Consider the following 144,179-nt stretch of genomic DNA (forward strand, 5'->3'; position numbering starts at 1 on the left):
GCGCTCCCTCCGTAGTAAACAAAGTGTCGCCGCCGCCTCCACGCTGGTTGGCCTCCCAGCAATCAAAACAGGGAGAGGGCGAGAGACTGACAGAAACACTCGAGAATTACCAGAAAAGAATGACAGAACCGCGAGCGCGAGAGAGACACACACGCGAGACCCTGTGTGTGTGTTCACCCGAGAGAAAAACACCCCACTGCCCCCGCCAACCCACGGCCGCCTCCTCGTGGAAAAGCAGCCTCCGCCCAGGCCCGCGCCCACTGGCTGCCCGGGCGGCGGCGCCGCGTGTCCATTGGCCGCGCGGGCTGCCCATCAGGGGCGGGCCGGCGCGCGCGCCGCCGCGGGCGGGGGGCGGTGGCAGATCCCGTAAGTCGGGCAGCCGCGTAGTTGCTGCAGCCGCCGCTGCCGCCGCCACATTCAACAGGCAGCTGCGCTCGCGCCCCGCGGCGTCCGTCCCGTCCGTCCCTCGCTCGGTCCGCGGCTCTGTCAGCAAGCAGCGCGGGCCTCTCGCGGCTGCCCAGCCCGGCGGCTCTCGGCCGGCCGTCCCCTCCCCGTCCGGTGCAGCGAACCCGGAGCAACCTTGGATTTGGATGGACCCACGAAGTTAAGTTCTGGGCTCGCGCTTCCACTCCGCCGCTTCTTCCTGCCGGTTTCCGTTCGCTCGCGGCACTGACTCGGCCCTCACCCCGCCACTTCCACCCTTCACCCCGAGGATCCCGAACCGGGCCCTTTGCGCCCTCTCCGACCCGCGCAGGCTCCCCCCTCCCCTCCGCCTCCATTCTCGGGTCTCCGGCGGCTGGGGGAGGGGCGGGGGTCACCATGGCCGAAGCGCCTCAGGTGGTGGACGTGGACCCGGACTTCGAGCCGCTGCCCCGGCCGCGCTCTTGCACCTGGCCGCTGCCCAGGCCGGAGTTTAGCCAGTCCAACTCGGCCACCTCCAGTCCGGCGCCGTCGGGCGGCGCGGCCGCCACCAACCCCGACGCCGCGGCGGGCCTGCCCCCAGCCTCGGCGGCCGCTGTCAGCGCCGACTTCATGAGCAACCTGAGCCTGCTGGAAGAGAGCGAGGACTTCCCGCAGGCGCCCGGCTCCGTGGCGGCGGCCGCAGCGGCGGCGGCGGCGGCCGTAGCGGCGGCGGCGGCCGCGGCGGCCACCGGGGGACTGTGCGGGGACTTCCAGGGCGCGGAGGCGGGCTGCCTGCACCCCGCGCCGCCGCCCCCGCCGCAGCAGCCCCCGGCGCCCGGGCCTCTGTCGCAGCACCCGCCCGTGCCCCCAGCCGCCGCCGGGCCGCTCGCGGGGCAGCCGCGCAAGAGCAGCTCGTCCCGCCGCAACGCGTGGGGCAACCTGTCCTACGCCGACCTCATCACCAAGGCCATCGAGAGCTCGGCCGAGAAGCGGCTCACGCTGTCGCAGATCTACGAGTGGATGGTCAAGAGCGTACCCTACTTCAAGGATAAGGGCGACAGCAACAGCTCGGCGGGCTGGAAGGTGAGCCCCTGCGGGCGGGCGGCTCGACCCCCCTGGAGGAGCGGAGAGGGAGGCGGGGGCTACGGCTGGGTCGTCGCCCGGGCCCCGGGGGGCGCGCGCGCGCGCGAGCGGGCGGGAGGCCGAGAGTGGGTGGGGAAGTGGCAGGTGCGGGGGTTTACCCGGGCAGAGAAGAGGTGCGCGCACTGGGGGAAGAGTTGGCGGTGGGACAGGGAAAGGGGCTTGCCGGGGAGCCAAGGAGGGAAGAAAGTGAGTGTGTCAGGAACTGGGCGTCAAAGCAGGAAAGTTAGCCAGAGAGAGGGTTTTACGCGGAGCCGCTGCCCTTTTGCCCCTCGGACCTCCTTGGGGGATGGCGCTCCTCTCCACCCTCGCAGTGCCGGGGGCCGTTTCCGCCTCGCCAGGCTGGAGGAGGACGCGAGGTGGGGGAGCCCCGAGACCCGCGCTGCACGGGGCCAGGCTGCAGGTGGAGGGGCAGCCTCGGGCGTAATCGGCCCAGGACGGTGCGGTGCTGGGTGCGCCGCTTCAGGAGGCCGGTGCGCGCTTGGCTTGGTTTTGGTTTTTATCCCAGAGTAGCCTCGGGTGGTGGGGGGACGGGCGCCGCCGAACTCGAGGGAGCGTCTGTGGACACGTGCGAAGGGGCGGCCACCGCCTGCGGAGCGCCGGCGCCCGGCGCGGGGCGAGCTAAGTTCAAGTGTGACCCTCGGCGGAGGCGGGAGCCGGCGGAGGCCGGGAGGGGCTGCGGGCACAGGAAGCGGAGGGCCTTTAAAGGGCCAGTGCGGCGAGGCCGGCCCTGGTCCGCGCAGGGAAGCACCTCCCCAAACATGGTCTTGGCCATCTTAGGACGGCTGTTCATTGGAAACACGGAGACTAGCCCGGAGCTGGGAACGTGTGCGCCTTTTCTTGGCCTTGCTACTTCAAGCGTTATGGAACACTGGGCCACTGGTGGGGGCTGGCGAGGGGGCCGGGTGCTGTGACCTGTGACTGCGGAGGTGCGAGCCCTGGGTGCAGCAGGACCTCACGTCCGGTGGATGGGAAATGTTGACGAGGCGCCTTGCTGCCCTCTCCGCTTCACTCCTGCAAAGCTAGGAAGGAAAAGACAATGAGTGGGGGACTGGCACATCCCTATCTCCCACTTGAAGGCCGAAGGCCCACGGGAGGTCCACTCGCAGTTCGGGTTCCTTCTTCCCACTACCCTAAAGATGACACTTTCTCACGGTCGCAGGTGGGAGAAGTGATGTAAAAAGGCTCTCTACTTGAATCATCCCTCCTCGCTTCTCTGGCCTGCGTGTTAGACTGGGTGCGCTTTGGTCTGAACCCGAGTGGTCTTCACAACCAATGTTTTACATGCCTTGTCATTTCTGTGCTGCGTCCTCGTCAGGAAGCTCGTTACTCACCTGGTACCCACGTCCGTTGGAGAAGGAACCAGGACTTATTTTACTTTTCCCAAGTGTTTTCAGAGTAGAGGTATCTCTTCCAACCTCATTACAAGCTATCACGGTGTAATTTTGCCAAAGTGTTTGAAAAGGGTGAAGTAACTTCCCACTGCAGGCTCTGCGTACTCTAGATTCTCAGTAAAATCACAGCTGTCTGTCCAACCCAATTTCACTTAACATTGGCATTTAAATGCTTGACAGGCTTGCTCCTCTGTCAGTCCTACTTAAGCTATTAAGAAGCATTTGCCATTGAATTTTTTTTTCTTGGCGTTCAGAGTACAGTGTGTACTCACACCATTCTTCATGTCCTTGTATATGGATACAACATACTTCAACTTGCTGGAGTAGCTTTCTTTAAAGATAAAGACAGCGTTTGGGAATAGTTTTAGTTTGCCTTTCAGAAGGAGTTGTCACAGTATTCTGAAACTAGGAATATTCAAACTTTTAAGGCTTAGGCTTTATATGTGTGTGTAGATTGTAAGATCGTCTCTTACCATTTCATTGGTTATTTTAACGCAGGTGTAATTTTTACATTTTGAACTTAGGAGGACGAAGAGGTGCTAAGTAGGACTAGCTGTGCTCCAAGTGCTGCTCTCCCTGGGAACCCTCAGCGTGGTCTGGGGCCGGGTGGACTGTGTTGCTCCGAGGAGTAAGAGGTTTCAGGGGTAATGAGCGTCCGTTAGTGCAAGCCCGATTCCAGCAAGTGCATTTTCAGTTTGAGTAAAAGGGTATTTTAAAGAAAAAAAAAATAAAGAAACACCCAGAACTGATCTAACTCATAACTAGTTTTCTGGTTAGACTTTTCTTCAAGATGAATTACTTGTGAAAACCCAGTTTCACTCTCAGATCTGAAAGGCTCTTCTGCTCCGAGGAGTTATAAAAGGGAGAAATTGTACTATGACTTAGAACAAAAAAATCCAGTTCCAAAATGCAGATTAGCCAAGACTTAACTGTTTTAGGAGAGCCTGTTTTGGAACAAAATATTTCCTGTGATTGACTATTGGGAATTAGAGGGAATGTTTAATTAAATATAGTAGCTTGTGCTTAACTTCCTGAGGCCTGCTTGAGAATTTGAAAGTCATTTGCATAGGACCGAGAGTTGGAAAGCTGTTAGAGGGTCTGAACACCTTTTTTCATAGTTGAGGCACAGACATGTCCTGTTGGTGGGGATGGTGGCTTACATCTCTTAGCACTTGTTTTAATATAGGCTAGACTTGCCATAGGGTCTCCCACGGAGTGGAACTGACGATTTATGGAAAATCTGGGATCTTGTGCAGTGTTTACAGATAGTGAAACTTCATTTCCATGACTTATTCTCTGACATAGAAACCTTTCTAACACTTGGGAAGTAGTATTGTAAGCTCTGGGAAAAAAAAAAAAAAGGTTTGTTGTAGTTTTGAGTTGACCTTTTTGTTTTTGATATTGTTTGAAATGTAATTTGAATTACGAAATGCTTTAGATTATAATGCTGAACACTTATTCAGGATATCTTTTGACTATTTTTATTGTGAACTAGCTTAGATATACTTTGAAATTTATTTTGGTCTGGTCTGTGAACTGACAGCGTATTTTTAAATTCCCATCTTGTGTAATTGGGGTTTCTAATGCAGGTGAGTCATTTGGCCCCTGAGATCTCCTGGGGAGGATGGTCATGTGGCACGGCCGCCCTTGACACTGGGCAGAGGACCTGAGGAGGCTCTCATCTGGCTGAAATTACCTGAAAGGAACCTTTTTTTTTTGGAGTTGGGCAGGCCTTTGAATATCTGTAGTTGGACAGGAAAATGAATAAAGCGTTGAAAATGGATGAGGGGTTCTGGAGCTAAGTGGTATCTTTCTTTTAGAGGCTTAGAGTTAATCTGAGTCTGTTCTGAATGTATTAGCAACCGAAACATTTTGATCCAGCTTTCCAAAATACATGCTGGATCCCAACACGTTAGATGACATTCGGAATCCTGTTTTTACCGTCTGCCTGTGGATTGCTGTCACTTTGGGAGAATGGAGGGGAGAGTGGCTCCTGTTTTTGAATGGTACTCAGCTTTTGTAAGTGGCAAACATTGGAGTACTGAAGAGAAGGTGTTTTTAAGTGTTACGTAAGCTTTAGAGCAGCTGAAGTTCTTTGAGATCCTCACGTTGGTAGTAGGCAGCCAGCACATACCTGTGTCACTACATTTCGTGGTCTGCACAGGGACTGCTCTCAGCAGCTGGGTGACCTCAGGCCAGGGGCAGGATCCACAGGGGGAAGCTGAGGGGAAGCTGGGGGGAAGCTGGGATCCGTAGGGGACTGGAGGTATTTTGCTTGTCTTCCTCCATGCTTCCAAACTGCAGTTTTGGGACAGACTTGGGGCAGTTGTATGCATTTACCTGGAGTTTCCTAGGGGACTAGGGGTGGCGGGGGGGACTCAAACTATTTATGTTTTTCTGGAACATTCTGCCTTTGGAAACTACCCTGTACCCTGGCATCATAGGAATTTACCCAGTTTTTTGGAGTGGTGATGCTGGTATTGTTTTGGTGTGTGTTGTAGCTTTGAAGCTCCCTGGAATCCTCTAGGAAAGGCAGTTTAAAATCCATAATGACTGGCAAGAGGAGAGTTTTCCATTGTGCTGAGGGCAGAGCAGGTTTGTCCCTGTTTCCCAACACCTTGACCTTTATAACAACCAGTGATTGAGTGTTGCCCAGAACCCCATGGCAGCACCCTTGGTCCAGATCACCCTCGCTGCATCCAGGGTTTTGAAGTTTGTGTTCTGAAACAGAGGGCAGGCAAAGCTGAAATGTTTATTTGGATGGTGAAGTGTGGGAATGGCTTGTATACAGTTCAGTAGGTTTGCTATATACAAATATATTTAGTTTAGTCCTCGCCTTGAACATGCTGGGATCCCATATGGGTGCTGGTTCTAATCCTGGCTGCCCCACATCCCATCCAACTCCTAGCCTGTGACCTGACCTGGGAAAGCAGTTGAGGACAGCCCAAAGCCTTGGGACCCTGCACCCGCGTGGGAGGCCTGGAAGAGGCTACTGGCTTTGGGTTGGCTTAGCTCCAGCCTTTGCGACTGCTTGGGGAGTGAATCAGTGGATGGAAGATCTTCCTCTCTGTCTCTCCTCCTCTATGTACATCTGACTTACTAATAAAAATAAATAAATCTTTAACAAATGCGTATTTAGTTGTATAAGACTTCTTCCTTTTAGTTGATTGCTAGCTGACAAATCAGTGGCACATTTTGTGTTGACCGTTGTCCTCTAAGGAACACAGGGAACATGAACATACATTTTTGTAAATTGATAGTTTTATGCAGTTCAGTACTTTATTATGCTAGTGTTTTTATTTACTCTACCTGGCCCACCTGTGTTTCATCAACTTGTGTTAAGCACTGAAAATACTGAATATCGAATTGAATTATGCTTGCTGCTTGGAAGGCATTTGGCCACCTTCTGATTTTCTTTGTAAGATAACCTTTTTGTGTGCGTTTAAAGATTTACTTATTTTCTTCGGAAAGTCAGATCCTTCATCCATGATTCACTTCCCAAATGGCTGTAATGGTTGGAGCTGAGCCAGTTCAAAGCCAGGAGCCTGGAGTCTTCCGGGTCTCCCATGTGGATACAGGGTCCCAAGTTTTTGGGCCGTCCTCGACTGCTTTCTTAGGCCATAGGCAGGGAGCTGGATGAGAAGCAGAGCTGCCCGGACCAGAACTGGCACCCACATGGGATCTTGGCATGTTCAAGGTGAGGACTTTAGCTGCTAGGCTACCACATCAAGCCCGAAAGATAAAGTCTTAAAAAAAATCAAAATAGTAAAGCAAACTGGTTTTGCTGTTATGGCTAATCACAATTGGAAGGTTAAACCTTTAGCTGATTTTCAGCGTGTCATTTAGTGATTTTTTTTACCTTAGCATTACTTAAATAGGGGCATAAAGTCAGCGTTGAGTCCTTCATTTCATGTGAGAGCCCTGAGTGGTGTTTAGCTTTTTTACTGCTGATTCTGGCTTCTGTTGATGACTGAAGCTGTATTCTTGGTGGTGGGGAATCCCTAGAAGCCTGGGGGCGGTGTAGGATGTGGGAAGTGTTCCCTTGTCTGGATTTTGCTTTGAGCAGCCCTGTCTTAGCTGGGCTCTGTGACTCTGTACAGCCGCGCTCTCTCGCTGCTCCACCCCACCCTCCTTACTCTCTGGCTTCTCAATTAAGGCATCCCCTGTTTTTCCTTCTGGTACTTCACCACTGGTTGTGGGCTGTTCTAGGTATCTTATTCTCCTCCTTTGCCCACTATGTCCCAGTTACCTAAGGGCCCGAAGTATTCCACTTGGACTTCCAATTGAGCATGTTTGACACCAAACAATGTATTTCACCGTACTCTGTGTTGTGATTTCCAGGTTTAGGTCCCCAGTGGGTCCCGGTCTAGCTAGCCCTTTCCCTAGTTTTAGGCTAAGTTGTTCATTCTCCTGTCATGTTGTTTTGTGTCCCTAGAGCTCTCTTGAGACTTTTCTGTTCCCAGCCACTGACCATTCCCCTAGGCTAGCTCGTATTTCAGGCTTGGCCAGCCCATCCCCAGAGCTTGGATCGCTGTGTGTGCCCTACTGGAAATTCTGCAGATCTTGCTTAGTCTGCAAGGATCAAGTCAGTTCACCAACTTGCAGTCTTGGCTCTGTCCCAGAGGAATTTTTGCCTTCTCTGAGTGAATGCTGAGCAATCTCTTAATTCAGGCAGCTGCGTATTATAATGTAACTTTAAAGGTTTTGTTTCTCAGTTATATGGTAAATATATGGTTAGGGAAATAAAACTTCCTGAAACATTACATCTTGTGTATTTCAGCTTTGGTTGTGTAATGATTATCATAGAATGCATCATGCAGAATGGTTTAAGTGGTACAAGTGAAGAACCGATTATTTCCAGTGGATGTTCAGGGTATCCCCACTTTTGTTGGATGATTGCTGTGTAGAAGATGTGCTGCAAGGTGTTTTTGAATGGCAGGTGACTCAAAAGAAGATCCAGTAGGAAGGTTAGATATGACGTGTAGATAACTATGATAACAAGATAGGAAGTAGTTAAGTGCCTTGGAGAAGGGCAAAATGTTGTATTGGCCATTGAACTGGGCCTTGAAAGTGGGAAGCTATTCCATCAAGGTTCTGCTATGAATTTTTTCAAATCTTCAGCAAAGTTGAAACAATTATACCTTGAACATGTATTTACCACTTCATTGCTATTGTTGTCAGTTCTACTTGTTTTATCGTACATCTTTCTAAATTAAATGCCCATCTATTTTCCTATGTACTTTTATCTTATTTTAAAATTTAACTTTGAGATGATATTCTGGCATTCATAATGGTATGAAAATAGGGGGAGCATTAGTTTCTCGATAGAAGAAATACAGAGAATTTGAAAAGTAACTAGTGGGAAAGGAGGGTTAAAATTGGATTTTACCTGTATTAAGAAAATAACACCGTGTTATAGGCCGAACTCTTCTCTGTTTTTATAATGTAAGAATTATGAAAATAGGGTTACATTTTTTTCAAATGCATTTTAGAAATGTATTTGTACACCAGTTAGATTTCAAAACTGGTATACAGTTTCATAATACATGAAAGTGATTATGTAATTGACTTATGTTAATGGTTAGCAACTACAAAATATTTAGCTCTTTGCTTGATTTGTGTGTGTGTGTGTGTGTGTGTGTGTGTGTGTGTGGTGTGTGTTTGCCTTTCAAATAAATTTATTTTAACATAAGAGGCTCTGTGGATGGGTGGTGGTGGTGATGGTGGAATATTATCTCAGATGTCCCCAGTAGCTGTGCTGAGTTAGGGCAAGACCATGAATCAGACCCTTCCTCTGGGACTGCATGTGAGTGGGACTCACACACACTTGAGCTGTTGTTATCAGGGTATGCGTTAACAGGAAGCTGGATTGAAAATGAGTCCTGGCCTCCAACCAGGCCCTCGGACATGGGGTTCAGTTATCCAAGAGACTGCCTGTCTGTGCCACAACTTTTGTTTCGGTTTAATTTGTTTTGTAAATTTAACTTGCGTGGCCAGTTTACTGGTGGTAGAGTGATTCAAAGAAAGACTACTAATTAAATGTAATTCTTGGATTAATATTTTCATTTTTGTAAAAGTTTTATTTATTTATTTATTTTTATTGGAAAGGAAGATTTTACAGTGAGGAGAGACAAAGATCTTCTGTCTGCTGGTTCACTCCTCAAATGGTCACAGTGGTTGGAGCTGAGCCGATCCAAAGCCAGGAGCTGGGAGCTTCTTCTGGGTCTCCCATATAGATGCAGGGTCCCAAGGCTTTGGGCTGTCCTCTGCTGCTTTCCCATGGCATTAGCAGGGAGCTGGATGGGAAGTACAGCAGCCATCTAGCGCCCATACGGGATCCTGGTACTTGCAGGGCAGAGGATTAGCCAACTGGCGTTTGGATTTTTTTTTAAACAAATTCTGAATTGAAGTTAACAGCCTTAAAATGTTCATAAACAATTATGAAGAAAAATTATGTTGGTTTAAAAAGATGTTTCCAAATTTAAATGTCAGTTCTGGTATTGCCCTGATTAATATTAGATATGCTTGATAGATTTCTTATTATAATTTATTAGTATCTGGTAACCCAAGTGCAGGAGTGAGTATGATTAAGAAATGGCTTGGTGGATCCAGAGGAGGTTAAATTTAGATAGACCTAACTTAAATAACCTAAGGTATTCAAAATAGTTGGTGTAGGTTGGACTAGCTAGTGATGAGCTGCAAGTAAAGTATATATGATGAACATTTTTATTGTGGTATACCAGAAGCACAAATATAGATTTGAATAAAACTGATGAAGCATTTAAAAATGAGTATTGAAGTGAAGGAAGATGTTTTACATGTGCGTGTGTGTGTAGAGAAGCAGACATTTTTTGAAAGATTACCTGCTGGAGGGTGGGAGATGGAGTAACAAAATAGATTGAGAGACCCACTAGCATACAGTGAGGTTTTAAAGCATACATCATGTCCCAGGTGGAGAAAATAGCTTGCTAGTTGAACCAGGATTTCACAATTTTGTGATTCTTAATGATGCTAGGCTAAACTGCTTAAAAATCAACTAAGAAACAATGTGATGACATTGGCCTGTCTGATTGTTAGTAGATCCAGTGGAGTTCAGTTTCCATCTGTCGTCAGTCTTTATGCTGTCTGAGTGGAGGAGTGGGTAATACAACTGCAGCTGCTTATCTGGGTTTTCATTTTCAGGGGCAGGTGTCGGTGTTTGGTCCAGCAAGGAGGAGAGGTAGAGTTCACTTTGTAGGTCTGTGGGGACAGACCGTTTCTGCCACGGGACTGTATTGCTCCTTCATGACTTCTCTGCCTTCTCAGAGAGGGGTGCCCTGCTGTGTTAAGGGGCTCAGTGGTCACCTGGCAAGTGCTGTTGTCTCCAGCAAGGCTAACTTCTCTTACACACCCCCAGACAGCTCACTTTCAGTGTGACTTGGTTCCAAACTCTCGGTACCAATCTTTGAGACTGAAATGGAAAGTTTCTGTCATGCTGTATTTTTTTCATCCAAGTTGAGATTTGTTTTAATTACAGTTTTGTTCTATGTGTGGCCTGAGTTACAGAGCTGGTCCTAATGATATACCTCATGATGCTAATAGCCATAGAGATGGTGCCCAGTCTCATCTGATTAAAACTGTGCCACGATTAGAAAGTGGTTAGGAAAAGAGGGGCGACCTATTTTTCTCTTGGTCTTCCTTGTTTGATTAAAGATGTTTCTTGGCCAGATTTTTCTTAGTTCCTCTTCACAAATCTGGGAAATGGGTCATGTTTTTTTTCCCCGTTTAAAAAAAAGTTTATTTGGAAGTCAGAGATACCAAGGGAGGGAGGGAAAGAGCAAGAAAGTTTCCATCTGCTGGTTCACTCCTCAAATGGCTGCATTGGCTGGGGCTGGGCCAGGCCAAAGGCAGGAGTCCAGGACTCTAGCAATCCCGTGTGGATGGCAGGTGCCCAGGTACTTGTTCCATCTTCCGCTGTTCCCAGGTAGATTAGCAGGGAGGTGGATCAGAAGTAGAGCAGTGATTTTCCAATAAAAATAAAATAAATCTTAAAAAAGAAGTGGAGCAGGTAGGACTTGAACAGGTACCCACATGGGATACTGACATTGCAGGCGACTAGCAGCTTGGCTTGCTGTGCCAAAAAGCTGGCCCCTTGGTTCCACATCTTGAAGTTAATGCTGCAGTCCTGATCCTATTGCAGAGAGCTTTCATTCTGGATTTGCTCAGTTATGAGTTTCAGAGTTTCTTCAGTAAACTTGGCATTGGGAAAGGGTGGGGAACTTGTCATTGCGTTTTGTAAGTGTACTAAAGCAGCAGGAGTGTGGATTAGGGTTCCAGGTCATGCTTGGATCCTAGGCAAGAAAAGAACCTGGGGAAGGAAGGGGAGGCAAAGTGGCTTGGGTGTTGTGGGAAGACACAGAAGCCCTCGGTGACTGCTGAGGAGTTAACCGGGGCCTAGAGGCACTAAACTCTGCTTCCTCCATGTTTTCTGCATCTCCTTTCCTGTATCAATTTTCCTTTTTTAATTTTGAAAATGAGTGCTTTTGCTCCACCAGGCAGCAGGCGCCTCACAGTGCAGGTGGCGGAGGGAAGCCCTCTCTCTGTTTCTCAGTGCCAAGTTCCCATGCACGGAAACTTCTGGAAGGATTGGCCCTCCAGCTTTGCATAGGGGACAAGAGTAAGAATGCAAAAGCACTCCTACTGTGTATTTAAAAAATGCACATAGATCTCAGATCCGCATTGCAGAGGAAAATTGTAAAGGAATCACCTTGTTTTCAGGCTTATAATACTGTGTGTCCTTCAAAGCTTGAAAACCAAATAACCACATAAATATTTGGGAATAGTCTGCAAGTGAATGTCAAATGCTTCAGATAGTTTGGTTGCTTGGAAGCAAGGTCAAAGGAAATGGTTTGCATATGGTTTAGCTAAAGATCTTTATTTTGGCAGAGTCTTGGGGTAGTGACAGTCACAGTGTGGATTTTGTTGTTTCACTGAAAATCCCCCATCGCCCTCCCTCCACCCCAGTTGTTCTCATACAACCTTAAGCGTAGGATTGAATAAATAACATGCAGATATGTGCTTCCTATCTCCAGTTCGGCCGCTAAGATGAGATGATGTAGTTAACTGTCGCCTTGAGGGTTGATGTGCAGAATCATGGATTTGTCACACCAGGTGTGGGTGCAGGGTCAGGGTTCGGCTAGCTACTGTTGAGTTGAATACAGGATAGACCCAGTTCCTTGAAGGCAGGCGTCACCATGACCTCATCTGTGGGCATGGTTAGGAAGCCCCTTGTCTGTAGAGCTGGCTCTCAGAGGGGTGAAGGGGCTGGGGACTGGGACAACTTGTAAATACCAAGTTTTGTTTGTATACCCGGTATCTAGCTAGTTGCAGCTCTCAAACTTGAAACTAAGGTTTCTTCTTTGGATGGGTGAATGTAGGGACCCTCATGAAATCTCTGTGCAGTGCATGGGAACACTTTCTGTGAACCATCCTAGGAGAGAGTTTTCTGTAAACTATTCTCAGTCTCCTACTGTTTGAGAATGTCATTTTCCCTTTTTTCCGTGGCCCATTGGGACATTTGCACATCTTGAACCGGAAAGATTGTTTAGTCTCATTCTCTTCTGTTACCTGTGCTGAGCAGTTTCTTGAATTTGGGAAATTTGTGAAATAGAATGGATTATGTAAGACCTAGATTGAATTTTTTTAAAAAGATTTTTATTTTTATTGGCAAGGCAGATTTAACATAGAAAAGGAGAGGCAGAAAGATCTTCAGTTCTCTGGTTCAAGTGGGCACAATGGCCGGAGCTGAGCTGATCCAAAGCCAGGAGCCAGGGGCTTCTTCCAGTTCTTCCAAAGGGCTGCAGGGTCCAAAGGCTTTGGTCCATCCACCACTGCCTTCCCAGGCCACAAGCAGGGAGCTGGATGGGAAGTGGAGCAGCTGGGACATATGAACCGGTGCCCATACAGGATTCTGGCACATGCAAGGCAAGGATTTAGACATTAAGCCATTGCACCAACTCCTGGATTAATTTTTGTTACGCTTTTAGGCTTTCAAATCATAATTGAACAGTGATTTTAAACACCTAACATTTGATAGCTTTCTGGTTTACAGCAGCTTATCAGAATGATCTTCATTGCTTTTTCCCCTCTCCTACGATATTTACTGTTATTAAAAGTTAATGTTAAGGACATTTTTCAGGGTTCAGTATTCCTATAATTAGGCAGGTTTGATGTGCTTCCCAGCCTGTTGGGTTCAGCAGTGGCGCTCCCCCAGCTGTGCGCACACTGCTGTGTGGTGGCCCTCCCTAGGGGTTGATCCCAGCAGTTCTGAGATGTTTCCTTCAGGTGCTTTTGAAGTTTCTCAAATTGCCACTTATAGCAAGTTTGATAGTCCGAGTTTGATACAATACTTGAAATGCTGAGAACATAATTATAGAACTCCAAAAGAATGCAGATGATTAAAATAAAAATGCGAAAGCCTGATTGGTGCAAGTTGTAAGAATTCCCGTGCCTGTGTTGAGTGTTCGGGCTGACCCTGCCCCTGTGCTGAGGGGGTCTTGTCCTTGATCTCCAGCCACCCTTTTGGAGACTGTGCTGCTTTGTGACCCTGTTAGCCTGGAATGTTCCTTGCTGATATTGAGCTGTTCAGCCCACTTGAGTTTCAAGCTATGTAAGATGTAGTTCAATTATTGAACCTTGTGCCATTGCCATTTAGTATGGTAAATGAGAGGATATTGCATTGATAGAGATGTACTCATATCTATGCTATTGATGTTTTTCTCCTACAGCGATTAAAGGTGCATATTTCACATAAGTTTTAAAATTTATTACTGTTTGATTACCTGCTTTACAAATTGTAATTCTCAAAAGAAGAACTGAAAATAATGGTGCTGTGCAATCCTGTTGAACAGTAAGTGGTCCTGGGTATGTCAGATGCTGAACAATTCAAAAAGGAGCCTGCTTACTTTCTTGATAAAGCAGGGAGGCATTGTAAGGAAGACCAACTGGCCCTGGATATGATTCTCAGCCACGACCTCCGCCTGCGTTTGTGTAGAAGAGGCAGGAAAGGCATGAGGAAAGCTCTTTGAACCACGGAAGTTGGCAGTGGAGGCCCATTCTACCCCAATTGACAACTTGGGGCTTCCAATTAATCCTCATTTACACTCTTTATCCACATTTGTTTTTCAAATAACTCATCTTACTATTTTGTAGTTTTGTTTTGTTTTTTTACCCCCCAGATAACTCATTTTAGAGAATACTGGGGGGAAACAAGTAAGGAAGTCAGAGGGATAAAATGAAAACTTGAAAAATTTCATATTCTGAGGTATCACATCAGAGAGATTCTTTGCATGACTCAATTCTTCCTGGTCCTTAACTGAGTACACCCATGGGATTTGAAATGGAGACATCTCCCTCCGTCATGTGTCGTATTAAACTTGTTTCTTTGTGGCTTGCAGAAACTATTTCAGGGATTCTACTACAAAAAAAAAAAAAAAATCAACATTGGCTTTTATTAAACCAGCTTCCCAGCTGTGTGTTTGTGCCTTTTGCTGAAAACCTGGCTCCAAGGGGAGTTGTGTGGCTTAGATCCTGGCCTGAAAGGAGCACCTTTCTGCGTCTTGCTGCAAACTTGGGCCAGGGGTCCTCACCTCCAGGGCTCGCTAACTAGAGCATAATGACTTGTGAGACCACATTTATTGTGCAAATGAACTTGAATATTCCCGGGACAGCAAACTCTTGAAGAGGCTTAGAAAACTTAATTTAATGCCGCTTCTATCTTTCATCAGACTCAAGCTTTGGGATTTCTAGTTTACTCATTCTGGCTATAAATACAGTAATAGTATTTCAGTTTGGCCAAATATGGGGCATGCCCTTTGTCATCCTGCTTGGCTGTGCTTGGGAATTTAACATCCTTCAATTTAGATGGAATTCCCTTGTTTTGTTTCCTGTGATAGTGAAGGGAAATACACGTTTTGGCTCTTTCAACCAGAGGTGGAGGAAGACAGGAAGAAAGTAAAATTGGAATGCATAATAGGGTATTAATGGCTATTTTTGCTGGGTGTGGTTGAGTTGGCATAGTTTCATGGAAGTCAGACTGCAAGTAATTAGTGGAGAACACTAGAAAATGCCGTAATCACATTTAGTTTTTATTTTCTTTGATCTGAATTTTTTTTTATCATCTTGGCATTTTAGGGTCTTTGGTTTACTTTTAAGCACAGGTGGTGGAAAGAATTACAGTTGCTGTTATGTCTTTGTGATGCCTTTTACTTGCCCTAAGTGCATTTGTGACAGCTGAGAAGAGCTTAATAAAGGAACCTGCTTGTATTTCTTTCTCAGGAGAGGAATGCTCCCAAGGAAAACTTTGTGTTTCTGTTTCCTGAATGTAATCAGAACCACCGGCAATAATTACTCACTTTGAATTGTCATGGAATTCAAGTATACAAAATTTGATTCAGTAGAGAGAAATGTTGAAATCAGAGTTTAACAGTTATTTCCTTTTAAAAGTATCAAGAGTCAGATTTTGTTTTAGGTGCTATAAACACAAAGTGTGAGCCACCACTACCCCTCGAGAAGGCACGGGCTTTGTGTCTTTCATGCCCCAGCTACTGCTGCTAACCTGGGCAGACAGGTTCAAGCTCCGGTTTGCAAGGCGTCATTTGCACTGTTTGCAGATAGCCGTTCAGTGAAGAATGCCGTGTGTAGCCTTCTGGGACTTTGAAAGAACAAATCTGAATTGCTGATATATAGAGAATACCCCTTTTTGGTTACCTCTTGCTCTGGCAGTTTTGTTTTTTTCCAACTCTTTGTTTTCCTTTTCATTTTCAGCATCTCATTTGAAACACTTGATTTGAATATATTCCTCTAGTCAGTTAATGTAAATTAGATGAAAATTTTAAAGATCATCACTGTTGCTTGTGTGTTTTTTTATATTCACTGTAGCCACTGCCTTTTGGAAATGGTCACCAAATCTTCATGGACTTGATGGTTGTAGCAGTATTTGCCAGTAGACAATGTGCTGCCTGACACTTGACTGTATAGGAATTCTTGATGTGCTGAACTGTGTAATAGGAGCTTCGCAGAGTCACAGAGATCAGTGTTTGATTTTTAAAACCATCTCCTGAGGCAGGAGCCGTTGTTTGGTCATTTGGAGATTTTGAGAGTTTGCTGTCTGCTACACTGCTAAAAAGTTTATTTCTGTATCGAGCCTGTGGTTTCTCTTAAGAATCCAGTGCCTCCCATTCTTGGCTTGCTTGTGATCCTGCATTTAGGAGCTACCTTGCTTTAGCCTAATTCACTTCAGTTTTACATACAGGGAGGAAGTGAATGTCAAAATACAGGACCCCAAACTGAGTCTTCTGTTCTGGACGGGGAATGACCAATGAGAAGCGCACAGTTGGGGTCAGTGATGCCCTTCCAGGGAGTTCTGTGTCTGGTAGGGTGTCCTGAGAAGGATTGCACTGTGTAGGAGGTAGGTAAATAGTTAAGAAGAGCCCTGTGCATTTTTTTTTAAATTTAGGGGTAGGCATTGTGGTGAAACCACTACCTGTAGTGCTCAATTTCCTAGGGTTGCCAGTTTATAATCCAGCAGCTCCACTTCTGATCCAGCTGAAAAACAATGGAAGATAGCCTAGCTGTTTGGGCCCCTGCACTCACATGCACAGACTCAGCCCTGACTATTGTAGTCGTCTGGGGAGTGAACAAGGAGATGGAAAAATCTCTCTCTGGATCACTCACTCTGACTTTCAAAAAATTAAATCTTTAAAAGGGTTAATTAAAATAAATTATATGAAAGACAGCTTGGGGGCTGATGCAAAGATCTTCCATCCAGTGGCTGGCTGGGCTGGGAAGAAGCTAGCAGTTGGAAACTTCCATCTGGGTCTCCCCTGTGGGTGGCAGGGGCCCAACTGCTTGGGCTGCTGCCTGCTCTTGCCAGGGTGCACATTAGCAGGAAGCTGGAATTGGGAGTGGAGCCAGCACTTGGATGTTCTGATACAGGAAGCGGACATGCCAAATGTCCTCTTAACCACTGTCCCGGACAGCTGCCCCGAGGCTTGAATAGCCTAAGCTGTGTTTGGAAGATGTTGGTAATGTGCATGACTCTTGGCATGAATAATCTACAAGCCACATTAAGCAAGGTTCGTAAAGAGGACATCTGCAAGCGGAGTGACTTATGAGAATGAGCTATATTGAAGCTATGGTGTCTTAGCTTTTAAGCTAAAAATGTAAGAATGTGTTTGTCTGGGCCCAGCGCAGTAAAGTCCTCGCCCTGCACCAGCATCCCATATGGACGCCTGTTCGTGTTCTGGCAACCTCGCTTCCCATCCAGCTCCCTGCTTGTGGCCTGAGAAAGCAGTGGTGGATGGCCCAAAGCCTTGGGTCCCTGTACCCATGTGGGAGACTAGAAAGAAGCTCCTGGCTCCTGGGCTTTGGGTTGGCCAGTTGCAGCTCTTGCTGTTGAGGCCACTTGGGGAGTGATTCATTGGATGGAAGATCTTTCTCTTTGTCTCCTCCTCTCTGTATATCTGACTATCCAGTAAAGATAAATAAATTTTTGACCCTATTTTTACTGACTTTAGTTTGTTCTGGTAAATAGGACCCCTGAAATGGTCAAGGAGTGGGAGGGAAACCACTTTTCTGGCAAGTATAAGTCTGGATGTGGAGATGTAAATTTCTGCTGAATGTGCGTCAGCGTAATCTGCCCTGCTTGGTTTTGGGGGAAGAGAGAACTGGAGACCATCAGCAATACTGGCATGCAGGATAAGTGATCGAGATAGAGGCGTTGTGCTTGGGATGTCCGCTTCCCGTGTTGGAATGCCAGTGAGTTCTGGTTCCTCCACTTGAGATCCAGTGTCCTGCCATCCAAACTCAAACAACAACAGCACAAACCAGAACTATTCAGCTACTCATGGCCATTTTAGTGTGTTAGGCAGACATTGTTATCAGCTGTTCTCATTGAATAAAACTGCTTTTGTGCTTCAATAGTCTTGACCTTGTCTCTAGCCATGAACTGGTTTAGCAAATTCTTCTGCATTCCCACTGCACCTGTGTTGAATGCTAAAATTATTGAATTTTGGCTTGGATGGTATAGGCCACTTTCATTCTGGTCTAGAAAAACTTGAAATCTTGGTTGAAGTCTCTCATACATTAGTAAAAGGAGCAAAATTTCCTTCCTCCCTCCCTCCCTCCCTCACTCCCTCCTTCTGTCCGTCCGTCCGTGCTTCCTTCCTTCCTTTCATACTTAGTGCTGTTGAGAGAGAATGCTGCCCCTCCGTTTTGGGTGAGTCATTCTGCCTATAGATATCTTCTATGTTGTCCCAGCCAACCAGGCTCTGTGTATTGGGATCTCCTTTTTTCAAGGATTCTCGGCTTTGGTAAACCACTCTGGACGTTGTCTGCACCTCAGCTGGGCTCTTGTCTTTTGGCGTCTAACCAGTCTTCCTTTTGTTCTTTTACCCCATCTTCTTCCAGACTCCTATACCTTTTTCTTCAGCTTAAGGCAGTGAAATCCCTACTCTCCTTGCCAGGCCGCAGGAAAGCATGCTTTGCCTACTTGGCTGCCTGTGGGTTGGGGTGGGATGTGTAAGGAAGACTCTATGCTATCTTAGTCACAGGTTGTTGGGATGTTTCATATTTGCTCCTTGTCAATGTCTTTGACACCTATAATTTTAGATGGTGCCAGTGTGTCTACACAGCAAGCTTGGAGATCTCTGTCCAAAAGGTACCAGTTTTCTAGCACATCCTGGGAGAATGCCCTTTGATCCACCCTGGGCTATTCCAGAATTGGTGTTTGGAGTCCTTTCCGGAACTGTCAGAGTTCCCCCTAGCATCTGCAGCTTATCATGTCCTCAGAGGCACAGTCCAGATCTGTAAGTGTGCAGTAAGTATTAGGGGAGTGGTGGATTATGTTTCTAGATTACTAACTAGATAACTCATATTTAGACAGGTCACATCACTGCTGTACCAGCTTCTTCCTCTGTGAAATGGGGTTAATGATACTGCTGGGGAGTACTTGCAGGACCAGTTGAGGTGCTCAGAGCAAGGAGCGGGGTAATTCTGCTGCATTATGCAATTCAGTGTTAGCCAGAATACCTGAGCATAAAGTTCAGGGGGCCTGGGAATCTGGGGCTTTAATGTTTTTATTTGTGGGCTTCATGATTATATGAAAGATTTTAGGATTAAAAACAGATCAGGACCAAAGAAAGAACCGAGATGCCTAATTAGACCTGAAATTCCTAACACTCTTTGTAATTCTGTAGCAGGTTTGATGAGGGCACTGTAGGAGAGCTGTGTAATTTTTATGTCTTGGAATAACTTTGATGGGAGGAAGGGAATACATGGCAGTGTGAAAAAGCAGAATTTAAAGTAGTGTGTAAACTGCTTCTAATTGTCTGCAGTATCTTTGTAGAGCTACATCCAGGAGGAAATACACCTAAATGGTAGCTGGGAGTTGTACTAAGTGTGCGTAAATTATTTGTTCTTCGTATTTTCCCTTTTCTTTTTTTTTTTTAAAGATTTATTCATTTTATTACAGCCAGATATACACAGAGGAGGAGAGACAGAGAGGAAGATCTTTCGTCCGATGATTCACTCCCCAAGTGAGCCGCAACGGGCCAATGCACGCCGATCCGAAGCCGGGAACCAGGAACCTCTTTCAGGTCTCCCATGTGGGTGCAGGGTCCCAATGCATTGGGCCATCCTCGACTGCTTTCTCAGGCCACAAGCAGGGAGCTGGATGGGAAGTGGAGCTGCTGGGATTAGAACCGGCGCCCATATGGGATCCCGGGGCTTTCAAGGCGAGGACTTTAGCCGCTAGGCCACGCCGCCGGGCCCTTTCCCTTTTCTTGAACAAACATTTACTAGCAGAAATGAAAGTGCAGTTTGTGGTTTTCAGTGGGCTCCTTGAGAGAATGTTAGGATCAACCAAGTGCTCAACTTTAAGGTGAGTGATATGGGTGAGTAGACTTGAGTCTTTTTTTTTTTAATAAGATTTATTTTTATTGGGAAGGCAGATTTACAGAGAGAGGAGAGAGAATTTTTCATTCACTGTGTCACTCCCCAAATGGGTTAAAAGTGGAGCAATGGGAATTCCATCTGGTGTCTGGAAGGGATGCTGGCTAAGCAGGCAGAGGATTACCCTGTTATGCTACTATGCCTACCCCGACTTAAGTCTTACTTGCTATCCACTGAGATAGGACTGAGCTGATAATGTTAGAATTCCCAAAAGGTAAGATGTTCATGGTCTTTGTGGCGACAGGTGCAAGAAGCCCTTGCAGAATAAGATTGCCTGTACAAAGGTGAAGTGGACAGACTGGTTGCGGATGTACTGTATACCCTGAGTTCATTTTGAGGTTGGTATTGTATCAGATGTCTATATTGGGTTTGCGTGCACTTGCTGCATATCCCAGTAATTCTTAGGCATATGCAAAAAAAAAATCCTCAAGGTCTTTCCTTTTTTGTCAAAGCCATGATGTTTCAGTAGCTATAAAGAAATGTCTAATATTTATTGCATATGCACCATGCCATGTACTTCTAGGTATCATTTAACCTAATGCAACATGTAAGGTAGATAGCATTACCATCCACATTTGTAGATTAGGATCCTGATGCTCAAAGTCAAGGAGTTTGTCCAATTTCAAATAGTAAGTGATGAAACTAAAATGTTAGGGGGATTTTATTCTAGATCTGATTTAACCATCTCACTGTGCCACATCAAAGACAGTGATTATCTTTAGAATCTTGGAGGAAAAAAACTAAATTAGAAATAATAAAAAATAGAATTAATGTCAGTTAATTCAAAAATGAATGCAAAGACTGAAGATTTGATGATAACCATCTTACTGGTTTGGTTAGCCAGTTAACTAGACTGCACCGGGTGAAGACTACTTTCATATAGTACGTCTTTGGTTTAGTGGATTTTCTTGTCCTCCAAGGAGAAAATGTTGGGTCCATCTGTGGCGATGAGTAATGTGTGGTTAGGAGGAGCTGACCGAGTGACCCTGTCATAGCTCAACAGTGGGAGAGAGAAGTCGCCTGGTGTCCTCTCGGCTGGAGAGGCCGTGCAGTTCAGTGGGCACCACCATTTGTTGTTAGCCCTCTGTACTTGCTGCTTTGAAGGCGCCTTGAAAAGAACTTTTTTTTTTTTTTTTTTTTTACAAGGGATGGACTTGACCTTGTTGATGCCATAGGATAGAAATAGAAATGACAAACAGTGGCTCATTTGGACAGAAAAGAGCATTCTTGAGGTTTGCTTAAGTTCTAGGAAGGCTGGAAGCCACGTAAGGAGGACAACATGAAATTCTTTCCGCATGTAGCGTTCTTGCTGATCACATCTCTTCAGCGTATGGTGCTACCTCCATGGCCTCGATAGAGGACAGTCCACACGAGACCTAGGACCTTCTCCAGTACATCCTGCTGGAGTTGAAGGACCTGAGACTGAGGGCTGTGGATGCCAAAGCTCCCCGCTTCATCCCGTGGCCTGTGTAACTCTCAGGAGTTCCCCTGTGGAGAAGGTCTTTGGGTTTTACCTCAGAAAGTGATCAGAGTGGTGTGGTGCGGCATCAGAGCTTGCTTGGCTTAGGTCCTCATTTCCAAATAATGGTTGTCCTCCCTTTGCATTCCTTGTAGGAAGTGGTGTGGCGCATTCACTTGGACAAATGGTTCTGAGTGGACAAGAATTGTGCTACTTAGCAAGGGTTATCTAGAGGGTTAGTAATACTTGTTTTATTAAAGTAGTGGAATTTGTGTTAAGTCAGAGGGCTCTTTGGGTCAGAACTCCTCGCATGATTAGAGCTTGGAGTGTTGGTGCCTGTCTGTGTGAGCCACCTGAACTAAACTGGCAAGGTAACACCCACACATGGCTCTCCTGATCTGAAAAAGGACAGTAATGTTTTGGGGTGCTGCGTGGGGGAGGAGGGAATTAAGAGATTGTGGTTGCCACTGTTTTCTCATCTTTTTGTCATTTTGGTTTAAAAAATTATGTATTTGAGAAGCAGAGATTACGCTGAGCCGCCTTCCTCTCCCGGGCTCGCTCCCTAAGTGCCCACAACAGTGAGGGCTGGCCTAGGCGCGAGCTGGGATCCTGCCATCCCCTGCTGCCTTCCAGGATGCACATGGTGGAGCCAGTGGGGCCGGAGCTTGAGCTTAGGTGTTTCAGTAGGGGGGCTCCAGGTGTCCCAAGCAGCGTGTTATCTGCACCTGGCCCCTGCAATCACTTTGTTTGCAGAGGTTGTCCGGATAAAAGGGAGCGGAGAAACGATTCTAGGTATGTCACTGCCTTCATCCTTACTGAAGAGTGGCCAGTGATCTCTTAACTGCCCCGCATATCCCTCCAGGGACATTTGGCAATTCAAAAAGCATTTTTGGTTGTCCTGACTTGGTGGTAGGAGATCAAGGCTGCTGCCGAAGCTGCTGCTGTGCCTGGCACCACCCTACCCCTGCAGAGAGAAGTCTGCTGCTGCACGTGGTGGAGGTGTGGAGGCTGGGAAAGGCTGCTCCAGGCAAATTACATTTTTTTTTCTGCACCAAATATTTCGTGGTTGTTGATTACCTGAGTGACTTCAAACAGATGGAACAAGCAAGTGGGAGAATTCCTCCCTTAGTTGCTACCTTTATTTACTGTGCCTGAGACTGGACAGCTGATGGAGGGCCCCGTGGTTGTGGGAGAGCGAACCCGGATCACCCGCCAGAGCTGAGAGCGCCTGTGCTGTCAGCCCGAGGCTCGTGGCTCAGTGCAGAGATGGCAGGGCTGTCCTCCTGGTGTTCTTGGAGCTTTTGCACGTCCCTCTTCTCCCTTTTTGTTGTCTCAGCCACTGCTCTGTGGTTAATGAAGGGCTGAGCCGTCTTCTCCCTCGCTTAACCTCCAAGGCCTGGCTGAGAGAAAGCAGAGACGTCTGTTTTAGAAACTATTTGTGCTTAAACTTCTTTGTAATCAGGGCTGAGTTCTGGAAGTTTCTAGTGAATCTTAGACTGTGCCACAGTGGAAAGTAATTTTGCCTTCTTACCATTGTTTCCCCCTTCCCACTGTTCATAGTGTTTGCTCACGTCTTATCGTTTTGTTCTTAATATTCCTTTGTTAAATGTGGTAGTGATGGCGCTAGAGCTTTTCAACTGGCTTGACGTGTTTTTCTGGTACACCTTTTAATTTAGTAGGTCCTTAAATTGAATGATCTTACTCACTGTTGTCATTGTCCTAAACTAAACCCTTATGTGAATCCTGGCAGTTACAAAATCTGGAAAGGGAGAGGATACTTTATAGCATTCAAGTTGTCTGCCACTGGACCATGCCAGCAGAAAACCAGATTTGAAAAATTCTCTTAAAAGATGAAAAGTGCCAAGTGACCAGGCAAGTTATTGTTAGCCAAGTAGTAGTCCGATGGTGGTAAAAATGTGTACTGCAGCTTGGAAAGGAAATAAGAAAATGACTGAGGTATGGGGTGTCCGAACTTGGAGTCTCATCTTTGTGGTTAATCTGCAGTTTTATAGATAATGTAAGCTTTTTAATGCAATTTTAGAGTATAGGCTATCTGAGCCATTGGTTTGACCATTTCCCATAAAGTTCACAGTTACTGTGGAAGTCAGCATACCAGATTGCTTAAGAGCTTGGATTTTGCTAGTCACATTACCTGGGTAGAGCCCTATTGTCAAAACTTAACAGCTTTGTCATTTGAGCAGTTGACACCACTGTGCTCTGTATATGTATGTATAATGTATGTATGTATGTATGCTGAAAATGTAAGTAGTAAGTCACAGGTGATTGTTTGAATTGAATAAAATATGAAATGTGTTTGAGAATAGTGTTGGCATATAGGAAATCTTTTATAAATGGTAGCTATTGTCATGAGCATAGAACAGAATCTGTCTAGAAGGTACAAAATAGTAGACTGAGATTTTTTTGAATTGGTTAAGGTTTGACAGGAAGCCTGTGGCTGAGGGTGGAGTAGATAATGGGGAATGGGATGACACTGCTCATCCATGACTGTGTTGTGGGGAATCAGCCTTATTTTAAATCTAGGCTTGCTGTGCTTGTGAGGAAAGTTGTTAATCTTTATTCCTCACTTACAATTTGGAGTAACAATAATGAAAAGTTGTAAAAACTGTATGCTAGCATGAGTGTTGGATGCTGGAGCTTTGGTGTGGTAGCCTAGCAGCTTAAGTCCTCACCTTGCATGCACCAGGATCCCATATGGGTGCCAGTTTTAATCCCAGCGGCCCTGCCTCCCATCCACAAACTTCCTGCTTGTGGCTTGGGAAAGCAGTCAAGAACGGCCCAAGGCCTTGGGACACTGAACCTGCGTGGGAGTCCTGTAAGAAGTGCCTGGCTTCGGATTGGCGCAGCTCTGGCCACTGCAGTCACTTGGAGAGTGAGTCAGCGGATGGAAGATCTTCCTCTCTGTCTTTCCTCCTCTCTGTATATGTGACTTTCCAATAAAAATAAAATAAAGTAAAAAAAAAAAAAAAAGACTAATGCCTAGCATGTAGTCCATTTTCAGGAAATACTGTTGATAATTACTGTCTTGCATTTAGCATGAACACTTGGCCAGATACTGTTGAAGCTTGTTGGGTGTATGATTTCATTCTCCCAGCAGCCTTTGAAGGTGAGTGTTATCACCATTTTACAGGCCGGGAAATGTAGTTCTGGAAGGGTAGACAAGCTAGCCCAAGGTTGTGTACTTGTGGCAGAGAAAAAACTGATTTTTTTTTTCTTGCAAATCTGTGCTTCTCTGGATCCTGAGGGGGGCTCTGCAGGATGTGGAGGGTGTGTAGCATTTTGAGTGCAGCTCATCCTGATGGTGGCAACCATTGTCAGGCTCCTGGGAGTGGGAAGGGTGCATAGGTTAGGGTTAGGGTATAGGGTATAGGGGCAGAGGGTGGGTGACATCATCCATGGCCCTCACCAAGGGGTGTAGCCGGCAGACCCAAGCTCTTCCTACAGAAGGGAGCAGCCTGCCCAGCTGTACACGGCAGTGAATGGAAGTAAGAAATTGAATTTAAGAGATTGCCTGGACATGATCATCCTTTAAATTTTTGTCTGTAAAAATACTCTGCTGTAATTGTTGTGAGAATATTTTCATTACAGTCTTAGGGTAGTTGTTCACCGATTATAAACCTGACCACAAAAATTTCAGTTATGTTTGACAAGCAGATTATGAAGCTGAGTAAAAATGCAACTGACCAGGGCTTTTTTTTTTCTTTTTGAAGTCTCCCAGTGAGGTATGTATCTCTTTATCCCAAGGAGTTTAGTACTAACCAGTGGGTAATTCTTAACACTTGGCCTCTGTGTTAATACATCCTTTATTAGAAATATTTGGTTTCCCGCCTAAATATTTTAAGGATTTGTTTATCTGGAAGACAGACGGAGGGAGGCAGGAGAGAAGAGCTTTCATCTGCTGGTTCATTCCCTAAATGACTGTGATGGCCAGAGCCAGGCTGGTTCAAAACGGGGAACTTCTCCCAGGTTTCCCACTTGAGTACAGGGGCTTAAGCTAGGGCCATCCTCTGCTGCTTTTCCCAGGTAGATTGGAAATGGAGCAGCAGGAGCCTGTTCACAGTGCCACAATGCTGAACCTCCCTCTGAAAATGTTAAAATGTAATAATCCTGTAAAGCTGCAGATATTTAGCGGCTTACAGAACAATTTTAATGTCTTGTATTCACTCCTTGAAGCTGAAAAATCAGAATGAATGGGAATCAACATTCTCCTTTTTTATTTATAATTTATTTTTATTTGGAAGGTAGAGAAGGGAGAGTCACAAAGACCCGTCTTCCATCTGTTGTTCACTGCCGTAGAGCCTGTAACATTCAGTATCCGGCCATGGTGAAGCCAAAAGCCCAAAGTTCAATTCAGGTCTCCTCTGTAGAAGGCAGGGACCCAACTACTTGAGCAGTTACCTAGGATATGCGTTAGCAGGCAGCTGGGATTGAAAGCAGAGCAAGGGGAGGGGGGAATTGGGTCTTAAAGATTGAAAGCCTGTGCTGGAAGCATTTCTGATACTCATCCAAGGTGAATAGAACAATTTCAGATGCTCTGCAAGTTAGATTTTTTTTTTTTTTAAGATTTATTCATTTTATTACAGCCAGATGTACACAGAGGAAGGAGAGACAGAGAGGAAGATCTTCCGTCCGATGATTCACTCCCCAAGTGAGCTGCAACGGGACGGTACGCGCCAATCCGAAGCCGGAAACCTGGAACCTCTTCCGGGTCTCCCATGCGGGTGCAGTGTCCCAATGCATTGGGCCGTCCTCGACTGCTTTCCCAGGCCACAAGCAGGGAGCTGGATGGGAAGTGGAGCTGCTGGGATTAGAACCGGCGCCCATATGGGATCCAAGGGCTTTCAAGGCGAGGACTTTAGCCACTAGGCCACGCTGCCGGGCCCAAGTTAGATGTTTTATATATTTAATTGGCTATGAATCATAAATGATGTGTGTTATATTTAGAGGCTTAGATTTTAATGAGTGGTACTAAATATGGCAGTTTTATGTTGTTGTTTGAGGAATTGATACCAGACGTACTTTGTTAATGACACACTTGGAGTGACTTAACACATTGTGTTTTTATTTTTTTTTCTTGCAACTTCTTAGGTTTGTGTTCAGTTTATTGAACACAGGCTGTTCATTTGTCAATGCCTGGGTGAAGTTTGTTGCTATCTGCATGGCAGGGCAGTATGGATGCTGGTGTGTGGTCCTGCAGCCAGGAGTCGGTTAAATGGCAAGTTGTCTGTTGCAGATTGCTCCATCACAAAGCTGAGCTCTGTGGTGGAATTGGGAAAACTCCCCAAAGATTTTGTTATAGGTGGCTTATTAGAAAAGGAGAATTTTCTTAAGTTCTGCTGTAAAGCCATACAACTATGGAACGTTGAGTATAGTATCCTGTCACATTACCTGTAATGTGGGCTAACAGTTTGATGTTCATGAGCTATTGTCAAGACCTCAGTTGTAAAATATCTAATTAAGCGAGTAGGCGTTCTCAACTGAATTTGAACTATGGAAATGCAACAAGGTGGAGCAATCCACCATGGGGGGGGGAGAGTTTGGGGAGGGGTGGGGGGGACTCCCAGTGCATAAAAAAATGTGTCACATAATGCAATGAAATTAATAAAAAAAAAAGAAAAAGAAAAAGGAAAAAAAAAAGAGAGTAGGTGTGAAACTTCTCCTAATTAAGTTTCCAACCTTGATGATGCATACCTTATTTGATACAGAGGTTTGTGACTATTTTTTATGACTCTGGCAAAATATGTATAGCATTTATTTCTCCTGCTGTGTACTTGTGCTAAGGAAAGTCAAATTCCTATCATTTATCGTAAGGAGACTTGCCAGTTCTTTCCTTTGCCATTCAGAAAGTTACTGTGATTAGATGTCTTTAGGTATGGAATAAGGACAACCACATTGATGTTTTCAAAGCTCCTGAGATAGTCTTCTGTATCATGATTCACTCACTTATAGAGCAAAATTTAGTGGCTTTAGTATATTCACAGAATTGTGCATTCATTACCGCAATCACTTTAGAATGTTTTCATCTGTCTGTTACGCCCCATTCCCCCAGTCCCCGTGTGCTGCAGCTCTAGGCAGCTATTCACTGACTGACTGTGTTGGCGGATTCGCCTATTCGGGACATGTCCTATAAGTGACATAAACATTTGTTATTTTTGTCTGGAGGCTTTGTTATTTTCTGTATTTTATTTTAGCCATACTGGAGTGTGAAATGGTGTGGTTTTATTTCTCATTTTTCTGTGAACTCATGCTACTACACATCTTTTCATGTGCTTGTTGGTTATTTTCAGGTCGTCTTTGAGGGAAATGCCTACTCAGATCCTTGCTCTCTGCTCAAGATTGTTTTTTTCATTCCTGAATATGGTTTGGGTCTTTTTTGGTAGTATTACTATTCCCAAGATACAGTTTAATAGGTATAAGGATTCTTTGCTGTCCCCACCTTTCTCTTTTTACCAGATTTTAGGAGTTCTTTATGTATTCTAGGTATAAGTCCCCCTTATCAAACATGTGACTTGCAAATACTTCCTCCCAATCTGTAGGCTGTCTTTTTACTTTCTAGTGATGATTTTTTCCCTTTTTAAAAAAAATTATAGTAAAATACAAAGTTTACCATCTCAGCTGTTTTTAAGTGTCAAGTTGAGTGACATTTCAGTACTTCCACAATGTTGTGCAGTCACGGCCACCGTCCATCTGCTGGGCTGTTTCCGTCTTGCAGTTTGGAACCTCCATTCCCGTTGAAGACCGACTCCGTGCTCCTCCTCTGCCGTTCTGCCCCCGTGCACCAGCCGTGTGCTCGCAGTGCCACTGACTGCTCCGGATACTCTCAGGGTTGAGTGCGAACAGTTGGTGCTGCTGTGACTGGCTTGTTTGCCTGAGCATCATCATGAGCAGGTATATCCGTGTTATGGCATGTGTTGTGTCCCTTTGTGCATAACCACATTTATTTTTTCACCTATGGGTAGACACTTGGCTCCAGTGAATAATGCTGCCATGAACATGGGTGTGCAAATAGTGGTTGCATCCTTTGAGGCCAATTCTCTTTTTTTGAATTTTGTTGCTTGTACTTTTGGTGTCATGTCTAAAGAAACCATTGCCTAATCCAAAGTCACAAAGATTTGTGCCAGTTTTCTTCTAAGAGTTGAAATCAACTCTTCTATTCAAGTCTTTGATCCCTTTGGGTTAATTTTGGTGTAAGTTGTGAAAGTCACATTCATGTTTCAAGAACATTTCAGCTCCTAGGCTTGCTTTGGTAAGCTGGAAAGTGACAGAGCAGAACTTCCAGTGAGTATCACTTTCGCTTAACAGCACTGCTGTCCCACTACCTGCTTAACCTCTGTTGGCCCTATGTGAGTGAGAGCTCAGGGGCAAAGACATTGTCAGCAGTTATTTTACATCTGTCCCCCTGCCCATAATGGCTTCATTCTACTTATCTACCCCACAACGTAACTTCTGTTAGGTGAAAAATTCTCCCATTTTTTAGTAAGCCTTAGTGGGGGCAGCTGGCCCTGGGTTCTCCTTCCCAGTCACGCAGGAGGCACAGAGGAAATCTTGGGGCACACCACAAGTACCACTGGAGAAATGAAAATATTTAAACAGAGCAAATGGCAGTGTAGTGTTGCCAAAGCCTGTCGTCTTCACAGTATTTGAATACAGTTTTAGGCTCTTTGTCTTGTATGCCAGACCAATCACCAAGGACATGCTTTTTCTGGTTTTTCCATTGCTGACAAATTTTTATTCTGTAGTAAGAATAAAATGAAAAACAAGCTTCACCCACTTTCCTCTAGTCCTTGACCTTTCACACCCTAATGAAATATGTAAAAATTATCAAAAATAAAAATTATGCAATTAAAAAGAAAACAAGCAGTCTCAGATGGTTATAAAGGCTTCCTTTTGGCTTGTGTGTGTTCACACTACACCTGGGTTTTTGTATAATCACATTTCTCAGGGTTTCATTCCTCTTGCTTAAATAAACATTGCTTGATCTATTCAGTGTGATTCTATGTGATTGAGTTTAGGCACTGATCTTATGAATAAGGCTTTGGGGCTGGCACATGAAGATGAAACATGTAGGATCTGTTCTTCAGGAGGTTGCATTAAAGTGTGTCCTGTTCATGAGGTATCCACTTCACACTGAATGAGCCTGATGGGCCAGAGGACCTTAGAGCCTCACAGTCCTTTGTGACTGCTTCCTGGTGGGAAGTGAGTCTCATTTTCAGAGGAGGCACGTAGGGGACATCTTGGAGCAAGGCAGGAGGTAATGACATGTAACAGTACTTTATGTTATTTCAGCTTACAAAATGCCTCCATGGGTCCCACCTCCATTAACTTGGTCTTAACCACCACCATGCCAGCTTCCATCTGGCCATATCTCCATTCCACAGATGAGGGGACGAGGCTTCTGTCTGGACATGTGACTTGGCAAACTTGAGTTATGTGAATAGCATGAATACAGATTCCACATCCCTTTTCCAGGAAGTGATACAAACACAACAGAGGTCAAATAGAACATAGTTAGCTCTTTAGTATTACAGGAGGGAAGTAGGCACAGTACAGAAAAGAGTTGAGGGGGCCACACAGTGACAAGGTTTGTTGAGATTTTACCTGAGTGTCCAGGAAAATTGAAACCTTTCAAGATATTTGAAGAAAAAGCTTGATTGACAAATACATACATATAGAATCTGCACTTATTTATGATATGCAGTTTGATAAGTTTCAACACATGTTCATGTTCTGGCTGCTCCATTTTCCATCCAGCTCCCTGCTTTTGTGACCTGTAAAAGCAATGAAGGACAGCCCAAAACCTTGGGACCTTGCACCCACGTGGGAGACCCAGAAGAGATTCCTGGCTCCTAGCTTTGGATCAGCTTAGCCTGACTGTTGTGGCCATTTGGAAAGTGAAGCAGTGGATGGAAAATCTCCCTGTGCCTGTCCTTCTCTCTGGAAACCTTCATTTCCAACAATAATAAAAACTTCCTTCTGTATGTCTTTTACCCAGATTGGCTGGTTTTAAACATTTTGTCACATTTGCTGGCATTCTTTATGTATGAGTATGTGTTTATATTAATGTGTCTTCCATGCCCATTGAGGAGAACAGCTATGGTGTTGTACTCCCTCACATTTCTGTGTTGATTTCTGAAGACTAGGATTATTCCTTGTAGGTTCATAATGTAGCTATCACATTCAGGAAATTTGCTGATGACAATATTAGCCACTGAGCCATTGCGCCTGGCCCAGAAACTGTTTCTTGTCACACTTTTCTGCTGGGTCACACACACATTTTCTGCTACCGCTGGTCCCAAGTGTTAACATTGGGAAATTAGGGATATTTTGTGAGCGATGCATAGAATTTGTTAGATTTACTAGAAAAGCAATCCATTAATACTAGAAACTACAAGCAGTATACAGCATGAGCATTTATTTATACTTGTGTCTCTTCCAAACCCATCGAGGAAAGCTGCATTTGTTTTTGGTGGATGAAGAGTTGTCTTGAAGGTTTTTGGATGATAGATGATAGTATCTGTCAAATTATCCAAAGATTTTTGGATGGCATGATTAGTGTATTTGTCCAATTACTTTTTGGACATAATAAATAATTTATTAATCATGTCCCATTTATGGTAATCATGATAATGATTTAAAATTTTTTTCCCTACTTAATGTGTTATATTAATTTATGATTATTTCAAATCATTGAGGTAATTCCATTGCATTAAAGCTGTAAGCCACTTGAATCTATCACAGTGAAAAGTACTTTATTGTTTCTACTAACTTAACATGGTCCACTCAAAACTTTGAGAAACTGAAACCTTTTGTTATTTTCTTTTTTTTTTTAAAGACTTATTTATTTTTATTGGAGAGACAGATATACAGAGAGGAGGAGAGACAGAAAGATCTTCTGTCAGCTGGTTTACTCCCCAAGTGGCTGCAATGTTCATAGATGAGCCAGTTGAAAGCCAGGAGCTGCTTCCAGGTCTTCCATGTGGGTGCAGGGTACCAACGCTTTGGTCCGTCCTTGACTGCTTTCCCAGGCCACAAGCAGGAAGCTGCATGGGAAATAGTGTAGCCAGGACACAAACCGGTGCCCATAGGGGATCCCAGTGCATGCAAGACAAGGATTGAGCCACTGGGCTACTGGGCTGGGCCCTCTTATTATTTTTTCCCTGTTATTTTCAAATAGCATTTGAAACCATGTTGTATAATTGGCTAACAAAGAAGTTAGAACTCAATATTCTGATATAAATTTTCTCCCTAGTGCAATAATCTTTGTGTATGTGTCTGTACACACATATAAATGATTTTCTACTTAATGCATATCAGAAAGATACTAGCTTGAGTAGGTAGTCCGTAGTTCCAGAATTCCTAAAAAAAAGTTTGAACAGAGTTGATAGACTTAAAACTTACTAAATGAAGTTGCCTGGTCAGTCACCATTTGCTTTATGGTGAGGAGGGGAGTTGGGTGCTAGAATTATCTTACTGCTATTTGTTAATTCCCTTCTCATGATGGGAATCATAGTAGGATGGATGAAGTGACAGAATGGAGCTGACAATACCTGATAGGTGTTACTCTTTGGCCCAGGTTTTAGCTGTTGTAAAAGAAAGTGTTACTGCAAGATCTGACAACCTGCTATGAAGCTGCTGCAGCTCAGCATCTTGCAGGTGCACAGAGTGACAGTTTCCAGGTGGGTAATGTCTTAGAATTGAGACTAGGGGACACTTCTTTCAGCTCCAGTAGAGGTTTACCTGGTCTGTTTATCTCCAGAGCCTGGTTCTACTTGGACTGGAGCCTCTCGAGCTGGACCGTTTGTCAGGGTCCTTTTCTTAGAGGTCCCAGTGAAGAGCTCAGCTCTGTTAGATATGGTGTGACCAGGTCATAGTGCAGTGGGACTTTAGTTTTCTGTGATCCTGAAATGTACTTTTAATGCAGCCTAAGCCTAGAAGGCCCTTTTCAGGATTTCTCTCCTGGTGGTTCACCTGAAGCTGTACAGTGAGAGAAGCAGTCCTTTTACCACCTCCAAACACGTTTCCCTCTGTTTCTCATTTTTCGTTCTTCTCAAACTGTTGAATTTCCAATTTTATGTTTATTTTAAATTCAGCATTCTAACTTGTCAGTGTAATTTAATTCCATTGTTGACTTTATTGCTTATCTCATTTTACTTCTTTTTGGCAAGTGTGCTGGTCTGATTTCTGGGTTATCATGTGATACACAGAAGTAAAAAGTTTATTTTCATAACAGTCGGCTACAGTAATAACCACTGTCCACAGGATCCCGAGTGTTGCACTTTTAAATGGCCTTTATTCAGAGTGGCTTACCAGTGGGTAAATGTTTTAGGATTATGGTTGGAGAGCTGCATCTTAATATAATGACATGTTATTTTTGAGAAGCCAATTTTCTGTTTTCATTTTTCCCCTTTTATCTGTATTTATGTTGTTTCTTTCACATTGGAGGGCTTAGTGAAAAAGTAAATAAGTGAACATTAAGTGGTTTTCTTTTGACTTTAACACTGCCTTTGGTAAATCTGTTGTTTCAGCTCTGACTTTGTGTGAATGGGGTACCACAGCAGACATAAAGCCATAGAACGATTAGCCTGGCCTTCTGAATGACACCTGCTAAGGTTCTTGGGAAGCCTCTTGTCTGAAGAGCAGAGCACTTCTTCCAGTGGCTCTAGTCATTCGGGAGACTATGGACAGCAAAGGAATACAGTGCACAACAATTTTCAAATAGAAATTTATCAGATATTACAAAAAAAGTTAATTTTGAGAAATCATGTTATGCAGGCATGAAGTCGTGTATTTTCTGTATTACGAGGATTACTTGTGTTAATATCAGAACGATTCAGTAGCCCCTTTTCATAGTTGATGAACTAGACCTAGGCAATCATGGAATCGCATGGAGCTGCATAGCCTTGGTGACGTCGGAGACAGGTCTGCCCTTTGTCAGAGCTGGCTGCTTGAGTGAGTCAGCGCCTGCAGAGTGGATACTGATGTCTCAGCATGTCTTGCTGCTGTTGAGCCAGCTCACTTGAAGGTGGTGTTGCTGAGAGAAACACTGCTTCTGCATGTCTAGCTCTTTGCCACTTGTGAAGTTTGAGACTTTCTCCTGGGATATAGGCTAACATTACATAAGCGGGGATTTCAAGCTCATTATTCAGAGAAATTATACAGATCTTCTATAATGTCACAGACAGCTAATATACAATGCTGATGGATGATGGTAATGCAAATCAGGAATCTTTTTTGAGTGGCTCCAAACATATAGACAGCAGTCTGTCAAGGTACTCTCTAGGGCTTGAGGGATGGAAGTGCTACGGTTCTATACTGCTTTCTGTTGCTGAAATGTCATGGATATAAAATACGAGGTTAAGCTGTCTGCTGGTTAATGGGATACCTACTTTTTTGCCAACTACTTACTTTGCGCCACATGTTAAGAGTGTTTTGAAGTCTCACTCTCCATATAAGATCGAGAGCTTCTTCAAAGAAGAACCCAAGGCTTAGCTAATTTATGTAGATCACTTGCTTAGTGAAAGGTGTAACCTGGAATCAAGTCCAGGATTCGGGAGTACTCTGAATTGTACTGTTCTGGGTTTCAGAATTTTGCCATTCAATAACAAAAAAATTGCTGCCAGTTATCACTTAGCCAGAATGCCCGGCAGAATACCGTCCTGAAAAAGGCAGCTTGCGACAAGGAAGAGAAGTAGACATTGTAATATGGATTGTTATTTACATATTTGTTTACTGTTTTTACATCTGAGCTGTCTGGAGGGAATATTTGAAAAGCAGATGTAATTGTGGCAGGTGTGGGTGTGTCACACTCAGATTTTTATTTCACTGGTGAAAGAATGAGGCTTGACGTGTTTGTGAGATCTGGAGCTCTCCGTATCTTGGTCCTGGTAAATTTTAGGGATAAGACGTAGACAGGTTTCTAAGGTAGCTGCCTTTCACTTAGTCTTTTGTTTTGTGCCAGAAGCTAAGAGTGTCTGTAATTTGAATTCTTTTCCCTTCTCTCCAGAGAATTTCACGTGTGAGACATCTCATTTGTTTTGTCCATGGATGATATAGAAAAGCATTTTGGCTGCACAGGAAGCTCTGAAATTAAGAATGGAATGCCAGGGGTTGAGTGTTGTGGTACAGTGGGTGAAGCCTCTGTCTGGTCACAGCCCTGGTTTGAGTTCAGGCTGTTGTGCTTCAGATCCTTCTTCCTGCTATTGTGCTGGGAAGGCAGCAGAGGCTGGCTCAAGGATTTGAGTCTCTCAAATCCTCACACCCATGGAGGGACCTGGATGGAGTTCCTGGCTCTGATCCTTGACTTGAGCCAATTCCAGCTGTTGGTGAGCATGTCAGGAGTGCGCCAGTTAGTCTGTCTGTCTGTCTGCCTTCCTGGTAAATAAATGTTAAAAGAGAATGAGATAATGTGTTTTTAGTTTCTTCTCAGTTACAATTCTGTATGGCATCGGAATCTCTCCCCCCCTCCCCCCCCGCAGTGGTATGTTTTTTTTTAATATTTTTATTGCATTTTTTGAATTAATTTATACATTAATTACATTGTATTACGTGACAGTTTCATAGGTACTGGGATTTTCCCCACCCCTCCCCAAACCCTCCCCCCATGGTGGATTCCTCCACCCCGTTGCATAACCACAGCTCAAGTTCATTTGGGATTCCCTCATTGCCAGCATATAACAAACATATAGTCCAGCGTCCCATTGTCCAGTCAAGTTCAACACCTTCTCAGGGAGACTGCCTCTGGTCTGAAGGCAGAGCCAGCAGAGTATCATCCCGCTCCGTCAAAAGCTCCAACATACCATCAGCAGCAATCCAGGTACAATGAGGCAGGTGCGGAGTCCACTGATTGACATAGTCCATCACAGAGTCTCCCCTTGCCCAGTGTTTCGCTGTCAACATATAGCTGAGGTGGTTGGTTGATCTACTCCATCTTCCATCTTTTCTTGGTTAATGTTCTGTTTCCTTCATTTTGATTGAAGGGATCCCCACACCGCAGTGGTATGTTTAATGCTCTTTTCTCTATCTTCTTGCTGCATCACTAATGTATTAGTTAGGAGTGCTGGCCTGTTGAGGGTTGTGTCCTGTGGCACCAAGTCTCTCTTGGGTGGTGCTGAATTCCCTCTCTGACCATTGAGACAGTTGTATACTGGGGACATACACCTAGTACTTTTTAGGGGCCAGGGGTGTCCCATGAATCTGGGATCTGATGTGATTTCCTGCCCATTTCTGTTTCAGTGCTCAGCTTGCTTTTCTTAATCAGGGATACAGCATCCCCTATGTTGCTGTTTCTTTTCCTGTCATGTCATTTGGAATCTGTGCAGAGATGAACACTTTAGTATAACATCTAAACCTGTCTGTTTATGTGTTTTTATGTAAAGTGGTTGGATCCAGCAGGGAGGACAAGCGATGTCTAGGAAGTTCATGGAAAAATATAATTAAAAGATGCTGTGGATTTTCCATGGACTGTTAGAAGTCCGCTTGTTGTGTGTTTACGGGTTTGAGTAAAGAGTAGGGGTTTATTTGAAGAAAGAGCACCAAGGACACTTGGGCTGCGTGGGGTGTTTCCTGTGGACATCTGTCCTGACCTGGAATACACTGGCAGTAGATGAAGTTGTTACCTGGGTCTTTGCTGCTGTCGTGGTCTCTTCCTTTCCCTTGGCTCCCAATCTAGACTGCCTTATAGTGGCAGTTTATTCTCTTCATCCCCTTTTTTGTATTTTTAAAAAGATTTGTTTATTTATTTGAAAGAGTTACAGTGAGGGAAGGAGGGAGGGAGGGAGGGAGATAGAGAGATATACACATCATAGGTATCTTGCATGTGCTGGTTCATTCAAGTGGCCACAAATGGACAGGGCTGGGCCAGGCCAAAGACATGAGCCAAGAACTCCATCTCAATCTCCCTCATGGGTAGCAGGGGCCCAAGCACTTGGACTATCTTCTGCAGGGAGCTGGATCGGAGGTAGAGCACCCGAGACTCGAACCAGCTCTCTTGGGATGCTGTCATCACAGGAGGTAGCTTAAAGCTCTGCACAGCACCAGCTCCTCTTTTCCCCTATTTCTTCCTATCATACTCCCTTATACCCAGTCTCACCTGCTGGCTCTGTCCTAGGTCTGAAAACACGGCCTCACCTGCCTTCTGTTTTTGCATGTCTTTCCTTGCTTTCTGGATGAGCTTCTCAGACTAAACCCTCTGCAGTGGGTGAAATCACTGGGCGGCCGTTTTGTGCTTTCTGTTCTCCTGCTGCTGTCTGTGTGGTTCCTGAGGTTCCACACGTTCCCATGCGGGTTTTGCCCTTTGCCGCACCTCTTCGTCTGAAGCCTCTGGCCCCATTCTCTTCATTATAGCTGTGTTGTCTCATCCTTAGCATTAATTCTCTCCATGGAACTTCCTAGAGTTACCTTGTTCAGTTCTTTGTTGTGGATTTTTCCATCGTCTCTTTTATAGAGCTCTGTGTTTTTAATTCTTGTGCGTGAGCAGTGTGCAGTAAGTATTCTTGTCTCAGTTAAAGATGTGTGTCTTCCATTTGAGCAAATATCTTAGATAACTGTAGCACTTTTGATCCACAAAGACATTTTCCTTTCTTTCCCTACTTCACATTGAATTTATTAGCAAATTTTGTCACCCTTACTTTCAAAATACAAAGGTGCTTTGAAAAAGTCACAGAAAAATGGAGTGCAGCTCATTTTGGTGCCCCAAATGTGAAATCCATGCATAGATGTTTCATAGTGTGCACTGTGCATGGGCTTTTTGAAGACCCCTTACATAAACAATTTCAGATCTTTTTTTTCCTTGAAAAATTTATTTATTTAACTTGAAAGAGTTAGAGAGTTAGAGAGAGAGAGAGAGAGAGAGAATGAATATGAATGAACACACAGAGACTGGCCTTGCAGCTTCTGGTTTACTCCCTGATTGGCTGCAGTGGCCAGAGCCCAGCTGGTCAGAAGCCAGGAGCCTGGAGCTTTCTTCTGTTTCTGCGTTTGCTTGCAGGGGCCCAATTGTAAGCAACCCCCTCGTGTATCCAAATGCCTTCCACTATTTGTCTCCTATGTCCCTGCACTCTGGGCCAGCCACCATTGTCTCACCTTGGTTGCTGTGTCTCCTGATTGGTTTACCAGCTTGTGTCCTTGCTTCCCTTTACCCTGTCTTTAGTAGGGGCAGCAGCTGCGTGGCTCACTCAGCACAGCAACTGAAACTGCTCCAGTGGACTTCAAGACTGTCATGCATGGTGCAGTCCCCCAGTGGTTTCTCTGACCTCACTTCTCTCTCTTGTATCCTTCTGGCCACATCGACCTCCTTTCAGGTCAAGCGTTCCCCTCTCTCAGGGCTTTGGCCTCATCCTTTGCCTCTGGAACACTTTTCCCAAAATGTGGGCCCCGCCGCTCTCTTCTGTCATCCCACTTCCCTTACTCAGGTGATCCCTCCTCAGTGCCGTCTTCCCAGGTGATTCTTTTTTTTTTTTTTAAAGATTTATTCATTTTATTACAGCCAGATATACACAGAGGAGGAGAGACAGAGAGGAAGATCTTCCGTCCGATGATTCACTCCCCAAGTGCGCCGCAACGGGCCAATGCGCGCCGATCTGAAGCCGGGAACCTGGAACCTCTTCCGGGTCTCCCACGCGGGTGCAGTGTCCCAATGCATTGGGCCGTCCTCAGCTGCTTTCCCAGGCCACAAGCAGGGAGCTGGATGGGAAGTGGAGCTGCTGGGATTAGAACCGGCGCCCATATGGGATCCCGGAGCTTTCAAGGCGAGGACTTTAGCCGCTAGGCCACGCTGCCGGGCCCCAGGGTCAGGATTTAAAAAGGGGTAGGAGGGCCTTTCTCCCTGTTTCAGCCACCGCCTCCCCCACAGTGTGTTTGCATTTCCAAGTGAGCACCACAACATGGTGATTAAATGTATGTAGCCTTAAAATTCCTGCTCACTGGAGGAAACTGGGACAGTAGAGATCAAGCAGTCTGTGAACAGTTCAGCTTTAGAAGCATCCAGGCATGGCCCGGTGGACTGAGCAGAACCACTAGTGCCAAGTTAATTCCTTGGGACTTTCAGAACATTTGTCTCTGTGTTGAATTTTGTTCTTATTCCTGAAACATAGTGGCCACTGAAATCAGGAACTAGAACTACTGGAAAATACCTTTGGAAACCACTATGTTTCTTGATACAGAAAAGCCAGAGGTTCAGATGCCGGTTTGGGTGCTGTTCCTCCCCTTTCCCCAAGTGTTCCCCAAAGAGGGCCCTGATTTACTTTCTCTTCTCTGTGTGAAAGTTCTTCACAGACTGTTAGACAAACAAGCCACATTGTGGCAGCAGCCATGAAGATCCAACTTTAAACTGTATGAAAGCTGCCCTAGCAGGCCTGGTCACGTGGTCCAGGTGGAAGACTGATCGTACAGCTGAAAAGACAAGGCTGCCAGATGCCCCAGAGTAACCCATGTTCATTTCTGTTCAAGTGAGTTGAATGTGCTTTCTCTTTGGGGACCTGTTTTAAATGCAGGTGCTCACACCCCATGATCATCCACGAAGCTCTACGAAGTGACAGTCAGGAAATGCCAGTCCTCTGTGTCCGTGCCTTGGTCCCACTGCCCCAGTGAGTAGCAGGCTCTCAGATACACAGCCCTGCTGCCGGTGCAGACAGGAGCAGGGTCGCTGTGGTGGCTGCTGCTGTGGGAACTGCAACTTTGAAGTTCCAGACTTTGATGTGACTCAAGTCTCAGACTCAGTCTCTCTGTGTGTGGTAACTCTTTTTAAAAAGCAAATTGAGCATAAAAACTGATTTAGATTGGGGATGGGTTGGAGAAGTAGGCCGTAAGAGGAGGCGGCCTCTTGTAAACCACATACAGCTAGCTATGTCACATCCGTGTGTGTCTGAGAAAGAGGTGATGGGGCCCAAGACCGGTTCCTTCTGTTGCTGCTTCTCTCACAGACTCTGCCCTCAAGCATACTGGCAGCCCAGGAAAAAGGATGCCTCTGTTGATGCTGTGTCTGTGTGAGTTGGTGTGATGCCTTTGCTGATGCTGTGTCTGTATGACTTGGTGATAATCCTCTTGGACAGACAGGGTGTTAGGTGTATGTGATGTGCTTTTGTGTACACAGATTCTGAAGTTCCAATTCTTAGGACCATCTATCATCTCACAACTTTCTTAACATTGCAACCAACAGAAGTTTCCTGCTTTGCCTCTGGCTGCTGGAAAGAATGTGGGAACAGGTAAAGCAGAGTGTGTGGGTGGGCCCTTTCCTCTTTTAAGAAGTTGCCATGCAAAAAAAAAAAGGGGGGGGGTGTCCCGGTGGCGTGGCCTAGCGGCTGAAGTCCTCACCTTGAACGCGCCCCGGGATCCCATATGGGCGCCGGTTCTAATCCCGGCAGCTCCACTTCCCATCCAGCTTCCTCCTTGTGACCTGGGAAAGCAGTCGAGGATGGCCCAATGCTTTGGGACCCTGCACCCGCGTGGGAGACCCGGAAGAGGTTCCAGGTTCCCGGCTTCAGATCGGCGCGCATCGGCCCGTTGCGGCGTACTTGAGGAGTGAATCATCGGATGGAAGATCTTCCTCTCTGTCTCTCCTCCTCTCTGTATATCTGACTTTGTAATAAATAAATAAAAAAATCTTAAAAAAAAAATTGCCATGCAACCCAGTGTTGTGGATAGTGGCTTGGGCCTAACCTGTAGAATTGGCATCCTGTGTGAGCACCAGTTTGAGTCCTGGCTGCTCAGCTTCCCACTGAACTCCTTGCTGATGCACCTGGGAAGGTGACAGGGCAGCAGAGGATGGTCCAAGGCCCGGATGGGCTTCCTGGCTTCCATCTTTTGGCCATTTGGGGGCTGTCAGGAACAATGGGTGGAAGATCTTTGCCCCTTCCTTTGTATCTGTAACTTTGCCTTTCAAACAAGCAAACAAATCTTTTTTTTTTAATATATTTTTATTTTATTTTGAATTCTGAGTTATGTGGTTAGGATTCTCCCCCAAACTCCCACCCCAACAGATTTTCCCCATTTTACTACAGTAGTGTAGTTCTTCATAAGGAATCATAATTCTATTATTCTCTTATTTAAGTGTACCCCGACATTCTTGGTACAGACAACGTCAGGCAGTCCAGCATCCCATTGTCTACACATGTCCAACAGTTTCATTGGGAATCTATCTTTCGTCTGACAGCAGGGATGCATGTTCCATTATTCCCCCACATCTGTATATGATAGACCCCAGTACTCCATCACTATACATTTCCATAATTGAGAAGCCATGAAACCAGATCAACAGCTGGTATGGGTTAGAACAGCCACAACAACAACAACAACAACAAATTACAGCACCATGAAAAAAACACGCCACTGAGTAACCAACACATGAGTGACAAAAAGGAAACACAAAAGTCTCTTGGGAAAAATGATGCCACCATGTAATCCATGAGCCAGTGATGAATTTGACAATAGAAAAGGAATTATTTGGAATAAGCAAAACTGAAATTAAAAACATCAAAACACATGGGATACAGCCAAAAGAGCAAACCAACAACCAAAAAACTATGTATCAGATTACTGAAGTTACACTTTCTATGTTGGTTTCCTTATATAAAAGAGAACATACGGTATTTGTTCTTTTGTGGTTGACTCATTTCACTGAGCATAATGGTCTCTAGTTGGGACCACCTGGTTGTAAGTGGTATAATTTCATTCTTCTTAATAGCTGAATAATATTCCATGGAGTAGATGTACCACAGTTTCTTTAACCACTCTTCTTTGAACGCACATCTGGATTGTTTCCATGTCTTCAAGCAAAAAAAATCTTAAACAACACTGAAAAAGGTTGCTATGAAAATCCTAGATCAGCTGATAAACCAATAATGGAGCTATCTTCAAATAAGTAAGAATGTGCCTTACATAAAATTTCTTGTCCACAGAAATGGTAGGACCAGCTTTATCCTTGAAGGAAATCTGCTTAGGTACTTTTGCATGTATTTGTGTATGTGTATGTATGTGTAAAATACATACATATTAAGAGTCTCTTTTGTATTATGTCTTAAGGTTGAAAACCTGTGATATTCTGGTAAGTTTATCATGTTCTGTGACATTCTCCTCCCCTCCCACATAAATGGTACGTGTTCTTAATGCGTAGAAAGCTGAAATGCTGTGTGCCTCCTGTGCTGCATCTTACTTGATTGTGTGGGAGATGCTGGGGAGGCCAGAGTTTGTCATGGTGCAAGGTCCATGATGTGACAACTGATCAGTGGAGATGCATAACCGGAGCCCTTTCTTGCCAAGAGCCCACTGATCCCGACCTTGGTAAGGCAAAACCTAGCTCCTCCCCAAGTTTTAGAGGTTTTTTCTTTAAAATTATTATTATGTGTTATTGATAACTCCAGAAGCTGTTTTGGGAGAAGTACGATAATAGGACTGATGAGGTGGTGCCGAGTTTCTGCCTTTCTCACTCATTCATGCTGGAGAACAATACTCCCGACTTCTTAGAGTTCCCCTGACATGTGTTCTTCCCTGTTGTGCTGTTCAGGTTCAGGAGCCTCATGGGAACTGGAGATCATTTAGAACACCACTTTAGGATGTCATCTGGCATGTTTTTCAAAATTGTGCTACAAGATCCTACCGGGACTCCAGTAGAGTTTTGTAGGCATGAGCAGACAGCTCGCAGTGCATGCTGTCTTGTAGCAGTAGGGTCCTGTGGGGTGTGAGTGGACAGCTCGCAGCATGTGCTGTCTTGTGGCAGTTTGCTCCCCTTCGTGGTGTTTTAGGGAGATTGCTGGAAATCATGGCTGCCTCCCTGGATGCCATAAGTGTGCAGAAACTATGGCTTCTTCTGTCAGTTTCACGTATGTTGCACACTGAGATTCCTAAATTTATTGGTAACATTCTGAAATGCCACATGGTCCCTAGTATTGGCTATGGTGATGATGTATTCAACTCTCTTCTCCTACAGAGATGTATCAAAGTCTCCTTAGAGCCTTGTAGTGTAGTCTTGGGTAATATGCAAGATGATGTCCTAGAGTGGTGTCCTCGGTGACTTCCAGATCTCATGGGGTCATGAAGAATGTGTTCAAGGACCAGGACAGCATAGCAGTCACTGTTCTGAGACTGTATTGCTCACTCGTTTTAGTTACATTATCCCCAAACATCATGGTTTTATAGTGTGGATGCAGGCTAGATACTATCGCTTTAAGCATTGAACTGTTGACAGAGATGTGACGTTTAGCAGTCATTTGAGAGGTTGCTACCACTAAGAGTTTGGGTTCTGAGATGGTGCATAAATACATGTAGGTTTTTTTTTTTTTAAGATTTACTTATTTAATTACTAAGTCAGATATACAGAGAGGAGGAGTGACAGAGAGGAAGATCTTCCGTCCGATGATTCACTCCCCAAGTGAGCGCAATGGCTGGTGCTGTGCCGCCAATCCGAAGCCGGGAACCAGGAGCTTCTTCCAGGTCTCCTACGCGAGTGCAGAGTCCCAAGGCTTTGGGCTGTCCTCGACTGCTTTCCCAGGCCACAAGCAGGGAGCTGGATGGGAAGTGGAGCAGGCGGGATTAGAACCGGCACCAATATGGGATTCTGGCGCGTTCAAGGCGAGGACTTTAGCCGCTAAGCCATGCCGCTGGGCCCCATGTAGTTTTATATAACCTGGCGCCCTTAACGGATGGTGCTAAAAAGTTTTGGCTGTCTTAACGACTTTACCATGTGATTGATCATTTAAATAAGCAACACTTTATCTTGATTAAGTGAATGCATTTAATTGGTTATCTTGGCAAACCAGAATGTTTGGTGCTCACAAACTTAATTTTCTATGTGTTTATATTATTTTTCCCTCTAGATGTTTGTGAACTATTGTGTTTGTAGTCTATATTGAAAACATGCCTTTTCTTTTAAAAGTGAATTGTAATAGGGCACTTTGTTAATAAGAAAATTAAAATAAAAATGGTAAAGCGGAATGACTTGGTTATTTTTACATTTTCCTGTAAAAACAGCCTCCGTGAAGTGAGCCACAATGAGCCATGATGTATTTCCTCCATCAGGATGGAAAATAAGCCATTTATTATTTCAGGTCTGACTCACAGTGAACCTGCTGACACTGGGATGTTTTAGAATCATGATCATAAGGAACAGGTTAGGGCAGAAACACGGACGCTGGGCCTGGGATTACCTGCTTATTACGATGTTTTACAACTACGATGCTTTAGGTTTTTTTGGCTCAGTGTCTTAAACCTCACACATTAAACACCCCTTGTTGTACAATTATTGCTTGCCAGTTTTAGATGGTGCCAAATAGATGCCTCATCATAATTACCATTTTTTAATTTCACTGTTATAGGCCTACATATATATAGCTATATAAATATATGTATATAAATAGGTTGTTACCTCTTCTCCCTTCCACCAGGAAAGGCACTCTAGCTGTCCTTAGTAAGGACCAGCAGTTGGAGCTGAGGGATGGGTTAGGGAGTGGCAACATGTCCTTATTGCCCTGAAATATCACGTAAGGTACACGGGATGGCAGAGAAAACCGCCACATAGAAGGCAGTTGTCAAATTTGTCAAATTGTCATATGGTAATAGATACGCTTCTGTATCAGTACTGCCAGTAACAAGTCACAGTAATTGTGAGTGGTGAACACACAATAGGCTTGAATTTCTGACAACTATAACGTGAAGATAAGAGCTCTCTGTTGACATCCAAATCAGTGGTACCGCCAATATATAAAATAGTAGTTCCTAAAAGTGAAGGTGTGTTTTTTTTTTTTTTTTGCTGCCCACGATCAGTAATCCTGCTGAATTTTTATCCATGGTTAAAAACCTATGATTTTGAGAGATTGTATATGCACTCCAAGTGTCAAATACTATGCATGTGTAATTTTATTTCAAGGCTACTGAGCTTCAAAAAAGTTAATGCAAAATGGAATTAAAGGATAATTTTATTTTGGTGCAAACAATTTTTAAAAATAAATTGCATACTTTTTAAATAGCACACATGAAACTTTTAAAATGCCTCGTGTGTGTGTGTGTTTACCTGAATGTGTTACGTACACCATCAACATTCTTTCCATAGAATTTTTCTAAGAGAAAAATAAAAGAAGCAAGTTAACATTGTCAATGCAAGCAAGCAAAAAAAAAAAAAGTTAACAGCAGGTTCCTATCTTAGTTTTTTTTTTTTTAAGATTTATTTTACTTTTGGGCCAGTTGCTGTGGCTCAGTAGGCAATCCTCTACCTGCAAGTGCTGGCATACCATACAGATGCCAGTTCGTGTTCCAGCTGCTCCACTTCCAATCGACTCCCTGCTTGTGCCTTGGGAAAGCAGCAGAAAATGGCCCAGGTCATTGGGGCCCTGCACCCAAAGTGGGAAACCTGGAGGAAGCTTCTGGCTCCTGGCTTCAAATCAGCTCAACTCAGCTCCAGCCACTGCAGAATGACCCAGCAGATGGAAGATCTTTCTCTTACTGTCTCTCCTTCCCTCTATAAATCTGCTTTCCAATAAAAATGGATTAATTCTTTTTTTCTAAAAGAAATATTCTCTCTAATCAGTCTTTCAAATAAACACATCTTTAAAAAATAAGAAAAAAATTATTTGTTTGAAAGACAGAGTGACAGAGAAAGAGACCTTCATCTGCTGGTTCACTCCCTAAAATGGCCTCATTTGACCTGGCTGGGCCTTGCTGAAGGAACTCAGGACCCCCAAACTAGATTCTGTTTCCCAGGTGTGTAACAGCCCGAGGACTTGGGTCATCTGCTACTACTTTCCCAGTAGCATTATCATGGAGCTGGGTTTGAAGTAGGATCTCTGGAATTTGAAACCAGTGCTTGGATATGCGATGCACTTGACACTGCAAGCAGCGTCACCACAATGCTGGCCCCTCCAGTCCCATATTCTACCATTCCCCCGGCCACCCCCCCATGACTTTATTGCGTAATGTGTTTTGCCATCCTGATATATTTTATTTCAAGTCTGTTAAACATCAAAAGTCACAAATGATAGCAATAATTATTTTTAACAACATAAAGAAAATGGCAGAATTGAAGAACATTTATCTCAAATGTCGTTATTTAATATTACCCTGATTTTGATAGAGGCCCTTTAAAAATATTAAATCCCAGTATATTTTAACATTTATTCCAGCTGAAGACTTTAGAACAGCTTTTAAAAAAAATTTGGTTCCTGCATCGAAAGATGTACTCTCTTCCCACCTATCTGTTAGGATCCATCATATGAGCTGAAAATTATCTTTAATAAATTAACTGTGATCGTGACACATCTTACTGCCTTGAAGGGAGAAGGAGGCATTTTGTGAAGTGGTGCTGAAAGAGTAACTTTCTCCCACCCTTTTACATAATACCTGAGAGTCAGTAAGATACTTGGAGATGACATTTTAATTTGGAGACATGTTCTTTGAATAAAAGATGGCCTAGAGAAATTAACAAAATGGAAATAAGAAAGAATAGGGTGATTGCTGCTTTTAACAGAGTTGCTCCCCTACAGAGTAGAAGCAAGTGTTTTTGTACTTGAAACATAAGCCCTTGTATTAGTCAGCTTTCGCTGCATAACAACCACCCACCAAACCTCGGTGGCACATAGCTGTTGATTTTTTGCTCACATGTCTCAGGTTGCCTGGGGCAGCCCCCGGAGAACCTGACTTCAAGGTAAGTTCCTGTCTGGGGAAGGTTCTCACAATGGTGTCAGATGTGCAGAAAGGCGAGCCTCATGGCACAAGTTCTGGAGTACTTCAAGACGTGGAAACATTACAAATTTATTTATTTTTTAAGCATATGGGACTGAGTATTATGAAACAACTATCTCTATAAGGATTTCAGAACTGTTTCTGTATCAAACCCTGTTACATCTTTCCATGTAATTTTTGAAGTAATATGGTATTTTTAGAGGCTTAGCTGGCATGAATTCGGAGAGTGTTCCATTGGCTAAATAGCCTTGGTATCAGGAGACTGGGAAGTACACTGTATTCGCCCAGAGGCCATGGAAAATACAGCTAACAGAGAATGAGTGGGAAATTGGGACCACTACTTGGACCATAGATGCTAAGGCTGTTGGCTGCTGAGGGAGCATTTGGTTATGAGATTCTGTGCTGCCATCTTACTGCCTTTGGCTTGAGTCATTTCCTCTGGCCCAACACTGGCCCAGTTTTTCAGATGAATTTGGGCTAAGGTTAAGTCATGGTGGGAGACATCCTGCTGTCACCCAGGGAAGGAACACGGGAAGTGGGAGAGACATGGGCTCTAAATCTGGCTTGGCTCCATACCTGCTGCTGAGGAGGTGGGACAGGCGGTTGGTATAACTGGTATAACTTTCTGCCTTGTACCTCTTCTGTGAAGTGAAATGTCTCCTCAGGTTCTTCTACCACTGGAATGGAGGTTGAATTCCCTTCTGTAAATGCCATTTTCCTGATTGGTGCCTCTAGCTTCACCTGCTGTCATGTATTGGAAGGGTGCAAAGCTTATAAACAGCCCAAAGTCAACAGAAATGACTTGAGTGTCCAAATAAGGTTAAGTAGTAGATAAGAATAAAAACACATAGCATTCACAGAGACTTACTGTACTTAACTGGTGGTGTATGTGCTATTCTACGTGGTATGCATAATGGCTAATGAATGCTGCATCTGGGGTTGTGGAGACTTGCTAATGCACTTGACTCTAAGCTCTCCGTGAACTTTATTTCTTCTTCCTTTATTCATAGTGCCTAGTCTAGTGCCTGACTTGTAGTAGAGCGCACTTTGGATACATGAGAGGAGATGCCCCAAATGGGAAATTCAAGGTGTTCATGGTTGGTGACCAGGATGGATACCCTACTTCTGGGGGACTCAGAATGTTGGGTACTGGTTGAAGGGTTGATGGAGACTGTTGAGCTGCTTGCTAACCTCAACAGGCTGTGAGGCTCTCAGGGTGCAGCTAAAGGAAGTTTGAAGCTTTTTAGTTTTCTCTGGAAAACAGATGTGTCAACAGTTGCCACAGCACGTGACGCTTCTGTTTCAAATGCCTAAACAAGGTGTAGGAGAGCTGAGTGGGAGGCGTTGGGAGAGTTTGGGTCTTGTCTCAGTAGAGGTGCAGAGAGAAGTTGGCCAGATGTAGGAGTTTATGGAAAGCCATCGGGGAAGTGTGAGATAGCAGAGTATATTTTGGGGGCTAAGGTACAAAGTCTGAAGGAGACACAGGGATCCAGGGAGGGCAGATCTCACAGTCTGCAGGAGCTTGGTTTTTTTTTTTTCCCCTGGAGGAAAAAAGAGTCACTGTGGGATTTTAACCAGGGTGAGGGGTCCGATCACTTTTAGGAAGAGGGTCGGAACAGCAGTGTGGAAATTGGACAGGCAGGACCCTCAGGCTGCATGCAGTATGTCTTGGGGAGGACGAGCTGGGCTGACAGTGGCAGGTAGGGTGTTAACGTAGTTGGCTGCTCCCACAACCTTCGTTAGTTCTCTTTGGTTCTTTGCCTTCACCACCCCAACCTCCTCCACTCGTGACAGAGAACATGATGATGTGCTGTCACTGAAAAACCCCTTTTCATAAGCTGACAAAGGCTGGTGTACCAGTTCTGAAATGTTGCTAGTCCTGGAGATAGTCTATTTTTGGCTGAGAGTTCCAGGTGACAGGATAGGTGTGCAGTGATAAAATCTGTTAGCAATATTGTCAAGTGTGTATATCTGAAATCAACCTGTTCACTACAGTGACGGATGTCATTTTAACCCTAGTTTTTTTTACATTGGCTTTATCTTGCCTTACGGTATTTTGCTTAAGTAGAATATGCTTTTCAGTAAATTAACAAGCATTATTACATTATACTATCATTTCTGATATCCTAGATTTGTTGATGTTTTTGATACTGCTTGGTCTGTGTACATCAACTAGCTTTAAACTCTTGTCTGCTGATACAAAGAGGTACAAGGGGCTTTGACATTAGCCCTCTTAACTCCATTTCCTATGAAGTTTTTGAAGTGCCCTTGTATTTCTTAAGGTTAATATCAGTGGCATCATTTGTCTCATGTTGTTTTTTACCTACTGGCTGCTTGGGTCAGCCCTGCATTTCAGTTGACCGCCAGGGATTGCCCTTCCTTTTTTGCATTGCCTTAAGGGGCTGAATTGGGTAAGCCTTACATAGCTGCTGTATATAGTTACTGTCATACAGTGAAGGGGGAGTAGCGCGTGCACTTAAGGGCTGTAGGTGTCATCTTGGAGGAAGCAACAAAAAATACAGCCCATGCTTAAGATGGGTAACAAAGGGTGGGTAGCATTTCAATGCACCAAGGCTGCATTTGGGCCAGACTGAGAGTCGAGGTGGTGTGGACCATCTGAACAAAGGGACAACATTGAGAAATTCAGTGTGGTTGGAGTTGGGCTATTGACCATAAGGCTGGAAAAGAGGCAGTTGTGTCCCTGTGGAATGGGGAGCTGTGGAGCATGGGCTTTTCCTGTCTATATTGCTGACAAGAATCCATTCAAGTACCAACTGCAAAGTCTTGAACCCCTTAGCATTATAATAGAGCATCTGCAAACCCACTGGGATATCCTGGGAACATCCGCTCACTCCTCAATCAGGGAATAAGATGCTATTGTAAGGCAGTGGATTTTGAGTTACACTCTTCTATTTAGTTTTTTAACACCATAAATTTCCACTCGTAACTTTAGTGTTGACTTGTTTACAGCATGTGGTTTTCTGACTAAAATGAAGACTGGATGCAACAGCTGGTTCAATATCAGTAGTTGTTTTGGAATATTTGAGTTATCGGTTTTATCTACCTAAAAGGAATTTACATAACAGCATGATTTTCATGAGATTGTCCTTTAACATAGAGAATGGATTTCAAGCTTTTGAAAAAGCTGTGTTTTTTTTCCCCCCCTTGAGTAAAGGATAAAATACATTTTATATGTTTAATTTCTAGTAAATCAAGAAATTGGAGTGAGCATTTGGTCACGATGTGTATCAGAGTGCCTATGTCTTGAGTCCTGGCTCAGCTTCTGATTCCAGCTTCCTGCTGATGCACAGCCTCAGAGGCCTCCACCTTTGGGGAGCTGGGATTGAGTTCCTAGCCCAGTCCTCTCTATTGTGGACATTTGGGAAGTGAGCTAGTGGATGAGAGATCTGTCTCTGCATTTTAAATGAAAATACATGTATGCATGCTTTTACAAAAAGAAATATTCACTAAGTCATGAGGGAAAAAAAAAGACTTGCTGTGTTTATTCATAGCAAGATTTGCATTCTTGAGGCAGTTTAAGGAGCAAAGAAAAGTTCAGATGATACGCAAACCTGTTGGATTTTTAGCAAATGTTCTGCTTGTTTTGCTTTGTATAATATTAAACAAATATACCTTTGGCTTCTGCCTGGGGGGAAAATAACTCCCTAGTCTAGTGACATGTGCTTTGTTCTTACACATAGACTTTAAGGGTGATGATAATATTTACAAATTTGTGAGCAAATACAGACAGACCTGTCTGGTTTAGAATTTTATTGTCTTTATGGAATTTTCAAAAAAGAGCATCTCATGAAAACGGTTGGTGGTGATTCAATTATCTGTGCAATAGGTTACATGGCCTGTCTACTTTCTCATCAATGGTGGTGGCTCTGTGGCCTTGCCTGATGCAGACTGGCACTGGCAGCAGACATCTAACTGGATGGTGAGTGTAAAGAGCATATGGGAAGATTAAGATGCTACGAGAACCACATATAGACCAGGCTATATATTTCAAAGACAGGAAGAATTTACAGAATAGCTGACATCAAGGTAATTGTGAGATAATTGGGAGTTACACAGGTTCACATGCACACATAATTAACGTGTACATACACACACATACATATACACTACTCAGGAGTTTTTGAAAGGTAGACTTGTAGGAACAAGGAACATTTAGCTGATACAGGTTGATATTAGGGCTTCTTGGGTGACAAATCATATTGATTTACTTATTTATTTTTAGTGGCAGTTATAACAATGTAGGCAGGCTAACTATGTGGGTTGCAACGTAACAGATTTATTTTTATTTTTTTTATTGATTACATTGCATTATGTGACACAGTTTTATAGGCACTGGGATTTCCCCCCACCCCTCCCCAAGCCATCCCCCCCATGGTGGATTCCTCCACCTTGTTGCATTACCACAGTTCAAATTCAGTTGAAATTCTTTCATTGCAAGCATCTACCAAGCATGAAGTCCAGCATCTTATTGTCCAGATAAGTTCAACGGCTTCTTGGGGAGACCATCTCTGGTCTGAAGGTAGAGCCGGCAGAGTATCATCCCGATCAATTAAAAGCCCTGACATTATATCAGTAACAATTTATAACGTTATGGAATTAGTTGACATGGTATTAAGTAACCAATATGTTAAAAGAGAAAAAGAAAAAAAAAAGAATGCAAGTTCTGAACCACATCCTGATAAGTCACAGATTTAAAAAGCTATCCTGTAGTCTTCCCTGTTTTTGTCCCCATTTGACACCTTTTTAAGGATAGTTTTGTATGGTGGCACTAGAGCCTACTGTGGTAACACTCACCTACCTTTCACATCACCAGTGTACCACATCAACCTTTGCTCATGATTCCTCCTTAACATACCTTTGTGGTTGACCTTGGCAGTGTGCTGGAACAGTGTCACAGTGGAGTTGTGGTTTTCATGGAACACAGTTGTGCTGTTACAGACATGTTTGCTCAGTGGCACTTGTTTTCATAATTAACAGAATCAAATACTAACCAGTTAGATATGAATGCCAAATTTATTATCTTTGGAAAAACCATGTAGAATCAGTTGGAAAATTTAAATTGCTAACAAGTTAGATGTGGTCATGTGTAATAACATTCTTTATTTGGCACCTTTTTATTTTTGTAACATTTATGTATTAGTGAGGAGAGAAAGTAAATTAAGTATGTGATAGAGAGCAAGCTCTTAATACCCACTGGTTTACTCTCCCAAAGCTTGCAACACCAGGGTGGGCCAAGCTAAAGCCAGAAACTCAGGATTCTCCTTGCAGGTCCTCTCATGGGTGGCCAAGATCAAAGGTCTTGGACCACCACTTGCTGCCTTCCAGGATATGCCTTAGTAGGAAGGTGCTGTTAAGAGCAGGACTCAAACCTGGCTACTTTAAATAGATTTATTTTTGTTCGACGGGCAGTATGACAGAGGTACACTGAGAGTGAGAGCAAGAGAGCAAACACCGTCTTTCATTTGTTGGGTTCATCCCCACATGCTTCAGCTCCGGGCTGAAGCCAGGAGCTGTGAGTTACATCTGGGTTTCCAGTGTGGTTGGTGGTGTACCCAAGCACTTTTGGGCTGTCCTCTGCTCCTTTCCCAGGAAGATGATTGGAAGCAGAGGTGTAGATAATCTGTGTCACTGGGAGCGGCTTGGACTCCCTGTGCCCCAGCGCTGGCCCATGGTGTTGCTTGGTGTGAGGCTCGACTGCTAATGATCACCCTAGAAGACAACAACACTGCTGGCAGAAGTGCTTGGGTCCTGCCATGTGCGGGGCCAAGGTTGACTTCTCCTGACATAGGTCTGACCCAGCCCTAGATACTGATGGCATCTGGTGGATGAACTAGCAGATGGGAAAACTTTTTCTTTCTCCCTCTCTTTCAAAAAACAAAGATTTGGGGGGAAAATGGAAATGAATTTTTAAAATGTCGGTGATCTTGTGTAGAAAAACAAGCAGCATAAAAGAAAGCTTTGTTAGTAACTAGAGAATCACTCTTCCGCACTTGTTTGAAATAATCTTTTATATTGCTCATGTGAACTTCTGCTCTCTTTTTCTTACACAAGTGCATTGATTATGCAATTCTTTGTCACCCTGTATGTTTAATCTCCAAGGGATCAGTATTAATGAATTTTATGCTTTGATCTTAACATTTTTTTTTCCTTGTCCTCAAAAGTGAGACTGGAGAGAAACAGAAGGGAAGCTTTCCAGATTTGCTTTGAAAGCTTTTGTCTCATATACCTCTTCCTTTGGAAAATCTCTCTGTGTACACTGGGCTTAGTTTTTTACAGGTGCCTGAGTTGAATTCCAGACACCATCTTGTGGTTCACTGTCCCAGCCCATGTGCTCAGAGTCACTTTCAGAAGTTGAGGGGATTGAAGAGTTAAAATATATTGGAATACATAATCAAGTATTTTAAGAAAACATAGGTTAATATCTCTGTGTGAAGGAAAACTCTGCTTTTTCAGTATAAAAACGGTGTGGTACCATTATGTGGAACATTGATAGATTCGTGAATAAAATAAGTACATAAAAAATGAAAAAAAAAGGTGAGGAGAGGAAGTGTGAGTGAGGGTGCAGGTTGGTGACCTTGTAATTAGTAAGGAAGAAGGTTAGAAATTTTAGTTTCCATCATGATGGAACTGAAAATAACTTAAAAGCAGAATGCTGATCTTTTTGCTTGAGTGATGTAACTACTGTTCATGTGGGTTTTTCTCTTTGAGATGTTAGTGCCTCTCTGCTCTGAAGGACTGTGGATACTGTCATTATTACCAGTAACATAGCTCTCTTTCCAGAGAAATTGTTTTACCACTTTATTTTCATTTATTTGAAAGGCAGAGTCAGAGAGAGAAGGGGAGAGACATCTTCCACCTGCTGGTTTACTCCATGCATGACTGCAGCAGCCAGGGCTGTGCCAGCGATGCTAGGGGCCTAGAGCTTCTTCCAGCTCTCCCACCTGGGTTCAGGACCCTTCAAGGACTTGGACCATCCTGTGCTGCTTTCCCAGGTATGTTAGCAGGGAGTTTGATCAGCAGTGGAACAGCCATGTTTCAAGTTGTCACCCTTACGGAGGAAGCCCATGTCTAAGGTGACAGCTTGGTGCACTGCACCACAACACTGGTTCCTCCATATTTGAAGATATAAATAGATTTGTTTGTTGGTCTTTTTAAACAAACTTTAAAAGCCTGTCTTAGGATTTTTGGTGATATTTTCATTTCAGAGTATCAAATCTAGATGTTAATGATGAAGCTGTGTTTGGATCAAAGTCCTTACTGCTCTGTATTTTTTTTAAATAACAAGATAGGAATAGCCTCTTTGGTAAATAATGTGTCCACAGAAGTGGACACTGAGTCACAGGGAATTTTAGTAGGAATTCAGATTGTTATCGGAGCTTTAATGTCTAATAGGTTGAGCAGTTCAAAAGATTAATTTGTTCAGGTTTGGGGGAACTTGAGAGCTTTTTAATTTTTTTTTAAAGATTTGTTCATTTTTTGTTGGAAAGAGCAGATTTAGAGAAAGGACAGTGAAAGAAATCTTTTCATCTGCTGGTTAATTCCCCAAATGACCGCATAGGCTGGAGGTAAGCCAGTCTGAAGCTAGGAGCTTCTTCTGGGTCTCCCATGTGTGTACAGGGTCCTAAGGCTTTGGACCATCCTCTACTGATTTCCCAGGCCATAAGCGGGCAGCTGAGTGGAAAGTGGAACAGCCAGCGCATGAACCAACACCCACATGAAATCCCAGCACTCACTTGGGATCCCAAAACTTGCAAAGTGAGGATTTAGCCATTGAGCCATTGCAGTGGGCCCAAGAACGTTTTTGAGTTAAATTTATATGTATTTAAAAAAAAATAGTATTAGGGAAAACTTGGAAAATTAAAAAGCCGGCCATATTGTTAAATAACAGTCTCTCTCTGTTTCTTTTTGAAGTATTTGGGGGGCTGGTGTATATGATTAAGCTGCCTCCTATGATGCCACCATCCCATATGGGCACTGGTTCATGACACAGCTAATTTGCTTTTGATTCAGTTTCCTGCTAATGACCTGGGAAGAATAGCATAGGTTGACTCAAGTTCTTGCATCTCTGCCACCCACATAGGAGACCTAAATGAAACTCATGGTTTTGGCCTGGCTGTAGGGCCCATCTGGGGAGTGAACCAACCAGTGAAAAATCTGTCTCTATAACTCGTTCAAAGAAGTAAAGATATCTTTAATAAAAATATACTTTAAAAATTTTAAATTTTATTTTTAATATTGTTTACATAGTTGGAACGGATACATGCCCATGTGGGTCTCTAGTGAGGCTGGGGATGGTTGTGGCATAGAGGAAGGTGGTGGGGACAAATGTGTCAATTTGTTTCTTCCTGTGTCCATAGAGGGGAAGGGGAGGGGGCCACTTCTTGCTGTCAAACGACATCAGCACTTGGGGGACAATGATTTGATGGGACTTTGGAGACCCCAATGAGGAAGAGAATGTTCTGAGGCTGTTACTTTAGTGGGTTTGACAGTTCTGAGATACCGTCAGCTTTATTGTACCCCAGTTGAGAAAATCTTTCTAAGGTCCATTGGCTGACTAAGTGATAGAGGGAGAGAGAGATTTTCCATTTGCTGTTTCACTGCCAGTGGCCTTCGTGGCTGGGCTGGGGCCAGGGCCAGGGCCAGGCTGAAGCCAGAAGCCAGGAATTCTGTCTGGTCTCCCACATGGGTGGCAGGAGTTCAAGCACTTGAGCCACCTTCCACTGATTTCCCTGGCGCGTCAGCATGGAGTTAGATCGAAACTGGAGCATCTGAACCCCAGTGCTCTGATGTGCAGTGATGGTGACAAAACCTATGGCTTACCACTCTGCTGGAGTCTGAGCCATATTTTTAAAAATCAGAATTATTGCTAATGTTTTAGCCGTATTTCCCTTTTTCCCCCTGTGGACTGTCTTAAAAAGCCTTGGTTGATGCCATGTGTAAGACATGCTAATTTCCAATTGATGGTAAAATTCAGTCAGCAGTTAATAAAATCAGGTTATTGGCAGCGTGATTGGACCTGACTTCCATTTTTGTGTAATCTCTTGTTATCTAGAAAAAAGAAACAAGCCTCATCTTAGGGATTCCCATTTAATATCCTCCAAAGACTGGCCTTTAATGAACAGATTCATTATATGTAATCTGGTAGAAGTTTTACTGTGAGCAGGCGAAAGGGGAAGAGGAATGCCGAGAGGGGAACTCGGAGGTGCTGAGTTAGGACCTGTGTCTGTGGGATAATTTTTAGCATCTCCTGGACACACTATGGGCTCCTATTTCCAAATGTTATGCTAGCATTATCTCCGATTTTCTTTCCTTTTCTTTTTTTGGTCCCCTTTGAGGAAAGATTGATTTCAAATCATGTGGAGATTTCTGATGACTGGGAAGTCTAAATAAAAATCTGTTTAGATTCAATTTGGAAAGAAATTTGTATGCCCAGTTTGGTGGATTGTCTCCAAATTCTGATGATACGCAGATTGAGTTAGAATCTTGAGCATCCAAAGCCTTTTAGGAGTAAATTAGACAGTTTAGAAGCTCCATTAACTCTTTCAGAGCACTAGGCTACTATTTAGTCTACCTAAACAGTAATTTGCTAAGTTTAGCATACCTAGGCAGTAATTTACAAAGTAATGCCTTGAAGATGCTGAAAAGAGTTAATGAAGCTCCCGAAGTCCCTGGTATTTTCTGGGAGAATCCAATGGAGCATTTGTAGTAGCTGGACTTGAGGGAAAGCATCTTCCAGTCCAGGGTGTGCAAGGCAGGGGTTGTTTTATGCCGTGAACTTTTTTTTCCATTATGTTTTGAAAGTTAGGTTTTTGTAGTGTTTTTAAACAATTTATTTATTTGAAAGGCAGAGTAAAGAGGGAGATACACAGACACACACACACCCCTGCCTGCCTGCCTGCCTGCCTTTCATCCACTGGCTCGCTCCTCAGACGGCTGCAGAATAGGCTGAGCCCAGCCAAAGCCTGGAGACTAGACTTCTTCCTCACTTGGGTGCTGAGGCCTATGCACTTGCTTGAGCAGTCTTCTTCTGCTTTCCCAGACTGTTAGCAAGGAGGTGGATGGGAAGTGGAGCAAGGAATTGGCAGCCATATAGGATGCTGGCGTTGCAGAAGGTGCCTTTCCCTGCTCTGTCACAGCACTGGCCCCCTGTTTGCGGTGCCTTGGTGTTCCCCTCTCTTGTGACTGGCTTCATTCCCTGGGCATGACACACACAGACAGCTTTTGGAGGCCCAGTTATTTCTGTGCACATTTCTGCATTTTGTATCTTAAGCTTTGGTCTGTGAGGCCCGATGACTGCTTAAATTTATCCTTAAATTTGTCTTCCTCTCTGAAACTGTTTTGTTCTGGGTTAGACCATCAGATTTTTTAAAGCACGCGGCACCAATAGTGGCTTTCAGTGCTAGCCTTGGCAAGATTTCTGTCTACAGTGGAGCCTCAGTATGGACTTCAGAGAATCCCCGTCCCTACATCGGCCCTCACCATGTTGCCATTTCCTTTTCAAGATTTATTTATTTTTATTTGAAAGGCAGATTTACAGAGACAGATAGAGACAGAGAAAGATGTTTCATCCATTGGTTTATTCCCTAAAGGGCCATGATGGCTGGAGCTGAACCAATCCAAAGCCAGGAGCCAGGATGCTCCTCCAGGTCTCCCATGTGGATACAGGGTCTCAAGACTGTGGGCTATGCTCTGCTGCTTTCTCAGGGCATAAGCAGGGAGCTGAATGGAAATGGAGCAGCCATGACATGAACTGGCATCCGTATGGGATGCTGGCACTTGTAGGTAGAGGATTAGCCTGTTGAGCCACTGTGCCGTTCTCTCCCTGTACCCTTTTCTGTATTGGATCATGACACTGATCCTTGCATTGGCTTGGATCTCTGTGTTCCTTCTTCACCCTAAGCAAGTGGCCACATCATATTCTTGAATGCATCACTATAATTTTATCATCCATTGTTCTGAAACACCTTCATGCAGTACTTTGAGAACAAAATCTAAATTATTCTGCCCAACATGCAAAGCCAGGTCTATGTTTTCCAGGTTTCTTCCCTACAGATTCTCCCACCAGCTCAGCCTATGGTTTTAGGCATTCTCCTCCTTTCCAGTAGTTTTACTCATTCTGTTCTCCTAGCCAGGCATTTCCTTTACCTTGTCCACATGGATCTCTCTACATAGTGAAAGAAGCCAGGCTTAAAAGGAGGTACCCTGTGCAGAACTCTACTTGTGTGGCTTTCAGTAAATAAGTGTATGTGCTAGGAGTCAGGTTGATGATTACCTGTGGGGGAGGGACTTGTGGCTGGCTGGCATCTGAGAGCTTCCTACTGGGTACTGGTGATTGCACGGAGGCATACAAATGTAACAATGCATCCATCTATAAAAGCTTGTCTCTCTGTAGGTTGCACGTGTGCAAAGGTTTATTTTTTTTCTCTCCAAGTCTACCAGAGATGCTTCCATTAAGAAACTTACAAGTTGGCATAAGGCTTTCTTTCTTTTTTTTATGATTGTCTTTATTTTTATTGGAAAGTCACATATACAGACAGCAGGAGAGACAGAGAGGAAGATCTTCTGTCCATTGATTCACTCTGCAAGTGGCCAGAGCTAAGACGGCGCTAAGCCCATCCTTTGAAAGCCAGGAGCCTGGAACCTCTTCCAGGTCTCCTGCATAGGTGCAGGGTCCCAAGGCTTTGGGCCATCCTCAACTGCTTTCCCAGGAACTGGATGGGAAGCGGGGCTGCTGGGATTAGAACCGACACCTGTATGGGATCCTGGCACATGCAAGGGGAGGACTTTAGTTGCTAGGCTGCTGTGCCGGGCCAGGCATAAGGCTTTCTTAGCAGAGCTGTTAAAATGCATATAAATGATTTTGTTCCTTTTAGTTAACACCTACTGTACCTGGTCATTCCTGGTGTTCTGCCACGTAAGTACTAACTAGGTGTGACTGCATAGCTTCCAAGACCACATGACGAGTGGTGTGATTATAGATTTGAAAATAATTTTTAAATAATAAAACATCTGGTACAATGATGCTTAGCAGACTTCAGTATATGTGTATATAGGAATCACTTGGAGATCTTGAAGCCTGAAGTTCTGAATCTTTTTCTCCCCTTGAAAGGAATAGATCTTCCATCCACTGGCTCCTCAAATGCTCGCAATAGTCAGGACTGTGGTAGGCAGAAACCAGAAACTCAAATAGTTGAGCCATGTGCTGCTGCCTCCCAGGGTGGGAGCGGCAGCAGGAAGCCTGATCAGCAGTGATGGTGGCACATGTTTTTTTCACATCCCAAGCATGGATTAACCCACTTTGCAGTAGTGCCTGCCCAGAGGTACTGCACTGATGACTGGTTCCCAGATAATGCCAGTCTTGTGGTCCTGGAGCTGCTCTTAGAACCGAGTTCAGGGTATGGATTAGAGATCTGGCATTGTGAAGGCCAAAAGAAGAACCTTGCTCATAAAAACCACCCCACAAATTTGGGTGGGTGTTGACTGGGGAAGAACCACACTTACATAAATGCTCCTGAAGGAATCCTTTCAAGAATGTATTAACTCTTTCAAGCTTTCATATTCTGTTATTTTTTTCCCCTCCCATGATAATGGAACAAGACTGGTAGATGTCATTCAGTTGTTTTTGTTCCCCATAGCAAGTAACGTGTCAGTGGAAACGGTCATGAATTTGTTCAGAAGTTTTAGAGAAACTTAGAAGTAACTCTGAATCCTTTGTGTGACTTCCCTTTCTGAAAACAACAGACCAAACTGAAAACACCGCACACAGTGCTTGACACAATCACCGCTGCTGTGCCCATGTGCCATTTGAAGAGCCAGCCCTACATCCTCCCACCCACCACAGGTAGATTTCCAGTTCCTGCCCCTGACCTGGGCCTCTGAAGCTTTTGTTCCCTTTGCCCATCCTAGTCTCGACTGGGTCGAGTGTGATTTTTATGGCCTGTCAGTCTGTAACACACCGTCAGTTTATGATTTGAAGCTGAGAGAAATCCAAGTTGCACATGGAAAGTGAGCTCGCAGCCCTTTGAAGCCAGGAAAGCAGTGTGCCCAGAGGACTTGGCCCCTGCTCGGCCCGCCTGGCCGGCCACTGCAGCAGGTTAACAGGAAGGCTGCGGTTCTGCCTGCAGGCTCCCGGGCACATTCCTTTCTGTTTTGGGGACTGAAGCACCGGACACACACATTATTAAATTACTTAATGAAGATTTTGTAGCACAGCTCTAATCCCTTTGAAAAGGCCCTTTCAGCTGGAGAGAGGGTGTGTGGGCAGTGTGAGAGGGGAGCTTTCACACTGGTGAACAGGGCCCCTCAGATGCCCCAGGGCTGGCTGTTCCTTTCTGGTCTGCATTGGCAGAAGAGACTCAGGCAGCCTCAAGGGAAGGCTCCCTACACAGTAGGACCCTCCGCCAGTGGAAAACATAGGGTTTCAGTCTGAATTTTGCCTAAGTATTGCCATTTGCATTCCAACACTAGGGACCTTATTTAAGCTGTGATTAGGGGCCTCCAGATGGTGGGCTGTCATTTATAGGTTGTGATCACCTACAGGGGTGCAGTTCAGGGCCTCTGCCTCTCAGAAATGTGTGTATAATTGAATTATGTAGATGTTTTTGAAGACAGAGATGTCCCAGGGCCCTAACACCCTGTTTGCTGCCCCCAGAGAAGCAGGGAACCAGCTCCAAGGCAGAAAGTGCAGGACCCACTTCTTCTATCAAATTCTCAATGTTTTTCTTACCCAAGTCTAAGAACTTGAGCCATTTTCCATTGCTTTCCCAGGCACATTTCCCAGGTACATAAGCTGGATTGGAGGTGAAGCAGCTGGGATTTGAACCAATGCTCATATGGAGTGGTGGCCTTGCAGGTAGTCCTGAGTGAGAAAATACATGTAAGGAAAGATTTGGATGTTAAGGTGCTAATCATATGTCGCTGTGAATAGTGGCTTTCTGCTTCAAAAAAAAAAAAGTGAAAATGTAGTTATTGCTGAACTGGTGGCAGAAAGGCAGTCTGTTTCTACCTGCATCCTGCTGGGCAGATTCAGGCTTAGGGAGGGACATTGTTCCATGATGTGTGGAGGCTCTTGCTGTTTGGGTTACTGTGCTGTCTTTGACAGAATGAGGAGAAGGAGGGGGAAATTAGCGATGAGATGGTGTCATGGACATATGATTTATCATCAACCTTCTGTGAACATATGAGTGATGTTTCAAAAGTGTGGCTGACTTGGAATTTAAGTTTATGGTGAACGGGACCTACTCAGTGCCCTGTACATTGAGAATTGGGACTGGTTGCCTCAGTCAGAAAAGGGTGGCCTGATGGTGCCAATGACAATGTCATTGTCAGGCACTGAGCTGCTGGGCATGCCAAGTACATAATCCCACTGGAACCTCAGTAGGTGGCTATTGTCCCCATTTTATGGTTGAGGAAACAGGCTTAGAGAGTTGAAGTAATTTGCCTGAGGTCATAAAGCTAGTAACTGGTGAGAATCTGGGCCAAGTTTTTGGTCTCCAGAACCACGCCTCTTCCTAAAGTTCAGTGTTTAAAGTTTTCCTCCTCAGGTCTGGAGCAGCTCACTAAGGTGGCAGGAGTCTTCAGAAAGCCTACGTTTCTCCAGAGTATGTGGAAGTGCAGGAAGAAATGATGTCAGGGTGGTACTGATAGTAATTACATGCCTAGATGAGGGCCACTGTGCTCTGTGGTCCTGGATCCCAGCTTTCCTGTGGGCCACAAGAACAAAAGGGCCTGGACTCCTGCAAAACAACGTAGCTCATTTGGTTTAATTTCCTTTTCATGTAAGGAAAGATTAGCTTCTACAGAGTGAATGCTTGGTCTGTTTGGCCAGTCACGAAGATTTGAATTGATGTTCTGTAACTCTCAACCCTTACCATCCGCTTGTTGTGTAACAAACACTTGGGCTAAGTTCGTTTTCACCCCAAGCATTAAGTAATCATGATGCCAGAGACTGAATGTTTTTATTCGCTGGACTTAACATCTCCAAATCCCCTGCAAAAGAAACTGCGTTGACATTTTTAGACAGCGCACCACCAACCAGAAAGAAGATTGATTGTATCAGTTTGTAACCGGCAATCAGAGCTGTGAAATATGCATAAGCATAGCAAGCCACGTTGTCATCAGTATCACCATGGCGTTTGTTACAGTCTGAGAGCTGGGAGTGGATGTGGAGCCGGGTAGATGCTTGTGTCCTGCATCACAGCGTCTGGGTTTGGTTCTTGGCTGCAGACTGTAGCAGGTGGTGCTGAGAGCTTAAGTAGTTGGATTCCTGTCATCCACATGATGGGGCCTGGGTGGGTTCCCTGTTCCTGGCGCTAGTCTTGACCCAGTCAGACAAGGAGCATGTGTGTTCTCTGGTCTCTCTCTCTTTTTTCTTTCTTTAGAAAGTTACTGGGATATGGTCAATGAGAACCCATGTTCATATGGGGTGCATTCATAGCAGGTATGAGCTTAATGTGCTGTGCTACAACACTGACCCTGAACTTGAAATATTTTTTTTCTTTTTTTCCCCCAAAGATTTATTTATTTTTATTGGAAAGGCAGATATACAGAAAGAAGGAGATTTACAAAGAGAAAGATCTTCCATCTGCTGGTTCACTCCCCAAGTGGTCCCAACAGCCAGAACTGAGCCAATTAGAAGCCAGGAGCTTCTTCCTGGACTCCCACGTGGGTGTAGGGTCCTAAAGCTTTGGCCCATCCTTGATTGTTTTCCTAGGCCACAACCAGGGAGCTGGATGGGAAGTGGAGCAGCCAGGACATGAACTGGCACCCATAAGAGATGCTGGGCGTGCAAGGTGAGGACTTTAGCCACTGTGGCTACTGTGCTGGACCCTTGAAATATTTCTAAAAACTTATATTATGCTGCAGTTTTAACTAAGTAGGAAACACTGTCATTTTGGGATGATTGTAAACTGATACTTGAGACCCTACAAGTGAAATATTTTCTAATTGCTGGGTGATATGGGTTAAATGTTAGGTTTTAAATAGTTTCATTCAAAATGTCTCCCTTTGTTCTGGGGTCTATAAGGATAATTTTATGGAGACTCTGACATGATTAGCTGTTGCCAACATCATAGAGCATGTATCTTTTAAAAACTGTATTTAGTAATGTTGGGCCCAAAATTGCTCCCTCTCCCTGCACATTCCCTTGGTATTTCATAACTGGTGGTGACCTGTTACCACTGTAAGGCAGTGAAGTAACCTAAGGAACTGGAAAATAGGCCTGAGACTTTTGGAACTGGGAGAAAATAATTCTTTTTCAGTGCTGAGTACTTGCAAAGAGAGAGCGTAAGGCCAAGGGTTAGTCCTCTGGAAGCTTACATTCAAGCAGGGGTCACCTGACAATAAAGTTCTAGCTGTATTCCTCCATGAGGCAAATGAAGGGAATGGGAGATATTTAGAAAATGTTGTGGAGGAATGTAGCAGTCAGGGCACCCTTCTGGTTTGGTCTTTGTTCTTGCTGTTTCATAACCATTCAAAAAGAGAACACTGTGCTGATCTGTGGAATACAGATTGGCCTATTACATTTGTAAAAAATTTTATGGCAGTGCCTTCAAAGATATGGCAGGCCTAGTTCACAAAACAGTGGCCAGAAAGCAACTTACTTTGGGCTCCTGGTTTCGATAAGGGTTTGTTTGCTTGCTTGTTTAGATGGAAGGCAGGACTCAGTTCTTCCAGTTAGTGTGTATGGAATTTAGTGACCTGAGAGCTGTTGGAGGAGGAGGTGAGGAGAGCAGTGAAGATTTGATGAACTGAGATTGGTGTACCCAGATTGGAAGAGTAACCCGTAACTAGTGTTGGAGGGCAAGGATGCCAGTATTCATCCTTGGTGAGAATTCAGCAGGCCCAGTGGTTTAGTTCAGTCGTCCCACTTGGAAGGGTCCAACTCATTTGCTGAGCTATGGGAACCAGTAGTTTATGATAGTTTTTGGCATAGTTTTATGTTATCGTCTATGCTTGGAGAATAGTACACACCTGTCAGCTCATGAGAAGATCTGAGGAATAAGATTAAACATGGGCTAGCACAAACCAGTTTTGTTCATGCCTCTTAATTGAATGTCGAGTTTTTTTTTTTTTAAGGAAAGTTTAAGAAGATGCAGCCACTCCTGGAAAAACTGGTAATGATTTTGACTCAAGTATTTCATAAAAGTCATTGAAGAAACAAGCATTCAGGATTAGCTGTTTGCATCCTGAGATGGCACCCAAGGTGAGGCAGAGTGTTTCTATAGAAAAGAAACATTTATTTCAGAGTTCCTAAGTAGAAGAAATGTTGACAGTTGTGGTGTTTTACGTAAAAACACCGGTAGATTCTTACAGTGGGAAATGATGTCACACATACTCATGTGTTCATCCAGTCAGTGTGTGTACAGTATCTCTCCATGCCAGGAACTGTCTTGGGAACTGGAGACCCATCTTTGTGTGGAGTTTGCAATTCGAGCAGCAGCAGATAATTGAGCAGGTGTCATCTATAAAGAATGTCATGTTGATAATGCTTTAGAAAAGAGGAAAGGAAGGATCCTGGGCCCTGGGATGACTTCACTGAAGTAACGTGTAAGCAAACACCTGCCAAGGTCAAGTCATTTGAGTCTTTTACCATGTACCTGTTCCTCATCAACAATAAGCATTTAGGAAAAGAACATATGGTACGTACATGGTGCTGTCCATACAGGCAGGGGGGCCCAAAGGTGGACAAGGTGGCTGAATACTGGATTGGTAGACATTTTGTAGGGAAGGAAATATTCATTTCAGGTGCTTAAATATTTATATTGAAGTCTTTGATGAAATGGGGTATCTCTTGATGGAACTCAGTGGCTTGAAGCATTATTTCACATCTTGTGTTGGTCAGGAATCCTGGGGCCAACTTGGCTGGGTGTCTGGAAAGGAGGATATGACCTTGGGACTCTGGAGGTGGAGATCACGGGGCATCTTAGAGGTCAGCTGGCATGTAAGGTTTCTAAGGGAATGCTGTGCTTTCTAGAACATGAGCATTTAGCATGGCCTTGAGGCTGGAGGCTGTCAGAGTCACATTTCTTCCCCCTGAGGAAGATGAACTGATTTCTTAACTTTTTTCCCCATCCAGTTACTAATTAAATATAATACCCACTACAGGGAAATGGGCATTGTGAAAAAACAACATAACAGCAATAAACTCATAAAGTAGCTGGCCCTCAGGTCTTAAGTGTTCTCTGCAGTCTCCCCTCTGCTGGCCATCCTTCTCAGCCCTTCAGTAGCCATGTGAGGTCAGCACCAGGATTCCTGTTCTGGGTCTCCAGCTACCTTGTACTAACCTCTTAGTCATCCTTTACACTCCTGGAGGTCTCTGAGTCTACAGTTACTCCACATTCTAGCGTCTGGGCCTCCATTTGGTTTGCAACATTTCGCCCATTAGTTGAGGCTCCTTACTGAGGTCTGTTTCTTCTTTGAGTGGGGCTTGCTTTCTCAGCGGAGCTACCATCCACCTAAGCCTAGTCCTGGTAGTTTGTGTCTGGAGGCTGGGACCCACTAACAGAACACTGCATCCCTACTGTTTAGCAGCAGCAAGCTACCACCTTGCCCTCTTCCAGAATGTCCCCTGTAGGCTGTTACAGGACTCTCTATCACATTGCACTTTTTGGGCAGGAAGGGCCTATTAGCTCCTCTGTTGATTTTTGGAGCAGAGACGAAGGAGACCTGAAGAACTTTTTGAGTGATCAGTCCCTCTATACAGCAAAGTATCAATCCTCTTGCCCCACCGTGTTCTTCTTCTATTACCAGGCCCCATCTCAAAGTGTTTCTAGAACATGAGTGTTGTGTTGTTTTCAGTACCTGATACCATAAAAATCAGAAGGGATTAAAAGGAAGGGTGGAATAGACATTAAGTAGAAGAGAATTTTTGACAGTTTAGAAAGTGGAATGCTAAGTGGAAAGTTATGATCTGAGCAATTCAGTAATTTTTGAAGTTTCTCCTGTGCCAAGTGAGATGGTTAATCTGCACAGGCCCTACCACTCCATCATTTTTGTTTTCTTAGTAAGGGATAAAGGCTGCACAGAGGGCATCAGTGCAGTGTGGCATGGTATTCACACTTTGTTTCTGCGTGTCTCTACCTTTCTAACACGCTTCCACAGACACATCTACGCCAACAGAATAAGATGGCAGCTGTGAGAATGCTGGGAAAACCTGTACTGTGGAGATGTACAACTGAACTTGACCTGTTGAATGTTTTGGGTGGGTGCTATGTGGGGTTCATCTTTGGTATTTTAGTAGTTCTGGTTTCAGCCTTCATATTTTAGTTCTTGTTAGGTTACCATTTGGTGGAGTAGTTTCAATCCCGTGCAGTATGCTTTGGTCCTATCTGGTCCTCAGATTTGGTTGGTTTTCTAAGAAGGGACTCTTTTTGTAAGGAGTTCAAGAGTCTTAACAAGGAGAAAGTTTGTGGCCCTTAAGTCATGGTAGGTATTCTTCTCATATTGTTTGCATCATTTGGCTTTTAATGTCATTAGATTATAATAGTCTAATCCAATTCTTTGTTTTAGAAAGAAATAGACTATTTTGTTTGAGTGGATTTTTCATTGTCACTATGCTCGCATAGTGATTTAACAATTTTATTTTTTTGAAGGGTAGAGTAACAGAGAGAGAAAGAGATCTGTCCACTGGTTCACTCCCCAGATGGGCTTGTCATCTGTGACTGGACCAGGTGGAAGCCAGGAACCTGGAACTCTATCCACGGCCCGCATTGGAGCAGCAGGAACCCAGTGCTTGGGGGCCATAAAAGGCTGCCTCCCAGGTGCAGTAGGAGGGAGTTGGGTCAGAAGCGTGGTAACCAGGACTCATACCAGTGCTGTGATGCAAGCTGCTGTGTCTGAGGTGATGGCTCTACCCACTACGTTGTGATGTCTACCCCAGAAATAGTCATTTTTGAACAGAATGATGGCTTCTTCAGCTGTTAGATTTTGACACTTGATTTGGGGGCTGTAAAGATGAGAATACTTTGAAACATTTGTGAAAAAAATTTGGTGCAAAAATTATACGGGAGCCATTCAGATGTGCTATGAGCTTTTTGAAGTTCCCTGGTAAGCATGGGGCAGTTGGGCAGGTGTCACAGTAGTAGTTCCTATATGGTGAGAGTGGAGAGCAGTTGCCACCATGCATATTTACAGTTGCTTGGTCAGAATTACTTCTTGGTTGCAAATTATGGCAAAAGAAGAAAAGCCTTGAGCACTCGGGAAGTATTTCCCAGCATTTCTTGCACATCTGCTGCTTCTGGTCTTGTGTAGTCATGGTCCAGTCATGGCCCTTCCTGCTCCGGCTCCTGTCACCCTCCACCCAACCCCTCCACATCCCCAACAGTGGGGCTCCTGAAAACTGTTCCTGTATTGAAACGAAAAAGCACAATTCTTCTTTCTCAACCTTCCAGAAGGAGTTAACTGTGGTTCTTTTGAAATGTGTTCTGAAACAGAAGAAAATCAAAGGATTCTGTTAATCTATTCTGATTTATTTAGCAGGCATCAGCATTCATTATTTGACTTAAGCTAGCAGTTAATTAACCAAACTAGAACATGTTTCCCTTTTTTTTCTTTTCTTCTTTTCTCTTCTCTCTCTCTCTCTCTTTTTTTTTTTTTTTTTTTTTTTTTGGTAACTCAATCCTGAGAGAATAACACAGACCAAATATTTTACAACACTGATCCTAGAATTTTATTCTGAAGTTTTAGATTTTGTTTCATGGCAAGTTCTGATTTCAGTGACACTTTTAAATACAGTTTTTATTATTGGCAACTTTTGAATTTTAAGTAAATTGGACTGGAAATGAAAGTTTCTAAAAATAGAGACTGCACTAATGTGAGGGGTTTTGGTTGTTGTTGCTCCTTGTTGTTGGTGAGGATGGCCTTGATTGCAGAGAAATTGCAGGTTTCGTGCCAGTCTGTTGTTTGAAGTTGGTGAGAATTGGATTGAGTTGTATTGAAATGCTTGTGAGAACAGAGAGATGTTCATATCTTTTGCAGTCACTTCTTCGTGGTTGCCTTGACTGCCCTCAGTCAAATCACTTGCATGTTAAATCACTTGTGTGGCTGACTAATTATGTTGATGTTTTTGGGGATTGCCTTTAGTTCTACTAAGGAAGACTTGGTTTTGGGTGCCCTCCTTCTTTGGAGAAGATCTGCTTGAGGATTGCTCGGGTTAGCCTGGGATTTTCTGATCAGTGTGGGTTGAAGCCATTAAAAGAATGAAGGGGAGGGCCCGGCGGCGTGGCCTAGCGGCTAAAGTCCTCGCCTTGAAAGCCCTGGGATCCCATATGGGCGCCAGTTCTAATCCCAGCAGCTCTACTTCCCATCCAGCTCCCAGCTTGTGGCCTGGGAAAGCAGTCGAGGACGGCCCAATGCATTGGGACACTGCACCCGCGTGGAAGACCTGGAAGAGGTTCCAGGTTCCCGGCTTCAGATCAGCGCGCACCGGCCGTTGCGGCTCACTTGGGGAGTGAATCATCGGACGGAAGATCTTCCTCTCTGTCTCTCCTCCTCTGTGTATATCTGGCTGTAATAAAATGAATGAATCTTTAAAAAAAAAAAAAGAATGAAGAGGAAATAATTTTACCTGCTTCCCAGTCCCTTTTATATGGGGTCTTGTAAGGTGACTCTGGCTTGGAGCAAGTCTGCTTGCTTACTAAAATCTTCTACATTCACTACAGGAAAGAAGGGTGAAGATGCACTTTCCTGGACTTTGTGTTAGCTGTTGTTACAGAGGATCTGACACTCTTCTTTACACTGGGTTTGAAGCTCCACAGTTTGTAGGGAATTTTATTTGTGGCATAATTTTGGCTTTACTCAGATGCAGGGGAGACAAAGATTGGTAATAAGAGAGGTCCATGCTGTAAATAAGCCTGACGTTGCTGGTCATGTGGTTCATTCAGAGAGCTAAAACCGAGATGGCCATGAAGTGCCCTGATTGCTTCTGGAGGAAAGCTGGGACAGAGGCACTCTGGATTCCCTCTGCCTGAATCCTTAAGCTTTTGTTTCTTGGATTTCATCCTTGTTATTCTGGGCCACCTCCCGCACCACAGGAGGTATGGAGATATTTGGAACATGATGCAGGACTCAGGGTTATGTAATTTGAGTATGATTTGAAAAGCACCCCTCCCTTTCATGCTAAATGTTGTTGTACTTCCTTTCACATGGGGGACCCCTCAGTTTACTCAGGGATGTCAGCCTAGGGTAGCAGAAAGGCTGGGGCCCATTTCCTTGACCAGCCTGTCCCCACACAGCTTCAGAGGTGGAGAAAGGGTGTTGGGAATGCCAGGCAGCGCTTTAATTGGATGAGTGTCCAAATTAATGTATCCTTAAGTGAGGACTTCTGTTCTGTTGGCCTCTCCAGGCTGATTGGTGGAAACTGCAGAGGAGCGAAAAGGTGACAGTGTGTTTTAGTTGGCAGGCAGGCAGGCAGCCAGAGGAAGGGAAGCAGGCCCTGGTGGGAGAGATGGAGTGCCGTCTAACCAGCCATGCTCCAAGTATAGAGGACTGCCTTTGGCCCATCTTAGTAATTATTACAGATAATAATATTGCCTACCAGCTTCTCTCTCCATTTTTGAGGCTTTAGGAAAAATTACCTTTTATTTGATTCCTAAACCAAGAGTACCCAGCTTTGGAGACAGAATGAAATCTGGATAGTTGTATCGCTTAACATTTGTATTTGAGGGGGAAGATTAAAACTGTGTGCAAATAGGGACAGATCCCATGGCTCAACTGGCTAATCCTCAGCTTGAAAGTGCCAGTGTCCTGGCTGCTCTAGTTCTGATCCAACTTCCTGCTTATGGCCTGGGAGAGCAGTAGAGGATGGTCCAAATCCTTGGGACCCTGCACCCATGTGGGAGACCCAGAAAAACCTCCTGGTTTGGATCAGCTTAGCTCCCGCCCTTGGGGCCTTTGAGGAGTGAACCCGCAGGTGGAAGATCTTTCTCTCTCTCTGTATCTCTGTAAATCTACCTTTCCAATACAAATAAATAAATCTTAAAAAAAAAAAAGCTGTTGGAAGAATGCTGGGGTTTTTTGGACTTTGAATCCCTTTTTGTGTTCTTTCTTTTGGACGGTCAGTCCTTCATTACCTGTCATGTCTCCTCCTCCATGGGCACCTCTGTTCCCTTTCTGTTCTTTGCCCCAAGCCCTCCCCGAAAGAACAGGTCAGGCAGGTACACGTGCCTTGAGGAAGAAGGCTGGGGGAAAAATGGAATAATGAGCCCTTCTTACTTCGGATTCAGCAATTTAGCTTGGGTGCAGTAGGTGGAGTTATTCTTGGAGCCCCCGTTTGAAGATTGCTGTGCAGAAACCCATCTGTGCCACTGGTTGCCAACATTTCTGGTACAAATATTGTCATTTGCTCTTGAGGCAATCTGCTATTTCAGTCCTAGATGCAGTTTTGTAATATGCTGGGCAAAATAGCAGAGAAAAAAATATCTTAAGTGGTGGTATAATCTTCAGTTTAAAAACACTTAAGCAATGTTTCCAGTGGAGGATTGTTCAGCGTGTCTCCTTTCCTCAGCTGTAAACATAATCTAAATTCATTCTTCCTCACTTGTGTGAGCCATGCTTCCCTTGTGCTGATTCTGCATGTCAATAACTTGCAGCCCCTGAAAGGAAAGAGGGAAGAATAACCTAGTCCAGATGAAAGGTTTATTGAATCGTGCTTTTCAAATGGTACTGTCAAAACACAGCACATACCATGTGAGTTGTAGTGATTAGAAATTGATTAATTTGCTCAGGAGTTAGTTGGTTAAAATAATGTTAGACCTGATCCTCTTTACAACTATCTCCCACCCGGAGATCTTGTGTGTCTGAGGCTGCGAGATTTACATGAGCCACGCAAGCTGCTTAACAAGCTCTGGGTACTCTGCAGATTTGGGTGCTCCCTGAAGGCGCGTTTGTGTGTGGAAGCACCTGTTCAGCGACTCCCAGGACAGGGCTGTGCTCCTGTCTCACTGGGCTTTTGCCATTAAGCCTTCTTAGAGAGAGTAAGCATGTCCTGTGGGAAGTAGTACATTTCCTTCTGTTTCTGTGGCTTTCTCATTTTCTTCCCAGCCTGATGCATAGTGAAAAATCTGTTTTACAGTATGACTCAGTGCCCATGGATGATACAAAGAGTTCTACAAAACAGTATTGTGCTTACCCATTTACGTGATGTGTGCTTGCTGTGTTATTAATTTAAAAGGGCTGCCATCAGTCCTCTGAGTTGATTTCACTGCAGTGTGGGTTGTGATCCAGAGTTTGAGCATCAGGACTTTGCCATCTTCCTGGCAGACCTGCAACTCACGGCAACACTCTGGAAGTGAGAGGCAGATGCAGGCAGATGTGGAAGATGGCCTCTGGAGAGGTGAGAGGAGGGCCCTCTGAAGGATCCGGTAGGGAGTGAAGAGGGCCCTCTGGATAGGTCTCCAGCATGGAACTGGTTAAAATCATAGCCTTATTGAAAGGATCCTAAATGACACGGTTTCTTAAATACTGATGTGCTAGACTCCCCGGGATGGAATCTTGTCCTGAACACCTTGTTCCATAGGTTTTGCATTTAACCCTTGAAAGCTGCATGGCTGGGTTCACTTTGCCAGATGAGGTTTCCCACTCCTTTCCTTCTAGATGAAACTGAGTTGGGCTAACCTGACCCAAGCCCAGCTGTCTGTAGGAGCTCTGATGCCTGTGAGAGTACATTCCCCTTTGTGTTTCCTCAGAGAAAATCTGAATTCCCTACCAATCCTGGAGTCATCAGAGGAGTTGTCAGAAATGAAAAGGAATTCCAGGTGATGCCAGTATTTGATAAGATTGCCCTAGGTTTTTTTTTTTTTTTTCTTTTTTAAATTAAGGCTGTAAGGCCAGAGCAGTTGAAACTGGTGTGATCTGGCTGAGATAAGGCTGTTCCCCAGCACTAGGGTGGCCCTCCCACCAGGACCCTGTTGCACTGTGGAACAGTTTTTTTTTTTTTTTTTAAATTCCATTGTGAAGTTGGCCGTGTGTGTGAGTTCAAAGGAAATGCTATATATTATAGGGGAAAGTGGGGGAGGAAAATTCCAGGAAATTGAAAGGTGAGGTTGACATTCCTCATTTGATAACATGCCACCTCTGTTTTTCTTTCTGAAAAACAATGATTTAAAAATTGACTCCAGAACTCACTTTTATGCATTATTGTATAATTACATTTTCACATCGTTTCTTAAACATCTAATGAATTGCCACTTATTATTTGGTGTTAATGACTACATTATCACGAACATAGTGTTTTTCAAACTTGCCTTTTTTTTCCTCCAAATTTGCTTTCTTAGTTTTAACAGGTTCAGTACAATGGTAAGAATATAATTACCCTCACCACTTTTCCCTTTTGTCCTTCACATTTGAGATAACATCTTAATTTACTCTATAGTCAAGGGCTTACTGTTCCAAGAACTAAAGAGTTCAAGTTAAAAAAAAAAAGACCCTAGTTTAGCAGAAAATATAGGCAAGGCCCATAAGCAATCATTAAATGGAAAAAAAAAGACTGTTTTTACCTCCATTAGTTTGGCCAAGGGTATAAAACAATCAAATTTGCCTACTATAATCCCTTCCTCCGTGTCTCAAAAATTTTAAAAAATATTTTTAAAAAAACCCAAGCAACATGCTTTACTTCCTTTTTTAGAATGTTAGAACTGAAAAGAATCTTAGATCTGAAACTCATCCCAGCCATCCTAGATCTGGGTGGCCATCAGTAGTGTGATTGCTGGGCCTTTATTCCATGACTATTGAATCCTAATTATCTCAAATTTCCAGCCATTGGCCTTGGCGAAAGTTACCACTCCTCATCTACCCAGCATTTCTCTGAAAATGGAAATAAATGACTTGATGTGTGTGCTCTGTTCCTGGGCTTGTTAGCAGCAGGAAAAGAAATCCTCTTCTGAACTCTGTTCTTGTTCTAGTAATGCTTACATTTGGGGTACTGACTTAGATGTGTGGGGGGCAGTTTTGAGGTGGGTGATCAGGGGCCTAGCCCTTGCAGGAGATGCAAGGATGCGTTTGGAGGTAGCATTAGAATCACCTGGGAAGCTTTTCAAGCCATAAACACTGCTACTCCAGCTGTCAGATCGGTACCTGTGTTGGCAAAGGGTTATGGAGCTGGCTCACCATTTTCCTCCTTTTACATGTGTACTTCAAAAAGTTATGGGAAAATTGAATTAAAAGCAGGTTTATAATTGGGCCTGTGACTCAGTGGAGGATGCATCCCATCTTGAATTGCCTGCATCTGGGTCCACGCTCCCCTGGTAATTCCAGCATCCTGCCCGTGCAAGTATGGGGAGGCAGCAAGTGAGGGCTCAAGGGACAGAATCCCTGCTGCCCATGTTGGAAGCGCGGGTTGAGTTCAGGCCTCCGGGCTGCTGTGGCCCAGTCACGGCTGCTGTTGCATGGGTTTGGGGAAGGAACCAGTGGATAGAAAAGCTCTGTCCCTCTCTCCCTTTCACATGAAAAACAAATAAATTTAAAAACCCAGGAAGAAGAGTTTATTTTGGAAGAAATAATTTTGAGATCCCTGTGTATGTGGAATCTTCAAAGAGTTCGTGGGAAAATGTGTATTTTGAAAAGCCTACACATGGCTTTCAAAAGTTTTGACACTAAAACTTTTTAAAACTAATTCCATTTTACATAGTTTTTGAAGTAGCATTGTAGAACTTTATGAAATATTTCAAGCATTCAGAAAGGCCTGGAGGCTAAGGTAATGAGTACCCTGATTCCATTTCTCAGTTTTAACAAATACCACCCGTCCTGTTACTGATAGCCTTCCTGCCCGTCCAGAGCTGACCACTCATCCCACAGTTGGTGTTGGGAGAGCACCTTTCCTGCCAGAAGCTTGCTGATTGGGCCCAGAAATCCTAGGCAGAATTATCCTTAAAACAGATTTTTAACATTTAAATGTTACTGTTTAATGTAAATATCTTATACTTTTATTTTCTTTTTAAGATTTGTTTATTTTTATTTGAAAGGCTGATTTGCAGAGAGAAAGAAGAAGAGACAGATCTTCCATCCACTGATTCATTTTCCAAATGGCTGCCAGTGGCTGGAGCTGGGCCAGTGCAAAGCTGGGAGCCAAGATTTTCTTGACTAGGTCTCCCTTATAGGTGCAGGGGCCCAAGGACTTGGGCCATCTTTTTGCTGCTTTCCTGCGTGCATTAGCAGGCAGCTGCATTGAACTGGCACCCATATGGGGTGCTGTTGCTGCAGATAGAGGGTTAATCTACTATAACATGGCTCTGACCCCATAACTTGATTTCTTTAAATACATTTAAAAAAAAAATCAACACTGTGTTTTTGAGATTTATCTGTGGTTGTTACATGACCTGACATGGCCCCATACTTAACAATAAAACCAGGAAATTGAAGCCAGACAGTTTGAAAACCTTCTTTCTTAATGGAAAAAATGCAAGAAGTGGTGGGTGGGAGAGAGAGTTTCTGTTGAACTTTTGGTAAAGAACATTGTCATTTATGGGAAAATAGTGATTTGTGCATTATTTTGAATAGTATGCTATAGGCTGAATGAGAATTAACTGCATGTTATAGGAAACGCTCCTTGTTTTTATTTACTATGAATGTAGTTACTGCACTTTGCTCTAGACAGGTGAAAGTTAAGATTTGTGGCATGAAACAGGAAGCAGATGGGGGCTAATTAAAGTTCTGTTGATGATAAAAGGGTGACTGATCAGAGAGCAGCTGGCTTCCCGATTTAAACACAGTTTTGTCCTGTGGTGTGCGGATAGCCCTCTGCAGGTTTTCATGATCGTCTTTCAGAGGCGAAGACATGTTTCAGTAACAAGTGTGAAGGCTGATGCAGCTTTGTGGGCCCCTCCCCCGCCCCCTTTTTTTTTTCTAAGTTACCTTTAAGCTATGTCTTAACAGAGTTTATCCAGGGAAAGAGAAGGGATCCCCAAACCAGGCTGAGCTGTTCAGTGGTGTGCCATACCCTCTAGACACCTGTTGTGCCTGGAAGAGCCTGGAATCTTCCCTATATTTCCCAAGAAAGTGCCTATGCATTTTGGTTCTTTTCTCTTCATTCCCTTTCTTCTTTCTTCTTCTTCTTTTTATTATTATTATTATTATTCCAGCCTCCTTCCCTGGTGGATTTTAAAATGTTGGCAGCCTGGCCGTACCTCTGGACGGTCCAGGTCTCCCTAACCACAGGGTGGGTACATGTGTTGGTGATTGCTGAGAAGCGCTGTAGAAGCCTTTTTGGGCCGCACCTGCTTCTGGCTGTGAAAGGCCAGGGACTAGTGAACTTAATTTGCTTGATTGTGCCCTGGATTTCTTACCTCCAAGTGAAAGCGTCTTGTTGCCATTGCTATTAATAGTTGCATAAAAAAGTTAAGAACCAGTTCCCTCCATGTGTTTTGATTAAAGAAGTCATCAACATAAATACTGCTGCTGATGATGATTTTTATTATTTTGAAGGATGAAACAAATTATATGAGGTTTGACTGGCCTATAGTCGTGGGCTAGACATTGCTTAAAATTTTGTGGCAATCTCACCTGATGTCTAGTAGTGCAGTTGAGGCTTATTTTAATCCCTAGGTAAAGCTGTTGAAATAGCCACTGCTAGCCCCCGTTTTGTACATGAAGAGATTGAAGCCTGGAAAAGAAAATGGATCAGCCAAGGTCACATACTTGCTAAGTGCCAGGGCTGGGTTCAGCTTCCAGGTTTGTCTGACAGCAAGCCCATGCTCCTCAGCAAAACCATACTGATTAGGTGTAAGACCAGCATTCCTCTCCTGCTGAAGGAAGCATCTGTTGTTTTCTGGGAAAATAAAATTCTTGAAGATATTTTACAAATAGCAACTTACTTGAATACACAAATACATACACACATCAGTCTGTGTGTGTGCCTCTGTGTGTAAGCGTATCTAGATTTCACTTGGATAATATCCCATTTGATAGGGAAGCTATTTCTTGAATATACAAGAAAAAAAATACCTGCTTTGTTTGGTGCACTATTTATATAAAGTATAGCTTTATCCTAACTATAAAAGGCACACATGTTTTTTCTTTAACAGAGACAAAAACAAAATGTACAAAGGTGAACTAAGAAATGGAAACCCGTACTATGTCCACGACCCAGAGGCAGCATCACTGTACTTATCTGAATTGCCTTGGGAAAAGAAATAGTGGACCTCACAAAATTTGTTTTTTAACATTTGTTTCTTTTTATTGGAACAAAAGATTTACAGAGAGAGGAGAGACAAATTTTCTGTCTGGCTCACTCCCCAGGTAGCTGTAACAGCTGGAGTTGAGCTGATCAGGAGCCAGGAGCTTCTTCCAGGTCTTCCACACAGGTGCCAGGTCCCAAGGCTTTACACCATTCTCTGCTGCTTTCCCAGGCCACAGGCAGGGAGCTGGAAGGGAAGTGGAGCAGCTGGAATAGGAACCAGTGCCCATTTGGGATCCTGGAGTATGCAAGGTGAGGATTTAACCCTTGGGCAATTGCGCAGAGCCCACATAATTCTATGATTGGTAATAAAGAATATTTGTTTTAGCTACAAGTAGTGTGCAGTACAGGTTTCAGGACGCTAGGTTTGTGTAACAGTTGTAGTGCAGTAAGTTGACTCTGTTTACTAATGGTGAAAGATGTGTGGGGAGGTTCACCTGCATGACCCCCAGAGGTCCCTCTGCTGACGTCTTGGTAACCACCGAGTGGAGAGCGTCAGAGTGGTGTCCCAGGCAAAGCCAGAGCGATTTGCTGCCTGGGAGGCCTCAGGCTTCTCTCGCTTTTTCTGCCACCTTCTCAGCAAAGCAACCACAGACACTCTGCATGTGTTCTTCTCTTCTTCTCTGCCTTCCTGTATCTTAACTTGCTTCTCACAGAAGCATTTAGGGGAGTAGAAGAGATTTGTTAGTTTTTTTCCTCTCATAACTTCACTTTATGCAATTTTTAAATGATTGAAAGAAAACTTTTTTTTTTTACTTGGGAGGGCACCATGGGAGTGCATGTGTGCGTGAGTGTGCTTCCATTTGCTGCTCCACTCCCCAGATGCCCAGAAGCCTTTGGCATGTTTGAAAGACAGCCATGTGGACTGTTGCTGTATGATGTTGGGGAGATGAAGTCCCGGCCATGGATGATCAGACCTGGCTTGCTGTGTAGTCTACATCTGATCTTTCAAACAGTAGCAGGCCCCAATTCTTCATTTCCCACAGCAAGTCCTGCAAACAGTAGCAGGCCCCAATTCTTCATTTCCCACAGCAAGTCCTGCAGAACACCTGGGCTTTCTGGGATACACGGACAGGTATGTTCTTGGACAGGAAGGTTGGGCAGCTCTGGAGCTTTCAGTTAGAACTTATCCCCTTCTGCCCTGGGCCTAATTATAACATTTCACAAGTGTACCTAGCAGTTTATGCTTTTTGACGTTAGGCCGATAACAACTGCTCTGTAAGGTGATTAGGTCAGGAATTGCTTTCCTTTTTTTTTTTAAAACAATCATTTGAGCCATAGGGGTTATAAAATGTGTCCGAAGTTATGTATGCCGTGGTAGAGCCAGGTTTAGGTCTTCTTCCTCTTGAGCACCCGTCTTGCCATCAAATTAGCATTTTCCACCATGGGTGCCCCTAAATGTTGGTTTCGTAGTGTAGTCTGTCAAGAAGGTTGGTGGGCAAGTATGGGAGGAGTGGGTGGATTTGCATATATGCACACTATCCTGCCCCAAAGTATGTGTCAATGGGGGATTTTGCCATGGGGTTTTGTTTCTGCAGTAACATGAAATTAGTAAGGTGAAGACCCTAACACCTTACTTTTAGGAATCCTGCTTAACTCAGAGACTGGAATGTCCCCAATGGTTTTCTGCAGTGAATTTTGCTTTGCTGTTGAAGGAATCTCTACTTTGTGGAGCAGCTGCTGAGTTCTTTGCCAGGCTGTCGTGGGTTACTTGTCCTGAAAGTATCTTTGGTATTGCTAGGGGAGCCCCGGTGGTTGGAGGGAGCTGTGTTCTTTGCAGCCCCTGTAGCGTAGAGTCCAGGGGCTGCCACTCTGTGAGCAGCAGTTGGTGATACTTCAGAGTGAAGACCAGCCTGGGGAAGGAGTGGGCCAGGGGACTGGCTAGAGGGAATCCCTGTTGGTGTTACCCAGCAGCATTGGTATTTCATATCAAGGTGAATTGGAGCCAGAATGTACAGAAGTTCTTAACCTGCAGGATCAGCTGTGTTAGGGAAGGATCCAGAGACTGCAGCCTGAGTTGACAGCCACAGTGTTTGGCAGACTGAGGATGGAGTTGAGAAATTTGGAGCCAGCTCAGCACAGTGCTGCATCTTTGCATAGCATTTGACGAAGCACATTCCCTGAGTGAGGCCATCTGCATCAGCCCCCTCTGCCTTTTCATTAATATTTAATATACAACCTGACCTGCACTTGTTGCTCTTATTAGCTTAACAACTGCTGGAGCATGGGAGATGAGTGGTGGTTAAGGTGCCAGTGGCAGAGCCTGTCTTTGTCTCATGAATCAGGCCTACTCTCAGCAGATGGAGAACTTCCGGGTAACACTCCTGGGCTGAAATCTCAAACTGAGGCAGTAAATTGAACCTCTTAGAACTGATCATGAGCTGTTTTCTTCTTTCCTTGTTCTGTGCCTGCTTTTCCTCCCTGCCTTCCACTAAAAGCCTACCTGCCTTTCATAGAGGCAAAACTATTGTAGGCATTGAATGTCGATCAAAAGTTCACATACAACAACTTAAAATCCAGAAGACAGAAGCTCAAAAGAGGTTTTTGTTTGCTTTGTGTGGTTAGATGGGGAAAATAAAATTATCCCAGTAGGAGGAACGGCTGCAGAACATGCTATGAAATAGATGGGAAAAATTAATAACCTAAGATGTGATATTTTTCTCAGTCGATGTTCCTTAAGTGTTCCCATAAAGTGTTTGGACAAAATGTAGACTCTGTAAGCTATGTTTTACAAACTATTCCAACTATGCTGATGTTTCTTGGTTCCATAGTGATCTTGTGACTTTTACACTTGATTGAAAGTTGTGTAGCACTAACCTGTTTTGCAACAGGAAGGGAGGAAGCAGCTGGAGGCCAGGGCCGTCTGGTTGGAGGCAGAAGTGAGGTGAATGGGATCTGTTGAGGTACATACCACACAGTCAAGTATTTTTACAACTGGATTCTATTAGGGGACATCAACCATTGAAAAATGGAGATTCTAGGATATTAGTGTCCTGCCCTCCAGTGTATGTGTGTGGTGCCCTTCATGGTGATGGACATGGTGAGAGATTACGGGGGATCCCACACCACCTCAGAGTATCCTCACGCTGTGCACTCGAAACCTGATTATTGTTAGCTCTGGAACTCTTCTGTCCTTACCTAAAGTTGTGAGTAATTTGTTGTCACTTTACCCAAGTTTATTTTGAATAACCCATGGTTACATTGTAGGGCATTATTTCCCTTAATTTCCTTTTAGCTGTTCAAAACAACCTGAAAGATGTTATGGTCTAGCCTAGACAATGACCTCAAGAAACCAAAATAAACCTACAAAATGTAAGAACTGGGTTTGCCTTGCGATATGACATTGTGAGTGATGGATAAGATGGGTGAAAACACAGCAGAGCTCATGAAGGGAGACTTTTATGTTGGTTTTCAAAACAAACAGCCCCTTACTCAGTGTCCTGCCCTCTGACTCTGAAAAAAGTCAAGAAATTATGCCATGAGTTTTGAAACAACCCAGAATTGTGTAAGTCATGAGACAAAAGGCAAATAGCTACTTGAACGTAAAACCCCATCATTTGCAGATGGACAGAGTGAGGAAGTCCTGAAGATGTCGCTTAAATCTAGAGTTCCTCCTCCCTCCTCATCAGCTTCTCATTGCTTGTAGCATTCTGGGACTGGAACCAAGTCTGCCTTTTGGGGTGGAGAAGGGCTCTCTGATGCTGTTGTAGCCAGTTATGTATTGCTGTAACAAAAATTACCAGGACTAGGTACAAGATGGAAAAAAAAAAGATTTATTTGGTTCAGAATTCTGGTGGCAAAAAATTCTAAATGACACTGCTGTGGCCTCTGAGGAGCCCCTGCCAGTGAAACAGCATGGTGCATGGGCTCACTTGGGGATAGTGAGGTGACATTGGCTACAGCAGCAGAAGGACCAGCTAAAGGACCATGGGAAGGGCCAGCCTGGGTCTAAACACATTAATCCCTTCATATGGAGGTCTCGAGGCTGTACCTCTGAAAGATATCTCTGCTTCTCAGTACTACCCACTGGGAGCCGGCTACCAGCGTGTGAACCTTTGGGTGACAAACTGTATCCACACTCCTGCAGATGCTTGTACTTAATCGAGAGAAATTTACATGCACCTTAGTGCATTCTCAGGCCCAGAAATGTGCTGCAAAGCTTGGCCAGGAGAGCGGTCCAACCTGTGCTGCTTTCCATCCTCTGACGAGGCAGTCAGTGTCCTCTGCTGGCCTACATCAGCTTGCTGTCGTGTCCTCTGTGTGCATCTGGGCATATTCCTAACTTACGATTTACCGTGTTCTGCCCTCCGTCCTATGTGCTCTTTCCCTCTCTGTTTGAACTCAAATATAAACAGTCCATTTTCCTCTCTTCCCTAGATATACCTTGCTAGTATTTTTTTTGAAAAAACTTCCCTTATAAATACTAATTTTTAATTAGTATTACCGGCCTTTTAATACTTCCCAATAGGCTAAGTGCTGTTAATATTCCCTTCCTAGAGATGAGAGAATGAAGGTCCAAATTTGGCAAGTCATTTGTCTGAATGAGACTACTTGAGGAAGGAATACATATTGGTGACCCGATTGGGTGCAGAGTCTGGCTGGTTCTAGCACAGCATCTTTAACCGCCACATGTCTAGTGCACACATCAGCTGTGACCCATGTTTTGTCCTCACATCAACAATGGGAATCAGTTTCCCTTTTACCCAGTAACCTCAATCCTGCCTTTTCTTTGTGTCCCAGTTCCAGTTCAAGGTGTTGCCTTTTGTAGTTTGAACATATCCCATCTCAAGTTTTTGTGTTATCAGCCATCTATACATATGTTTCCATAGTGCCTAGCATGTAGTAGGGTCTCAGTTAATGTTTACTGAATGGAAAATGTGTTGATTCAGTTAGACTAAATCAGAGGATCCTAATTTTATGCTATTTAAATGTGAATGATAATGAATTAATTTCTGAAATTGCTAGTGGGTTGAAATAGTTCATGTTAGATGCACTTCAACTAGGCTTTACTTAGGATCTTGGCTAATTTTGGATGAATTTCTCTGTGCTAAAAATGGAGGTAAAGTCCGGCCGGTGTTACAGTGTGGCATTTCAAGCTGCCACTTGCAACATTGGTTTCCTGTATTTGAGCACTGGTTTGAGTTCCAACTGCTGTGCTTCTGATCCAGTAATATACCTGGGGAAGCAGTAGAAGATGGTCCAGACCAAGTTCTTGGGCTGTTGCTGCCATGAAGAAGATAGGGAGTTCTAGGTACCTGGCTTCTACCTGACTCAATCTTGACTCTGGCTGTGCAGCTGTTTGGGGAGTCAGTCAGTGGGTGGGAATTCCCCCCCCCCCCCCCGTCCTCCCAGTCACAGTATTTTTGAAATAAAATTGAAGTTTAAAATGGAGTTAAGGAGCAGCATGGGAGTTAAGACACTGTGCAGGATGTCTGCATCCCACGTTTGAATGCTTGAATGCCAAGTCTTGTCTCTGCTTTCAACCCAGCTTCCTGTTTTTTGGGAATCCTAGGAGACAACAGATAAAGATTCAAAAATTTGGGTTGATCACCCATATGGGAGACCTAGAGTTCTGTTTGGCCTACCCCAGACCCATTTTGCAAGCGTTTTGGTATGTAACCTAGCAGATGGTATCTACCCTCTCTCTCCCCTTGCCATTTTCTAAATGAATGCAATCCCACTCTCCCTTTTTTAAAAAAGGAATGTAAAAAGGAAAAGCTAATCTTTGGTTTGTTTTCTCAATACAGTTGACTGAGTCAGGGTGCTGGGAAGTCCTTCTGCCTTGATGTGGGCCTCTATTCCCAACACATCCTTCTGACAAGGATTGGGTGGGACTGACTGAATTTATTTTGTTATATCCCTGGTTCTTGACATGGCCCTTAGAGCAATCATCAGGTATATATCTTCAGCAGCTGAATCCAAGCTAGAACACAATTTTAGTGGAAGTAGATTTTTTTCTGATCCTGCTATTCTTATAGCTAAATATGACTTTTTTGAGGATGAAAATGATTATCTAAAATGCAGACTGGTATCTGTCTTAATAAATTATTTGATAAAATGAATGATAGACCTTTAGTTTTTTTTAGTTTTTTACTTTCTACTTAATATTGTTTATGTAGTTGAGAGGAATGTCTATGTGGGCCTTTGTTTAGGGTGGAGAGGAAGTTAATGGGACAAATGTGTCTTTTATTTTTCTTCTGTTTCTGCAGAAATGCAACTCCTTGCTGTCAGACTACATTAGCACCCAGGGATAGAACACGGTCATTTGGTGATGCCTTAGAGACCCCGATGTGGGGAAAAGTGATCCAAGGGTGTTTTTTTGAACGGCTTTAATAGTTCTGAGACATTATTTGTTTTATTGCACCAGGGTTGAGAAAATCATTCCAAAGTCTGTTGGCTGACCAGGTACAGCTTAGTCATCCACAGACCCAGAAACATGCTGCAAAGCTTGGCCAGGAGAACTGTCCAACCTGTTCTGTATTCCATCCTCTGACAAGGCACTCCATGTCCTCTGCTGGCCTACATCAGCTGACTGTCATGTCCTTCATGTGCATCTGGACATGCTGTGCACTGTACAGATATCAGCAACTGAGGAAGCCCAGTTCTTATACATGCATTCCAACACTGGACCACAAATCTGGTGATTTTCCTTGTGGCTGGGGCTTGAGTCTAGCGATCTAGTTTGGGAGTCCCTCACGAAACCTCATCTGAGGTGACCTCACACTTGACTCTTATGTGTGCTAGCCAGTACAGGGTCAGGTTCAGTCTGTTACCTGCATCAACCAATGCACATATCAGTGGATGCACCAGTCTGGTCAGGGTGACCCCCAGGCTCGCACCCAGTCCTTGTTTTTGTGCATGCAGCCTCTGCTTTGGCTTAACTCAGGCCAGCCCACATTCCATCTTACTCTCGTGCATACCCATGAGTACTACGGCTTAGCTCAGCCTGACCAGCCCATAGACCCAGTCTTCACATATGCTAACAAGTACTACTGCCTTGTTGAGCCTGGCCTCCACTCAGTTCCAACTCTCACACTCACCCATGGAAGCAACAGCCCAGCCAAGGAGTCCTAGAGGTTCTCCTGCTAGGCATGCTCCCAGCCCTGGGACCTACACATGCTAGCAGATGCTATAACCAAATCTGAGATGACCCTTCCCCAGACCTAGCATTTGACAGCAGGTGCTGCAGCCTGGATCAGCCCAGTCCAGCTCTCACCAGTGGGTGCAGCAGCCTAGTCCAACTCCCAGCCCTCATGTGAACTGTTGGATGTCGTGGTCCAACCCTGCCTGGTCTGCACCCTGTCCTGGCTTTCACTTGTGCCACTGTGTGCTGTGGATTGACCCTGCCCAGCCTGCCCCCAGACTAAACTCATACATATACCAATAGGTGATACTGTCCAGCCTGGTCTGGCTTACTCACAGCTCCAGCTCTTGTGCTCACCAGCAAGAGCTGTGGACTAGGAGGGGAGTTCTCCCAAGTTCCTCTACCAAGCCTACTCCCACTCTCTAGACTTTGCGTGTGCTGGTGGATACTGCTGCTCAGACTGACATGGCCACCCTAGTCCTGGCACTCGTAGGTAGGTATTACGGCCTAGCCAGACTGATCTGCATCCATTCCAGTTCTGACTGGTGGATGCTACGGCCTAGCTCAGCCTGGTCCATCTTCAGACCCAGCCCTCATGTGATCTGGTGGGTGCTGTGGCCTAGCCTGGCCCATCCCACACCCATTTTGGTTCTTATAAGTGCAGGGAATTCTAAAGCCTAACCCAATCTGGCCAGCCCCAAGACCCAGCCTACAAAGAATGTTGATGGGTGCTGCAGCTTTGCCTGACCTGGCCTACCCACAGCCCTGGTTCTCGCACTCACCAGTGAGAGTTGCAACCTATCAGGGAAGTCTCCAAAGTTCCCCTGCCAGGCCTGCTCCCAGCCCCATAGCCCATGCTTGCCGGCAGGTGTAGCAGCTCTGCTTCCTGTGGTCTACCTTCAGTCCCAGACTTTTGATATACTGGCAGGTGCTACAGCCTGGCCCTGCCTGGCCTCCTCACAGCTGCAGCTTCTGTGAGTATCAGATGGGTTCCTGAGTTCTGTGGTCCAACCTGGCTCAGCCTGTCACCATCCCCAGCTCTCTGCGCAAACTGACTGGTGCTGCTTGTGGCCGATGCTCCAAAATTCCCATACAGAATCTGCCTCTAGATCTGGTTGTTATTTTAGTGTGTGCTGTGGTCCAACCTGACGTGGCCACCTCCTGCTGTGATACTAGCGGTGGGGACTGCAGCCTAGCCCAGCCAGGCATAACCCCAGTTCTATGTTTTGTATATGCCAGTGGGTGGCAGGTGATGCTGTTTCGCCCAACCCAGATCTCCCGTGTGGGCAGGTGCCTTGGCTTGACCCAGATATGCCCACCAGTTTTCTCCCTCTAACCCACTCTATCTCAGCTCTCTCACCTACCTGCAAGTACAGTGGCCTGGTCTGTGGAAAACCCCAGAAGTCATTCTTTCTGTCATATATACCCTCCGCTGCCCCTATTTTAGTATGTCCCCAGATCCCTTTGATGCCTTTCTGTGCAATCCTCAGCCTCTCTCTGCACTCTCCTGGCTGGGTTAGCATGTCCCAGCCTAGTGCTCCATGCCTTCCTCACATACCACAGATCTCATTGGTTTGAATCATTCTAAGCAGTACTTTTAGTTATTCATTGTGATTCTTTTGCTACATTCCCTTTAAATGTTTTAAGATAGAGTTGCTAACTGTACAGAATTCTCTCATTTTTCAACCCCAAACAGCAAATAATGCATTGTGTGTAGCCAGCACATTTTAAAAGATCAACACCTTCCTAAAAAGGATATTCATAACTTCCAAAGGCAGCTGCAAGGGTTTTGTCTTTGGAAATTTAGAAAGACTAACTTGTATGCTTATTTCATGATTACAATATTGTTCATGTTTCCAAAAAGGACTTGGGTTCGAACTGAAGCGTTAGAATTAAGAAATGTAATACAAGGAAGTTTTTTTCACCGTGACGAAAGTCATTAGTTCCTGAGTGGGATCCCTTTGGTGGTTAAGGGAGCCTTTCCATCCTATCTGACATTCTCCCTGGAACCCAAAGAATTTGCCATGGGTGTCCCTCATCTCTTGCAGTGTCCCCTTCAAACAGGCGTGATCTTATGGGATGCACAGTCAGTTGCCCTTGACCTGTCTTGGCCATGTTTTGGTTAGTGGTACTCACAAGGATTTGCATTTTAAGCAAAATCTAAAAGCCCCAGTTCCTTGTGGGCACCACTGGCAGATACACAAGTGGTGGAGTGCCAGTAGCCACTGATGTGCAGGGAAGGGCAGGGCAGGGCTGTCACTGCTTGCTTTGCAGGCAGTGGTGTTTTCAGAGGTGAAAGTGCTACTTACATCACTAGTGCCAACGTTAGAGTGGAAACTCGGCCCTACTGGATTAAGTAAGTGTAGGTTGTGTGGTGGGTCTGTGTTGGTGGAGAGGCCTGGTTTTAGGGTGGACACAGTGTCGAGGTTATTTAACGAAAACAGCATTACTGAAACATCTGTTGGGGTTCTTCCGGAGATATGAAATAGTTTTGGGCTTTGAAAGTGCTAAGGGGGAGCCACAATCTGTGGTGGGGGTCCTCTCCTCTTTACTGCTTAGAAGGAAGGTGTGTGAGTGAGGCCGTTGCATGATGTTTTAGAGGCCATTTGTGGTGTGCTTGCCTGTTGGGATCCTTAATGTCTGTGGGAAGCTTGGTGAAAGACCTGGCTTGCACTCTTGTCACAGTGGGAGAATTTTATGTTGGCATTACCCTGGGCCCAGACTGTTGGGTCAGCTGACACATTGTGGATATGACTTGTCACTGCGTTAGCCTTCCCAGTTAGAATAATAGACAATAGACAAGCTGGACCACAAGCTGGTCCTATAGAAATCCTACATTGTGAGGAGTGTGCAGTTCGTAGTGTTACACTCCACTGCAGCTTGCTGCCCTGATTTGTAATTTGGATTATCTTTTTTGGTACCAAAAATGTCAAACTATGGAAACTTAGGCTTTGTGCTTGGATTGTATTTACTAAGAGTTAACAGTTCTTAGTGAGTAAACCATCTATCAAAATTCCAATGCAGTAAACGTGTTAAGGATAAAAAGTAATGCTAGACACTATATGCTATGAGTGAAATATTGTGGTAGAGATTTTAATGAGTCAAAATTTGTAGTTTTTCATTGACTTTTGTAAACAGTTTGGTCTCACACCTTGGGAATACTTTAATATGAGCAGGATTAGTGGGCTTATCACTTTATCAGACCTTAGTCCTTTAAAGCTCTATAATATTTTTAAATTGATCAGAGTGTCGATATTCATTTTATGCCCAATTTGCGTTCTTCATGAGAGGAGAATAGACTGTAAAGTGTTCTTTGCTTTTGGTTCCATTTTGTTTGCCTTATTCTGGTAGCCAAATAGATAAGGTAGTTAATTGCATGGTAATGCTCTGTGTTCATAGAACCATTGCAGATTAGAAAAATGGTATGGCCTATAAAATCAACAAAGATTTTCATTAGGAAGCTGGAGAATCACTTTAACAACAAATGAGTTTCTCCTTAATATTCTATGGTGGGGCTCCGTGTGTTGGAGACAGCCATTAGGCATGAGTGGCAAAAAGAGTCTGTATTCTGGGCAGTTAATTAAATTGAAGTTTCAAAAAGGATAGGCCCCTCTGGGTTCCCAGATGGGCAAGCTTGGGAATTGTGGCTGCTTTTGTGGACTTGAGCAGTTGTGGACTTTGGCAGTACCTGGTCTGTATGCCTCCCTGGGGGGAGGAGACTTGAGTGGGTTAAAGGGCCACTGGGGATGCCTCTGTGCTGCACTGAAACTAAATTAATCTCAAGAGAAACAAGTTCAACTTTGAAATCCTTCCTAGCCTGAAGATCTGTTAAAAAAAAAAAAGATCCAAGATATTTAAAATTCTAGCTAACTGAAATTTGGTCTTTGGATATCCTCCACTGGGACCTTATTAGCCAGAGTTGATGATACTCATTTGAGTGTTGGCCTTACTGGTTTGTGTGTCAGTGTTAGGTCTGAGCGTATTAAGTGTGAGGTAGGGTTTTTTTTTCTTTAAAAATTTTTTTAAAGATTTATTTTATTTTTGTTTGAAAGATTTTACAGAGAGAGGAGAGACAGAGAAGGTATTCCCATCTGTTGGTTGACTCCCCAAATGGCTGCAACGGCTGGAATGTGACCCATCAGAAGCTAGGTCATGCATGCAGGTGCAGGAGCCCAAGGCTGCGGGCCATCGCCCACTACTTTCCTATGCACAGTAGTGAGCTGGGTGGGAAGTGGGGTGGGCTATCGTCCACCACTTTCCTAGGGTGTGCTGGTGGGGTACTGGTGCCGCAGGAGGGAGGGTTACCTGCTGTGCCTCCATGCCAGCCCCGGGAGATTTTTTTTAAGGCAGTTCCATATTGCCAACCTAACACCAAACCATAGAAGGAAAGTGGGTAAAAAGTAAAGTAGGTAAGATGATTGGCTTGTGATCTGGACAGGAAGGTAGGTTGTTTCTATCTAAAGGGCTTAGATCCAACCTCTTTATGTTTTGAGGTCTGCCCTGTAGGGGACTTCATTTCTGATTGTAGGTAGAACACAGGGCATTGACTAGTTATAGGAGGAGCCTTCTGTTTCCATATTCTAAAAATAGAAGGGTTTGCCCTTCCTTTTACTGAACTGGCTTCCTTTGATACCGTGCTTTCCTATGGGATGTAGTTAAATTTTATGGTAGTGGGGAGGCACTGCTTCTTTTCAATCACTGTTTCTGAGAAACAGAAATCATGCTAGAGTTTAAAACCATGAAGGACATTTTCTGTTTTATCTCTGTAGGTTCCTTTCCGCCTTTAGTCCTGTATGTGAGAAGTTAGGGGCTTAAATTTTGCTGTGATATATTCAGGCTTTTGGCTAAACAAGATCAGGCAAACGACGAGTGTCCCCCGGTTTTCTCTGTTGCAAAACTTCCCCTCCCAGTGGTGCCTGGCTAGTGATGCCTCTACCTTCTTTCTTTGCCTCTTAACACCATGTTATCTTCTTACCAGACTTCTTGTTCCATAGTGTGTTCTGGGACAGGAGTGAGGGGCCCCATCTTGGGGACCCTCTTAGTATTTATTCTCCATAATGCCATTGAACATGGGTGACTAGTGTCATCAGAAGAGATGAGCGAGTGCACCATTCCAGTAATCACTACTGTGGCTATAATCTCATGTCAGTTACCTGGCATGTCTCCTCCTGGCACAAGCTCAGGAACACACATGTGTTCTCACACAGGACCTCCCAAAAAGATTCAGGCTAAACAGTCAAATGTCTTCATCTAAAGTAAACTCTTTGTAAATTAATGGATTATAGCTCAGTTGGGAGGACATGGAGGTATGCTGGAGGAAAGCTGTTAAACAGGAAGTTAGTAATGAATGACTTAAGTTGTAGCCATTCGTGATTACTTAAAAATTCCTATTTATATATTGCTTTACTTAGTATAGCAAAGTGTAGTGTTCATTGCTCTAGTTTTGTGTGAGGTACTGCACCAAGCACTTCCATGCATAATATGTCCCTCACAGTCCTGTAAAAACAGACTTTGTACGACTGAAGTGACCTAGCAGTCCAGCAGCAAGTCCCTCTGAGGAGCTGGCCAAATACAGAGCTGCTCATGGCACCTTTTCTGATTCTCATGTTTGTCTTTGGTTCTGTTTTACATGAGATCACAATCTCCTCCTTTTTGTTGTTGTTCTGTGCAGGCTGCCTTAACTTAGTCCTGTTTGCCTTCCTTTGGGATAATTCGAGTCAGATAAACTGGAGCTGAATGTATATCTGTGGTGGTTTGAGAATCTGTGGCTCAGGATTAGATTGGAGTGACCTTGCATGTTCTAGATACTTGTTTTGTATTTCTTCTAGGACTAAAGCCTCATGTGGTTCCACTTTTCGTAAATGAACACCCATAAGTTTGTCATCTGCATTTTAATGTCTCTGAATTCCATTTTCTGTAACATAAAACAAGGGTGTTAGACGGTATGACCTTGGCAGTGCTTTCCAGTTTTCTAAAGCTGTGGGTTCCTGTTCATTGCCCCAGGTCACTGGAGAAGTGCAGAGACCACCCTTGAACAGGGGAAGGGCAGAGATGCTCTTTGGGGCATTTAAGGCAAGAAGGAGAGGGCCTGGGCAGCACGTCCCACTTTACAGGAGGTTAAGGCTACGTGTCCAGACGAGCATTTCACAGCAGATCTTGTGTTATACACCCATATAAGTTGACTTCTGTGCTCTGTGTTGCTGTCACTTAAAAAAAAAAATGGAATCATTGACTAGAGGTCACATGCCTTCCTTCTGCTTGTAAGCCAAATGGTAAATTTGTTGTTTTACTAGCAGCTCTGGTGGGAACTCAGTATTGAATGGAGATTTTCTTACTTTCTCTCTTCAGCCTGTTTTCACTTGTGGAAGTGCAGGAAGAGATGGCATGAAAGAGAGGAAGCAGGAACAGGGAATCAGTGACCTTGCAGGAGCCTGTGCAACAATCACATGCATCGAGAAACGTCACAGAAATTAGATAAAATGCTTTGGGAAAAATCTAGTTTGTCTATCATTTTGAAAGAATTTCTAGAATTTCTAGAACAACAAGTTCATTTAGTCACATGTTCCAGTCCCTTTTTGTTGCTTCTGGCATCTGTTGACCCCACCCTCGGATGGGCAGCTGGGGGTGGGGTGGGGTGGTCTCTGGAGACCTTCCCTGTTCCTTGTGGGTTGTCACAGCCTCCTTACACATGCTTTCCCGGGACCATGTTCACATCCGAAATTCACACTTCAGCTGCTAGGGTTTCCTGCCACAAAGAGGAACTCACTGGAATATAAGCAAGTCATGGCGTATACATTTATCACCTGTTGAGGCAGGACATGAGTTTGTAAACTGTTAAATAGAGTTAGTTCTGCTCCCTTGAGGCACACACTTGTAGCCTCAATGCTGAGTACATTCTTTTGGCTTGTCTTTTTTTTTTTTTTGCCAAATGGTGAAGCCCAGGAGATGATGGTTTTTCAGCCAGCAGCAGCGTTGTGGGCAGAATCACCAAAATCTTGCTTTGGGCTCTCACTGGACAAGTAAATTTGAGATCCTCAATCTCTCCAGAAGTGGGGTCAGTAATACCTGCCTCATGTGGCTATTCTGAGAACAAACTAGAAAATGCATGAGACGCCAGGGTTGCTGACATAATTTTGGTTACATGCAAAATCCAAGGTAATCTTGGAAGTACCAAGCAGGAAGAAAAGTAGAATGCAGCAGCAATGGAAAGACCCTGGCTGAAAGTGGTGCCATTCTCAGTGGCTGAGGGACAGACTCGGGGTATCTGAGTGGGCAGCACAGGTCCAGAGGCAGAACTAGGGAGAGTGGATAGGGTCCCGAATGCCAGCATGAAGAAGAGATGTGAGCAGGAAGAAGGCTGAGCTCAGTTGTCAGTGTGAAGGGCAGAGAGCTGCAGACAGGCAGGACCGACAGAGGCAGGACCGGGGCCTTTTTTTTAAACCCAGTCACATGGCGATGGTAAAAGTGCCATAGAGAGTTTTCTAGATTCTATTCAGGGCTACTTCGTTGCTCATTCCACATTGATTGGGGCCTTCAGCCTTCAGGCTCCTAGAAGTTTACAATTACAGACTCTCTCTCTAGGCCACACTCATTTTGCCGTACGAAAAAATTGTGCGTGTTGAGTAATACATTTGTACACATGAATTTTGAAAGAATGAGACAAAAATTCAAAGTAAGTGGAATTACAAAGATGGGCTTCTTTATTTCTGTTGTGCATGTTAGCAGCCGTTTGGTTTCTGTGTTAGTCAGTGAGGCTCAGAGCATGTGCAGCGGGACCATGTAAGCTGTTTCCAGGGGCTTCTAGGGGGCTGGCCTCGGCTCACAGCTTCTCCTTTCCATAAAGGCAGTTAGGCTGATGAACCCCCCAGTAGGGCCCCCCCCCCCCCGTGCCTGTGACAGCCTTTCCAGACCCTGCGAGCCCCAGTGGTGGTGTGATTCAGCAGCAGCCCCTCAGGGATACTTGCGGCTTTTAGGGACCCTGGCCGCGAACGAACGCATTAACAGATCTGCTGTGGTATTTGAGTGTAATTCAGAGGCTCACTAGCCTGTGGAGAAGTTGAATAGTCTCCCCACCTAAAAGACACAACTTGTCACTTTTGTCCATAACTAGTGTGTGTAAGGTTCAAGTCAGAACAGGGTAACATGTGACTAAAAAGAAATGAGAGGAATGTTTAATATAGAGGTACATTCCTAGGTGTTATTGCAATATATGTTACAATAATAACATCAGCTAGTACTGATTGAGGTAGCCATCTCACGTGTATTACCTCCATTAATCTTTGCAACAGCCCTGGAAGGGTAGGAGCTGCAAACCCATTCAGCAGATAGGAGAACGCTAACTTAGAAGTTGTGCTGCAAGTAGCAGCAGACAGACAGGCTGCCTGGGCTCACCATGAAAGGGATTATCAAGACCTGCTTTGGGGAATGGGCTGAGGGGGAGGGGCAACAGTTCTGGAGGGAAAAGCTTGATGTTCCTAAATCATCACAGGTATGCTGTTACCTGTCCTGTTAAATGGATTTGCTCTTCCCAGGTAGATCATTTCTGGAAGGCAGGTTTTGTATGTAATTGCTTCTATTTTTTTTTTAAGATTCATCTCTTTATTTGAAAGGGCAGAGATCTTACATGTGTTAGTTCACCCCCTCTCCTTCCTCCACACTGCTGCCCCACCCCCCTCCGCCTCCCCAGAAGGCTGCCATGGCCTGGGCTACACCAGCCTGAAACCAAGAACTGCATCCAGGTTTCCTATGGGAAGGCAGGACGTAAGCATTTGGGATGTGTCCTGCTGCCTTCCTGTGCCCATTAGCAGGGAGTTGACTTGGAAGCAGAGTGATGCTCCAGTACATGCTGCCGACATCAGGCAGCAGCTTAATCCACCAGGCCCCTCTAATTACTCCTTAGATCCTTTGCTGCTTTTGGCACAGAATAGGTCTGTCTTTAAGACATCACATCTTCTCTGGAACGATTTTTGGATGTCAATCAGCCAGCAGGTTAAATACAAACTTAGCCCCTGACCCTTTAAGGAGCTCAGAATCCAGTGTGTAGAGTGCATAGGGGAATAGAACATCCAAGAGTTACAAACAGGCAGCAGAAGAGGTTGAGCAAGCAGGGACATGGTGGCAGCCCCTAGTCTCCACAATGTATTCGAGGCTATCTCCCTGAGTCTGGCTTCCCAAGAAGGCAGTGTTGAACTACTGGGGGAGCCTGGGCACGTATGTGGTAGCCATGTGTGGATGCAGAGAAATACAGTTGGTGGAGAGGAGGAAGGCTGACCTGGCTTCTTCATGCAGAATTTGGGTACGGGGTTAACACTGCACCTGCCTGTGTCCTGCCACCGAGCCAGTTCCTCAGGTTCAAGAGCATACAGTTGGATGGCACTGTTGCTGGTCCCAAGAGTGAGCTGCCCTTCCACCCAGCCCTCACTGTGGCCAGCAGAGAAGTGCAGACACAACATCATTAATAGCAACACATTTTTACAAGATTTACCTCTCCAGACTCCGCCCCTTAGAAATCATAGCTTCTTCAATGTCTTACCAGCTATGTGAAAAACAGGAATTTATGTAATGAGCCTTGCACAGTGAACCTTTTCCTGTTCGGAAAAAAATTTTTTTAATTGTTGGCATAGTTAGGAGACAACTCTATTACTCAGAGTGACCTGAAATGTCCTCTTAGAAAAATATGTAGTATGATGTTTTGATAAGTGAGGCATTGCTGGGGCTTTTTTGTTTGTTTTAAAGTACATAGTGAAATTAGCATATGTCCTATCTTAGTTGACACTTCTCAGACTTTTTATAGATTTCATTACTGTGTCTTCTGCAGTCTTATTAAAACTTTTCCCCCAGCCTTGTGTCCCCGTACTTGCCAGTGATCTGATGGGGTCGTTTTTGCAAGTTGCAGAGCTACACCCCCTAGGCCCCAAGTCCTTGGAGTCAGCCAGGAAGCCACTATCTGGGCAGATCTGTCTACCCCTTTATCATTAACTAAATGTGACAGGGAAAGGAGTCGAGCTTCCTCTCCTCCAGAGATTTCCTCAGAGCTTATCTGTATGTCTATTGTGTTCCAAGAACAAAACTGTCATGATGGAATATTGTGCAAATGCCCAGCCTTCCAGCCTGCAGAAGTTGTCAGAGGAGGCAGGGTCGGAGTTTTGGCAGCATTCCAGCACTACACCATGGACAGGCCCATTTCTTTTTAAGGAGGAACCGAAAACTCAGTTGCTGGTCGAGGTGGGCATGGCAGCTAAGAGTGTGGGAGCTTGCATGTATAAGTGTGTAAGAGAACATTCTCATAGGGTTTTGAGACTGTTAATTGGAGTGGAATAGGGCATGACAGAAATAGAGTGCTGACCTCTCTAGGGGATTGTATGGAATTGAAGCCCCCAAGTTCTCCTTGCAGTTGTCAAGATGGGGTAGAAATCAGAGGCGGGCCACAAGGCCAATCTTGGAAGCTGTCACTGCTGTTTGCTCACACCTGCTCAGCATCCAGCCAGGAAGCGACTGCTTGCCCCTAGTTCTCACTGTGCCTTGGCAGGAGGGCTTGTCACGGAGCTGCTGTGTTGGAATCCTTGGGTGGAATGTAGTAAGAGGGTCAAAAGGCACTCGGGCAGCTAGGCTTCTCAGCTCCAGCTCTCAGGCCCGCTTTCTGACTTTTGTACTTCCTTCCAGAAAGTAAGGTCTCCCCTTTCCTGTTTTCTGTTTACTACCTCCTTTTAATGTGCAGTGGCTTAACCTCACATGGGTGCTGGAACAGGGCCCTGTCCTTCTGTGCTGATGCTGCTGTGGCAAAGTGGTTGACACTCGGGCATTTGTGTCCCATGGTGGTGACTTGAGGATGTGGACACTGTGGCTGTGTCCCTGGCTGACTGCAGATCCAGCCAGAGCCTTCTGTGGTGGTGATGGTGGTGGTGGTGGAACACAGGGATGCAGGTGCTAGGTATGCTAAGCCTGGCATTCAGTTGGCAGAGGAGACCAAGGGCTCCCTGGGGCAGTGTACACAGTCTTGCTCCCAGGAGTCTGGGTAACCCGATTCCTCTTCTTGGGTTTGATTCAGCCCCTGGGGAGGGAGGCTGCAGAGTGAACAATAGGGACCATGTCCACACCTGTACAGGAATGGAAAGTAGTTCATCCACCTTCTTGCAAGGAGCTTAGGGTGTTGCACGGGCTCTCCCGGATAGTGGAAGGTGAGGGCCTCTGGTCTGTATCCACCCTCAGAAAAAGTTTGCACTGAGGCTTAAGACCGCCTCTCACCCCATTCGCCTTAGATTTGCAATTGTAAGTTTGCACAAAGCACTTCAGAAGTTTGTTAAAACTGAAATTAAAATTTCATTTTCTATAAAAAAATTTGAAATACTTGCATATGAAAGCTTTAGAAAGTTTATTGGAAATGCATATTATGAGGGCATTATAAATTGTAAGAAAGTTTTTATAGTAAAATAAAATTGTTTTTATTCCATTTAAAAGATACTCTCATGTGTCATGCCTGCTGAATGGAAGCAGGGAAACAGGATTTAGCATGGCATATTTTGTGCCCACAAACTTGGAATCTGAGAGTTCCTCCCTGGCAGCTGCTTGTTGGATGGCACCACTGAGCGTGTTGGTCTGTCTCAACCCAGACAGCAACCCTGTATGTTTTTTTTTTACTTGTTACACAGTGGAGGAAGCTTAAGACACACATGGGTGAAGCAGCGTCCTGAGGTCACGAAGGTAGCAGGTGCTCAGATCAAAGTGCTGCACTTCTTCACTGGAAGCGCACTTGTGGCAGGATTAGTCACCAAGTGCTATCCTCAGCTGAAAGGCTGGGACATTTACGTTCTTAACCGCTTCTTGTTAGTGGGCACAGACTGCCCGCTTGGACCTCTGGTGATGTGGAGAGTGGAAGGAGGGCGATGGGGACACTTCTTGGGTTTAAATGTTTTTGCTTCAGGGAGGTCAACTTTCATATGAGGTGAAACAGTGGCTGTTATCTGCATGTTGATTTTTCTGTGCCTAGTGGGCTTGGAGGGTATGAAGAAGTTGAGGTCGCACTGGTGTGTTGGCTTTCCGTTTTGATCTGGGAATGTGCTGCTGCTACTTTCTCATAACCACGTGAGCCCAGTAATATAAACCTTCTCACATTATGTAAATGGCATGTGTTCAGTCTAAGGAGAATTGACAGAAGAATGGAAAAGGCTATTGATAACACTTTATTCAGAGTACTACAGATTTGCATTGTAACTAAACAAAAATATTAGTGGTTTTGAAACTACTCCCTGTAATTTCCTCATAAAATATGGCTGCATAAAAGAGCCACTTACAGCAAAGCCTGGTTTGTCCTCTCATTAAATTAAGATATGGATATTATTTTTCAAGATACCATGCTGTTCCTCCTTTGGCAGTTTAAAAGCTTTTGTAGAGAGCTCCGAACTGTTGTCACTGTTGAAGTGGAAATCCATACCTTAAACAATGAAAACTACGCATGTCTAATGTGAAACATGTGTTGTTAAGAGAAGTTTTCCCAGTGTCGAAGTGTTAAGAGTTCTGACACCCTGTTTTGTTTTGCAGAATTCAATTCGTCATAATCTATCCCTACACAGCAAGTTCATTCGTGTGCAGAATGAAGGCACTGGAAAAAGTTCTTGGTGGATGCTCAATCCAGAGGGTGGCAAGAGTGGAAAATCCCCCAGGAGGAGAGCTGCATCCATGGACAACAACAGTAAATTTGCCAAGAGCCGAGGCCGAGCTGCCAAGAAAAAAGCGTCTCTCCAGTCTGGGCAGGAAGGTGCTGGGGACAGCCCTGGATCTCAGTTCTCCAAATGGCCTGCAAGCCCCGGCTCTCACAGCAATGATGACTTTGATAACTGGAGTACATTTCGCCCTCGAACTAGCTCAAATGCTAGTACCATCAGCGGGAGGCTGTCCCCCATTATGACCGAGCAGGATGATCTTGGAGATGGTGATGTGCATTCTATGGTGTACCCACCGTCGGCTGCCAAGATGGCATCTACCCTGCCCAGTCTGTCTGAGATAAGCAACCCCGAAAACATGGAAAACCTTTTGGATAATCTTAATCTTCTCTCATCACCAACATCATTAACTGTTTCTACTCAGTCGTCACCTGGCAGCATGATGCAGCAGACGCCATGCTACTCGTTTGCACCTCAAAACACGAGTCTGAATTCACCCAGCCCAAACTACCAAAAATACACATATGGCCAACCCAGCATGAGCCCGTTGCCCCAGATGCCTATGCAAACCCTCCAGGACAACAAGTCAAGTTATGGAGGCTTGAATCAGTACAACTGTGCACCTGGACTCTTGAAGGAGTTACTTACTTCTGATTCTCCTCCCCATAATGACATTATGTCACCAGTTGATCCTGGGGTGGCTCAGTCCAGCAGCCGGGTCCTGGGCCAGAATGTGATGATGGGCCCTAATTCGGTCATGCCAGCCTATGGCAACCAGGCATCTCATAACAAAATGATGAATCCCAGCTCCCATTCCCACCCTGGACACACTCAGCAATCGTCTGCAGTTAATGGGCGTGCTCTACCACACGCGGTGAACACCATGCCTCACACCTCTGGTCTGAACCGCTTGACCCAAGTGAAGACACCTCTACAAGTGCCTCTGCCCCACCCCATGCAGATGAACGCCCTGGGCAGCTACTCGTCAGTGAGCAGCTGCAATGGCTATGGCAGGATGGGCGTTCTCCACCAGGAGAAGCTCCCCAGTGACTTGGATGGCATGTTCATCGAGCGCTTGGACTGTGACATGGAGTCCATCATTCGGAATGACCTCATGGATGGAGATACGTTGGATTTTAACTTTGACAACGTGTTGCCCAACCAAAGCTTCCCACACAGTGTCAAGACGACAACACACAGCTGGGTGTCAGGCTAGGCATGAGCAGGTAAGTCCATCCCACCCTTAAAATGGCCTTTTTTTGAAAAACAGCACTTAAGAGCGCAGTCACTTGGCACGTGTCTTCCTGGTTAGTTCCTGTTTGATGTCAACTGACTGCCCCTTTCAGGGAGGTGTCTTGTCATCACTCTCCACCCTCACATACAGCTCATCAATTTTTCTTTTGAGTTTAAACATAAGGAAGCTTCCTGAAAGCCCTTTCAACATTCCCTTCTGACAGTTCGATAGCTGCATCTTTTTAGGAGCTGTTCAATAAATTGAATACATTTGATACAAATGAAATGCTGGGAGTTTTTGTTGAAGTGAAATTCCACTGAATGATTTTAAAGCTGTTTGAGAAAGCTCCAGTTTATCCCCCGCCCTTGCCCCACCCTTTTCTAAGGATGTCTGTCACTCTAATACATTAAGTTGAATTGATTTTAATTCGGCTATATTTTCACTGTGTGTATGTTTTTTCCCTAGGCTACACTTAAAAGTACTTCAAATTATCTGACAGCAGGAACTGAGAGAAGCAGTCCAAAGATGTCCTTCACCCTTCCTTTTAGTTTTCTTGATTTGGTTAAAAAAAAAAAAAAAAAAAAATCCTTCTTTTTTTCCTTTCGTCAGACTTGGCAGCGAAGACACTTTTCCTGTACAGGATGTTTGCCCAATGTTTGCAGGTTATGTGCTGCTGTAGATAAGGACTGTGCCATTGGAAATTTCATTACAATGAAGTGCCAAACTCACTACACCATATAATTAAAGAGAAGACTTTCATATCCCAGTGTGCTTTCAAGTTTTGTATATAAGCAGTAGACACAGAATTGTATTTGTATGTGTGTGTGTGTTTTTTTTTTTTAATATCCATTTGGTCCAAGGAAAGTTTATACTCTTTTTTGTAATACTGTGATGGTCTCATGTCCTGATAAGTTAAACTTTGGTTTGTACTACCTGTGTTCCGCCGAACTGACGAATCACAAAGAACCTAGATCTCTCTTCTGCACCTCCACTGAACAGCTTTGGACCTGGTCATGAAGCCGCAGGATTCACATGAGAACCAAGTAGCCTGTTTTTCAATCTGCTGAATAATGGACTTGTCAATTTTTTTTTTGGTGGGGGGGGGGGAGATTAAATGCCAGCTTTGTACAGGTCTTTTTCTATTTTGTTTGTTTATTTTGTTATTTGAAAATTTGTACAAACATTTGAATGGTTCTAATTTCTTGAAAAATGACTTTTGATGTTATCGTTGGGACTTGAGATCATTTTTGGAATAGATACTGAATTGTAATGTTTTCTTAAAACTAGAGTCTACTTTGTTACATTGTCTGCTTGTAAATTTGTGGAATCAGGTATTTGGGGTAACACTTATCGTTTTCATTTTGTATTTCTAACTGGATTAGTACTAATTTTATACGTGTTTTAACTGGTTTGTACACTTTGGGATGCTATTTGGTGATGTTTCAGACTGACCTTAAATCATTGTAATTAGTACTTGCATACTCAACATTTCTGATCCTACCTGGGCAGGAAAGTGATGTATAGTTTATGGACACTTGGCGTTTCGTATATATGAGAACTTAATATGTTTTTATCTATGTATTTTAAAGGAATTTCACATGCTTCTATGACTACTCTGTGAATCATGTGCACCACGTAGTGTTGAGTCTTTGGATAGATGCCTGTGTCTTGCATTGCTACTGTCATTCCTGGGAGGCCTCATAATGTTTCTAGATCAGAATGGGAGACGTGGATTTGAAACAACGCTCCCTCGTCAGGTTAGGGAGCATGATCAGCTGAATACTGTGGAGTTGAGCTGCAGTGCGCTTTCTCCCTTGTAATTCTCGGCTCTTTTGGAGTAGATGGAGGTTGGTTTTTTCTTCCAACCATATCTTGAGGAATCATGTCCATACTAACTTTTCATCCTTCTCTGCCTCTTGTCCAGCAGAGGACTTAGCATGCTACGGAAATTTCAGTTGAAGAGGGGCAGTCATAAAATGGAACTTGAGTGCTTTTGTCGGCTGCTTTTGTATTAGTAAATGCAGATGGCTACTAAGTGGAATTCAGCTTGTTTAAACATGGAGGCGCTTCATTTAGAAATCAACAAACCATCTGTAAGCTTACATGTTTGAATATGTTTGAAAAGGCTTAGCTTCTGTTAAGAATTAGAGACTTTTCTCCAGCCGTTAGCAACCTAAATGGTAATTCTGATCATGATGTTTTAATACTTCGCAGTTAACTGACAGACCAGGTTAATTGGCTTTGCATCCCATTCAATCCATCAATAGTTTCAAGTCATGTGGAATACCCGATGTGATCACAATACAAGGAACAGGTGCAGAGCAGTTGTCCCTGCCTTCTTGGGAAGCCTCTGGTCTCCATGTACTTAGCCCAGCCCACACATTTTTGTCTTGTGTGTTAATTGTATCTCTGGCCTGCATGTCTTACAAGGGAACAAGTGTTCCCGATAGATTCCCAGCAGTAGGCCAGCTCTTGTAAGCTTCCCTCTGTAACTTTTACTGTTTAGAAAACTTGTTAAATAGCTACCGCTTTAAATCGACTGGTTTTAGAAACCTTAATTCCTCCTAGTAGTGCCATGCGTGCATGTGTGTGTGTAGTAGAACTTGCAGGTGCCCAAGTACTCATGTTCTCACCACTGTTCCCCTTTTGCTCCGTCTTATTGCATTACCATCATTACCAGCCTCCAAGCCCCCAATCCCCTGCTTGCTCATGGAAGAGGCAGTAGCTAAAGTCACTGGCAAATGAAGTCTGCTTTATACAGGGACTTTTTAGAAAGACGCTTCTTCCTCCTGAGTGAACACCCTCCAAAGCCCCAGTTTTTCTTGGTGTTGAGATCCTAATGGGAATCCTGGTCGCTCCCTGGGGTACAGTCAAGTCCAGGGAAAGGCTGTTGTGAAAGCGAGCATTATGTGGCCTCTGCTAGCTCTTTGTAAGAATACTGACTTTCTGGAGTAATTAGTATACTAGGTATTGTATATGATTGCTTTGTGGAACGTGCAAATGGTATTACCTATGCAGCCTTGTTTGATTTATTCCCTCTGGTTTGTACTGTTATTAAAAGTATATTGTATTATAGAGCTATTCAGATATTTTAAATATAAAGATGTATTGTTTCCGTAATATAGATGTATGGAATATATTTAGGTAGTAGATACATTACTTGGAAAGTTCTGTTTTGACAAACTGACAGTCTAAACTGATTGGCAAGCATATCCCAGTGGATAGTCAATCCATGGAACATCCCGAGAAGAGGATGATGACACTGAAATTGGAAGCAGTTTTCCAAAAGTATGCAATTTGAGCTTGTTCAACTGGATGTACGTTACCAACATCCTTCCCTCCCTTTAGCCCCCCTCACCCCCAGAAGCTTGAAATTCTTATGTTCAGTTCTTTAAAAGATCTTAATTTATACCTGATTTTGAAATGAGAAGGGTTTTTTTTTCTTGTGGCTTTAATTTGCAAGTAGTAATTTGGTGGTTCATGCAAAGTTAGCAGCCTGGCATGACAGTTGGCCCCCTCAGGTGAGGCGCAGCCTGGCCCCGGGAGTCCCGTGAGGATGAAGTCATGCCCGCTCGCATTTCACTGCCTGAGTGCGGTCACAGTGCAGATTCCATGTTCCTGTTCCCAATACTCTTGAGAAGTGCCTGACGATGCTGATGTACTTACAGACACAAGAACAATCTTTGCTACAATTGTATAAAGCCATAAATGTACATAAATTATGTTTCAGTGTTTTGGTGTCTTTCTTTTCTAGTTGTACAGAAGCTCTTGTTTTAGGGATTTTTGTCGTTGTAGAGTTACCAAGTTACTTGAGTTAAACCATATCAGCCTCAGTGTCATGGTTGGTTCAAATCTGATATTTTCTTTCGTGGAGAAAAGGAACAGCTCCTGGGGGACCTAACCATAGCCACCCCAAAATGCAGAACAAATACACTGTCTGGCAACAAGCAATCCTGGGCTAATTAGTCTTTGGAATGTCTGAAGCGACATCCGGCTAGTTATTATTGAGCTTATTAAGTCTCATGTCAGAACAGACTGTGTAAAGGTAAAAAACACCTGGAGGGCAAGTTAGCAAGTGTCCTGGCGAGAAGGTCCCAACGTGGCACCGGGAAGAGGTGAAGGAGGCAGTGGCTTTGCCAGGGCACAGACATTGCAGTAATCGCTGCATGCCTTGCCGAAGGCGGAAGAACAGCTCTGTACGTGGGTGCAGAATGGAGGTTTGTGTTTGTACCCCAGAAAATACCTGTGAGCTAGCGTTAGACTAACACGGTTAAAATGCATTTCAAAAATTTCATTGAATTTCTTAACTTCTAACACTACCAGGCAGGTGGATGAATGAGTAAGAGAAGCAAGAAATACGATTATTCTGATGTTTTATGTTTGGATGCCAATTTGCAGGGTTCTTTTCCCCTGCCTCCCCACCCTCTTCCCTCAGTGGCACCATTTCATTTAAGGATGCAGTGGTCAGAAACCTGGTTTGTGGAGTAGATAAACTCCTTGACCTTGTGGTCTGTGCACAGGTTAAGTTTGACAACTGCTGAGCTAGTCCAGATGCTGAAAAGCATGGGGATCGTTCTGCCAAGAGTCAAACCAGCTGACTTCTCCCTGCCCTCTTTAATTTCTGTTTCTTTCTTTTTTTTTTTTTTTTTTTTTTACCTGGAAAGGCAGAGAGAAACAGTTGGAAAGAGTTCTTCTGTTCATTGGTTCATTTTCCCCAATGACCATGACAGCCAAGGCTGGGCCAGGCTGAGGCTGGGGCTCAATCTAGGGCTTTCACACATGAGTGACAGGGAGGGGACCACACACGCTCCCCTGGTGGGCTCCTTTCATACTCCTGGGTGCCATAACAAAACCATGTCTCCAGTGTCATTTGTCAAGATCACTTCCAAGTTCCATATCAGTTGACAGCATGAAGGATTCCCTGCACTCCCAGTAGGAGCTTGTGCTTCATGTCTTAGGGGGATCGTCTGCAGACCCTTGCTGTGACCAGAAATTATGGTGGAATCAGGATGTGTACCTAGGATTATTTCTTGACTTGTGAGCCAACTACACTGAAGGACTTGGGCCCTGTGTCTCCATGTTTAGGAATGACCTATAACATTGATAGTGCTAGTTAAACTTATGGTGGTTACTGTGGTTGGCCTGTGGAGGACTGTCCCAAGTGATGAGCATATTGGCAGGTCTGTGAAGTGGATGTTGTCCCATGCTGGACCTTCTGTCATCTGATCATGTTTGTTACTGGGCCGTGAGTCTGCAGAGGCAGTGGCCTCAAAAGAGGTTGAGCCCCAGGTAGATTTCTTTCCTATGCTTCATTACTTCGTGTAAAAATTGTTCTAGTGATAGCAGATGGACTCGAGCATTTTCAAGCTTACTTGAGTTTCTGTAGAAAGGAAAGAGAGGTAGGTAGTAATGGGTAGTAATGAATAGAAGGATAAGTCAAAAACTTGATGAAGAGAGTATGTTTTGGTGCAAGAAAGTTTTAAAAGAAAATCACAGCTTGTTCTTAATATGTTTTTCATGCATTTTTGAAGCCTATTTATGTGCAATTTCAAGATTTTTACACCAGAATCAACTTTGAACTTCATTTTCCACAAACTTTTTGAAGTACCCTCATGTATCAGGAAGCCAGATGTAAGCAGCTGAAGTAAGAGTGTAGGCCTTGGGGTTCAAATGGAGGGAGCTACAGTGTCCTGGGTCACTGAGAAGTTAAAAGAAACTTTGAAGCCAAGCTGGAGAGAGGCTTCTGCATGTGCTGGCGAAGGTTGAAGCGCCACTGGCGTGTTGTAGGAAGGGCAGAGAGGAGATGGGACCCCAGCTTGCATTAAGGCTGACTTCCCTTAGCTTGATGGATTTCAGGACACTGCCCTTGTCTCTCACTCAGTATTCTCCAAAGCTAAAGGAAATTGCTTGTCATTAATGCTTGCCATCGTTCATATCTCCCAAAAAGGAGAGTCCTGTTCATACCAGAAGCCACTGTGCAGTTACATCCTTAGAGCCTTTGGAATGGCTTGTTTCTTATGTTTTGCTTTACGGCTCCAGTGTCCAAAAAGCCAAAACACTCATTAACAGTCAAGGCTGGACCAGGCCAAGGTCAGTCTGGGTCTCCATCATTGATGTCAGGCATTCAGCTACTTGAGGCTTTAACTGTTGCCTCCCAGGGGACACATGGACAGGAAGCTAGAATAAAAAGTCAAGCCAGTACTCAGACCCAGACTTTCCAATACAGATCCCATGTAGGGCCTTAACGACTGCACCGCACGGCCTGCATGGCCGTGGGCCCCTTTTAAGCCAGGTGTTTCTCCTTTGGATTGGGCTAGAAGGGAGGTCTGTTTGAACTTTCGCGTGGTTCCAGTAGCAGCCAGCAAGGCTCAGTTCCAGGTCTATGCTGGTGTTGAGGACACTGGGAGTTGTTTACAGAGCATTAAGCTGCTGTGTTGCTTGGGCAGCGATTTCACCACAGATAGGTAAGTGGAGGATCCCTTCTGCTTGCCCCGGGGGTTTGACGTGAGGCTTAGAGGGTGAGGTAATGTCTGCGGATGGCTGCTTGTGGCAAGGAGAGTGATGGTAAAGAAGTTCTTGGGATGGGTTTCTTTGGTGGGCTTGCATCGCCATGCAAGGCAAGGGGGAGAGAGCTGCTGGATTCGTTTCTCATTTTCTCTGCCTGCCCATTTTATCATCCATCTTTTTTTAAAGATTTAAAAATTTTTATTGAAAAGTCAGAGAGGAGGAGAGATGGAGATGAAGATCTTTGTTGATCCATCCCCCAAAAGACTGCAACGGCTGGAACTGAGCCGATCTGAAGCCAGGAGCCTGGAAGCCTCTTCCGGGTCTCCCATGCAGTTGCAGGGTCCCCAGGCTGTGGACCGTCCTCGACTGCTTTCCCAGACCACAAGCAGAGAGCTGGATGGGAATCAGGGCTGCAAGGATTAGAACCAGCACCTATATGGGATCACGGCGCATACAAGGTGAGGACTTTATCCGCTAGGCTATCGCGCTGGACCCTACTGTCCATCTCTGAAGCAAGTGCGCATGTGTAGACGGTTCAGCAGACCTAGGATCCAGCAGGGTCAGGAGGCTGCTTTTCTTTTTTTGTTACTTGAGAAATACTGTCAGTAATTCATTGTGAACCTGTTAGATGTCTCATACAAATTAGTCGTGATACCAGTTTCCCCCAAAGTTGCCCACGTAAACTTAGCTGTACTAAGGTTACTTACTTAGTACAGCTAAGTTACTTAGTAATTAGGGACGCTTTGCCTTAACTTGACTTCATGCTGGGCTCTACAGGGGGTCCTTTCTGCTCTGTCCATCAGTAAGGGAGGGAGTGGGGTGTTGGTAGTCTCCCACTTCCCAAACATGATGGTTGAACTTGTAGTAATTTGTGAGCTGATGGGGAAATACCTCTATTACTAATAACTAGATAAATTTAACTGCTGAATCTGTTACATTTTAGTGCTAAGTAATTCCTCAAAACCCCCAACACTTCCTGACCTCTGTGCTGCATTTACTTATCTGCTATTGAGGGTATTCAGGCTTGTTCTCCCCGTGTGGTGGGGGCACTGTAGAAAGGTAGCCACAGCTTGTCCAATGCCATGCCCAAGCTGCAGAATTACAGTTTCCGGAGTCTGAGCAAAGGGGAGAAGTGATTTCACCCAAGTTTTACGTGTGTTCAGTTGACTGCCAAGTCTGTTGGGGAAATTGTGGATTAAGAAGCAAGGTCACATGTCAACTGGCTGAATTGCCACTCTGTGTTGGGGACAGATGAGGCTGGCAAACATGAGCAAGAGCATTCTACAAACACTGGACCCTGAATTAACAGTGTGGGGTTCTGGGTATTTTCTTATTTGGAAGTTGGTTATGACACATCTTGTAGACTAGTGAAGTTGCAATGAACATATACGTGGGTGGATATATTATTTCTGCACAAAGCAGCTGCTAAGCATTTTCTGGCACACTGCTCACATGAGTGAAATGTGCAATGAAAGGGTTGGAGAGTGATGTGGGAGAGGAATAAAGATGGAGTAGGATAGGAATAAAGGGAAAGGAGAATAGGAGGTTGAGGGAAGGGGCAGGAGGTGCTCAGGCAGTGGTGACAAAAGCAGTGAGGTGTAGGGCTGTAGAGTGGGAGAGGCCAGGAGAGGATAAGATCTCAAGATTGTATGCCAAGTGCAAATTAGACTAGAGCCAGCTTAAAGAACTACAGGCCTGGAGTGGAGACGGAGTCTCACCGGAGCCTTGAATTTGGTGAAGAATCCAGGAAGCAATTCCTGGTAGCTGTCTACAGCCAGGAGAGCTACACCCAGTCTGTCTGAACTGTGTAAGCGTCAACATATCTATGGGCTTCCAAAATGAGCATGGAAGGAAAGTTCTGGAGCTGGAAAAGGAATGCTAAAGATGACAGTTCCACTTTTGAGGCTCATTGTCAGGTGGGAACAATTATACCAGCTGACTGAAGTTACTGTGGGAATTAAATGACCCGAGTTAACCCTTGTCACAGAAAAAGCTTCCCCTACCCCCTCCCTCCCACCAAAAGAAAGGATGACCAAATATTCTGATTTGCTTAAGCAATTGATTGTCCAATCCTAATTGTTCCTCTTTACACTCTCCAAGTGCTGAGATTTGGAAGATTAATACATTCACCCTCTCAACAAGGGAAGGGTTCATCCCTTACTGTGGATGCTTAGGAGCCTCTGGTAGGGAGACAAGTGGTGGGTGTGGTGGGGAGAGTAGGAGAAGTGACTGGAAGAAGCTGTTGTGGACTAGATGAGGGTTTTTCTGAGGGATTATTTGCTGCAGTCTAAGTAGCTTAGACGTATAATGTATGCCATATGCTGCGCACTCCAAATTCAAATGTGGAGATTGTAACCCCCAAGGTGATGGATTTGGAGGTGAGGCCTTTGGGAGGTGATTGGGAAATGGGAGGAGTGCCCAGGTAGAGACCAAGAAGAGCCTTTTCTGTGGACAGATGGTGAGAAGTTATCGTCTGTGAACCAAGGAGTTGATTTTCACCAGACACAGATCTGCCTGCCTTCGCTTTGGGCTTGCCAGTCTCCAGAGCTGTGATGGATTTCTGTTCTTGGTAAGTCACCCAGCCTGTGTGATCCTCACCAGCCTGCCTTTGCATTTTCATCTTCTCCACCCCTGACACATCAGTCACACTCAGCTGCTCCCTTTCGTGCATCCAGCCAGGGCACGTGTTGTTCATCTGGAATGCCCTTCACCTCTCTTCCTCCCTCAGTCAAGGTTCAGCTTTGAAGGGTAGCCTTCTCCTACCCTCAAGCCCTCCCCAGTCTCCTATAGCTGAGAGAGCAAGATGAGTTCAGGACTCCTTTGCCCAATACGCAGGTGTGACTGGCTAACGAACAATGCTTCTCAATAAATCTCTCAAGAGGGACCTGTAGCTATCCCAATGAGCATTTCAGAGTCTGAAGAAACCACCTTTGGGTCCTTACCAGGCACCTAGTGAGCCTAAAGCAATTGGTCAGTGCACTTAGTTGTTGGACACAGCCAGAGACATTCCTCTTTGGCAAATCCATCTACATCTGCCAACATTCCAGTGAATTGCAGGCTGACCAAGAAGCCCCAAGTATTCTGACAAGTCTGGAGCTGCTATTCCCTTTCTCCAAGAAAAGTACAGAAGCAAGGGAGGAGCGAATGGCCAATGTGAGATGTCTGGAAGGGCTAAGTGGACAGAGAGCATTGACAGTGAAGTCCTCCCCCTCTGTACGGCTTTTCTGAGGGCCCGGGATAGAGCCAGCATTTGGCCTAGCTCCAAAAGCTGCCATTGAGAAGACTGGCATGCCGGCACATGTGCTTGGCCCCTGAAGGGTTGCATGTCATAGAGGCAGGTTGTGTGAATCCTGAAACAGTTACATGTTGAGTTGAAAATAAAAAGGCTGCTGATCATCCTCGCTTGGAGAACTGGTTTATCCTTTCCTCCCTTCGCTTCAGAAGGACAGAAACACTGCCCCCTCAGAGGTTTTGTTTTAGTTTTTTTTGTTCTTCCCAACCAAATGGGGTTGGGTAAAATATGGGACCTCAACTGACTTTTTAAAAATATTTTTAACTATTAAAATATGTTTTGAATATCTTAAAGGTGCCTAGTTCTTCTGCTCTAGACACATTTTTTCCGAAGTAGAGCAAATTTCAAAAGAGCAAATTCAAATGGCTAATAGACATATGAAAAAATGCTCAGATTCCCTAGCTATTAGGGAGATACAAATGATGAGAACATTGATGTTCCACCTAACTCCAGTGAAATTGGCCTAAAATCAGTACTCTACTAACAATACCTGCTGGTGTGGATGTGGAAAGAAATGTACCCTCCTTCACTGTTGGTGGGAGTGTAGGTTAGTACAAGTACTTTGGAAGTCAGTATGGAGAGTGCTAAAAGAACTGAAAATTGACCTGCTGTAGGTCCAAGCTATCCCACTCCTGGGAATATATCCAAAGGAAATGAAGCCTGCCTATGAGAAAGGGATCTGTAGTCCTATATTCACAGCAGCACAAAAGCAATTCATTGTTAAGGCAAACAGAAAGGAGATGCTTTGGACGCCAGGCAATGTGATTTTGAAATAATTGTGAAGTTATGATCAAACACACCCTGAATAGGAAATTTCATTTATTCCTTAAAAAATTTTTTTTTTGTTTATTGCAAAGACAGAGAAATGCAGAGACACAGAGAAATTATTCACCTGCTTGGTTCAGTTTCCAAATGCCAGCATCAGCCAGGCCTGGGCCAGGGCAAAGCTAGGAGCTTTGAATCCCATAAGGGTCTCATGAGGGTGCAAGGGACCCAACTATGTGAATCTGCCTTGTAGGGTATGCATTAGTAAGATTCTGGAACTGAAAGTAGAATTGGGACTTGAATCCAGGCATCCTGATAGATGGGATGCAGGCCTTTTAGGAGTCATTTAACTGCTCCTCACTTTACTCTTGTAAACACATTGTCTGGGATCTCGAAAGTTCTTAGAGCCTTACTTGTATTGCAAATCAACATTTAAGTTGCCAGTTCCCTTGTAATTCTTTTTTTTTCTGTGTCTCAAATAATTAATATTCCATTAAAAGCATGGATATAATTTTCAAAACCCTGGATAGGGCTGGTTGGAAGCATTTAACAGCTGTAAGGAGTCTCATGTAGCTATCATGTGCCTTTTTTGGGAAACAACAATCTGAACAATTGTCCTTGCCTTTTGTAAGAAGATCACATGATGAGGAAAAAAAATGGATGAGTAGCAATAACTGTTGTCAGTTGGTTACTGGCAGGAGCAGGGAAAGGAGGAAGACATAAGACAAATACTTTCTTGGACCCCTTAGCGGCACCAATCTGCAAACCCTCCTGGAGTAAATCATTTCCTTTGTCATTTCTGGGTGACTATAAAAAGGCTTCGGAATGTTTCCAGGCCTGGCCATTCTCTTGTGTAAGACTTTTGGAGTCTGTTACCTTCTTCACTCAAAGGGTTGGTTCAAAAACCCAGCCGTTTTCTCCCTGCTCTGCCTGAGTCTTGGGGAAACTGATAGGAAGCAAATGACTAAAATTTAGTGTCTGCTATGCACACTCATGCCCCCTTGGGGACAAGCATTTCTTAATGTATTTGACAGCACAAAGAATTCTGAATCCACTCTGGGTCCCAAAGATGCAGTGTTGAATGCCACTGGGGAAATGAGCACCACCGCCAATGTCCCGTCCAGGGAAGAGGCTGAAGGCATGCCTGCTCAGTTGGGCAGTGGGGAGGATCCTGGCACCTTGTAGATTGCAGAGGATGAGGCCCCAGTGCAAGACGTTTGGAAGCAGCGAGCTGGGCATGGACCCATGTAAGGGAGGTGCTGGAATGGAGTGTTTCTCTGCCCGATGAGCTGATGTTTTTTTCCAGGGCAGTTCTGAAGCCTCAGTGAAGGAAAAACTATAATTACAAAAAGTGGATGGATTGTTAGGATGGGCCTTGATTCAAAGGGTTTTTGTGATTTTAATAGCACTCTGCATTTGTAATACCTTCAATCAGAGGATACCAGGCACCCTCACCTGCAAGCCAGTATAGACTGTGTTCTTGGGTGGGGCCTGCAGTTCCTAGGGACTCTGAAGGGACCTGCAGCTGTGAGGGGATTTCAGAAGTGACACGGGGCATTTCACAGGGTGCGAGTTGCTAACTGTGGGCAGTGGAGTGGCAGCACTTGAGGGGATTTGCAAAAATACAAATTGCAAGGCTTCCTTCCCTAGATAGAGAGATTCAGAATCTTAGGTTGATTGTGTGTGTGTGGAGAGGGAGGGGATGGCGGTGGGGGGGTGGAGAGACAGAAAGAGAGAGAGGGAGGGAGGGTGAAAAGAGAGATGTTTTAACACTTGTTAATAGTCAGAAACACTGAGTTGTGAGCTGCCTCCCTGATCCATGGGAATGCCCAGAGCTTGCTGCTATTCATCCACAGTCAAGTGGACCCACAGAGCACTTACAGTGTAGCTGGCCCTTAGCAGGTGCCAGGGATACACCAAACTGTGACCAGGGTAAAACATGTGTCCGTCCTCATGGGGTTTGTTGTCTTCTGCTTTTCTTTAGACCTGTAGTGCAATAAAGCATTTCATTTATTCATTTATTTTTAAAGATTATTTAAAAGGCAGAATTACAGCAACAGGGGGTGTTGGGAGAGACAGATTATCTTCTATCCTCCAGTTCATTTCCTGACTGGCTACAATGGCCAGGGTTGGGACAAGTCCAAGCCAGGAACCAGGATCTTCTTCCAGGTCCCCCACATGTGTGCAAGACCCAAGCAGTTGGGCCATCCTCTGTTGGCCTCCCAGTTTCATCAGTAGAGAGCTGGGCTAGAAGTGGAACAGTGTGGACCACATGTGATGTTGGCACTGTGGTCAGTGGCCTTACCTACTACGCCTCAACTCCAGCCCGAAGCATTTTATTTATTTACTTTTAAAATTTATTTATCTGAAAGGCAGAATAACAGAGGGGGCAAGATAGAATAATAAATAACCTTCCATGTGCTGGTTCATTCCCAAAAGCCTACAATAGTTAGGTTGAAGCCAGAAGCCAGAAATTCCAACTAGTTCCCTTTCTGGGTTCTGGTGACTCAAGCACTTGGGCCACCCTCCACTGCTTCTCAGGTGCATTAGCAGGGAGCTGAATTGCAAATGGGGCATAAGAACAGCAGTCTTGTAAGACGTGGATGTGAACTGTCTCAAGCTACCCCACAATGCCCACTCTAGAATACGGCTTAGCAGAAAAGATGTGATAGTGTATTCTTTTAAAAATAGAATATGTAGATCAAATAAACACCAGGTAGCACCTGGCCCTGCAGCTCCAGATCCTTCCTCAGAGCCTTTTTCCTGCCTTACCTGTCATGACTGGAGAGACAGGCCACCTGCTCTTTGGGTGCTCACAAAGGCAGGCCTTGTGAGTTCCTGGTCTAGTCTGCTGTCTCTCCAGCACAGGGGTCAGTCCCCAAGTAACACCGTGGCATGGCACAAAAGGAGTTGGAGCCACAACAGACCTGGAGACACAGCAAAACACGGCCCATTTCCTCTCAGGAGAGTGAGTGCCTGGATGTGTCCAGGGCATGCAGGTCCCAGGAAAAGAGCCAGGCAGTCTGAGAAGGGCCTGCTTTCTGTGGGAAAGGAGAGGAGAAGCTCTTCTTCCTGCAGGATGGTTGAGGGGCACAGTACTGGGCACAGCCATTGGCCACATGATGGACATCCCAGATGGATAGAGCTCTGCTCTGTTGGATCAGAGCTCCGGAGCTGGTTGCTCCAGCCTAGATAGAGACCACTTTCCCAAATCAGAGGAGGAAGGAGCAGTCGCCACCCCGGTTGGAGGCATGTTGAGCAAGGCCAACTACAGCTCATGGGAAACAAGCAAGGGCTTCAGCAGGGTGGTGTCCTCCCTCAGAGCTCTGCTCCCTCCCAGGGGACTGTGTTCTGCACCACTTGACGTTGCTGCCCTGTGGCTGCCTGGATTCTTTTCTGTTATTTGTAAACTGTCCCTTAAAGTGGGCTGTACATCTATCTTGAGCACATTCTGACCTCGTCCAGTGACTCAAGGTCATCCTTAGAAACCTGTAACTGGGGAGGGCTGGCGGCCACAGATACTCTCGGGGTTGTCAAGGTGGACCCATGGCCAGACTCTGTCCTTCCTCTCTGCTCTCTTCCCCACCTCACTCATTCGTTTTTTTTTTTTTAAATTTATTTATTTTTATTGGAAAGGTGGATATACAGATAGGAGGAGAGACAGAGAGGAAGATCTTCCATCCGATGGTTCACTCCCCAAGCAGCTGCAACAGCTGGAGCTGAGTCAATCTGAAGCCAGGAGCCTGGAGCCTCCTCCAGGTCTCCCATGCGGGTGCAGGGTCCCAAGGCTTTGGGTCATCCTCTACTGCTTTCCCAGGTCACAAGCAGGAGGCTGAATGGGAAGCGGGGCCACCGGGATTAAAACCAGCAACCATATGGGATCCCGGTGTGTTCAAGGTGAGGACTTTATCCACTATGCTGTTGCGCCGGGCCCCCGCCTCACTCATTCTTTTTAATGAAACTTTTTAAGCATTAACAAAAGTGAGTATTCCTTGCGTACTCATCACTCAGGTGAAGGAATTATCAACTGAAGGCTAAGCTTGCTTCATAGATACTCACCCTTCACCCTCAATTATTATTAAGAAAATCCTTCATAACATTTCACCGTATAGTATTAGATGCTTAATATAATAGTAGATACATATCATTTCATTACATAGTAGTAGATACTTTAGTATAGTAGGAGATTATTGATAGGTATAAGAGATAATAGTTCTTTTTCATTTCAAAATATTTTCATTGTCATAGAAATCACATACAGCCAGATCCTCAGAACTCAGGCTCTAAGTATAACATTTAATATAACATAGGAGTCATTTTGACAAGTGCATATCAAGTTACAAATATTTTTGTCATCTCATTGCTTTGTGTCTCTTCTCAGTAGCAGCCACTAATCTGAAGTCTATTCATACCACTTATTATTCTAGAAAAGAACGTAAGTGGGATCCTATATCATTCTATGTGCTTTAGGCTCCTGATTTCTTTCACTCGGGGTATTTTTAACTTGAGATTCACCCATGTTGCTTTGATCAGCCTTTTGAAACTCCATCCTGGTTCCCTGTGTACTTGACAGAGACCTAAGCACCTGAGCCATCTTCTGCTGCCTTCCCGGGTGCATTAGCTGGAAAGTGATTGGAAGAGGAGTAGCCAGGGCCTGAACCTGCACTCCGATGCTTCTGAGGCCTGACCATAGTAGTTCGATCAAGGGTCAGTTTTCTTCAAGAGTTCTTCAGTTTCCGTGGATAGCCAGGATGGAGAGAATGGGATGTTCAGTTGGCACTCCCTGTGTGTTACCAGCAATCAGTAACGATCACTGTAACCACCACCATTTCGTTAGGATTAGAAACAGTCAGACTGTAGCTGTGCCATTTCTTCTGCATGTCTTAGCTGCACGCTTCAAGGGAGAGATTTCCCTGTAACAGCTGATTGGATCCCCTGTAGACTGTATCTTAAAGAACTAAGAATGCCAGTGTTCTTAGAGTTATGAGTCTGCATACCACTTGCTCAAGCTGCACTTGCTACTACTGAAATTGGCAGCAGCAGCAGCAGCAGCAGCAGGTTCTTACCTAAGCGCTCAGCTCTTTCACTCCTCTGGTTAACTGAGGAGGGGATTTTTATTCATAGATCCTTCTGGCCTGTGCTATGAGATGATAGATTAAAAAATTAGTTTATGTTGTTGAAACGCAGAGTTATAGAGAGAAATAGATTGAGAGAAAGGGAGAGATCTTTCATCTGCTGGTTCACTTCTTAAATAGTCCCAATAACCAGAGTGGTTGAAGCCAGGAGTCTGGAATTCTATCTGGGTGGCAGGTACGCAAGCACTGGCATCATCTTTCACTGCTTTCCCAGGCCATTAGCAGGGAGCTGGACCAGAAGTGGAGCAGCCCGGACATTAATTGGCACTCATACGGGATACCAGGCATTGGATATGGTGGCTTAACCACCTGTATCACAGTGCTGGCCTTAGAGTATAGATTTATCTGATGATCTCTGATATACTGTAAATGCTTTTTCTGCCTTGATGATAGATGGAAGATTTTCCTTGTCCTTAAATTTTCAGGTTTGAGAAGAACTCTGCTGCTAAATGCCTTTCCCTGTATAAACTGATATGAACCCAGAACAGTCATGTAATATGATGCTGACTATTCCCATTAAGGTTGAAAGAGAAGAGCATAGCTACAGTGTGAGTAATCCCAAATCTGGCTGCTTCCCGAGTCAGTCCAGAAGTTTAAACATAGTAGTTATTCCTTGCAAAGACTCCATTTTCTTCTTGGGAAAATGGGTGGGGGGGATGGTACCATGGGGGCAGGACTTGGTGCCAACGGGGTACTCATCACTGTAGACCTGCTGGGGATAGTGTGTGCACATGGTGGGGACTGGAACAGCTTCCATAGAAATACAAGGTATTTTAAAAACTTCATGGATAGACACAATTAAACCATAAATTTACTTTAGCACACGTTATTTTTTTGAAATCCAAGTCTAAAAGGGTCTCCAAAAAGGTCGTGGAAATAGGTATTACAGAAAAACTACGGATGGATTTCAGAATTTTATTTTATTTTTTTGGCAGTATATCTTTCCATTGACATTTTGCACAGATGTCCTGAAGTCCCCTCCTGGAAGAGAATGGCATCCCAGGGACTACCCACTTTCTGGTGAGAGCCCTCATTGTACCTTCTTCACGGTTCAGTGTCTTGTAAGAGGAAATGATCTAAGTGGCTCGATGTTGGAAGGAAAGTATTAAACAGAATACTTAAAATGAATGTGTGCATGAGAAAAGAAAGTGTTAAGATTTGAAGGGTCAGTAAGTTCCTTCAGGTTGCACGCAGCCCCCTATTCAGGGTCGGATACTGTTCAGCTGGTGTGGGGTACATTCTCTTCCTCGCTGGCGTGAGAAGGAGTCTTGCTTGCCTGTTGGGCAGCTTGTGCTACCTCCTTCTGCTTCCCTGCCACAAAAATGTCCTCCACAAGCCCAGTAGTTTCCATCCCTTTGCACATTTGATTCATCCATAAACAGTCTCTTTTTTTCCTCAAAACGTCACTGAGCATTGCTGCTGGCTTTCTTGACAATACAAATTATTATTTTTAAAGATTTTATTTTGCGCATTTGAAACGCAGATTGAGAGAGTGAGAGAGATCTTCCATCCACTGTTTTGCCACCCATGTCCGCTCAGGATTTTGAGCTACAGAGTGGACACAGACCTGCGTCCTCAGGGCCAGGCGGGCTTCCCAGCTGGCTGACCGTGTGCAGGCCCCTTCCTTAGGACCAGGTAGAGGAACCAAGGGGTGCCCCAACCCCATCCTCAGGCCTGGGCAAATGTTCTAGCTGGTGTCATAGTTGCAATGACTGAGACAGATCAGGCTGAAGCTAGGAGCTGGGTGGCAGGGGCCCAAGCCCTTGGGTCACCCTCTGCTCCTCCCAGGTACATTAGCAGGCAGCTAGATCAGAAACAGAGCAGTTGGAAATTGAACTGGTATTCCTGTATGGATTGCTGCTGCAGCACCACATGGGCCTCAAGACCCAGAGCAATCCCCGTGGTTTTCCTGGGGGTCCTGTTTTATACGGGGTGACTTACATCCCAGTTTTCCTTGGCAGCCCCACTGTGTGCTGTTGTCCAGCTGCAGTTGTTGATAGCCTACTCTGTCCCTTTCCTGAACATAGTGGGGGACCTGCCACTTGGGGACCCTGACTACCACCACTAGTCCTCTACTTGCCTCGGGCATGAGAAGGATGGCAGTGAACTTCAGGGAAGAAAATGGTCACAGTCAGCTAGCTGAGCAATGTGCGGGCTCCACATGGGTGAAAGGATCGGAGTGTCTAGGGGTTCTCCTTCTTTGACATAGTCAAAGACATGGGGAATGCTACCTATTCTTTTCCAGCCCCTCTTTTTAATGCTTATATGTTTATCCAAAAGATAGATTAAGAGAGACAGAAGGAAAGATAGAAATCTTCTGTCCATTGGTTCATTCCCCCAATGGTTCCAACAGCCTATGCTCATTCAGGCAGAAGTCAGGAGACAGATACTCCACCTGACTCTCCCACCTGGGTGACAGTGTTCCTAGTGCTTGGGTCATCTTCCACTGTTCCCCATTCTCCTCCAGGCACATTAGCAGGGAGCTGGATTGAAAGTGAGCAGCTGATACTTGAGCTGGTACTCTCAGATAGGATGCTGGCCTTGCAAGTAGTGGCTTGAACTTCTGCATCGTAGTGCTGACCCCTGGACTCGTTGCTGCTGATAACCAGGGAGCATTGCCAACAATGATGTAACCCATTTCAGCCATTTTAGCCAGAAAACAGCAGCAGCCAACAAGTCCCATCCACATGTACCTGAGCTGCAGCTCACCAGGATAAGGCCAGACATTCCAATTCATATATTAATATGCTCTAATTAACAGTTTATAACTCCAGCCCCTTTAGGCCACAAGAAAACCTTTCTGAGTCTGTGATGGCCACAGCTACTATTCACTTCAGACAGGCGTTGGTGCTGTAGCAGTTTACAGAAGTAAAGACACCGAGTTCATGGGTCCAGTGCCGTGGCCTTGTGGCTAAAGTCCTCGTCTTGAACATGCCAGGATCCCATATGGGCGCTGGTTATAATCCCGGTGACTCCATTCCCATCCAGCTCCCTGCTTGTGGCCTGGGCAAGCAGTGGAGGACAGCCTAAAGCCTTGGGTTCCTGCACCTGCGTGGGAGACCTGGAGGAGGTTCCTGGCTCCTGGCTTCAGATCGGTCCAGCTCCGGCCGTTGCAGTCACGTGGGGAGTGAATCATCTGACAGAAGATCTTCCTCTCTGTCTCTTCTCCTCTCTGTATATCTGACTTTGTAATAAAAATAGATAAATCTTAAAAAAAAAAAGACACAGAGTCCAGTTAGTGGAGCAGGAGGGAAAATTAGCTTTACTTGGCAAACAAAAATGATCTAAGTGTTCCAAATGGGATTATCCTGCTTAAGCAGGGCGATGAGCCGCAGCTGTGATGACCAAGTATTTTACACAATAGTGACACAACTCAAATAAGGAAAGGCAGGTAGTGGGGTTATTATGTATGTTCAGCTTGGGCACCTCTCTAGGTTTTCTATAAGCACTTTTCATGAATTACTCTGGTGGTTATTCATGCATATATTGACAATCTAAGAGTTGGAACTGTTGCTATAGCACAGTGGCTTAAGCTACTAATACTGCCTGTGATGCTGGCATTCCATTTGGGGACTGGTTTGAGTACTCACTTCTCTGCTACCAATCCAGCTTCCTGCTAATGTACCTGGGAAAATAGTGGAAGATGGCCCAAGTTCTTGGAGCCCTGAAGCCACATGGGAAACTCATGGAAATCCATGCTCCTGGCTTCAAGGGGGAGAAAATAATGAGATTATAGTGCAGAGTTCTGCCGAGTTCAAGGCCGACATCAACAATAATCTTCTGTACTTTCTGATGGATGCAGTGGAAAGGGCTTATTTCCTCCATGGGATTCAGGCTGGAAATGTGAAAGCGAAGCTCATGGTAAGAAAATATCAGATGAACCTCAAACAGGAATCCTTCAAAACCCTGGACCGGTAGCCTTCTGATGCATCAACACTCTGAAAGATAGGGGAACACAGGAACGGTCCTGGATTAGAGGAGACTAGGGAACATGGGATTAAATCTTGGATTGTATGTGGAAACAGGAGAAAGGAAAAGGGACATCAGTGGACAATCTGGTGAGTTCCAAATAAAGCAGTGATGTTGGTAACAGTATCATACCCACATGACTCTTGTTTTGATCATGTGAATTGTTAATGCTGGGGAGGCTGGTTGAAGGGCTTACATAAACTCTACTACACTGACCACTCCCTGTGTGTTTACCATGATCTCAAAAGGTTAGAAAAGCAAGGATAAAAACAACAGGTGAATTTACAGAGAGAAGGAGAGACAGAAAGATCTTCCATCTGATGGTTCACTCCCCAAATGGCACCTATGGCCAGAACTGAGCCAATCCAAAGGCAGGAGCCAGAGGCTTCTGACAGATCCCTCCTGTGAGTGCAGGGTCCCAAGGCTTTGAGCCATCCTTGACTGCCACAAGCAGGGAGCTGGATGGTAAATGGGGTAGCCAGGACATGATTGGCACCCACATGGGATTTGGTACTTGCAAGGGGAGGATTAGCCAATTGAGCCACAGGATCATTCTAACTGTGAAGAGTTGTTAAATTGTATTGGTTAGAGACTAAATGTGTATATGTTTAGTACAGGTGCAATATTTTCCCCTCTGAATATATTTGATCTGTGGTTAGTGGAATATACAGATGCAGGGCCCATGGACTCTGCTCACAACTTCTCCCAATGCTTAGAGGTTGCAGCCTCAGCAGGGGAAGAGCCAGAGAACAGTGTGTACCAAGAGGCAGGCGAAGACCCTTGTCCCAGAGGAGCAGTTATCCTGTGGACACCGGAGTGGCCTGGGCAGCAGGTCTAGCCTTGTTTCTTTGTTTGGCCTGGGCTGCTGTCTGTGCTAGGCCTTGCGGGAGGTCGCTTGTTGTGCCAAGGAACCACACGCCTTCTTAGTGAGCAAATAATCTCCCGGCTAGACTTATGCACTTTTTTTGGGGGGGGGTTCATTATTTTATATATAAAAAAAAGACTGGAGCTGGGACTTATGCACTTTCTGAAGAGTAGTTTGTTGGTCCTGTAGGGCTCTCTGATGGTCAGGAAAGTTTCTATGGGGATGCCTTGAGCATCTGCAGCACAGCACCCATGAGATGATGTGCTGCTGGGGCCCTTGCCTCTCCCTCCCAGGGTACCTGCTGCCTCTGGAACCACCTCCCTGCCCCTGTTCTCTCAGAGTCCGGCGGGCAGGCAGGCAGGCAGGGATGGTCTGAAGGAATGCACTGGGTTCTTAGGTCATGGCTAGACAGCCCCCCTGGGGCCTGTGTGCTGTGCACGGCTCCTGGGCTGTGTCGGGAGATTGAGGGAGTTGTGACTCATCATAACAAGTGACTGTGACCTTTCTTCAAAAAGAACCAAGGAGAGAGGCAAAGTGCAGGCAGTCACATGCCTCCTTGGCTGTGATGGAACCAACCAGGCCATGAGGTCCTTAGTCTGTGCTCTCTGGGAGGAGTGCATAGCTCTGTCTGTGTTTGAACAGTGATGGCAGCAGAGAAGTTTAGCCACCGTGAGGCCCTTCAAGGATGCCAAGGCTTTTGACCTAGGGTTAGTCCCCTGGGTTCTTGAGCCTTGGACTTCAGAGGGGAAGACTTCAAGGGCAGCCAAAGAAGTCCCTGCTCTCCGCCTTTTTGGTGTTGGACAGTTGGCTGAGGGCTGCCCTCCCTACCTGCCATTAATTTTTCTGAAGAAATGGACTCCAGTTGTATCATTCTAGAGTCCAGCTTCCAGGAAGCCAAATAAAAATCCTCTCGGTTTTCTGGAAACCTCATGTTTCCCCTTGCATACAGTGGAGGGAAGTCCTTGGTGGAGAGTTGGTGGTCTAACTGAGCGCTCCCTACCTCTTTGGAACAGAATGGAGATGAATGAGATCACAGGGACTAGCAGGCGTCTGAGAAATCATGGCCTCTCCAGCGTGTAGTCCCAGTGGAGCACCTAGGTGCAGGCTCCGAGGGCTGCAACCTGAAGCCTATGTCAAGCTTGGCCTGTCTGTTTATTCGTTATGTAACTTGGAGCAGCTGCCTTCACGGATCAGAGTCTTAATGTTCTTGAGGAAATGCGGGTAGAATACCTTGTTTTCCTGGCTTGCTGCAAGGGCCAACAGATCTGGGCTTGAGCTCCCAGCGCAGAGCCTGGTGTAGTGTCCCCACCAATCAGCCACAGCTGCTGTCCCTTCTGCTGCCAGTTTCATTTCCAGCCCGCCACCCTTGTAGCAGCCCTGACCACCTCCAAGTTCAAGGGAGGAGGTGGAAGGGAGGCAGCTCAGCCCAGGGTGTGGGTGGTAAGAGGTGGCAATAACCCAGGGGTGAGGTTGGTCTGGCTGCCCCCTCAGTTGGCCTGCCTGTGACGACAGCCCTGCTCCGAGGTCAGCGGTACTAGCCCACAGTGTGGGCTCCCAGTGGCTCCAGCCCTCTTTGAAGTTCCTTTAAACCTCTTTACCATGGCAGAGTCATCACTGGAAAATTATCTCTGCCAGGCATGCGCCCTGCCAGGTCACCCAGCAGCCCAAGTGCCTTGTTTTTAAATGCTTCTTGCCAGTGAAGCAGAGTATAAGGCCCGAGTCTTCCAAGTCTGTCTCGAGTGCTGATGTTAGGAACAGAGCGGTGGGATTTGGTTCCAGAATCTCGGGTGCCAGGAGGGATGGTAAAAGCTATACCTGTATTATTTCATTCCAGTCTTGCAGCTATCCTCAGAGGAGGTGATTTTTATTCCTGGGATTAGAAAGGGGAAGGATGGGAGGCTTTGTGAATTAAGCTGTAGCCTGTAATACTGGCAGACCATATGGAGTCTGGGCTGTTCCACTTCAGATTCAACTCCCTGCTAATGTGAGTGGGAAAGCAATAGAGAATGATTCAGGTGGCTCCTGCAACTATGTGGGAGACCTAGAAGAAGCTCCTGGCTCATAGCTTTGGCTAGGCCCAACCCTGGCTGTTATGGCCATTTGGAGAGCAAACCAGCAGGTCAAAGATTCTAATCCTCACCCCAACTTTCAAGTACAATAAATAATTTTTTTTAGAGGTAAGAATGAATTCCAGCTTGCTAATCAGGCCATGCTCTATGGCCTTACTCAGGTACTTTCAGAGAAACCCTGGGTTTTTTCCTTAGCCCTGTGTCCAGGATAAGCGACCAGATGCCCATGCTCAGCTATGAAAGGCACATTGTGTACCCAACAGGTGTCACCCAACACAGTCTGGGCCTTTTGCAACTCTTGGGAGGAGAATGTTATTGAACACGGTAACACTGTTCACAGATTGAATGGCAACTTCTAAACACTTTTCTGGAACTGATGATTCTGGAACAAATAATACAGGATTCAAAAAGGAAAGAAGGATTGGAATGCAATAAACTGTACCAAGCCGTAAGCAACAGAACTGGTGAGACCTTTAAGACTTGGCAGGACTGGTTTAGCAAATTTTGCAGGGAGAGCTTATTTCTACTCAGAATCTTCCTGCTCTAAGGCGAATCATGGATGTGTTCAGCTCTGATGCTAATGCAACAATTTAAGAAGAATTCACTTAGAGGGCTTGGGGAATCTCCCTCCAGCAGCTTGGTGATGTTACAGGGTGTGAGATGGAGAGTTCAGTGCTGGGCCTGGTAAGCTGTGACCGAGACTTATTCTGCTAGTTACTCAGCAATTTGGCTTTTGTATGTGCGGCCAAGACCATGAATAGGTGGCTAGTTTCCAGTTTCATTACAGCATCCCAGGCATGGGAGGCCGCAGTTCCATGCTTTATGTGGCTGCGAAGATGGGACCAGCGTTACTGTGTTGTTTTTTCTATGCCATTTCTCCCCCAGCATTTGTTGGTACTGATATCAGAGGTGAAAAGACAACTGAATAATTGAGAGTGAAGTGACTCATTAAAAGACGTTCTCTTCCTTGCCATTTTTCCTATTCTTTCAAGTTATTTTGTGCTTCACTATTTTTATTATAAAAACCGTCTAAACTTCGAAAGTGCACAAACGTAGACTAGAAAATGACTCTGCATGCTTCTTCCCCAGCCTTAACTCTTGGAACCCCCATTCACTGCACACCGGAGAATTCCAAAGCAAATGCTTCGAATTATCTGGATTTGTAAATACTTCAGTGCTTATCTTTAAAAGATAAGGACTACTTTTAAAAACAACCATGATATGATAATCATGCCTTTAAAAACAGCAGTAATTCCTTATTATCCATTAGTATTCACAGTTCTTAGATAATCTGACACTTTTTTTTTCAGTTTTATGGTGGTACAATTTGCAAACTATAAACTTCACCTATTGTAAATGTACGGTTTCATTTTTAGTGAATTTATAGGGTTGTGCAAACAGCTCCACCGTCCAGTTTTAGGATGTTTGTGTATGTTGAATAGCTTGTTTGCATTAGCACTTTATGGGGGCCCATCTGTCTTTTAAATTTCTTCTAATCTGTAGTTTGCCCTTTTTCTCTGGCTTCCTTTCATTTTTGTTTGAAAAAAAAAATGGATCTTCACCTTTAGAGTTTTTAGAACTCTAGATTTTATCAGCGACATCATTGTTGTGTCATTTAACTCATCTCTTGATCTTTGTATTTACTACAAACTTTGTTTAGCAACTTGATCAGCAGGTTTTCTTCGAAGTGAATGAGTTTACTTCCCGTAGACTATCTTGGTGTATAACTATTTCTCTCTTTGTGATGATGCTATGATTACTACCTAAATCCCTTATTTCATTAGAATTGCAAACCAGTGATTTTTCTAATTTCATCTTTCCTTCTTTATTACCTAGGACATCTCTCTAAAGACAAAGTTTTTAGGCCACTTGATTATCCTACAGGTTTAATTTTCAATCTGCAGAGCAAGATAAACACTGAATTCTTTTATTTACCGCTTTTCAAAATAACAGCTTGATTTTTGTAGCATTCTTCAAAGATAACTATTATGTCTGATTCTGTATTTAGTATTATCATGCAGTCCAAGGTCTGATGGAATGGTAGTGTTTCAAATCAAAGTGAGCCTCATTCTTTTTTTTTTTTTTTTTGAAAGATTTATTCATTTTATTACAGCCAGATATACACAGAGGAGGAGAGACAGAGAGGAAGATCTTCCGTCCAATGATTCACTCCCCAAGTGAGCCGCAACGGGCCGATGCATGCTGATCCGAAGCCGGGAACCTGGAACCTCTTCCGGGTCTCCCACGCGGGTGCAGGGTCCCAATGCATTGGGTCGTCCTCAACTGCTTTCCCAGGCCACAAGCAGGGAGCTGGATGGGAAGTGGAGCTGCCGGGATTAGAACCGGCGCCCATATGGGATCCCGGGGCGTTCAAGGCGAGGACTTTATCCACTAGGCCACGCTGCCGGGCCCGTGAGCCTCATTCTTTTTGAGACTCAACTGTGACATCTTTGGCCGGCAGGCGTATAGTCAAGTCAGCAACGTGGCTTCTCTGGATGTGACTCCAGTAGTGTGAGGTAGCTTTTCATCATGGTATGACAAGAATTTCCAAGCCTGTCTGATACATTTTGTGCCAGAGAATCAGTCATCAAAGAGCACTGGTCCCTTTTGCTGGGAAACTGGGTCTAGATACCACAAATCAGGTGCCAAGGAGTTTATTAGTACAAGAAAGGTCATTTTTCATTAGGGTTTTTACTACAAACACTATGCTTACTGAAAAGAGTTTGAGCTTTACTTTTCTTTTTAATTTATATATTTTGCTTTTTTGAAAGGAAGAGAGGAGGAGAGATAGAGAGACAGAGCGAGAGAGAGACAGAGAGAAGAGATAAGGAGAAATATATTTGCTGGCTCACCCTCCAAATGCCCACAGTAGCCAGGGCTGGACCAGGTTGCAGCCAAGAGCCAGGACTCAACCCAAGGTTTGCTTATGGGTGTCAGGGACCCTAGTATTCAGTTCATCAGCTGCTACCTCCTAGAGTGTGCGTTGTCAGGAAACGGGGTCAGGAATAGAAGCAGGACTTGACCGTAATGCTGATATGGACACAGGCATTCCAAGTTTTTTTTTCCCATTAAACATATATAATAACATCATTAAGTTTTGAAATCACTTAGGCATAGCTGTCCTTAAAGGATACAAATTTAGGCTTGCTTTATTTCGCTTTCAATTTTTGCAAAGTGTTTAACAGTTTCATTGTGCCCAATTTATAATATTGTATGGAATTTGTGTAATCCTGTATTTCTACAGAATTATATAGACTTTATGAAATTACATATATTTCATCACTGGGATCCCATTTTGAACACAGAGTGTGCAGCACCGGTTTTTGGAAAAGACGGTTGTTTTTTCCAAGGTATTGCCTAGAATTTGTGTTGAAAACCTATTGACCATTAACATTAGGATGTCTGGTCTCTCCATTCCCCTTCCTTCACTCATGTGCTTACCATTGCACGGACACTGCAGCGTCTTAGATACTACAGTTTTATATACCTAGCTTTGAAATGAACAGATTTAGGTCTTCAATTTTGTTCTTTTCCAAAATTTCTTTGACTAGTTGAAGTCTTGACGTTTTGTGTAAATTTTAGAATCATGTTGGTCATTTCTACAAAAATGTACACTGAGATTCATTTCAGTCTTTATATTGTATCTAAGATAACTTTGAACAGTATTGATATCTTAGCAAGGCTGAGTCATGATATGTAGTTCCATTGATTGAGATCTTCCTTTGTAACTCTCAATTACGTCTCACAGTTTTCAGTGTACAAGTGTTATCTTTTTGTTAACTTTATCACTATTTTATTGGCTTTCATGTTATTGCAAATATAACTGATTTTGTTTTCATCATGTTTCTTACTAGCATTTCAACATAAAATACATTTTAAAAAGATTTACTTATTTTTATTGGAAAGGCAGAGTTACAGAAAAAAACGAGAGACAGAGAGATCTTCTGATCTCTGGTTCACTCCCCAAGTGGCTGGAACTGCTGGAGCTGAGATGATTGGAAGCCAGGAGCCTGCAATCTCCTTGGATCTCTTCTGTGGGTGTAGAGGCCCTTGGCTGTCCTCTGCTGCTTTCCCAAGTCACAAGCAGGGAGCTGGATTGGAAGTGGAGCAACCAGGATACAAACTGACTCCCATATGGGATGCTGGTACCATAGACAGTCACTTTATCTGTTTTGCCATAATGCTGGCTCCCCCCTTTAACATATTTTTAACATAGATTCTTTTTCTAATATTCTTTCTCAAGTCCTGGCATCCCTTAACCTCCCACCTGACGTTTTGAAGATTTTTAGTACATTAAAATTGACTTGTCCTGTTAAGTTCAATGAGTTTTGATGAATGCATAGTATGAATCCACAATTTAAAAATATGGAATAGTATGTGTCCACTAAAAAAAAAAAGGATCCCCTACACATCATCCATTAACCCCTCCTTTCCTACTCCTAACCTCTGGCAATGTCTGCCTTGTTTTTTTAAATCATTGCTATAAATTTACATTTTCCAGATTGGCTTCGTTTGCTTAGTTATGATCATTTAAAATATGACCTTGTCCTTTTGTGCTCAATATTTCATTTCTGTGCTGAGTAATATTCCATCGAATGGGTATACAGTAGTTCTTTTTAAAATGCTTTCTCCTACTGAAGGGTATTCTGATTGCTTCCAGTTTCTGGTGTTAGCCTTTCTGTGCATATTTTTGTGTGAACTTAAGTCTTGAAATCCCTTCAAGAAAGCACTCTAGGGCCCGATGTGACAGCCTAGTGGCTAAAGTCCTCACCTCAAACGCATCGGGATCCCATATGGGTGCTGGTCCTAATCTCAGAAGCCCCGCTTCCCATCCAGCTCCCTGCTTGTGGCCTGGGAAAGCAGTTGAGGACGGCCCAAAGCCTTGAGACCCTGCACCCACGTTAGAGACCCGGAGGAGCTCCAGGCTCTTGGCTTCAGATCAGCACAGCTCCGGCTGTTGCAGTCACCTGGGGAGTGAATCATCGGTTGGAAGATATTCCTCTCTGTCTCTCCTCTTCTCTCTATGTGTCTGACTTCCCAATAAAAGTAAATCAATTTTTTTTAAAGAAAGCTTTCAGATGTGTGATTGCTGAATTGTTTGGTAAGGTGAATGCTTTGGTTTTTAAGAGTCAGCCAACTGAATGAAATTGGCTGCTCGGCGTCACAGTGATGAAATCAGACTTCCTATTGCTTGTTTTCCTTACCATCAGTTAGTTTTTAAAGGAAGTTCTTTCAGCTATTGAAAGAATTGTGTAACGGTGATCTCATTTTATTTGCAGTTCTTAAATGACAATTGCTGTTTAGCGTCATCTCATTTGCTGGTTCACCACCCATATTTCTTGGGTTTTGGCTCACTTGAAAAATTGGATTCTTTGTTTCTCATTGATGTTAAGTGATTTTTGTGTAACTACATGTAAATCCTTTATCAGATACATGAATTTTCTGCCAATTTCTGTTTGTTTGTTTGTTTGTTTATTTTTTAATTGTAAAGAAAGAAGGAGATACATAAGGAAAGATCTTCTATCTGCTGGTTCACTCCCCAAGTGGCCATAGCAACCTCAGCTGAGACAATTTGAAGGCAGGAGCCAGGAGCTTCTTCTTGGTCTCCCACATGTGTGTGGGGTCCCAAGGGTTTGGGCCATCCTCTACTGTTTTCCCAGGCCACAAGCAGAGAGCTGGACTGGAAATGCAGCAGCCAGGGTAGAAACCAGCGCACTTGTGGGATCTTGGCACATGCAAGGCAAAGACTTTAGCCACGAGGCTACTGCACTGGGCCCTGTCAATTTCTGTCTTGTCTTTCAATTCTCTTAGTGTTTTTCACTGAACATAAGTTTTAGTTTTAATAAAATTCAGTTTATGATTTTTTTCTTTCCCAGATCGTGCTGTTAGTGTTGCATCTAAATGCTCACTGCTAAATCCAAGATTACCTACCTACTTCCTGCATTTCTTCTGGAACTTTTTTAGTTTTGAATATTAGTTGTTTATTTACTATAAAGGTAAAGCAAATGAGGAAAGAAGACAGAGATACAGAGAGAGAGAGAAACAGAAATTCCCATTAATGGTTCATGCACCAAATTCCCACAATCAAGCAGATCTGGGCCAGTGCAAAGCTGGGAGCCCAAAACTCCAGATGAGAGGGAGGGAGCGCTCATGCTGCTCCTAGGGTCTGCACCACAGGAAGCTGGTTCGGAAGTGGAGCTGGGGTTTGTATCCATGCATTATCCGTTTCAAGTACTAACCAGGCCCAGTTCTGATTAGCTTCTGACATCAGAAAAGATCGGGACTATTTGGGGTGCTGTGATCATATACAAACCCATGTCTTCTGATATGAGATATGGGCCCCTCAAGCAGCAGCTTGATCAGTGTGCTATAGTGTCTGTCTTTGGTTTGGATTGATGATTTAGCTTGAGGTAATTGTTTTGAAAGGCCTATGTGTAGGCCTTATATCTGGTTTGTACATATAAATGTACATCTTTTTTCCAAGCTTGATTTGTTGAAAATATGAATCTTCATCAGTTAAATTGCTCTTTTGTCAAAGATGGGTTGGCTGTATTTGTGTTGGTTTACTTCTGTTCTGGTCTACCATGGTCTGTTCCATTAATCTATGTATCTATTTCTTTGCCAAATCCATAGTGTATCTGTTACTGTATCTGTATAGTAAGTGTTGAAATCAGGTGATGTGACTCTTCCAGATTTGTTCTTTCCAGTTATTCCACCTCTTTGGTTTTCAATATAAACCTTGGAATCATTTTATTGATATCTGCAGAAATAACTTGCTTTTGGGTTTTGATTGCATTGAATCTGTAGATCAAGACTGGAAGAAGTGACATTTCAACAATATTGACTCTTTCAGTTCATGTACATGGAATATCTCTCCCTTTATATTGGTCTTTTGGAATTTCTTTTATCAGAACTTTATAATTTTTTGTATATAAATCATTGACATACTTTGTTAGATTTTAACCTAAATTTTTATTTCTTTCTGGTGTTATTATAGATTGTGTTTTTAAAACTTGATTTCAATAGTTAGCTGCTGGTACAGGAATATAATAGACCTTTCTAAGTTAGCCTACAAACTTAGCCATGTTGTTGTTTCTAAGAGATTTTTGATGATTTTCTGCGATTTTTGGCATAGAATAAAATGTCATCTGTGACAAAGAGTTTGTGTCCGCTGTCACAATTTATTTATTTTATTTCCGTTTCATTTCTTATTGCTGCAATTAGACTTCTAGTATAGTTAATTGATAGTGGTTACTAGTACAGTTGATTGCTAGTGTATTATAATCTTCCTGTCTTGTTCCTGAGTTATGTGGGGGAAATGTTTCTCATCATTAAATATCATAGCTGTGGGAATTTGTAGACATTCTTTATCCAATGCAGGAAGTTCTTTTTAAGTTTCCCAAAAGTTTTTTTTGGTTTTTTTTTAGCATCATGAATGAGAGTTACTCCATAAGTCACTGACATCATTCAGTTTTTCTTCTTTGGGTTATTGATATGCAGGGTTAGTTTTTGAATGTTGCGCTTGACATGTGTATCTGGAAGAGTCTCACTTGGTCCTGTTTATAAATCATTAATGTTCAATTTTCTAGTATTTTCTTGAGCATTTTTGCATTTCCATTCATGAGAGTCATTGGTCAGTAGTCTTCCGTATTTAATTTTGTTATTTAAGTCAATGCTGTTCTCATAAAACAAGGTAGAAAGGGTTCGCTCTGCTTCTGTTTTCTGGAAGAGATTGTGGGTGACTAATGCCATTTCTCCTTTAAGAGTTTGATGGATTTTACCAGAGAAACTATCTGGGCCTAGTGCTTCATTTTTAGATAGGCCAATAATTATTTATTCAATTTATTTTATAAATATTGAGCTATTCATAATTGGAGTTGTTCAGTTCTTCTATGTGAATTATCCTTTTTTTTTTTCAAGGAATGATCCATTTCATTTAAGTTACATTTTTTAATAGTATGTTATTGACCATGGGGTTAACAATAGCAATTCTTAACATTTTGAATGAAGTACCAAATTAATTGCAAGTGATCATGAAGATATAAACTTTTGCAATATGTAAAAGATATTACTGGGGCCAGTACAAAGGCTCAACTGGCTAACCTTCTGCTTCTAAGTGCTGGTATCCTATATGGGTGCTGTTTCATGTGCTGGCTGCTCCATTACCTATCCAGCACCCTGCTTATGCCCTGGGAAAGCAGCAGAAGATGACCTAAGGCCTTGGGACCTTGCATCCATGTGGGAGACCCAAGGAGACTCCTGACTCCTGGCTTTGGATTGGCTCAGCTCCAGCAGTTGCAGCCATTTGGGATATGAGCCAAATGGTTCTCCGTCTCTCCTTCTCTCTGCCTTTTGATAAAAATAAATCTTTAGAAAAAAGACAATGTTTTTATTGACATTTTAATGATTGTATCACTTTTTAAAATTCATCTGATGAAATATAGCTTATTTAATTTCTATCATCTATTTAAAATCATGTAACTAATCTTTCATTGTTAGAAATATGTTGTTCTGCTTCCTCTTTTAAATTGACAATAAAATTTTATGTATTTATCATGATGTATTTATTATGTATTTACTATGATGTTTTGCTATATGTATACATTGCAGAGTGGCTCAGTTGAGCTATTTAGCATGAATTACCTCATATACTTACCACTTTTGGTGTTGAAAAGGCTTAAATGATTTATATTATATATACATTTATATATAAGAAAGCATAGATGATTTTAAAATTATTTTTATATATGTGTGTGTATTTATTTATTTATTTGAAAAGGAGAAATACAAGTAGAGGAATACCACTCATGTGCTGCTTCACTGCCCAGATACCTCCAACAACCAGTCCTGGGCCAGGTCCAAGACAGGATCATGGAATGCCACTTGGGTTTCCTCCATAGTTGACATGGACCATAGCTTGGAGCTGCCACTTGTGGCCCTCCAGGTTGCACACTAGCAGGAAGAAGGACTAAAGTGGAGGAGCTGCTGGGCACTGTGATAAAGGATTTGGAAGTTCCAAGTGGTGACTTGAACTGCTCAAAATGTCCAATCTTCCCTTTTCTGTTTGAACTTGTATTTCCATTTTACTTCTCCCCCAGAATTATCTTAATATCTAACTTTATACTTTAAAAACTGAACACTGTCTTACAAAGAGCAGCATTTTTATTAGAGATGCGTTTTGTTCAAAACAGATGACATCTCCACTTGAGAATTATAAGTCGTTCAAATGCTATGCCTGAATGTGACTTATTGCTCAGCATCAGTTCTGTTACTATTTGGAATTCCATAGATGGAAGTGCTAAGAAGCCTTATCCACATACCTAAGTGTGGAAGCGAGTGGGAAGATTTTGGTAGAGCAATGCCACTCAATTGTATGAATCTCTTTTGAGTTAAATGCCAGAAATTACTTGAGGATCTTTCATTAAAAATTATTTTTAGATGTCTATAGTGAATAGCTCTATTAGAGACTGGTTCCATTTTGTTAAAAGCAATGAATTAGGAACTACTTGAAATTCAAGAAGATATTTTAGTAGTCATTAGAGTCATTGGACTGTCTCAAAAGCTATCTCAACATTTACCTGGCACCCTGGAAGTTTCCCATGGACAATGTATCATTATAGCATTATAGGGTTTCAGATTTGCATTTTGGGGGGGTGGGTAGAGTAGGACAATGACAATTATTAAAGAGGATGTGAAAAATGGGAATTTATAAGATACTTGGTCCTTGTGAAGCAGGTACTCTGTTTTTGAAGACTTTTCTATGGCAACCTTGTAATATGGCATTGGATTAGAGACCCAAATGAAGTGACAGGGGAACTGTGTAGCTCTTTGGGAGAAGAACACTCCCCACTAAAGGAGGTATGAGAACAATGGTTCCTAGGTGAGAGTGCTCTGGAATATTCTGGAAATAGCAAGGAGGCCAGTGTTGACCGCAGCAGAATGAATAAGGGAAAAGAGGACAAGAAATGAGGTTGGAGAAGCAATCTGCAACCTGCTGGGTCTTGGAGTTTAATATAGGAATTTGAGATTGCATCATGAATGAGACGAGAATGATGGAAGGTTTTGAGTTTGTCAGTGACAGACATAGCCTGACTTTGAAAAGTATCATTCTGGCTGCTGTGTCAATTATTCTGTAGAGAAATGGTTGAATTTATTGTGTCTAAATAGCTTTGCTAATTTTCTCAGGGTTCACAACTGTGGAAGTGGCACAGGATTGTAAACTTATCTTTCCATTAAAGAATTCAGGTCACCTGCTTGCTGGGTGTGGTTTCTTCAGCTTTATAGGCCTTGGAACCCTTGTATGAGGGAGTGATGTCCTTTCTGCCGGCCAGCTGATTGCACATGGGCAGTAAATGCTGGGGCTTGGGATACATGGAGATGCTCCTCAACTGGTGTCCTGCAGAGGCAGATCCTGGAATTGTAGGAGATTCCGCAGGTGAGTTCCCAGGAAACACACTCTTTTTTTTTTTTTTAAAGATTTATTTATTTGATTACAAAGATATACAGAGAAGAGGAGAGACAGAGAGGAAGATCTTCCGTCCGATGATTCACTCCCCAAGTGAGCCACAACGGGCCGGTGCGCGCCGATCTGAAACTGGGAACCAGGAACCTCTTCCAGGTCTCCCACACAGGTGCAGGGTCCCAAAGCATTGGGCCGTCCTCAACTGCTTTCCCAGGCCACAAGCAGGGAGCTGGATGGGAAGTGGAGCAGGCGGGATTAGAACCAACGCCCATATGGGATCCCAGGGTATTCAAGGCGAGGACTTTAGCCGCTAGGCCACGCTGCTGGGCCCAGGAAACACACTCTTAAACCCAGATTTGCATACAGGAAGTTGATTGGGAAACATTGCCTGTGGGGGACAAGGGACCCAGGACTGGGCAGAAGGAGATGCTGGACTGAGGTCCAGTAGAGCAGTAGAGCCTCAGATTGTTCCCAAAGAGGATGGTTCCTTAAAATGTTCTCATCCGAGGCTTGAGGTCTGGACCTGAATTTCTTCCGTATCAGTTGGTCCCTGGATGTAGAGTCCTCTGATGAAGGGATGTCAGTTTGTCAGCTTGGGCCAGGAGTCACTCCTGGCGGGGGACTTGTTAGAAGTATCAGCTGGTAATTCTGCAGACCTGGGAACTGAGTGTGTCGGGATTCACTGTAGATGGGTAATTGAAAGAGTCCTTCAATCATCGTCGACCTCTGACTCTACCATGTACTTGGAACCTAAAGAAACTGAACCCCAGCTAAAGTGCACTTGCTGCTTCTCTGTTTTTTTTTTTTTTTTTTTAATGTTCTCACATGTTAATTGAAATACACGAAAATGACTTCAACACTGTGCCTAAATGATGACACGTATCAAACTTAGTCTTCATTTTCAGAAGTGTCTGCTTCAGTTGATCATGTGCCATTATTATCTGTGCTGTAAGCATATATTAACTTTTACGAACTATTCTTTGACATCAGAACAATTGCCTGGCCTGATAAAGCAAGTCAGTAAGCTTGTTTCTCACCTATTCCAATCACTTTCCGCTTCTCTCATCGGTCCACATATTGTTCACTACAATGAAAATCTACTCTGTGCCACTGCCAATGGAACATAATACTTTAATACTTTCTAATTAATTAATTAATTAATTGGAAAGCTGGATTTACAGAGGGAAGAGAAAAAGAGGACAGTCTTTCATTTGCTGGTTCACTACTCAAGTGGCAGCAATGGCCGGAGATGAGCTGATCTGAAGCCAGGAGCCAGGAGCCTTTTCTTGATCTCCCACACAGGCACAGGGTCCCAAGGCTTTCATCCATCTTTAACTGCCTTCCCAGGCCACAAGCAGGGAGCTGGAAGGGAAGAGGAGCAGCTGGGGTACGAATCAGTGCCCATATGGGACCCTAGTGCATGCAAGGCAAGGACTTTAGCCACTAGGCCACCACACTGAGCCCAATACTTTCTCTTTGTAAAAAAAAAAAAAAAATATATATATATATATGTATATATATATAATATTTATTTATTTACAATGTATATGTATACATACATTACAATGTATACATACATGCAATACATGTATATGGAAGACAAATATATATGTAGCAATATATATTACTATATGTGTATATATATATGCAATACACACATGCATATAGCAAAGAGAGAGGAGAAAGAGAGAGAGAGAGAGAGAGAGAGGGAGAGAGAGAGAATGTGTTGATTCTCTCTCCAACTGACTGCAACAGCCCACATTGAAACAGCCAAAGCAGGAGCCAGGAACTCCATCAAGGTCTCCTACTGGGGTCTCCTACTGGGGTCATCCTCTGCTGCTTTCCTAGGTGAATTAGCAGGGAGTTGCATCAGAGTTAGGACCGTGGACACTTGAACTGGCCACCTCAATATGGCATACCAGCATCATGAACAATGGCTTAATACTACTGAAACCCTTCTAATCAATGAACGAACCACTCAGCTAAGTTTGCTATTCTTGGGTGGGCCTGTCACCTTAGTTTGTTGTGCAAAGAATGATCTATGACTACCCAGCAACGATTTTTTAAAAACACTGTTCTCCGGCAAAGAAATTGTTCCAGATTGAAACAACCAGATTTTGGAATGTGTGGATCAGGTTCAAATCAACTATAAGAAGACATTTCTCCTCTAGCTGTAGCCTGAGGAAAGCAGCCAAAAGCTGGTAGACATTCTGGGCCTGGTAAATGTCACACTTATGTTAACTTTACCAGTGTGTCAGCATAGTTGTCTGCTCTATTAAAAAAAAAAAACCATAGGTGAAGAAGTGGGGAATGCCAGGCTGGGACATGGCCACACTGCCCTTGGGCAGGGGGGCTACAGATAGCCTGGGGAGGGGGATCTGGGGACATATTGGAGTAGGAGTGTCTGAAGGCATGTTCAACAGGGGAGGAATGGCTTCTGGGGTCTTCTATACACTGGGCCATTGCATTTGTAGGTAACTGAGACAGAGTGGTTTAGAAGGAGGAAACTGAAGTTATGTTTGGGTCAGCCCAAGGCACTCGCCCAGGCACTTGCCCAGACCTGGGCTGGACTAAATAACATCGCCTGCCACTTGCTGGCACATGCAAAAGCTGGGAATGTGGAGGCATAACCTCGCAGGACTGGGCCTCAGTACCTGCCCATGAGTGTTGGAGCAAGGAGTGGGCATATAAGGCTGGGCCATAGTACTCACCAGGATGCAACAGAACTGGATCTGGTGTCAGATTCTGTGGGGGTGTGGGCCACAGCAACTACTGGCAAGTGCTGGGACTGGGTGCAAGTCATGTCAGGTTAGACTGCAGTACCCCCTGGCAGGTGCAGTATCCAGGGCTGAGAGTGGACCTGGAAGCGGAACTTCCCTGCTGGGCTCCAGGTCCCACAGTTGAACATGAGAGCCAGGGCTGGGGGCAGGCCAGGCTGGTCAAAGTAGTAACACCCATTGGCAAATGTGTGGGCTGGGTCTAGGGACGGGTCAGGCTGAGCTAAACTGCAGCACCCATGAGTGTGCTGAAAGCCAGATAGGATGTGCGATGGACTGGCCCAGGCTGCAGCACATGTGGACACAAGCAAAAACCGGGGCTGCAGGTGGGCCTGGTGGGGGTTATTAGGGATTGCCCTAACTAGTCAGTGGCACTTGGTGATGTGTTTGAAGACTGGGCCTGCGGTGGGCTGGGTTGTGTTAGGCTGCAGCACCTGTCAGTTTGTGTGCGAGATGGGGCTGGGTGTGGGACTGACCAAGCAGTTGCATCCACTGAAATGTGCATTGGTTGGTGCAGCTAACAGACTGAACCTGACCCTGTACTGGCTAGCACACAGAAGAGTCAAGTGTGAGGTCACTTCAGGTGAGGTTTCTTGAGGGACTCCCTAACTAGATCACTGGATTCAAACGTTGGCCACAGGGAAAATCACCAGATATATGATTCAACATTGGGGTGCATGTATAGGGACTGAGCCTCCTCAGTTGCTAATGCCTGTACAGTAGATAGTATGACCAGATGCACATGGATGATGTGATAGCCAGCTGATGCAGGCCAGCAGAAGACACTGAGTACCTTGTCAGAGGATGGAAAACAGAACAGGTTGGATCACTCCTGGCCAAGCTTTGCAGCATGTTCCTGGACTGGTGGATGCACTAGGTGGACTTAGTCAGCCAAGAGACTTTGGAATGATTTTCGCAACCCTGTAAGCAATGAAATCAACAACATTTCAGAACTATTAAAGCCATTCAAGTACCGCTCTTGCAACACTTTTCCCCTCACTGGGGTCTCTAAGGCATAAACAAATGACTGTTCTCCATCCCTGATTGCTGATGGAGTGTGATAGCAAGGAGTGAGCTCTGTTCTTCCCTCCTGGGGACACAGGAAAAACAAATTGGAACTTTTGTCACGCCTACCTTCCTCCATGCCTTGACCCTCCCCACCCTAATCAGAGACTCACGTGGGCATGCATCCCTCTCAACTATGTAAACAATGTTAAAAATAAGGCAACTTAAAAAATATTTTAAAAGAAGAGATTTTTGAGACAACTTTGAAAAAGCAAATATATTAAGAAGTAATATTTTAAAAATTACTAACTTGCTTAGGAATGATAAAGAATTTATGATCATGTTAAAATTTGAGTCTTTATGTGTTAGAATCAATATAGATATATTTCAGAGAAATAAAATGAGATCTGAGATGACACAATTGATTTCAGAAAATCTAGGAACAAAATCAAACAGGTGAAAGGAGTAGATCTTCGGGAGCTGTGGGTTAGGTCACCTGCATCCCTTGTCAAAGTTCCTGGGATGGAATTCTGCTTGTGTTTCCCACTGAGCTTCCCGTTCTGCACCTGGGAAGCAGCAGATAATGGCTGAAGTACTTGGACTTTTGCCACCCATGTGAGACCCACGATCAGTCTGTGGCTCCTGGCTTCGACCTGGCCCAGTGTAGGCCATTGCAGGTGTTTGGGAAGTGAGTCGAAGAAAGATCTCTCTCTACCACTCATTTTGTCTCTATTTCTCTCTCTCTGGCACTCTGCCTTTCAGACAAACAACCAAAACCTTTTTAAAAAGAAATGGCGGAATGTTAATATTCATTGAACCTGGGTTGTGGTGACAAGGGAATTAATTTTTACTGCGTTCTTGACTTCAGTGTGTATGTGAAAATTTCCATAATAAAAACTCAATAAAAAACCTACTTTTCTTCTTTTTTTTTTTTTTAAAAAGATTTATTTATTTTTATTACAAAGTCAAATATACAGAGAGCAGAAGAGACAAAGAGGAAGATCTTACGTCCAATATTTCATTCCCCAAGTGACTGCAACAGCTGGTGTTGCGCCAATCCGAAGCCAGGAGCCAGGAACTTCCTCCAGGTTCTCCCACGTGGGTGCAGGAACCCAAGGCTCTGGACCGTCCTCGGCTGCTTTCCCAGGCTACAAGCAGGGAGCTGGATGGGAAGTGGGGTTGCTGGGATTAGAACTGGTGCCCTTATGGGATCCTGGAGCGTTCAAGGCGAGGACTTTAGCCACTAGGCCACTATGCCAGGCCCTAAACACCTAGTTTTCTTTCCTTCCACATCTAATTTTAAATTTTTCTTTTACTGGATAGAAGCTATTAAGAATGGGTTGTCTAACTCAATACTGAACATTGTCTGGCAGTCTAATGTCTCAACGTAAGGAAGAGACTTTGCCCAGCACGCCAACAAGCCTGTCTGGGTGGCATCTGTTATATTCATCCTCCAGTGCCATCCTCCTGGGTCTACCAAGATCAATAGCCTCTGGGTCCAAACTATGGCCTTGTTTCAGTAGCCTTTGTGATCTGAACTGTCCATCATGCCCTTCCAATCTCCTTCAAAAACCGTTACTTGTTTGAGGGTTAGAAAGCATCTACTGTACAGTGGACTTCCAGTATAAAGGTCATTGTTCTTGCCCGAAAGCCATTCTTTTCCCTGTTCTGGGAAGTAGTTCTGCTCTTTTCCCTTGTTATGGGAGAAACTTTCCTGGGAATTTGTCTCGGTCTGGGAAGAATGAGTCTTTATCTGCAGAAATCTCTCACGAGGTTTCACATCACCCTGAACTTTTACCCTAAAATCCTTTGATGCAAACTTCTTACCAGTCTGACTTTGGGGCTTGGGTGAAACACTGGAAGTACATGTTTATTTTGAGCATGAGGATTTGAGAATGAGCTTAAAATGTCTCCACAAAATCTTTTTGTTGTTGTTGTTGTTGGGTTGGGCTCTGGTATGTTTTGCTCCTTTAGTATTTGCTTCCCTGAGGCCACATGGCTAACGGGGAATCACCCAGAGCTTCGATTCTTTGCCCAGGGCTCCATCCCCTCAAATGGGGAATCTGCTCCTTGATAAAAAGCCAAGGCAAATAATGATAATAATAAATAAACATTAATATATTCCAGTAGTACTTTATTAAACGTTTTTGCTTTTAAATGTTAACACAACATGAAACTCCACTCAATTATTTTATGTAATATTTTGTCAGTCTACACTGTAAGTGCTTTTTCAGTTTTAAAGTATATAAAAACGTATATTGATCATTTCATCTGATTTCTTCTAGCAGCTTTTCAGTGAGCTAGAGGAGGATTAGAATATCACGCGGCAATAGAGAAAGCCAAGGTGAAGGGCTTCATTCCTGACACAAGATCTTGCTTCCACTTCCACCCAGGGTTCTATCCATTAATTAGAGCCAGTCTTTTCCGTGGGCAGATTATAATCTCCCTACTGATCTTGAAGTCACGCCTGGTTAATTTCCCAGTTGACAACTGCCACCTGCTCTCCTCCCCATGGGAATTTCCCAAGGGGAAACTGGCCAGCACTGACTCAGCCAGCCCACACCTCGCCCAGCCTTCCTACAGCCAACCACTTCACCCACCTCGATTGGACTTGAAGGAAATCAAAAGTAACACCCTCTTGGGAAAAGCTAGGGCCTCTCACTGCTGAAGAGACTGCTGCCTCCCACTCGGCCGCTGCTGTCTTGTTCATTCAGACTCACAGATTAGGTGGAGTTTCAAGAGTTGCTGTGCAGACAAGAGCTGGGAGAGAACGTGGGGGAAGAAGCTGGTTTCCTGGGCGGCTGTGGGTGTGACAGACCTGAAATCTCAATCCTTTCCTTCTTTGCTGTGGGGAGAAGCAACAGAGAACACAGCGATGTTCTTTTGCCTTGGACTATGCTCATTTTTTCACAAGGCAGTTCTGAATTCAAAGGTTTTAGCAGATACCCTTTTGCTGACTTTTCAAAAAATAAACTGAAGAAAGACAGATGGGCAGACAGAGCTCCTACCTGTTGGTTCACTGCCCAAATGCCCACAAAGGTTGGAATTAAACCAGACTGAAGTCAAGTTTGAATTTGGCAACTCAAGCAACATCTTTTCCTGTGGGCAATGGGAACTCAGCTGCTTGAGCCAGCACCTGCTGCCTCCCAGGGTGCATATTAGCAGAAAGCTGGAGTCAGGAGCAGAGACAGACCCAGACACCCTGATGCAGAATGCAGCCTTCCCAACTGGCAGCTTCAGGTTTCCAATGAGGCAACTGAGGCTGAGAGAGTCTAAGAAGTGCAAGGCCGGGCTGGTCTTTGATGTAAGATCCATCTGTTGTCGAGGACCTGGTGTGTTCCTCTGTGTGTAAGGCTCAAATGAAGTGGCAAAACCACTGACCATTAATGGAAGTACACATCTTCTGTACATTTAGATTTAGATGATCTAGTCCATCAAAGGTTCTCACCCTTACGGGGAGTCTTTAGGATGGCTGTGAAACTTCAAACACTGTATGAGAACTTCAGGGAGTACATGCATACGTATGGGAAAGAATATTCCTACATAGATCATACCATGGTCTCAAAAGGATTAAAAACAAAAGCTGAGCTGCCACATTCATAGCTCTGCCCTTGACTTTGTTTTTTGATGATCCTGTAGGCAGTTGCACAATCCTAGTGCAAAAGAAACAGGTATTTGTTGGTCATCACATGACCAACAGGTATTTGTGATTGGGATATATGCAACAGGTGAGATGTAGATCTCTTCTGGGGACACCACAGATGGCTTAAAACAGCAGCAGTTGGGCCCAACGTGATAGCCTAGTGCTGAAGTCCTCACCTTGCACGTGCTGGGATCCCATATGGGCATTGGTTAGTACGCCAGCTGTTCCACTTCCCTTCAACCTCCCTGCTTGTGGCCTGGGAAAGCAGTTGAGGATGGCCCAAGGCCTTGGGATTCTGTACCCGTGTGAGAGACCCAGAAGAGGCTCCTGGCTTTGGATCGGCTTGGCTCTGGCTGTTACGGCCATTTGGAGAGTGAACCAATGGGTGGAATATTTTTCTCTCTGTCCCTCCTTCTCTCTGTAAATCCGACTTTCCAATAATTAATAAATGAATGAATGAATGAATAAAAAAAATATTTTTTAAAAACCAAAACCAAAACAACAGCAGTACATTCTCCCATAGTTCTAGAGGCCAGCTGTCTAAAGCCAAGTTGTCTCAAGGCACTAGGGAAGGCGCCTACGCTGTCTCCTAATTTCTGGTGGCTGCTGGAAATCCTTCGTGTTGTTTAGCTGTGTCCCTTCAGCATCTGCCTCTTGTATGACTGACTGTCCTCCGTCTCTATGACACCAGTTATTGTGTTTAGGGTTTCCAAACCCCATAGGATCTCATATGAATTACAGTTGCAAAGACCCTTTTTCTTATAAGATCACATTCTGAGGTTCTGAGGGCTGAGAAATTTGGGGGAATGGTATTCAACCCAGCACAGATATTCTTTGATCATGTCTCTTGCTTATAGAATAAGAGCTTCTCCTTAAGAGAGCAATGATGTCTGAGGCCTCTTCCGTTGTTTACTTACTGGTGTGAATGAATTTCTCAAGGATTTCTTTTTCTAAAAGCAGGTTCTATTTGGACAGGAAGATATAGTGCTCCCATGTGAGAATGATCTCATACACTATTTTCTCCCTCTCATCTGTCTCTTTGCCTGTCTCTTTCTCTGTGTGCAGATATATTTTTAATTCAATACCATGCTTCTAAAATTTAGTCATAGTGGATGGTTTTGCTTTGAAAGTGATGGGAAGGTGAGTTTCTGGAAGGCAGCTGTGGCTGGAGGTGTGTAGGAATGGAAATGTTTAGGGAGCGAGATGTTTAGTTCCATGACTGCCTCTGGAAGGCATTTCTGAGGAGCTAGCTTAGCTTTCGCTCCTTGTTCTAATTCTTCCCCAGGGAGCAGTACTCAGTGTGTTGGGAACACGTTTGGTGCCAGAAAGCCCTATGAACATGGTGGCAGCTTACAAGTTAGAGATTTGCTTAGGGGTGTTGGGGGAAGAAGCTGGGTGGGGGTTGATACTTGGGAGAATGGCTCACCTCCTCCTGGTCATTGGGTGAGGACACTTTCAGTCACAGGGACACAACTGAATCATAGGTCACCCCTGAAGTTGAAGGCTCAAAAAATAACCATGTTAATTTTTCTTAGAGATCTGTAATGTCTGGGCAATTTGGTTTGTTACTGTTCTACTGGGGTTGAGTTGGGGTGGCTTGAAGGTTGGTGATGGGCTTGTCAGAGGCTCATTCATCATGTAGTGGTCCCTGGGCCTGGGAGCCCCACTCAGTGGGGGCTGGAATGGCTGCTACGGTGACACTGGCTTTCTCCTAGTACAGCTTTGAGGGCCACCTTCTCACCTGGGAGTTCATGGAGGTCGAGGCTCATGCCCAAGATCCAGAGAGCCAGATGGAAGTTTTGTTGCCTTCCATGTCTTAGCCTTAGTGACCACCTTGCCTTACTTCATTGTTGGGAGAGTGACAAAGGCCCAGCTGAGTTGAAGGGAAGATCATGGAGCATCATCTCTGAATGGAGAAATGTTAACATCACATTGGAAGAATGGATTGATCTGCCAGACTCTAACCTAGAAGCAATTCCTTGTCATGTTTTCACAGGAGACTCTTGAGAAGGAGTAGAAATGTGCATATGTAGAAGCAAACAACTTGGGGGCTGGCATGGTGGTGTGGCGGGTTAAACCATTGCTTGTAATGCAGCCATCCCGTATCAGAATGCTGCTTCTAACCCTGGACACTCTGATCCAGCTCCCTGCAAATGTTCCGGGGAGGGCAGTGGATGGTGGCCCAAGTGCTTGGGCCCCTTGCCTCTCCTGTGGGAGACCTGGATCAAGTTCCTGACTCTTGGCTTCAGCCTGGTCCAGCTGCTGCGTCCGTTTTAGAGAGTGAATCAGCAGACAGTAGATCTCTTTCAGTCCTTCTGCCTTTTAAACAAAGAACTAATTCTTAAAAAGGAGAAATAAATGCTAGTAAAATAATTGGTTAGGCCACAGGATCTAGGGTCAAAGGGTTCCTGCTTCATAAACCAGTGACCCACAGGAAATTGGCTCATCTTGTGTGATTGACTGTCAATGACCAGCAGCACTGGAACCAACAGAAAAGCACCTACGTATGCTGAACTCCTGTTTTGTGAGAGATACCAGTGTCCAGGCAGTGGACACTGAGATGAACAAACAGAGCAAGGAAGGTGAGAGATGAGAGCCAAAGGAGAAAGAGGCCGGGGAAGGCCAGAAGACTGAAGCCAGAAAGGAGAAGTGAAAAGGAAAGAAGATGGTTCAAAAGTTCCCACTTGGATCTCAATCTCTCTTTTGCTCTAATGTACTTTTTGAGCTCTTTCCACCACAATCCTATCCACTCCCAAGGTTAAACAGTGGGTCCTGCAGGGGTAGTGTGTGGACTAGAATTTTCAAGTTCAAGCCTTGGCACTCCTCTCTGAGATCGCTTCAGTTCCACACCAGGGACCTCTGGGTTGGCACCTCTTGGCACGTGGCTCCTGCTATGGCTGCGCCCTGCGTCAGCTCCTTTGAAATGTGGCCCATCTGTGGATTCTCAAGGGTAGTTGGGAGACCTGTAGCACAGCTTGAACACAATGTAGATCACTTCCACTCTGTGGGCTGAAAGAGGGCTGCATGGTCTGGGTGTTTTCACCTGTGTAGAACCTTCCAGCTGTGAAACTGAAGGGAGGGGGTGGAGGGGACTTTCATGCAGTCAACGATTGGTCCGGAACCTCTTCTAGGTTCTGCCTTAAGCCTACCCACTGCCAACCCCCGAGGCTTTGGTTGGAAGATGAGCCTGGTGGCCGTCTGGAGCTCTACAGGATTGTGCCTCCAAGCTAGGGAAATTTCTGATACTGCCATTAAAAAAAAAAAATCTGTGGTTTTGTTGGGGTTAGTGTTGCACAGTGGGTTAAGCCACCAACTGCAACAATGGTAGTTCATAGCAAAATATCAGTTTGGATGCTCCAATTCCAATTTGCACCCTGCTAAAGCATATTGGAAGGCAGTAAATGATTAAGACCCTGGGCCCTTGCCACCCAAGTGAGAGACACAGATGGAATTCTGGGCTCCTGGCTTCAGTGTGCCCAGCACTGGCCATTGTAACCATTTGTGGAGTGAACCAGCAGGTGAAAGGACTCTGTTTCTCTCTTCATTACTCTGTCTCTCAAATGAACAAACAGACCCTTTAAAAAAAAAGCCATTTTATTGAGCTATGTGCAGAAATCATAAACCATACTATTCAGTCATTTAAAGTATAGGAACCCATGGTGCAGAGTATCTGTCTGGACATTTGTGCAGTTATCAGCATGATCAGTTTTAGGACATTTCCACCATAAAGGAAGCATTGTGCTCAACAGCCACTACTCCCATTTCTCCCTAAATATTCTCTCCACAGCCCTGCATCTAGGAATCCACTGGTTTACTTTCTATCATTAATGAGTTTGCCCATCAAGGCCTTTGCATAAATATGGAATCATACAGTATGCATTTGTATGTGGGGTGTGTGTGTGTGTGTCTGTCTGTGCGTGTGTGTGACTGGCTTCTTGCAAGGTTTTTTGAGTTTCACTTAGGCTGTAACATGTACCTGTACCTCATTCCTTTGTTGTTGTTGTTGTTGAATGCTATTCCTTTTCATGATATCACAAATTTATCAATTCATCACTTGATGGATAGCTTTGTTATTTTTGCCTTGTTGTAACTATGAAGAATTCTTTCATGAGCCTTTGTGTATAACTTTTTTTGTGTGGAAATGTATTTTTGTTTTGCTTGGGTATAAACCCAGGGGTTGAACTGTAACACCATAGGGTAACTCTAGGTTTAACTTTTTGAGAAATTGTCTGACTACTTTCCAATAGTCTGTTTTACAGGGTTGTTTTACGTTGTCAGTGACAGTGTAAGGGAGGATTCCTTACTTTCTCTACACTCCTTCCCACACTTGCTATTTCTTTTTTCTGATGTCTGTCTTAGTATGAAGTAGTGTTTATTTTTCTCTCCTTGATGGCTTGTGATGCAGAAAGTCTTTGTGTGCATAAGGACCAGCTGCATGTACACCTCCTTTGGAGAAGTGTCTATTCAGATTCTTGTGCAGCCATTAATTGAACAATTTGCCTTTTTGGCATTGAGTTGTGAAAGTTGTTTAAGTATTGTGGAGACAAATTTTTCTTTAGGTTGTATGTTTTGCAAGTATTTTTTTTTCTCATCCCACAGATTGTTTTGTACCTTCTCGGTGGTGGTGTGCTTTGAGCTGCAACAGCTGGTAATTTTGGTGATGGAAGTTTATCTGTTTTTTGTGGTTGTTTTACTTTTTTATCATAGCTCAAAACCATTGCCTCATCCAGGGCTACAAGGATTTATGTCTGTATTTTTTCCTAAGACTTTAATGACGATTAGAACTGTTTGACACATTTTGGGGTAGTTTTTGTTCTTTTACACGTAGATACCAGTTTTGCTGCCCCCATCTGCTGAGAAGACCACTCTGTCCTCATTGAAGTGTTTTGGTACCCAATGTTAATCCTCCCACCCCTTTCTCTATCACAATAACTAAACTAACTAACTAACTAACTAACTAACTAACTAACTAACTAACTAACACAATTTATTCCCTTAGCCATTTGCTGTTATTTCATACAGCAGGAGAAAATAACACTGTTAAGCTAAAGGCACTGCAGAGAAATTTCTTGATGTGTCCTGACCAGCAATGCCTCATTACACCGACCTTGTGCTGTGTGTGTCACAAGCACAATCTCATTGAAATGTCAGAACAACACTGGGAAATAGGCTATGGTAGTTGTTATTTTAGAGAGGAAGAAACTCAGTTTTCCAGAGGTTGAAAAGCTGGCCCAAAAGCCAGCTACTCATCAGTAGTGGTCCTGGGCTATGGTTCCAGGCTCATCTGCACTCCATTCACAATGTTTGGCTTATTCTAGAAATCTTCATGCTTGGCGCTATTCAAAACACATAACTAACTTACTTTACTCCTCTGTAACCATATGGGACACGTATTTTATTCTTTTACCTGTATATGGATGGATAAGTTGAGATGCAGAGAGTTTAACAGCCCATACCAGTCAGATGGAGCTGGAATTTGAACACAGTGATTTTGATTTGTAATTGCCACACTATTCTCTAGAAAAGATCTGCTACCACCATTTTCAACTGTAGCTTCCCCTTTTGAGTATTCTTATGATCTTTTAATTTGTGGTTTCTACAGACATTCTGCCTTGATGTTTCCAAGGCTTCTTGTCTCCAGGGTTGCTCATGCTACTGGACTTAAGGAAATTTCTAGATTTTTTTTTTAATGAGATGGGCACCCTTCACAATGCTGAGCTTTGGCTTTTCTAAGTTAGGGGAGTTATGTGTAATTACAGGGCATCAATAGCCTATAGGATCCCAACCAATCCCACTGGGGGTGCCACCTCAGGTACGATGGATGGCTTTCACCTCGTAGGACTTGTGCATCGTTCTTCATGGCCGATATGAGGCTAAGCAGTTCTGAAGTTCACAATGGTGACTAGTCTTAGGCTCTCTGTTTTTACTGTTCCTTTTGAATCATGAACTGTCACAACTCATTAATTCCATTTGGTCTTTTTTGCAGATGAAAAAAGCAAAGTGCCCCAACGGTTATGAGACTTGCCCAGGACTTATGATCTCAGTCCAGGGCATTTCCTGGTATACACGCTGCCTCTTGGCAATGTCAGTGTGTTTGGTTTTGTTTTCATGGATGTGAACTGTCCCAAGGTGTTGCTGCTCCTCTTAATGGTGGAATGCAAGACAATATAATTCTTTTTCAGCTATTTCAGTGTGAATTTACTCCAGATAGTTTTTGTGTAATCACAACAGTATTTCCTAGGTTGCTGGGCAACATGATGATGGAGTTTTAAACTTTATTGCCAGTCAAAGAAATAATAAGAACTCTATTTCTTATTTATAGAACTTTCTTTCCTTTCTCTCTCTCTCTCTCTCCATATATATATATGGAGAGGACAGGTGCATCCTCTGTTTGATTCTTCTGTCTGAATAAGTGGATGATATGGACATTCTGTCTGAGTGTGACACTGTGTTGGGTGGGAAAATTGACAGCTTGCGGCATTAAACTGAAACTCAATACAAACCTGGCTATTGGGGAAAGTAATCCATTTAATTAAGACAAAATAAAAAGGCTATACTATAGAATGATTCCTCTTAGTAAAACAGGCATCTCTCAGTTGTCAGGTTGGAAGAGGGAGGGCAGGAAAGGATGAAGAGAAAACTTACCACAGGGTAGAGCATGAGAAGTTGATCTTCAGCATGCCTTTAACCTCCTCCATAGGTTTGTTTAGGAGCCTTTGGTGGGAACGGAGGCCAGGAATCCTGGAGGACACAAAAAGAAATTGATGAATAATTAGAATTCAAACATTCTTGTCCCATTGCTGTCAGTTGTAAATGCTACTTGCTGCTTTTTCTCTCCTCTCCTGGTACCTCACAGGGTGTCGCTGATAATGTGTTGCTGCCTTTTCACCAAGAAGTTCGTGTCCTTGTACTGATGCCCAGGAGATGTGCTTTTCTCTAACAGGGCACTAAGATCCAGGACCCCACATCTCACAAATCCACTGAGCTCCTGGCTTCCTGAGATCTTTTATCACTCTGTTCTTGAAACTTCTCTGCCCTGGCTCCCTTCTTTGGGTCCCAGCCCTTCCTTTTGGGTGCCTTCTTTGTTAAACGAACCAATTGTTGGCCCTCTTGACAACTACAATTCCTTACCCCTCACTCCAACATTCTGCAGCCTCCGCAGCAAATTTTCTTAGCAAACACTTCCTTTCTGTTGTTTCTTTGCTCTGATTTTCTCTGTCTTACCTTTTCCAGAATCACGCTTGTCAAGGATTCTAATAATTCCTAACCCTCAGGAGGAAAAGTCATTCCAGGTGCTTGATGCTTCATTCATCCATCCATCCATTCAATAAAGCTAATTGCACAGGTATTGAGATGGACACATGAGATGAAGTTTCTGTCCCTACCCTCCACACTTATGTTCTAAGTCAAGGATAAACCTGTCAAAAGTTGCTTATGCTTGGCTTCTGACCTAACCTGAA

General features: G+C 44.3%; 1 protein-coding gene and 1 long non-coding RNA gene across 2 annotated transcripts; both read left to right on the forward strand.

The window, feature by feature from the left end:
* Window positions 1-481: 481 nt before the first annotated feature.
* Window positions 482-99,954, forward strand: FOXO1 (forkhead box O1). Its single transcript, XM_012926676.2, has 3 exons — window positions 482-1,485; window positions 94,875-96,222; window positions 96,696-99,954. Exons 1-2 carry the CDS (start codon window positions 820-822, stop codon window positions 96,210-96,212), a joined length of 2,004 nt encoding a protein of 667 aa, XP_012782130.2. The 5' UTR covers window positions 482-819; the 3' UTR covers window positions 96,213-96,222; window positions 96,696-99,954.
* On the forward strand, window positions 33,829-36,110 carry LOC131481580 (uncharacterized). Its single transcript, XR_009246418.1, has 2 exons — window positions 33,829-33,900; window positions 35,804-36,110. It is a non-coding gene; the product is annotated as an uncharacterized LOC131481580 (long non-coding RNA).
* Window positions 99,955-144,179: the final 44,225 nt, after the last annotated feature.

The sequence above is a fragment of the Ochotona princeps genome, chromosome 12 (assembly GCF_030435755.1).
Source record: "Ochotona princeps isolate mOchPri1 chromosome 12, mOchPri1.hap1, whole genome shotgun sequence".
Lineage (NCBI taxonomy): Eukaryota > Metazoa > Chordata > Mammalia > Lagomorpha > Ochotonidae > Ochotona > Ochotona princeps.

Bases quoted from the DNA above. Each gene is read 5' to 3' on its own strand.
- FOXO1 (XM_012926676.2), top strand. From the start codon at position 820: ATGGCCGAAGCGCCTCAGGTGGTGGACGTGGACCCGGACTTCGAGCCG. The intron at 1,486-94,874 runs GTGAGCCCCTGC...TTTGTTTTGCAG, and splicing joins ACAGCTCGGCGGGCTGGAAG to AATTCAATTCGTCATAATCT.